Below are 124,714 nucleotides of genomic sequence, written 5' to 3'. Positions count from 1 at the left end.
AGCTAACAATTAATTCAACTTTAAATCATTATTTTCAACAGGCGCTATCCTTTTTATGAATTTGTTCGTGCGTATATCGGGAGCGAAGGGCGTAAAGCATTGATGTATGATGTAAAGAATGTGATTTTACTCTTAATTAATCGTTATATATCACCTACAGGTCTTTTATTTTACAATTTTGCATTATCAGGAATAAACGCGGAAACGCTTGTTAAAATTGAGGAAATCGTATAATTACATGTATCCAAATGAATATAATTTTATGGTAGTAATTTAGCATAAGTGTCCATAACAGCACAGCTAGATGTACCGTGATTCTGAAAGTATTATTTTAAAGGAAGCTTAATGATAGATATTGATACATCAATGCGATCATTTCAAATTTTTACAATACATGCATATAGCGTTGATCATATGATAAGTGTTTCCCCTTTTAAACTGTCGCCTCTGTTTGTAATACAATGTGTACCTATAAATAATAAAGACGAGTTTTCACCAAGATAAATAAAAAGCTTACTCGGTATTACTACAGAAACATGTCCCCTACCGGTCCCCGCTAAAAACAGTACATTTAACAGCGACCTTGACCTTAACCCAAAAAATCCCTGTTGAATCAACGATTCAATACCATTCCAATCTACTTTTTTTTTTTTTTTGCATTCAACACCTTCCTTGGTAAAAAACCTATTTCGAATTTAGTGATGAGGCTCATCCACGCGAGGAAAGTTGTGTGTTCTTTCTACTGATTAGACATAAAAGCAAGGTCAACATATTAGACCTTTCCTAGTGAATTGTCATTACTTGGCATGTAGTGGTAAAGTTGGTGCATGGGAAAGGCTGGTAAGCCTGGTCAGTATAGCATATTCACAGGTTGAATTTCAGTGTTCTTGCACTATCAAAGAGTCCGTTAGTAACACAGCTTCCATGCACACTGTATAAGAGTTTCGATTTAAGAGTGGTCTCCCCTGACACAGTCAACTCTTGCAATAAACCTGACAGGAAACTTCCTAACATCACATCCAAGAGTAAACACTGTCGTCGTCATACTCGTTAGGTAACAGTCGAAAAGTTATTCTTTAATAAACAAACATTCACGACTGGAATTTTATTAATACATACTTTTGTTTGTGATATATCCATGCTACTACGAATCGAGACCAATGACTGTAGTTTTGAAGTTTGCATCACCAAGCTTAGAAATGTCTTTCTATTTTTAAATCGTACGTGTCCGAATAATTCCTGCACTTTAACATGATAGAGTTGTTTTATTTGTACTCGTCTGACATCACATTATTTATTTCTATATGAAAACTGCAACGCAGAACTGTATAGTTTTCGTTGCTCTTTAGAAATCACAAAATGTTTTACGATACAGTACCTTTAATATTCAAGATTTTTTTGAATAGTATGTACTTAAGTGAGGGTGTAGATTGTATGATACAATTTATTAATCAAACGCAGCACAATATATAAGCAAGTATGACGCATAATTAAAACATTATATAAAATATGTCTTTACTTTGAGTGGGTGGCTTAACGCAATATACATGTATGTTATCTCACAGGATTATAGGTCAAATGACGGTCACAAGGGATGACGCATCAATTTGTCTATGCACTGCTTCCGGAAACACTAGTTTAAATCTAGACACTGTATATACATGGATGATATCTGAGTGCACTACGTACTTAACGAAATACCAGATATCATCTCGCTCCCATTCCACAGCTATTGTTTATTCCTCTTTTCATTTGCAGATGAGAGCAATAACTGCTGTATTAATAACATTGTTATCTTGGGTAGTTATTTTTCCATCATGCTTGTTAATACATCACTATTCCCTAATTAATATTTAACAGTATCCCCTTCCCCGAACAGTAGTACTTGAATACGCACTTTGGTTCGGGTAGAACACTTTTTTTCTGTATGGCGGGTAAGTACTTATTCACGTGAAAGAACCATCTAGACAAGGGTATTTACTTGTACTAAGTCTAATATGGAGGTATTGGACAAATGTTTAAGGGTTTGTCAGAACCTTCGTAATGGTGACTCGGACCATGACTTGGCTTTTACAATTAACTTTTTTTCTGAAGGTTAAGCTGGGATTAACTATACAAGTTATTTAGACTAAGCTTAGGGACTTATCAGTTTCAGTTTACTAATCAAAGAAGGGCCAGGTTTGTAAATAATCCTCGCCATTAGTTTACCAATCTGTACCTAGAAACATGCAACCATGAACTGTGATGGTATGATCATCCTATAACAGGAAGCAGTGTAATTCCTGTCTGACATGATTCCTTGTGATAAGATATACTGTAACAGTGGTGATATAAAGCTTGTTTATTGTTTCTTTATATCTGGTGATAGAAAGTGTAGTTTTGGTATCTATCTCGGATCGACACATGTTAAATATCGGAAGTTGGCTTTCTGTACAGAACACTTCTTTAAGATTTAATGCAGTCTGGTCTGATAGGCGTATCAAAATGGCGCAGACGCGGACATCATTAAAAGTAACGTTTATAATTTTTACCATGCATACCATTAACAATAATATACTTGACAAAGAAAGAAACACATACAATGTCTTCCTACACAGAATCAATTAAAACAGCTTGGATCATTTCTATCAAATACAATGTATTAGTATATAGGTGCTGTATGACATCCTATATTAGTATATAGGTGTTGTATGACATCCTATAATAGTATATAGGTGTTGTATGACATCCTATATTAGTATATAGGTGTAGTATGACATCCTATATTAGTATATAGGTGTAGTATGACATCCTATTTTTGTATGTAGATGTAGTATGACATCCTATATTAGTATATAGGTGTAGGATGACATCCTATATTAGTATATAGGTGTAGTATGACATCACTATATTAGTATATAGGTGTAGTATGACAGCCTATATTAGTATATAGGTGATGTATGACATCCTATATTAGTATATAGGTGTAGGATGACATCCTATATTAGTATATAGGTGAAGTATGACATCCTATATTAGTATATATGTGTAGTATGACATCCTATCTTAGTATTCATATGTAGTATGACATCCTATAATAGTATATATGTGTTGTATGACATACTATATTAGTATATAGGTGTAGTATGACATCCTATTTAGTATATAGGTGTTGTATGATGTCACTATTTTAGTATATATAGGTGTAGTATAGCGTCACTATTATAGTATATAGGTGTAGTATGACATCCTATTTAGTATATAGGTGAAGTATGACATCCTATTTAGTATATAGGTGAAGTATGACATCCTATTTAGTATATAAGTGTTGTATGACATCCTATATTAGTATATAGGTATAGTATGACATCCTATATTAGTATATAGGTGTAGTATGACGTCACTATTTTAGTATATAGGTATAGTATGACATCCTATTTTAGTATATAGATGTAGTATGACATCCTATCTTAGGTGTAGTATGATATCCTATTTTAGTATATAGGTATAGTATGACATCCTATTTTAGTATATAGATGTAGTATGACATCCTATCTTAGGTGTAGTATGACATCCTATGTTAGTATATAGGTATAGTATGACATCCTATTTAGTATATAGATGTAGTATGACATCCTATTTTAGTATATAGGTATAGTAGTATGACATCCTATTTTAGTATATAGATGTAGTATGACATCCTATCTTAGGTGTAGTATGACATCCTATTTTAGTATATATGTGTAGTATGACATCCTATTTAGTATATAGGTGTAGTATGACATCCTATTTTAGTATGTAGATGTAGTATGACGTCACTATTTTAGTATATAGGTGTAGTATGACATCCTATTTTAGTATGTAGATGTAGTATGACGTCACTATTTTAGTATATAGATGTAGTATGACGTCACTATTTGATTATATAGGTATAGTATGACATCCTATTTTAGTATATAGGTGTAGTATGACATCCTATTTAGTATATAGGTGTAGTATGACATCCTATTTTAGTATGTAGATGTAGTATGACGTCACTATTTTAGTATATAGGTGTAGTATGACATCCTATTTTAGTATATAGGTATAGTATGACATCCTATTTTAGTATATAGGTGAAGTATGACATGCTATTTAGTATATAGGTGTAGTATTACATCCTATTTTAGTATGTAGATGTAGTATGACATCCTATTTTAGTATATAGGTGTAGTATGACATCCTATTTTAGTATGTAGATGTAGTATGACGTCACTATTTTAGTATATAGGTGTAGTATGACATCCTATTTTAGTATATAGGTATAGTATGACATCCTATTTTAGTATATAGGTGTAGTATGACATCCTATTTAGTATATAGGTGTAGTATGACATCCTATTTAGTATATAGGTGTAGTATGACGTCACTATTTTAGTATTTAGATGTAGTATGACGTCACTATTTAGTATATAGGTGTAGTATGACATCCTATTTAGTATATAGGTGTAGTATGACATCCTATTTAGTATATAGGTGTAGTATGACATCCTATTTTAGTATATAGGTGTAGTATGACATCCTATTTAGTATATAGGTGTAGTATGACATCCTATTTTAGTATATAGGTGTAGTATGACATCCTATTATAGTATATAGGTGTAGTATGACATCCTATTTAGTATATAGGTGTAGTATGACATCCTATTTTAGTATATAGGTGTAGTATGACATCCTATTTAGTATATAGGTGTAGTATGACATCCTATTTTAGTATATAGGTGTAGTATGACATCCTATTTTAGTATATAGGTGTAGTATGACGTCACTATTTTAGTATATAGGTGTAGTATGACATCCTATTTTAGTATATAGGTGTAGTATGACATCCTATTTAGTATATAGGTGTAGTATGACATCCTATTTAGTATATAGGTGTAGTATGACATCCTATTTAGTACATAGGTGTTGTATGACATCCTTTATTAGTATATAGGTGTAGTATGACATCCTTTATTAGTATATAGGTGTAGTATGACGGTACTATTTTAGTATGTAGATGTAGTGTGACGTCACTATTTTAGTATATAGGTGTAGTATGACATCCTATTTTAGTATATAGGTGTAGTATGACATCCTATATTAGTATATAGGTGTAGTATGACATCCTATTTTAGTATATAGGTGTAGTATGACGTCACTATTGTAGTATATAGGTGTAGTATGACATCCTATTTTAGTATATAGGTATAGTATGGCGTCACTATTTTAGTATATAGGTGTAGTATGACGTCACTATTTTAGTATATAGGTGTAGTTTGGCATCCTATTTTAGTATGTTGGTGTAGTATGACGCCCTATTTTAGGTGTAGTTTGACATCCTATTTAGTATATAGGTGTAGTATGACGTTACTATTATAGTATATAGGTGTAGTATGACATCCTATTTAGTATATAGGTGTTGTATGACATCCTTTATTAGTATATAGGTGTAGTATGACAGCCTATATTAGTATATAGGTGATGTATGACATCCTATTTTAGTATATAGGTGTAGTATGACATCCTATTTTAGTATATAGGTGTAGTATGACATCCTATTTTAGTATATAGGTGTAGTATAGCGTCACTATTATAGTATATAGGTGTAGTATGACATCCTATTTTAGTATATAGGTGTAGTATGACATCCTATTTAGTATATAGGTGTAGTATGACATCCTATATTAGTATATAGGTGTAGTATGATATCCTATTTAGTATATAGGTGATGTATGACATCCTATTTTAGTATATAGGTGTAGTATGACATCCTATTTTAGTATATAGGTGTAGTATGACATCCTATTTTAGTATATAGGTGTAGTATGACGTCACTATTATAGTATATAGGTGTAGTATGACATCCTATTTAGTATATAGGTGTAGTATGACAGTCCTATTTAGTATATAGGTGTAGTATGACATCCTATTTAGTATATAGGTGTAGTATGACATCCTATATTAAGTATATAGGTGTAGTATGACATCCTATTGTATACTAGGTGTAGTATGACATCCTATTTTAGTATCTAGGTGTAGTATGACATCCTATTTTAGTATATATGTGTAGTATGACATCCTATTTAGTATAAGGTGAGTAGACATCCTATTTAGTATATAGTGTAGTATGACATCCTATTATTAGTATATAGGTGTAGTATGACATCCTATTTAGTATATAGGTATTAGTATGACATCCTATTTAGTATATAGGTGTAGTATGACATCCTATTTTAGATCTAGGTGTAGTATGACATACTATTTAGTATATAGGTGTAGTATGACTCCTATTTAGTATATAGGTGTAGTATGACATCACTATATTTAGTATATAGGTGTAGTATGACATACTATATTAGTATATAGGTGTAGTATGACATACTATATTAGTATATAGGTGTAGTTTGACATCCTATTTTAGTATATAGGTGTAGTATGACATCCTATTTTAGTATGTAGGTGTAGTATGACATCCTATATTAGTATATAGGTGTAGTATGACAGCCTATATTAGTATATAGGTGTAGTATGACATCCTATTTAGTATATAGGTGTTGTATGACATCCTTTATTAGTATATAGGTGTTGTATGACATCCTTTATTAGTATATAGGTGTAGTTTGACATCCTATTTTAGTATATAGGTGTAGTATGACATCCTATTTTAGTATGTAGGTGTAGTATGACATACTATATTAGTATATAGGTGTAGTATGACATCCTATTTAGTATATAGGTGTTGTATGACATCCTTTATTAGTATATAGGTGTTGTATGACATCCTTTATTAGTATATAGGTGTAGTTTGACATCCTATTTTAGTATATAGGTGTAGTATGACATCCTATTTTAGTATATAGGTGTAGTATGACATCCTATTTTAGTATATAGGTGTAGTATGACATACTATTTAGTATATAGGTGTAGTATGACATACTATATTAGTATATAGGTGTAGTATGACATCCTATTTAGTATATAGGTGTAGTATGACATACTATATTAGTATATAGGTGTAGTATGACATACTATATTAGTATATAGTTGTAGTATGACATACTATATTAGTATATAGGTTTAGTATGACATACTATATTAGTATATAGGTGTAGTATGACATACTATATTAGTATATAGGTGTAGTATGACATACTATATTAGTATATAGGTGTAGTATGACATCACTATTTTAGTATATAGGTGTAGTATGACGTCACTATTTAGTATATAGGTGTAGTATGACATCCTATTTAGGATATAGGTGTTGTATGACATCCTTTATTAGTATATAGGTGTAGTATGACATCCTATATTAGTATATAGGTGTAGTATGACATCCTATTTTAGTATATAGGTGTAGTATGACATCCTATTTAGTATATAGGTGTAGTATGACATCCTATATTAGTATATAGGTGTAGTATGACATCCTATTTAGTATATAGGTGTAGTATGATATCCTATTGAGTATATAGGTGTAGTATGACATCCTATTTTAGTATATAGGTGTAGTATGACATCCTATTTAGTATATAGGTGTAGTATGACATCCTATATTAGTATATAGGTGTAGTATGACATCCTATTTAGTATATATGTGTAGTATGACATCCTATATTAGTATATAGGTGTAGTATGACATCCTATTTAGTATATAGGTGTAGTATGATATCCTATTGAGTATATAGGTGTAGTATGACATCCTATTTTAGTATATAGGTGTAGTATGACATCCTATTTAGTATATAGGTGTAGTATGACATCCTATATTAGTATATAGGTGTAGTATGATATCCTATTGAGTATATAGGTGTAGTATGACATCCTATTTTAGTATATAGGTGTAGTATGACATCCTATTTAGTATATAGGTGTAGTATGACATCCTATATTAGTATATAGGTGTAGTATGACATCCTATTTAGTATATAGGTGTAGTATAGCGTCACTATTATAGTATATAGGTGTAGTATGACATCCTATTTTAGTATATAGGTGTAGTATGACATCCTATTTAGTATATAGGTGTAGTATGACATCCTATATTAGTATATAGGTGTAGTATGACATCCTATTTAGTATATAGGTGTAGTATGATATCCTATTGAGTATATAGTTGTAGTATGACATCCTATTTTAGTATATAGGTGTAGTATGACATCCTATTTAGTATATAGGTGTAGTATGACATCCTATATTAGTATATAGGTGTAGTATGACATCCTATTTAGTATATAGGTGTAGTATGATATCCTATTTAGTATATAGGTGTAGTATGACATCCTATTTAGTATATAGGTGTAGTATGACATCCTATTTAGTATATAGGTGTAGTATGACATCCTATTTAGTATATAGGTGTAGTATGACATCCTATATTAGTATATAGGTATAGTATGACATCCTATTTTAGTATATAGGTGTAGTGTGACATCCTATTTAGTATATAGGTGTAGTATGACATCCTATATTAGTATATAGGTGTAGTATGACATCCTATTTAGTATATAGGTGTAGTATGATATCCTATTGAGTATATAGGTGTAGTATGACATCCTATTTTAGAATATATGTGTAGTATGACGTCACTTTTTGATTATATAGGTGTAGTATGACACCCTATTTAGTATATAGGTGTAGTATGACATCCTATTTAGTATATAGGTGTAGTATGACATCCTATTTAGTATATAGGTGTAGTATGACATCCTATTTTAGTATATAGGTGTAGTATGACATCCTATTTAGTATATAGGTGTAGTTTGACATCCTATTTAGTATATAGGTGTAGTATGACATCCTATTTAGTATATAGGTGTAGTATGTCATCCTATATTAGTATATAGGTGTAGTATGACATCCTATTTAGTATATAGGTGTAGTATGACATCCTATTTTAGTATATAGGTGTAGTATGACATCCTATTTAGTATATAGGTGTAGTTTGACATCCTATTTTAGTATATAGGTGTAGTATGATATCCTATTTAGTATATAGGTGTAGTATGACATCCTATTTAGTATATAGGTGTAGTATGACATCCTATTTAGTATATAGGTGTAGTATGACATCCTATTTAGTATATAGGTGTAGTATGACGTCACTATTTTAGTATATAGGTGTAGTTTGGCATCCTATTTTAGTATGTTGGTGTAGTATGACGTCCTATTTTAGGTGTAGTTTGACATCCTATTTAGTATATAGGTGTAGTATGACATCCTATTTTAGTATATAGGTGTAGTTTGACATCCTATTTAGTATATAGGTGTAGTATGACGTCACTATTTTAGTATATAGGTGTAGTATGACGTCCTATTTTAGGTGTAGTTTGACATCCTATTTTAGTATATAGGTGTAGTATGATATCCTATTTAGTATATAGGTGTAGTATGACATCCTATTTAGTATATAGGTGTAGTATGACATCCTATATTAGTATATAGGTGTAGTATGACATCCTATTTAGTATATAGGTGTTGTATGACATCCTATCTTAGTATATAGGTGTAGTATGACATCCTATATTAGTATATAGGTGTAGTATGATATGCTATTTAGTATATAGGTGTAGTATGACATCCTATATTAGTATATAGGTGTAGTATGACATCCTATATTAGTATATAGGTGTAGTTTGACATCCTATTTAGTATATAGGTGTAGTATGACATCCTATTTAGTATATAGGTGTAGTATGATATCCTATTGAGTATATAGGTGTAGTATGACATCCTATTTTAGAATATATGTGTAGTATGACGTCACTATTTGATTATATAGGTGTAGTATGACACCCTATTTAGTATATAGGTGTAGTATGACATCCTATTTAGTATATAGGTGTAGTATGACATCCTATTTAGTATATAGGTGTATTATGATATGCTATTTATTATATAGGTGTAGTATGATATGCTATTTAGTATATAGGTGTAGTATGATATGCTATTTAGTATATAGGTGTTGTATGACATCCTATTTAGTATATAGGTGTAGTATGATATCCTATTGAGTATATAGGTGTAGTATGACATCCTATTTTAGAATATATGTGTAGTATGACGCCACTATTTGATTATATAGGTGTAGTATGACACCCTATTTAGTATATAGGTGTAGTATGACGTCACTATTTAGTATATAGGTGTAGTATGACATCCTATTTAGTATATAGGTGTAGTATGACATCCTATTTAGTATATAGGTGTAGTATGACATTACAAACACTGTGGCGATATCGACTACTTTATTTATGTGGTTGTCGGTGTGGGTGACATCTGTCAAGATCCTAAAGCTGTGGTTACAAAAACTTCGTTCCAGTACAGTGTTAACTAATGACTGAGCAATGATGGACGCTTTTGAAATGACACCACATCATACCTGGTAGCAGAAGCGTGGTACGCCCCTCGGCAACATTTTACTGACAAACGCGCTAACTAGCTTTAACGCTGAACATCAGAGGTCTCAGGGGACAGTGCTTAAGACAATTTGATATTTGATATTTTGATGCTCTGTCTAGTGAGCAAGCAGTATTGAAGTCAACATCGTTGATAGAAATCATAATAATTATTGAAAATACTGATCAAATAATTATCTTTTTTTTTAAAGAACAAACAAAAATATCATTTTATTGTACTTTTTTGTAACAATAAATCGTGTAATTGATCAGAAGTTTACCTATCATAAGTATTCAAATCCGCTGTAGACGATAAACGACTTTAAAATTAAACTAAATTCGGAACAACAAATGCGGATCAACAACTAGAATATTTAGCATTTAGACATTGCCTTGTCAGTAAGAAAGTGTTACAACGTGCTAATATAGTTTATTACACAAAACCTTTAATTTTCAGTTAATCATGTGATCCGGATAACTTATATATGTACCAATAATATTTTATTATTATTCACCAACATTACCGGTACATTGGCGTACAATATAATCTCTGTGGTACACTGTAAGATGAACGAACACGTCTGATAGTCGCAGTGTTTGGCATCTGGCGGTATATACCGGGAAGGAAACTATTGATGAACAGGTTGGATTTCTTCATAGTCTAAAAATAATTACACTTTCCAGATCCTCTGATGATTTGACCCATCACGGTGTATGTTCACGCCTGTTTTTCACGCGTTATTATCGAGCGTGTGAGGAATTACCGCTCATCTGGAAAATGTTATAGGATCTTCTAATTGGCGTACCTCAACAATTGTCTGTAAAGTCAGCCTTGCTCTTCGTTCATTGTTGCTATCCATAGGTATACACTGTTTATATATACCAACCAAAACGTTCAGTATATCTGCACCAGGAGAAACAGTTCTTCCACTAGTATTCATCGGAAGTTTCCATGTGAAAATATTTCCGGATAATATTTCCGTTTTCATTCCATTTGTTGTGAACGTTCTTATTAATTAGCATCGTCTCCAAGATGATCACCGACAGAAACACAGCAGAGAATCTTCGAATTACGAAAAACTGGATTAACAAGCTGTTCTGAGGTATGTGGTATTTATGTCCATAGCTCGTGTAACATCATATAAAGAGTTTGGTACACACAATGTTTAAACAGTTTCTAGTGTATTACAATCATTTTGACAAATATGATATATAATGTAACTGACCAAAGAGGAGATCAACAACGAAAGGCCAAATTGTGAAAATATATGATCATAGTGTGAGACCATTTATATTCATTTTGTTCTACCTTTGCGAAAAACTTATTTTAAAACAGTTGCAATTGTGTACCAGTTTATCTTTTAATTAATTTTACAGCCAGATCCTGGTACACTAGTGTTATTGTTATACATTACACACGCGATGTTTGATATATTTAAATCACACTGGATGAAAATACGTAACAAACTCTGAGGATTGAGTTTACATATATGTGTATACGTTCGACATTTGTGATTTGAAAGCATGTAATATGTTAAATGAATATCAAACTATACACAATTTGTTTGTGTAATTTATATAAATTGATATGTAAAAGTAGATGGTGTGGTATGTAATTGGGGTGCTATGTGTAAGACTTCCTGTCTACACTAAAGAACCGACCAACAGATCTGATTAGCCAAGGCGTATTCGAATGTATTTAAGTACATGTACACAGTCTGCAGATTACACATGTAGAGGTTTGCTCACGGAGATGTAGTCCAAGAATAAGGTTAAAAAGTGTAAGTGATAATTTAATCATACTTAACCTCCTGGTTGACCCAACACTTAAGATATCTCGATTTGTCTGTCTCGAGTGGATGGTTCAGTTTCCAGCACTCGAGTATCATGTATCTATGTACCAGGACGTCGTGGATACGTACGTTTGTTAGTACCAACAATTACATTAACCTATCGACAGATAACACACATACGTCCGCATGTTGGCTAAACTGTAAAAAAAAAACGCCCACGCTTCCCTAGAGTATCAGTGACCAGTAGGACTTATATATGAACAGGGTTTCCGATAATTTCCTTACGTGTTGTATGTATACAGAAAACCAATGTAGAACTTAAAACAAAACATCCTGTCGTATGACCGTATACCTGTCCTGATTCATCGTATTCTACGATATCAAAACACGCAGTATGTTCTTGGAAACATAACGCAACAAGTATGAGCTGATAGTTAGAATATATAGCTGTTAAGGAATATGTTCGTGGAAGATGAAGATATTTGTCATGATTTGTATAATTTGAAAATCTCTATTTCGTGGATTTCTGTTGTTTCCTATGATTTTTGCAAGAATGAAATTATTTATGTACATGTATAGTGTTGTCCTGATAATCGTAAAATTCAGTTGTCTTGATATTGTCGACCACAAAGTAGAAAATGTTTCCTTTCTGGAACACAGGCTCTAATTCTCATTGTACATGTTTAACAAGTAATGCACGACACGGAGGGCAATTCGTTCCGGTCCATATACATATTTTAGGGTGACCGACCAATCCATAAGCTCCCATATTGCCCAACGAAACAAGCAATATTTGTTACATTACACCGAATCTATCCAACATTACCACATAATATACAATAACAAAAATCATAAACAATCTAATTTGAAAAAAAAGTCATTTTACCTAATTTCTGGGCGTTCCTTACAAATTTATTAAGGAACTTTATTTTACTCAAGTACAAAATTGTTATAAAAGTTAATGTTCTGGTTATTGTACATGTAATAGGGTCGTTTCGGTCAAAGACGCAAATATGTCAGACGACATTTTTCTCACTGCGAACTGAATGTATAGTACTCAAACGGGGGTTACTCTATCTGGTATTGTTCAGTTTCATTTCTTTATTATTTAAACCAATTGGTTCATCAGTACAGTGACTGTAATACAGTGCAAACAAACAAAACAAGACAAACTATATACAGACACAACACTCATAACATATAAAGTGTAGATATCTCACATTACATTTACCTACAATTACATTATCATATTACATTTACCTACAATTACATTATCATATTACATTTACCTACAATTACATTATCATATTACATTTACCTACAATTACATTATCATATTACATTTACCTACAATTACATTATCATATTACATTTACCTACAATTACATTATCATATTACATTTACCTACAATTACATTATCATATTACATTTACCTACAATTACATTATCACATTACATTTACCTACAATTACATTATCATATTACATTTACCTACAATTACATTATCATATTACATTTACCTACAATTACATTATCATATTACATTTACCTACAATTACATTATCATATTACATTTACCTACAATTACATTATCACATTACATTTACCTACAATTACATTATCATATTACATTTACCTACAATTACATTATCACATTACATTTACCTACAATTACATTATCATATTACATTTGTCATTATTCTCACATCACATTCATAGATTACTCTCGGAATCCATTAAATCTATCATTCTTACAGTGCATGTATCTTTTCCTCTCAAAACTTATTCATCTATCATTCTCACATTTATTTCAATCGTTATTATTAAAATAAATTTATTATTTCCGTATATATATGATCTATCATTTTCATATTACAGCCATTTATTACTCTTACTACCATTCTATCATTATCACATAGCATTACAATATTATCGCATTCCATTAATCTGATCATCAACTTTTTTTTTATACTTTTTTGACAAACATGTTTGCTATCTGATGTCAATGATTGAATAAATTTGAACATACATGGCCTTCGAAAATAATATTTCTTTAAAAGTTTGTTTCTTATATCTTTAAAACATTCACATTTTATTATAAAAAGATACTCATCCTCATCTTCAATATCCCCGTTATTGCATGATATATGATTTGACTACTTTCGTTGAATATGTCTATAAACAAAAAACCATCATTAGTATGTTTGCATAAAGAGCATTTCGATCGTTGATGTATCTATCGTATCCTGCAATCATGTTGGAACATATCATACATTCTACATATAATAATAGCAGAATGGCTGTCAACGATGTTGTCACTTTGCCATATATAAACCCTTTTTTTTATAAATTCACTTAGGAAAATTCTTAGAGTTAGAAGAAATTGGCTGTATTTTTTTTTGATACATTTCTGTTGTAATTCACGCTTGTATTTCTCCCTTCTGCGGTAGATAGCAAGACAGTGACTTAGACCTGACCGCGACTGATTGGTTTTTGTGTGCTTTATTTTTTGTTGGAATTGGATTAGATTGTCTTATTGATTTTTTATAATAATTTTGTTTATTTTTGCACTGAGAAATCACTTAAAGAATCTATCTCTGTATTAAATTCTTTTGCACGCATGTCTGGCTTGAAAATGAATATTTCTAAAACACAGGTAATTTGGATTGGAAATAACCAATTTTCTGAGGACACTTATCTCCCAGAGCTAAACTTACAGTGGGGTAGACAGAGATTTACACTTTTAGGTATTGAGTTTCACGTTAATTTGCATGAGATGCCGAAAATGAATTTTGATAAAAAATTGACAAAATTGAAAACTTTATTACAAATTTGGAAAAGGAGATCCTTAACACCTATTGGACGAATACACATTATTAAATCACTTCTGATATCACAACTTAACCATCTATTTATCTCTCTACCTAATCCAGATGAATCCTTTCTTATGAAACTCAACACCATTCTATTTGAATTTTTGTGGAATAGCAAAACAGACAAAATCAAAAGAGAAGTAGTTGTTCAAAATTTTTTAAGTGGTGGCCTGAAAATGATTAATTTGAAAGCATATGTAGATTCTTTAAAATTATGTTGGATACGAAGACTTTATCAGACCACAGCCAAATGGCAGGTCATTCTTAAAAGCTTTATAAACATAGATGTGCTAGCCAATTGTGGTGAAGATTATGTACAGATTTGTCAGAAAAAAATGAAAAATAAGTTCTGGATTGATGTTTTTAAAGCTTGGAATAGGCTAATATTTATGAATGAAAAATATACTTTTAGAGAAGATTCCATTCTGAAATCACCCATTTGGTTTAACAGGAATATAACTATTGGAAGGAAGTCAGTGTTTACTAAATCTCTTTTTGAGAAAAATGTTCTTACAGTTAATGACTTAATAAAAGATCATAGTTTGGGGGATTTCTACACTTTTCATGAGTTTCTTCAGACATACAATATTACCCCAGGTACTACAAATTTTCTTCATTACCATAGTATCTTATCAGCAGTAAAACAATTTTTATCCTCAGTTGAAATTCCTAAATCAAAGCTTCAATATCCTTTGGTACCTTTGAACATAGAAGTATTTTTGAGGAAAAGAAAAGGATCCAGAGATTTCTATAACATTTTAATACAAAATAATATTATACCTACTGGGAAAGTTAAGTGGAATAAAGAGTTTGAACTGAATGATGCAACTTGGGCTCAAATATACAAAACTCCTTTCGTTGTCACTAAAAATACCAAACTACAATGGATCCAGTATAGGATTAACCACCACATTTTAACAACAAACTCTTTCCTTTTCAAGGCGCGTCTTGCCATTACTCCTCGCTGTATTTTATGCAACGCAGAAACGGAAACAATAATACATGCTTTGTGGGAATGCCAAGAAGTACAAACCTTACTTGTTGGTTTCACAATCTTACTTGATGCTTTACTCATTCCATTTGCTTTTAATAAACAATCCTTTATTTTTGGATTGTTATCTCCAAACTCTATTTCCTACAAAGCTGACAACGAAATACTTCTTCTTATCAAACAATATATATACAGTATGAGATGCCTCCACAAGTCCCTCAATATCAATAGTCTTATCAGCACTATAAAAGATTACTATAACTTGCAAAAATATATTGCCTACAGTCAGGGTGAAAGGGTACGGGAAAAATTCGAGAAAGAGTGGAAAAAATGGGAAAAAATATCCAATCTCTAGTTTTTCTTGTATCAGTGTTTATTGTAATATTATGAAATGATTGTCACAGTTTCTGCCGATATAATATTTTTCATATACATTAACTTAGAAGTTTTATCCTGTATCATCCCAACAATCTCTCTCTCTCTCTCTCTCTCTCTCTCTCTCTCTCTCTCTCTCTCTCTCTTTGATAGGATGTGTAATGATTATATGTGTAATTTGTTTTGTTCATGTGTTTGTCCTTGTGTGTGAGGATATGTTTTTGTATCTGTGTGTGTGTTTGTTGTGAAATGAGTCTGCTATATGTGTGCAAGAATGGGTGTGAATGTGTAGTAGAAGACGCATGTTAATGAGAAGGATGATGATGATGCATATGATGATAATGATGCATGATGATAATATATGATGCATGATGATAATATATACTGATAAGGATGATGTGATGATGATGATGCATGACATTGCATGATGATGATTAAGATTATGATGACAGTGTGTGTTTGACTATAATGATGATATATGATGATTATGATGCATGAAGATGATGATAGTGATGCATGATGATGTTGATATATAATGATAATGATGCGCGATGATGATGATAAATGATGATGATGATATATACATGCAATGATAATGATGATGCGTGATAATGATTAAGATTATGATGACATGTGTGTTCGACTATAATGATGATGATGCTTGATAATGATGATAATGATAATATATGATGATAATGATAATATATGATGATAATGATGCATGATGATGATAGTGATGCATAATGATGATAGTGATGCATGATGATGATAGTGATGCATGATGATGATAGTGATGCATGATGATGATATATGATGTATGATGATGATAATGTATGATGCATGATGATGATATATATTGCAAATGATGATGCATGATGATGATGATGATATATGTTGTATGGTGTAGATGATGATGATGATATATGTTGCATGGTGATGATGAAGATGATGAAGATGATGATGATATATGGTGATGCATGATGATGATATATGATGATGATATATGGTGATGCGTTATAATGATGATGCGTGTTGATGTTGATGATGATGATGTGTACGATGATGCGTGATGCATGACGATGTATACAATGCATGATGATGTGTGATGATGACATATGCTGATGATGATGTATATGATGCATGATGATGAAATATGATGCATGATGATGATATGATGATGATGATCATCATCACAACATGTATGTGTAAGAGTGTGTGTATGTGTTGTTGTTTTTTTTTCTTTCTTTTTTCTTTGTCTTGTTTTTATTTCTGTCATCCATGTATATTGTTTTAATATGTGAAAATGTTCTAAAAATAAAAGAATTATAAAAAAATATATAAACCCTAACCCCATTCCATATACTTCATCTCGTATACTATTAGACCATTCACTTCCTTTCACAAGCATTTCTCGGTAACAAGCGTTTAAAATACAGTTAGTTGAACTTCTTAATTGAGGTAAGTACTTAAAAATCCTCAATTTCCTGAAAATAGCCTCTGAGAATCTTCCTAGTTCCTGAAATAACATACAATTTACTGTAATTTTTTAAACTCCAAGTAATCTTTTACAAAAACCTAAATGAAGTTTCTCTATACCTGGTGCTTTATAAAATCCCCACGCTTCACTTCTGTACGCAGTTAAAATTCTTGCAAAACATCTGCAGTTTCTGCTTAAAGTACTATTTCATCTGCGTACATTAATACGAATAGATTGGTAGTTTGTAATTCAATAGTAGTCTACTCCCTCTTTAATTAGTTTGAACCATATGTTCTGCCTATTTACAAAATCAAATGCTTTCTTATAATCAGCATAACAGAATAATATTTTTTTTATTTTCAAGTGTTTGCCATTAAATGACTAGCACAAAAATGGCGTCAACTGTTGACATATGTTTGTTAAATCCAAGCTGATCATCACTTATTTTTGGAATAGATACAATTGAAATCAATGAGTCTATTATTAGAAATTTAATTAAAAGTTTTTCTAAGCAACCTATTAAAGTAATACAGCGCTACTTATTAGTATAATTTCTGTCTCTCTTCTTAAAAACAGGGACAATGTTACCTATTGATCATGTAGTTGAATAATTGCCAGACTTAAAAAACATTATAAGCCAGGGTTTACCTGCCATTTTAACCTTTTTATCAAAACTGGAAGCGTGATTTACTTTCCATTTTTGTATTTTTATCAGAACTGGAAGCGCATGCGATAGCATCCAATGGCAACGCTAATTCGTTCAAATTTTCTGTAAACTTATCAACACATTGATCAATACCATCTGAACCATCTTCATTATAAGACAAGTCAGTGTGGTTACTTCCTAGTCGTACACTTCCTGTATGTATCATTCCATTTTACTTTTATGTATTTACTAGTATCTATATAAATGGATATTAACCAAATTTGAGTGTTTTCCCAGAAAATTAATTTTAAAACATGCTACCCATGAACTGTTGCCCGGTCACGTGATTTACCGTGAATGCTACCCATGAACTGTTGCCCGATCACGCGCTGTTCAATCGAACGCGCCTAATTACAAGCGTACATATGACCGTGACTACACTACTTATCTTCCGGTCACTCGATTTGTAGCTCTTTTGCTTCTAGAAGATCTTTTACCTCTTCCGTCTCGAAGCTGGAAGATTTGTCTTCCAAGATGGCGGCGACCATGTTTTAAGTGTGCGAGTGATGCGTTTCACTAGAGAAGGATTTATAACACATACATGCACATCTTTGTGTCATAGTGTTTGAGAAAACTTTAAAACTTGTTTGTTTTGGGTTATTTTCTTCCGGTTTACTCGATTTATATATAACGGTAGAGAAGATGACGATTTGCTCGGTTTAGACTTCTTAACACCCAATAAAGCAACGCTTAATTTGAAGAGAGAACAGCCAACCTTTATGGTGAGGAGATATTACTTCATACTAGAAATGTAGCTACAAAAGATATGGAACTGGTACATACATGTGTTAATACAAAAAAGACGGTTGTACCGCCGAACAGTGTAGTCCAGATAAAGTGCAAATTAGACCATAGTACTGGAATGTCGGAAATCATAGTGGAGCCAAGCGAAGAACCTAAGCTTCTTATCGCTTGATCTTTACACAAGTCTGGTATAGAGTGCCGAATTTGTTGTATAAATACTTCAGATCGGAAAATTGTTCTTAAGCGAGAGATGGAAATGTAAATGCAACTGGAGTTGAGGGACACTTAAGTGCTGAGCTTGAAACCCAAATGTTATATATGTGTGAAATTTCCACTGAAAGGGAACTTAATGCTGATGTTCCCAAACATGTTGAGTCACTCATTCAAGATGCTAAGAATCACTTGAATACAGAGGAACTACAGTACTTTACTCGTGTCGTTTGTGAGTATGAGGACATTTTCGCAAAGAAGGATTTTGATCTAGGCAATTTTACAGCGATGGAACACAAAATCGATACGGGTGAAGCGGTTCCCATAAAGCAAAGAATGAGGCGAACACCAACCTGTTTCGCAAATGAAGAGACCTCCATCTGGAAAAAATGCTTGAATCTAAGGTTATAGAACCTTTGTCAGAATGGGCGTCAAATCCCGTTTTGATTAGGAAAAGAGATGGCGGAGTTCGTTGGTGTATCGACTACCGGGCACTAAACGCAATAACAACTAAGGATGTGTTTCCACTGCCTCTCATTGAGGAATGTCTGGATACGCTGACAGGGAATACTCTATTCTCTAGATTGGATGCAAATTCCGCTTACTGGCAAGTGCCAATTGCAGGAACAAAAAGGCATTCCATACAAAGCATGGATTATTCCATTTTGTGAAGATGGCTTTTGGATTATGTAGCGCCCCAGCGACATACGCAAGGATTATGAATTTAGTTCTCCGTGGTCTGAAGTGGGATATTGTACTAGCATTCCTGGATGATATTCTGGTACATGTATTAGGAAAACAAATTCGAGGAGCATTTATCCAATTTGAAAGCTGTGTTTGAAAGAGTTCGACAGTATCGCCTGAAGCTAAAACCATCAAAGTACCTATAGTTTAGGAATAAAGTGGAAATTCTTGGAAGAGTTGTAAGTGAAAAAGGTCTTGAGGCAGGGGATAAACATATAGAGAAAGTTAAGTCGTGGCCAGCGCCCACATCAACCAGGCAGGTGGAGCAATTTCTTGGGTTCGCAAATTACCACATGGCCTTTATCAAGGATTACGCAAATATATCAGTACCTCTATACGAACTCACAGAAAGAAAGAACTTCAGTTGGCAGGCATTACAGAAGGAGGCCTTCAACGAGTTTAAACATTTTTTGGTAACTACATCTGTCCTGGCGTTTCCAAATAAGGAAGATCAATTTGTGCTCGACACGGATGCCTCCGACTTAGTCATTGGAGGTGAACTCTCACAAATACAGGAAGGTAAGGAGAGAACAATTGCTTACGCCAGCTTTGCTTTAACGGCAGAGCAAATGCGATATTGCACCACCAGAAAAGAACTATTAACTGTGGTTAGAATTACCAACCATTTCTGGCATTACCTCATATGGCGTCCAGTGGTTGTGAGGACAGACCACAGTAGTCTGCAGTGGTTACTGAATTTCATAGCTCCTCAAGGGCAAATTGCTAGATGGATGTAAGAGTTAAGTCAGTATGACTTGACAATCAAATACCGACGTGGAGAGAGCCACCAGAATGCAGACGGTTTGTCGAGACTCCCGGAGGGTGACATGTGTGGAAACTATGCATTGGGGTCGGAACTGTGCAATTTGCCTTGTGGAGGATGTCACTATTGTACACGGGCTCATTGTAACTGGCACAGTTTCATGTCGGATATAGATGAGGCGGTTCCGTTAGCATCTTTTGAAAATGCCAAACTGGGTGTAGTTGCGTAAAGTGTCAACAAATCCGTAATCAAAGACAGTCAGCATCCCATACAGACGGTAACTGGGATTGTAGTATCAAGTTCGGGAGTGTATATTCAAGATCCGCCTGAGCAGGCACTGAAAGAGCTTCGTTTATCTGCATATTCTGCACCCGATATCAAAGCTTCTCAAGAGAAGGATCCGGATCTTGTAGCACTACGCGACTGGCTAGAGAACGGTCATGAGTTGTCAGAAAATGATATATTCTTGTCTGATAGAGCCGTAAAATATTACTGGATAAATCGGGAGCGGTACTATTTGGACGCAGATGGCGTGTTGATGAGGAAATCAGTGGATCCAGGGGGAGACCCGATTTTAATTGTGCCTCTAGATCAGAGGAAGGAGGTTATCTCCTTGTGTCATGATATACCGGCAAGCGGTCATCAAGGAATAAAACGAACCGAGGAGAGAGTGCGGAGGAACCACTATTGGTATCGGTTGTCGGTAGACGTTAAAAATTGTGTGAAGTCTTGCAAGGTATGCAACCAGCGTAAAATACCAACACGTAAAGCTCGGTGTCCATTGACGTTATACCATGCATGAGAACCAATGGAGCGTGTTCATTTGGATTTTCTAGGACCATTGCCTTGTACTGCACGTGGAAAGAATTCATCCTTATGATTGTTGATCAATTCTCGAAAAGGGTTGAATGCATACCATTACCATCACAGACTGCAGAGACTACTGCTGAAGCTGCCGTAAACCAGTTCTTCTCTCGATTTGGCTACCCCTTTCAAATCTTCACAGATCAAGGACGCAACTTCGAAAGTAAACTCTTCAAGTCGATTTGTGAGGTCTTGCGTATACACAAGAGTCGAACCACGGCATATCATCCTTCTGCAAATGGTCAAGTAGAGCGTTACAACAGGACGCTAATGGACGCGGTCAGGTGTTTCATCCGATCACAGGAGGAGTGGGACTTGTATCTACCCCAGTTGGCTGGAGCTCTCCGATGTTCTGTAAATCGGCTACCAAAAGGGGACAAAACCCTAAGCTCCAACCAGCATGGAAAGGACCAGGGGTGATTGTGGAGACTATGTCCCCTTACGTTTATAGAGTTCGTATGTTAAAAGCAGTAGTTGTAATGAACCATGGTCGACTCAAAAAGTGTCTGGATCGTGATGTTCTAGAGAGGTTTACCAAGGCTGTGGAGGAATGGAAGCAGAAAAGTTCAGAGACATTGTACTGCATATGTAATGGACCGGATATCGGAACCCTTATGATACAGTACGACTACTGCTATAAATGGTTTAATGGAACTTGTGTGTCCGTCACAGCGGAGTAATCCAGACACATGGAAGTGAACTGCTGTCCAACCTGTCACCTGGACTAAATAGGACAGGGAGGGATGTTGTATTATGTAAATAGATGTACTCTTGTGTTGTGGCTTGAGGATCGTCAAGGTGACGTCCGGAATATCTCGGGAGTTTGTCGGAGGCAGAGAGCCTCGTTTTGACACCTTATGCTTTTGGACAGTGACAGATTCACACGTGAAAGAATATTTAAAAGATTAACACTTGGAACAAGGCTGAATAGCAACACACTCGGTGAGCGAATACAATAATAATGTATATACTAAGATGAAGACCACAGCAACTAATAGAATGATATCGAGATTAAGTGAATGAGGCAGGATTTATATACATTTTGTAAATATTTGAATTATTGTTTTGTTTATTTGTGTATTTGAAATATACGTATATTTTTTAAAGTTTTATTATTCGTTAAAGTTGACACGTACTATTGATTAATAAATGTTTCTTTCGTTTTAAACAGAGAACAAATATATAACGTACTTAATTCATAATCATGCGGGTTAATATTGATTGAAACAGGTTACGTCGTGTTATGAACATACTACATTTTACGGTATTAATACATTGTCAGTTATATAAGGGCCAAGTTCGGATATACTGCTGGGAAGTACGAAAGTTTTTACAGTACCTTGAGTGATGAATACAACAGACAATGTTTTGTAATGCTACACTTTGCATGTAACCGTGCAAACCGTCCAATGTTAGCTTGTTGGCTTAGGTACAGTACGTACGATGATCCCTCTGCAGTAGAAAGCACCTGTTGTTTTCCCCGACTGTCAGCCCTTCTGAAGCTACATCCGTCTAGTCAAAAATTACTATAATCGTGAAGTTAATGGGTCTAGGTATGTAGAACTTAACTTGCAAGTGGATTATCTAGGGAAACAGGTGAGTAGGTATTATTGTTTTTTATGTTCTCCAACATCAGATGTCTGCATTACATGAAGGGTGTTAGAACTGTTCATGTCGCCCCATTGTATAATTTATAATAGGCGACTAAAACGGCACTTCCTTAATTCAGCATACAATGTGTATAATGCCAAACTATGCATACAATAGTCTCGAATAATCGAGAGTGTTAACTACTAATTGGTCAAGTGTCGTCGTGTACTGAATAAAAAAGAATTTTCCACGTATTCGCGAGTACGTCTACGTTTAAATGGCATCATTATGTACACGAAAAAACACACATAACAGATATATGAAATATATCTTATCACTCGTAATAGAGATGGACAGCAAAACATTTCTAAAGTAGAACTTGTTACATGAGTGTTTTGTATCCAGTGTGTTTATAGATCAGTACAACGCCATTGAAGTTCCTTCTCTTACCGTTATTTTCACAGTAAATAATGTCTTACGCTTGGAAGAGTCTCTCTTTTTCCAAACTTTAAGTTTATTCCAACTTTCCATAGCAAAATATATAGGACAAAGAGATTTTGTTTAATGATGACCTGGTTTCACTTTTTTCCCGGAAGGGTTAAGTATATCCTATAATACGTTGACCTGACAGGTTTGTTGTGAGATAAATTCATTAGATAAGGACGTGGGTATACCCACCTACAGAGTTAGTGCTTCGTCTGGTGTTCACACACGCCGACTACGCCTGGGGTTAGTGTAGGTGTAATTGTTAACTAATTATAGACGAGTAGACTCACAGGAAAAGATGCGTCACTAAATTAACAGGACGAGTCTGGCATTGGGTTACTCATAATACTCAATATTTTTGTCATAACTACACACATGTCTATCTCTGCCATTCACTAGTAATACAGATGTCACAGAATTATCATTTAAATTACTACATGTCTATCACTGTCAACAAACACGTAATAAAGATATCTCATGATTATCGTTCAATGTAGGTTTGAAATAGAAACGAATGAATTCAGTGAATTAGGAACAATAATATGGCAACCAATGCACAAGGAAGGAAAAAAAGAAAAACAAACAAACAAATATGTTAACCATTTATTCCCTTTAAAGCGAATACTTATATATATGAAAAGCAAGTATTATTGCCGTCAATGACCGTCTTACTAATTATGTTAATCGACAAAATATCTGTAGAAATATATCGTTAAACCTGCATAATAGTTAAATGATATATAAATACTGTATTTCACTTACATCAGCATGAACAGATACTTTTTATGTAACCCTGTTTAATTTAGATTGGTGTTGATGGGAAGTTTAAATACCGTCGATAATTAGTATTAGAGAGGGAACTCTTCAATTGCCTGCACGTGCAGTAAACACCTATATCACTAAAAAAAGTTAACATGCTTGTTCTTAACGAGAGAAGCACTTGACTGACCTACATCTTATTGGAAACTGAAGAGCGCAACTGAATCAGACATTCCGTAACTCTCCGTGGCTCGGGTGTCTGTCTTTGTACGACTACATCTGTACAAATGAATTGATGAAAAATACAGAAAATGCTTAATTTAATTGATAATAATCTATAAAATACATTCGTCAGGTATGGCAGTAATTTGCCTTTCACCTAGGCGGCCGGGTTCCGATTCCCCGAGTGGACGTGAAATAGTATCCCGACCACGTGGGTTTTCCCTGGGTACTCTGGTTTCCTCCCACACAAAGACCCCCCACGCGCCACACTCCTGGCCAACACGAATGATCGGTATACGTTGGTATAACTTGTTTCGAAATTGCTGTATGTGGGGTAGGAGTGTTAACCGACATGTTTACAAAGCATTTTAAAATTTCGCCACACCTATTACATCGATATGTTGATTTTTAAAGACACATTGATGTAACAGGTGTGGCGAAATTTAAATATGCTTTGTAAACATATCAGTTAACATCTCAACGATTAAAATACCCCTATCACATGTTTACGTTCCTTGTATCATCAGTAGTTTTAATCTTGTTTGGAATGAAGTGAAATTTTTATAGAAACGTGTATCTCGTATTCTAAAGTCAAGGACGTACCATACGTCTACGGTAGGAGAAAACACCTGTTTTTGCCTCGAATGTTGGCCCTTCTGATGCTGTATCCGTCTAGTTCAAACAGTTATCTTAACCAACCTAACTACAAACATTCATCTCAACCATCCTAACTACAAACATTCATTTCAACTAACCTAACTACAAACATTCATCTTAACCAACATAACTACAAACATTCATCTTAACCAACATAACTACAAACATTCATCTTAACCAACATAACTACAAACATTCATCTCAACCAACCTAACTACAAACATTCATCTCAACCAACATAACTACAAACATTCATCTCAACAAACCTAACTACAAACATTCATCTCAACAAACCTAACTACAAACATTCATCTCAACTAACCTAACTACAAACATTCAACTCAACTAACCTAACTACAAACATCCATCACAACCAACCTAACTACAAACATTCATCTCAACTAACCTTACTACAAACATTCATCTCAACTTACCTAACTACAAACATTCATCTTAACCAACATAACTACAGACTTTCATTTCAACTAACCTAACTACAAACATTCAACTCAACCAACCTAACTACAAACACTCATCTCAACTAACCTAACTACAAACATTCATCTCAACTAACCTAACTACAAACACTCATCTCAACCAACCTAACTACAAACATTCATCTCAACCAACCTAACTACAAACAATTATCTCAACTAACCTAACTACAAACATTCATCTCAACTAACCTAACTACAAACATTCATCTCAACGAACCCAACTATAAACATTCATCTCAACCAACCTTACTACAAAACTCATCTCAACCACTCTAACTACAAACATTCATCTCAACCAACCTAACTACAAACATTCATCTATACCAACCTAACTACAAACATTCATCTCAACTAACCTAACTACAAACATTCATCTCAACCAACCTAACTACAAACATTCATATCAACTAACCCAACTACAAACATTCATCTCAACCAACCTAACTACAATCATTCATCACAACTAACCTAACTACAAACATTCATCTCAACTTACCTGACTACAAATATTCATCTCAACTTACCTAACTACAAACATTCATCTCAACTAACCTAACTACAAACATTCATCTCAACTAACCTAACTACAAACATTCATCTTAACTAACCTAACTACAAATATTCATCTTAACTAACCTAACTACAAACATTCATCTCAACCATTCTAACTACAAACACTCATCTCAATCACTCTAACTACAAACATTCATCTCAACCACTCTAACTACAAACATTCATCTCAACTAACCTAACTACAAACATTCAGCTCAACCAACCTAACTACAAACATTCATCTCAACCAACCTGACTACAAACATTCAGCTCAACCAACCTAACTACAAACATTCATCTTAACTTATTTAACTACAAACATTCATCTGAACCAACCTAACTACAAACATTCATCTCAACCAACCTAATAACAAACATTCATCTCAACTAACCTAATAACAAACATTCATCTCAACTAACCTAACTACATTAGCCGAAAGGCGGACTAGCAACCAAAGCCACGCACTTGAAGCCCAAAGTTGACCAGATGTACTGGTTGCTGTCGCGAAGGCAAATGAAGGGAGTGGATACAATCACATCATCTACGACTTACAGAATCAAACGTGAGTCAGTTAGACAAAAATCAAGAAAAGTTCAACGTGAAAAGCCACCGTGAATTGGCAGTGAAATTTCTCTGCACTGTATAAATAAAACCCCTGCTTTTGTTTTTATCATCCGGGAATGTAACTCGGCGCGCGCACGGTTGATCCACATTCTATTTCAGATGTTTATTGCATACGGTACTTAACTTATGAATTGTTGACGTAACTTGGCAGATTTGAAGGGAATAACATTAAGACCAGAAGGTACCTTTAAACTTAAAATATTTGGATAGGATAACGAAACGTTTCATACGAGGCGAATGCTTGGTAAACAGAACATTTAACAAGCTCCTAATGTTTATGCCAGTTGATCAGATCTTAGTAATGTGGTGAAGATGGTTTATACGAAAATGTGTCTGCAGCTGATGCAATGAAATTGGTTCAGAAAAAGGCTTTGACGTAGAAGTAGTTTAGTGGGATTCGAAGAGTGATGTGACCGGAACGATAATTCTAGTGTCACAAGTGCAGTCCATCCTTCGTGATAGAGCTGATCGACATTGAATACTGTACCTAAAATACGAAACATTTCATCTGACCTGATCAATACTGGTATCATTTGAACTGCCCATCACCAGTGTCAGCTGACCTGATCAATACTGGTATCATTTGAACTGCCCATCACCAGTGTCAGCTGACCTGATCAATACTGGTATCATTTGAACTGCCCATCACCAGTGTCAGCTGACCTGATCAATACTGGTATCATTTGAACTGCCCATCACCAGTGTCAGCTGACCTGATCAATACTGGTATCATTTGAACTGCCCATCACCAGTGTCAGCTGACCTGATCAATACTGGTATCATTTGAACTGCCCATCACCAGTGTCAGCTGACCTGATCAATACTGGTATCATTCGACCTGTTCAATATTAATGCCATCTGTCCTGCCCAACACTAGTGTCACCTGACCTACCCAACACTACTGTCATCTGAACTGCTCAATTCGAGTGTCACCATCTACCTGCTCATCACTGGTGTCATTTGACTTGTTTGGATACTAGTGTCATCTGACCTGCTCGAAACTAGTGTCATCTGACATGCCCAATACTAGTGTCATCCGACCTGAACATCACCGATGTCATCTGACCTGCCAAGAACTGGTGTCATCCCACCTACCAAATACTAGTGAAAACTAGTGCCATTCGACCTCCCAAATACTAGTGTCATCTGACTTGCCGAACGCTAATGTCACCTGAACTGCTCTATATTGATGTTTTTTGACCTGCTTAATACTAGTGTCGTTTGACCTGCTCAATACGGGTGTCATCTAACTTTCTAATTACTAGTGTCGTCTGAACTGCCAATACTGGTTGATAACAGGGGGTTGCGGTGGCCGAGTGGTTAAGGTGTCTATCTTGTCACCTGCATAAATCTTGTGTCATCTGATTGAACCTATAAACCATACTTAATACAAGTGGCTTGTCACTTGCCTAAATCTTGTGTCATCTGACTCGCTCAATACTATTGTCGCTACAGCCACCGCAACGTTCACATTAATCTTCGTTACCACAATACAACTAACGGCAATTTTGATAATATGTGGGAGTATGGAACGCCATAGCTATTACATACAACAAAATTTTGTCATTAAATCATATGTATATGATTGCATCAGTATATAATTTGATTGATTTTTTTATTATATGATCTCATCTTTATATAACTAGGTTTCACCGATACATAATTTGCTTTCATAAATATAATGTTTGATCGTTTAATCTTATCATCCCATACTTTTATTTTACCATTATATTATATGACTCTACCAGTACATTATTTTATTTCATCAATATATTATTTGATATCAACAATATATGTTTTGAATTATAATATCTGGTTTTAGTTTGAACTGTATTTTATATGCCATTTTCCATTCAACGATCTATATATATAACATACAAATTTAAAAACGGAGTCAGAAACAAGCGTCAAGACACACATATATATAGATAGATTGACGTTACATAACAGCATAGACGTGAACAAACACGACATCATTATTTGGTTTTCGTTGTATTGTTCTACCACTACATAGAGAATACATGGTGAGTGTCTTAAAATATAAGCTGTATTTTGGCGAGGGTAAAGAAAGACAAAAGTGGCGAGCCTTGGGGAGCCACTTTTGTCTTTCTGTCCCGAGCCAAAAATACAGCTTATATTTTAAGACGCTCACCATGTATTCTATTTAGCCTGCAAACAATACAAAATAGTCATCAAAATAATCATTTTGAAGTGAAACGGTGTCAAAAATGACAGAAATATGTTCGCCTTTCAAAAGTTGTTTCGCATGGAAGTAGGTCAGTCGAATTGACGCACGTGCTAAGATTCCAAAATACAGCTGTTTTCTGTCAATGCCGTATACAGCAAAAATATATATGGTGGGTGTATTCCGGCAATGTGGTGGCAGTTGCAGGATAAAATTGTATACTTTCATCATAATGTGATTTAAAGTTATCGTTACTTGATTAGGTTACATCGTTGTATTATACTCCGTTGTCGTTATATACTTGAATTTCATCGTCATATTATTTAATTTTAACATTATATCATTTGCTGTTGTCATTGTACATGTATGATTTAGTGTAATTGTCATATTATTTAATTTTAACATTATATCATTTGCTGTTGTCATTGTATGATTTAGGGTAATTGTCATATTATTTAATTTTAACATTATATCATTTGTTGTTGTCATTGTATGATTTAGTGTATTTGTTATATTATTCGATATTGTATCGTTATACAGTTCCGTCATTATATTATTCACGATATCATATATACAATAATATATGATATAATATATATAGATGATATTGAAAGTAAATAATATTACGACATAACCAAATAATATATTGGTGGAACCAAATCACATAATGATGACATCATATTATATATTGATCAATTCAAAGCATATACTGATGATATCATATAATCCAAAAGTGAAAGTAAAAAAAATATATCATATATTGGTGAATTTAAATCATATAGTGATGACATCATTTCATGTATTGAAAAAAATAATCTTTTATAGTATTTACCATACGTTACAGCTACAAATGTATTGTGTTCTATGAGGGCGGGTACAATAACATGTTTATTTGGTTGCATACGTTTTGGCAAAATCAACGATATGGGAGTAGTAAATAACAAAAACTCAAAAATAAATATAAATGTTCACATTTAATGGACTATTGGGAATCCCTACCATTTCAGACAAAGTAAGGGCGGATGTCACATTGTGATGTCATTGGACTCCGCGTTCTAGATCTCAACACTTTATATTTATATAAGATTACGCCCGATAAAGCACACACCCTTTTTTACTCGGTGGAATTCGCAGTACAAATTTTGTTTTTATAATTGCGTCATATTGTATTATTAAGTCCATTGGACAGTTATATCCGTTGTTTGAATAATAATCTTTTAACAAGAAATAGGATAGTACAAATAACATATATGCACTTATCGGTATCCGTATTTTCGATCCCCTCTCATGGGTGTGACGTTTTTTCCTGTTGCAATGATTTAAAGTAAGAGAATTTAGGCCTGTTTCTAGTTTCCGCACACCTGGGCCTGTAGAATATTTACCTATGATTAAACAGGTGAGGTATGAGCACAATTCACCACCAAAGGCCATATTTGCATACCCTGTTGTAATCCACAGTGAACCAGGGCGCTGTACCCGTACATTGTAGCTGTCAAACTGGGCGATATAATTAAAGTCATTGTAATCGAGGGCGTACAATTGAGGGGACCGGAAGTAGATACTTTCGGTCCAACAGATATATAGCTTATATCATCTTCGTACATGTGTTAGATATATATTGTATAGCTGAGTAGTCTCATGTACATATGCACGTGTGATGCAGTTTATACGCATGTGGTACAAAGCCGCAATGGACGTACAAAACATCCATCTACACAATCTTCCAATGAAAGGTATGTTGATTTATAGAATTATTTTACAATTGTCATGAACAGATTTATGATGTGGTGCTATCTTAAAGTATGTGTGCATGGATTAAAATCTAGAATATGAAGACATAAATCATGTACCCAAATTACTATGCACAACTTGTAAACATATGTGTGTTGTTACATAAATCCCTATTCTCGCACAAATACACTACCATGGAGTGATATTGTACTATACCCTCATCATTTACAGTTAGTATCAACAGCTAAATGGGGGGTAGGGTGCATGTATAGTGATCGGGCGACGGGACACACGATATATTAATATGATATGAAATAGTATGCAAACCTAAAATTATTATGTATGTGTATACATAACATGCTCCTATATAATTTGCAGTTTTAAACACTAATACATAAACAAATGTACATCTATGCCCCTGGTTATCCGGACGGAAACCCACTTTAATTTGTGTCACATTATCAGTGTCTCATAATGCAAGACATAAAACCAGATTATCTGGAAAAACAAAAAAAAAAAACAAAAAAAAACAAAAACAAACACACATGGTCGGGCGGATGGTCCTGTATCTGTTTACGTCCAGTTGGGAGTCAGCCCTGTCCCATTGGTGACTGTAATCAGAGACTTGTATATCAAAAGTCTCTGCTGTAATTATATAAGTTTGGTATCGACTGTGCTATCTGGCTATACCCATCTGTGTAATGTGTAGGACTATTGTGCTTTATTTTTGTCGAGGCGATGTCTATTACACTTGAGGAGAAACTCGTACGCTTCTGTCTGGACTCAATAGCTGTGACAGAAGCTGGTACATATTTATTTCATTTTGTTAAGAGCAATTTGTCAAATATGATGAATGGGGAAATACATATAATACTAAAAATAATTTCCCTTCACTACGCTTGACGGATTTTGTGTATGAATGTTAAAATACACAGACAATTTAACCGCTTCACTTCTGTCATGAAACAATCCACGTTTTCAACATTTCTGATCGATAACTTTCTGTCAAGTATTACTATGTACATATAATATGTCGGTCTTACTGACTGTTTGGGACATTGGGCTGTGAGTTGTATCTGTTTTGTCCCCTACTGACTGTTGGGACATTGGGACTGTGAGTTGTATCTGTTTTGTCCCCTACTGACTGTTGGACATTGGGACTGTGAGTTGTATCTGTTTTGACCCCTACTGACTGTTTGGGACATTGGGCTGTGAGTTGTATCTGTTTTGTCCCCTACTGACTGTTGGGACATTGGGGCTGTGAGTTTTATCTGTTTTGTCCCCTACTGACTGTTGGGACATTGGGCTGTGAGTTGTATCTGTTTCGTCCCCTACTGACTGTTGGGACATTGGGGCTGTGAGTTTTATCTGTTTCGTCCCCTACTGACAGTTTGGGACATTGGGGCTGTGAGTTTTATCTGTTTTATCCCCTACTGACTGTTGGGACATTGGGGCTGTGAGTTGTTTCTGTTTTATCCCCTACTGACTGTTTGGGACATTGGGATGTGAGTTTTATCTGTTTCGTCCCCTACTGACAGTTTGGGACATTGGGGCTGTGAGTTTTATCTGTTTTATCCCCTACTGACTTTTGGGACATTGGGGCTGTGAGTTTTATCTATGTTGTCCCCTACTGACTGTTGGGACATTGGACTGTGAGTTTTATCTGTTTCGTCCCCTACTGACAGTTTGGGACATTGGGCTGTGAGTTTTATCTGTTTTGTCCCCTACTGACAGTTTGGGACATTGGGGCTGTGAGTTTTATCTGTTTTGTCCCCTACTGACTGCTAGGACATTGGGGCTGTGAGTTGTTTCTGTTTTGCCCCCTACTGATTGTTTTGGACATTGGGGATGTGAGTTGTATCTGTTTGGTCCCCCCACTGACTGTTTGGGACATTGAAGCTGTGAGTTTTATCTGTTTCGTCCCCTACTGACTGTTGGGACATTGGGGCTGTGAGTTTGATCTGTTTTGTCCCCTACTGACAGTTTGGGACATTGGGGCTGTGAGTTTTATCTGTTTTGACCCCTACTGACAGTTTGGGACATTGGGGCTGTGAGTTTTATCTGTTTTGTCCCCTACTGACAGTTTGGGACATTGGGGCTGTGAGTTTTATCTGTTTTGTCCCCTACTGACTGTTTGGGACATTGGGGCTGTGAGTTGTATCTGTTTCGTCCCCTACTGACTGTTTGGGACATTGAAGCTGTAAGTTTTATCTGTTTCAACCCCTACTGACTGTTGGGACATTGGGGCTGTGAGTTTGATCTGTTTTGACCCCTACTGACAGTTTGGGACATTGGGGCTGTGAGTTGTATCTGTTTTGACCCCTACTGACAGTTTGGGACATTGGGGCTGTGTTTTATCTGTTTTGACCCCTACTGACAGTTTGGGACATTGGGGCTGTGAGTTTTATCTGTTTTGTCCCCTACTGACAGTTTGGGACATTGAGGATGTAAGTTTTATCTGTTTTGACCCCTACTGACAGTTTGGGACATTGGGGCTGTGAGTTGTATCTGTTTTGTCCCCTACTGACTGTTGGGACATTGGGGCTGTGTTTTATCTGTTTTGACCCCTACTGACTGTTGGGACATTGGGGCTGTGAGTTTTATCTGTTTTATCCCCTACTGACTGTTGGGACATTGGGGCTGTGAGTTTTATCTGTTTTATCCCCTACTGACTGTTGGGACATTGGGGCTGTGAGTTTTATCTGTTTTATCCCCTACTGACTGTTGGGACATTGGGGCTGTGAGTTTTATCTGTTTTGACCCCTACTGACTGTTGGGACATTGGGGCTGTGAGTTTTATCTGTTTTGACCCCTACTCACTGCTAGGACATTGGGGATGTGAGTTTAATCTGTTTCATCCCCTACTGACTGTTGGACATTGGGGCTGTGAGATATATCTGTTTCGTCCCCTACTGACCGTTAGGACATTGGGGCTGTGAGTTGTATCTGTTTTATCCCCTACTGACTGTTGGGACATTTGACTGTGAGTTTTATCTGTTTTGTCCCCTACTGACCGTTAGGACATTGGGACAGTGACTTGTATCTGTTTCGTCCCCTACTGACTGTTGGGACATTGGGACTGTGAGTTTTATCTGTTTCGTCCAATACTGACTGTTGGACATTGGGACTGTGAGTTTTATCTGTTTCGTCCCCTACTGACAGTTAGGACATTGGGACTGTGAGTTGTATCTGTTTCGTCCAATACTGACCGTTAGGACATTGGGACTGTGAGTTGTATCTGTTTCGTCCCCTACTGACTGTTGGACATTGGGACTGTGAGTTTTATCTGTTTCGTCCCCTACTGACCGTTAGGACATTGGGACTGTGAGTTGTATCTGTTTCGTCCCCTACTGACTGTTGGGACATTTGGACTGTGAGTTTTATCTGTTTTGACCCCTACTGACTGTTGGGGACATTGGGGCTGTGAGTTTTATCTGTTTCGTCCCCTACTGACAGTTAGGACATTGGGACTGTGAGTTGTATCTGTTTCGTCCAATACTGACCGTTAGGACATTGGGACTGTGAGTTGTATCTGTTTCGTCCCCTACTGACTGTTGGACATTGGGACTGTGAGTTTTATCTGTTTCGTCCCCTACTGACCGTTAGGACATTGGGGCTGTGAGTTGTATCTGTTTCGTCCCCTACTGATTGTTGGACATTGGGACTGTGAGTTATATCTGTTTCGTCCCCTACGGACCGTTAGGACATTGGGGCTGTGAGTTGTATCTGTTTCGTCCCCTACTGACTGTTGGGACATTGGGACTGTGAGTTTTATCTGTCTTGACCCCTACTGACTGTTTGGGACATTGGGGCTGTGAGTTTAATCTGTTTTGACCCCTACTGACTGTTGGGACATTGGGACTGTGAGTTTTATCTGTTTTGACCCCCTACGGACCGTTAGGACATTGGGACTGTGAGTTATATCTGTTTTGACCCCTACTGACTGTTGGGACATTAGGGCTGTGAGTTTTTTTTCTTTTTTATCCCCTACTGACAGTTAGGACATTGGGCTGTGAGTTGTATCTGTTTCGTCCCCTACTGACTGTTTGGACATTGGGGCTGTGAGTTTGATCTGTTTTGTCCCCTACTGACAGTTTGGGACATTGGGGCTGTGAGTTTTATCTGTTTTGTCCCCTACTGACAGTTTGGGACATTGGGCTGTGAGTTGTATCTGTTTTTTCCCCTACTGACAGTTGGACATTGGGGCTGTGAGTTTTATCTGTTTTGTCCCCTACTGACAGTTTGGGACATTGGGGCTGTGAGTTTTATCTGTTTTGTCCCCTACTGACTGTTTGGGACATTGGGGCTGTGAGTTGTATCTGTTTCGTCCCCTACTGACTGTTTGGGACATTGAAGCTGTAAGTTTTATCTGTTTCAATCCCTACTGACTGTTGGGACATTGGGGCTGTGAGTTTGATCTGTTTTGACCCCTACTGACAGTTTGGGACATTGGGGCTGTGAGTTGTATCTGTTTTGACCCCTACTGACAGTTTGGGACATTGGGGCTGTGTTTTATCTGTTTTGACCCCTACTGACAGTTTGGGACATTGGGGCTGTGAGTTTTATCTGTTTTGTCCCCTACTGACAGTTTGGGACATTGGGGATGTAAGTTTTATCTGTTTTGACCCCTACTGACAGTTTGGGACATTGGGGCTGTGGGTTGTATCTGTTTTGTCCCCTACTGACTGTTGGGACATTGGGGCTGTGTTTTATCTGTTTTGACCCCTACTGACAGTTTGGGACATTGGGGCTGTGAGTTTTATCTGTTTTGTCCCCTACTGACAGTTTGGGACATTGGGGATGTAAGTTTTATCTGTTTTGACCCCTACTGACAGTTTGGGACATTGGGGCTGTGAGTTTAATCTGTTTTATCCCCTACTGACTGTTGGACATTGGGGCTGTGAGATATATCTGTTTCGTCCCCTACTGACTGTTAGGACATTGGGGCTGTGAGTTGTATCTGTTTTATCCCCTACTGACTGTTGGGACATTTGACTGTGAGTTGTATCTGTTTTGTCCCCTACTGACCGTTAGGACATTGGAACAGTGAGTTGTATCTGTTTCGTCCCCTACTGACTGTTGGGACATTGGGACTGTGAGTTTTATCTGTTTCGTCCAATACTGACTGTTGGACATTGGGACTGTGAGTTTTATCTGTTTCGTCCCCTACTGACAGTTAGGACATTGGGACTGTGAGTTGTATCTGTTTCGTCCCCTACTGACTGTTATGACATTGGGACAGTGAGTTGTATCTGTTTCGTCCCCTACTGACTGTTGGGACATTGGGACTGTGAGTTTTATCTGTTTTATCCCCTACTGACTGTTGGACATTGGGGCTGTGAGATATATCTGTTTCGTCCCCTACTGACCGTTAGGACATTGGGGCTGTGAGTTGTATCTGTTTTATCCCCTACTGACTGTTGGGACATTGGGACTGTGAGTTTTATCTGTTTCGTCCAATACTGACTGTTGGACATTGGGACTGTGAGTTTTATCTGTTTCGTCCCCTACTGACAGTTAGGACACTGGGACTGTGAGTTGTATCTGTTTCGTCCCCTACTGACCGTTAGGACATTGGGGCTGTGAGTTGTATCTGTTTCGTCCCCTACTGATTGTTGGACATTGGGACTGTGAGTTATATCTGTTTCGTCCCCTACGGACCGTTAGGACATTGGGACTGTGAGTTGTATCTGTTTCGTCCCCTACTGACTGTTGGGACATTGGGACTGTGAGTTATATCTGTTTCGTCCCCTACGGACCGTTAGGACATTGGGACTGTGAGTTTTATCTGTTTTGACCCCTACTGACTGTTGGGACATTGGGACTGTGAGTTATATCTGTTTCGTCCCCTACGGACCGTTAGGACATTGGGACTGTGAGTTGTATCTGTTTCGTCCCCTACTGACTGTTGGGACATTGGGACTGTCCGTTATATCTGTTTCGTCCCCTACTGACCGTTAGGACATTAGGGCTGTGAGTTTTATCTGTTTTGACCCCTACTGACTGTTGGGACATTGGGACTGTGAGTTTTATCTGTTTTGACCCCTACTGACTGTTGGGACATTGGGACTGTGAGTTTTATCTGTTTTGACCCCTACTGACTGTTGGGGCATTGGGACTGTGAGTTTTATCTGTTTTGACCCCTACTGACTGTTTGGGACATTGGGGCTGTGAGTTGTATCTGTTTCGTCCCCTACTGATTGTTGGACATTGGGACTGTGAGTTGTATCTGTTTCGTCCCCTACTGACTGTTGGGACATTGGGACTGTGAGTTTTATCTGTTTTGACCCCTACTGACAGTTTGGGACATTGGGGCTGTGAGTTTTATCTGTTTTGACCCCTACTGACTGTTTGGGACATTGGGGCTGTGAGTTTTATCTGTTTTGACCCCTACTGACTGTTGGGACATTGGGGCTGTGAGTTTTATCTGTTTTGACCCCTACTGACTGTTTGGACATTGGGACTGTGAGTTTTATCTGTTTTGACCCCTACTGACTGTTTGGGACATTGGGGCTGTGAGTTTGATCTGTTTTGACCCCTACTGACTGTTGGGACATTGCGCTGTGAGTTTTATCTGTTTTGACCCCTACTGACTGTTGGGACATTGGGGCTGTGAGTTTTATCTGTTTTATCCCCTACTGACAGTTAGGACATTGGGCTGTGAGTTTTATCTGTTTTATCCCCTACTGACTGTTGGGACATTGGGGCTGTGAGTTTTATCTGTTTTGACCCCTACTGACTGTTTGGGACATTGGGGCTGTGAGTTTGATCTGTTTTGACCCCTACTGACTGTTGGGACATTGGGCTGTGAGTTTTATCTGTTTTGACCCCTACTGACTGTTGGGACATTGGGGCTGTGAGTTTTATCTGTTTTATCCCCTACTGACCGTTAGGACATTGGGCTGTGAGTTTTATCTGTTTTATCCCCTACTGACTGTTGGGACATTGGGGCTGTGAGTTTTATCTGTTTTGACCCCTACTGACTGTTGGGACATTGGGCTGTCCGTTATATCTGTTTCGTCCCCTACTGACCGTTAGGACATTGGGACTGTGAGTTTTATCTGTTTTGACCCCTACTGACTGTTGGGACATTGGGACTGTGAGTTTTATCTGTTTTGACCCCTACTGACTGTTGGGACATTGGGACTGTGAGTTTTATCTGTTTTGACCCCTACTGACTGTTGGGGCATTGGGACTGTGAGTTTTATCTGTTTTGACCCCTACTGACTGTTTGGGACATTGGGGCTGTGAGTTGTATCTGTTTCGTCCCCTACTGATTGTTGGACATTGGGACTGTGAGTTGTATCTGTTTCGTCCCCTACTGACTGTTGGGACATTGGGACTGTGAGTTTTATCTGTTTTGACCCCTACTGACTGTTTGGGACATTGGGGCTGTGAGTTTTATCTGTTTTGACCCCTACTGACTGTTTGGGACATTGGGGCTGTGAGTTTTATCTGTTTTGACCCCTACTGACTGTTGGGACATTGGGGCTGTGAGTTTTATCTGTTTTGACCCCTACTGACTGTTGGGACATTGGGGCTGTGAGTTTTATCTGTTTTGACCCCTACTGACTGTTTGGGACATTGGGGCTGTGAGTTTGATCTGTTTTGACCCCTACTGACTGTTGGGACATTGCGCTGTGAGTTTTATCTGTTTTGACCCCTACTGACTGTTGGGACATTGGGGCTGTGAGTTTTATCTGTTTTATCCCCTACTGACAGTTAGGACATTGGGCTGTGAGTTTTATCTGTTTTATCCCCTACTGACTGTTGGGACATTGGGACTGTGAGTTTTATCTGTTTTGACCCCTACTGACTGTTTGGGACATTGGGGCTGTGAGTTTGATCTGTTTTGACCCCTACTGACTGTTGGGACATTGCGCTGTGAGTTTTATCTGTTTTGACCCCTACTGACTGTTGGGACATTGGGGCTGTGAGTTTTATCTGTTTTATCCCCTACTGACAGTTAGGACATTGGGCTGTGAGTTTTATCTGTTTTATCCCCTACTGACTGTTGGGACATTGGGGCTGTGAGTTTTATCTGTTTTGACCCCTACTGACTGTTGGGACATTGGGGCTGTGAGTTTTATCTGTTTTGACCCCTACTGACTGTTTGGGACATTGGGGCTGTGAGTTTTATCTGTTTTGACCCCTACTGACTGTTGGGACATTGGGGCTGTGAGTTTTATCTGTTTTGACCCCTACTGACTGTTTGGACATTGGGACTGTGAGTTTTATCTGTTTTGACCCCTACTGACTGTTTGGGACATTGGGGCTGTGAGTTTGATCTGTTTTGACCCCTACTGACTGTTGGGACATTGCGCTGTGAGTTTTATCTGTTTTGACCCCTACTGACTGTTGGGACATTGGGGCTGTGAGTTTTATCTGTTTTATCCCCTACTGACAGTTAGGACATTGGGCTGTGAGTTTTATCTGTTTTATCCCCTACTGACTGTTGGGACATTGGGACTGTGAGTTTTATCTGTTTTGACCCCTACTGACTGTTTGGGACATTGGGGCTGTGAGTTTGATCTGTTTTGACCCCTACTGACTGTTGGGACATTGGGCTGTGAGTTTTATCTGTTTTGACCCCTACTGACTGTTGGGACATTGGGGCTGTGAGTTTTATCTGTTTTGTCCCCTACTGACCGTTAGGACATTGGGCTGTGAGTTTTATCTGTTTTGACCCCTACTGACTGTTGGGACATTGGGGCTGTGAGTTTTATCTGTTTTGACCCCTACTGACTGTTGGGACATTGGGCTGTCCGTTATATCTGTTTCGTCCCCTACTGACCGTTAGGACATTAGGGCTGTGAGTTTTATCTGTTTTGACCCCTACTGACTGTTGGGACATTGGGACTGTGAGTTTTATCTGTTTTGACCCCTACTGACTGTTGGGACATTGGGGCTGTGAGTTTTATCTGTTTTGACCCCTACTGACTGTTGGGGCATTGGGACTGTGAGTTTTATCTGTTTTGACCCCTACTGACTGTTTGGGACATTGGGGCTGTGAGTTGTATCTGTTTCGTCCCCTACTGATTGTTGGACATTGGGACTGTGAGTTGTATCTGTTTCGTCCCCTACTGACTGTTGGGACATTGGGACTGTGAGTTTTATCTGTTTTGACCCCTACTGACTGTTTGGGACATTGGGGCTGTGAGTTTTATCTGTTTTGACCCCTACTGACTGTTTGGGACATTGGGGCTGTGAGTTTTATCTGTTTTGACCCCTACTGACTGTTGGGACATTGGGGCTGTGAGTTTTATCTGTTTTGACCCCTACTGACTGTTGGGACATTGGGACTGTGAGTTTTATCTGTTTTGACCCCTACTGACTGTTTGGGACATTGGGGCTGTGAGTTTTATCTGTTTTGACCCCTACTGACTGTTGGGACATTGCGCTGTGAGTTTTATCTGTTTTGACCCCTACTGACTGTTGGGACATTGGGGCTGTGAGTTTTATCTGTTTTATCCCCTACTGACAGTTAGGACATTGGGCTGTGAGTTTTATCTGTTTTATCCCCTACTGACTGTTGGGACATTGGGACTGTGAGTTTTATCTGTTTTGACCCCTACTGACTGTTTGGGACATTGGGGCTGTGAGTTTGATCTGTTTTGACCCCTACTGACTGTTGGGACATTGCGCTGTGAGTTTTATCTGTTTTGACCCCTACTGACTGTTGGGACATTGGGGCTGTGAGTTTTATCTGTTTTATCCCCTACTGACCGTTAGGACATTGGGCTGTGAGTTTTATCTGTTTTATCCCCTACTGACTGTTGGGACATTGGGGCTGTGAGTTTTATCTGTTTTGACCCCTACTGACTGTTGGGACATTGGGGCTGTGAGTTTTATCTGTTTTGAACCCCCCCCCCCCCCCCCCCCCCCCCCCCCCTTCCACCACTAACTGTTTGGGAGGATGTTGGGGCCATGAGTCTTATCTAGTTTGTCCCCTACTGACTGTTTGGGACATTGGGGCTGTGCGTTGTATCTATTTTGTCCCCTACTGACTGATTTGACCATTCATGTTATCCACTTAGTAACAAATAATTACTTAATGGTTAATTGACTGGTCTTAATCCTTTAGTCACTTATAAGTGAGATCACTTATCCAAAATATCATTCATTGTAACAGACGATCATTTTTGACAACAATTGCAACAATTTTAAATCTTGGTATATGTAGATGTCTATTTAGTGTATGTATAATTCTGAACTAGCTACACGTACATAAATGTTGGAATATATATAATGGTCAGATGGATTTATGTTTAAATGAAAAGAATAACATGAAATAAAACATGAAGTTCTGATATAGGTTAATATAGATTATTGAAAAGTTCAACACGTGCAGAAAATAATGTGTGAGACACGTATGCTGTTGTGACTATTGCCGTAACACGATGCTGCCTCCCCATGCGTGTGTAATGACACTGGAAAGATGGACTTGGCCATTGATGACGTCATCTGGCTGTCTGTGTTTTTATCAGGAAATAAAAACGATGCCCCCATTTTCTGGCAATGTTTTATTTTTGTATCTGTAAGCCCATGGCGACGGAACATTTAAATATAGAGTAACAGTACTGGAGCAGCAAAACGTCCTTCATACGCGGCATCCTGGTTGTCATGGAAATGAAAAGTATGGTACTTCCTTCAAACAATTACGCAGTTTTTTCATATGTTCATCAAAGTGCCTTGCCAGTCACAGTAGCATCATAAATCTGCGTGATTCTGACACTAAAACTGTGTAATAATACATTGAAATGGAGTCTACACAGAGAGTCATGGTGTAATACGTACGACTGGTTTCAATATGTTGGCTAAAGTGCGCGGACACTACAAACAAGTTCAAGAACTGATTAGATAAATATATAGAAGGACAGGAAATAATGTATGAAGACTTTAAGGTCATAGTAAATTATACCGGAAGTCACAGCAAAGTCTTAAAGTCAAACGAGTCTGATGTGGAGGATCCCTAGGGAGCCTGAATCAGAAAACTACGCTAAGTAACGCTAAGTAAGTAAAGCATGCTACATGTGACAACTGTATTCAATGCTACCCCTCTATCATATACGCTAACCAAGGGTTACACTACGCTAAGCTTAGCGTAGTTTAACCCTTGTTTAGCGAAGATGCACCTCTAAAAGCATAATAATAAATTATGTCATTGACACTGACGTCACATTAGTATGTTGATTGCACGAGAGCCCTATCGTTTAATGATGGCAGGAGTAGGCCTACACGTGACATGAGCTTTATTTCTTGGTTCAGCGATTTTAAGTGATACATTTAGATAAGAAATTTGTATATTTGTGTAAACACATGTCACCGTACAACACCTGTGTTTTATACACTGGTCGTGGGATATCACAACATTACACGACGTGAATCGGTGCTCAGGATGTCTAATGAATGTGACACGATTGCACGATGGGCGATCGAAACGAAGGGTGTGCGGTAGATAGCGTGTTTGTAAACACAATGAATCAGATACGGAAGTGTTATTGATCCGAAAGTTAAAGTAGTGTGTTATCTGTCGTCATTGTTCTGTGTGTAGATTGTAAAATGTTCAAATTCAGTGTCCGGTTGGTGTAAAAAATAAAAATGAAAAAAAACCCCAAAACACAACAATTTAAAATCAGAAACGTTTACCACAAATCAGTTCAGCATACGAAATTCAAATACAGTTATAGAATCTTAAGAGAGGCAGTATGACGGTAGACATCCGAGAGGGCGGATTGATATTTTGTAAATTTTGTTTGATCCATTAAAATATTAAGAATAGAAATCTCATTTGTCACAATTGTCGGCTAAATAATCACTTACTAACATATTTTATTTTCTAGGGTCAGCTTGAATAATATTCAGTTTCAGTATAAAAATAAATGTTTTGGTTACCGAACGCAACTCCAATTTTACTGTGACGTTGCTCATCCAAATGACGTCAATGGATCGTGACGTCATTTGCTGTACGTCTGTAACTTGTGTTATCGAAGTTGGAAATATTATTAATATCTCGCGTTCAAACTGGATGAAACGGTTGGGATCTTGAATGTTTCTGAGGCTTCTATAAGGTTACCGATCTACGTTGATAATCAGGATGGCGTAGGCTATGTACAACTTTTTGATATGTATGATGTAGACAATGAAATCAGCCATTTTGTAAAGGAGATAAGATAACACGTAAGTAGCATCACTCTGTCTGTCTTGGTTCCTTGTCTAATCAACATGCATGACTGCTAAGGTGATTAATATTGCTAACTAACCCCCCACCCCCACCCCACCCGACACTGTCATAGATTGGTTTTCAACTATATGAAAAGAAATTATTGGACTACTTCAAGTATGAGGAATAATAGGTATTTTATTGAAATTGCCATTGTTGAATTTCTAAGCTTCTGTGACAATTGAAATAATTATGTGGTTAAATGCGGAGATGTTTATAAAAGTATCTGTTATTATTGCAGGAGAGTAAATGTAATTGCGGTATGTAGCATTTTGCTCTATTGGGTATATACATGGAATTGCTAATGTAAAGAAAATGTCCAAAATTTTAATATTTACCTACAATGGACTTGAGAGAGTCAGATATGAATATTTCTATTGCGAGAAAAACCATAATAGGAAAGATGTTGAAACCGAAACTCCCCAGAAAACTTGAAAATACATGTAGTATCGATGTTACATCACTTTTGAAATGGGTTTCAATCCAGTGTCCGTCTGATCACAGTAAAGCCAATATATTTCGCCGTATATTTTTTTCTTATTCAACGTTTAATAACATTAAACACTTGTTTCTAACATTTTCTTCATGTTTGAAAAAGTATGGCTGATGTGTAAAACAAATTCGGTTGTTTAACGAAAATCCTTACATAAAATCAAAAGCTTGTATTTACCTAGAATATTATAAGCGTATTATAACAATAATACCGTAACATTTTAGATTCCCCCCAGCATTTATGATAATGGGGTCATCAATAATAAGTGTGTTGGAGGAAATGTGATGCCGAAAGGAAATGTTAAGCTTACAATACTTGACGATATTTCAGAATAACATAGATAGGTACAGTAAACCAATAATGAACCCTCTATTTAACATACGGGACGGTATTATGAAATTGGCGGATATACACATTACAATTATATACTGCAAGGCGTGGTTTTACCAATACTTGTGAATCTCGATATCAAATAGTGCGTCACTTTCTACTCATTTCTATATTGACTGGTAACTAATAAACAAGGTCTGATATCAAAGATATCACAGTAAGGATCTAATAAACAAATCTGAAGCGATTCCTGTTTATCCCTGACTACCGGTAGTCGAAGCATTACTGGGTTCGTAGCAAGTAGAGCAGAGATTTAACCCCGGAAAGCAAATGGAAGTATGACCCGTGCTACATATACACCATTATCTAGACATTGTAGATGTACTTACATTATGCAATATATAACTAGACACTTCCTACGCCTGTTCGTTAACACACGGTAAGCATTCCGATGTCCTGATTCATTTTTGAACAAAAAAAAATCCGTTTTGGTTGGTAATAAGGTTATCGATAAAATACACTTTTAAAGTTTTTCTAAAATTAGCATGACTTGTCACTTTAATACGATGTATTATTAGTAACAGGCGAGCTATATATATCCTCCCGTAGGGTTAAAACGGATCCGGTATAAAGATGTGGGTTATCGATTATTTTAACCCGCAGTTTACAACTACATGTACGATTGGTCAAGTATGCTTACCCGAGAAAAATACTAGAATATCAAGCACCATAATAAACCAATCAGAGAAAATCGTGGTCTGACGTCAAATTAAAATTGTGGACAGAATTTCCATACTAGTTCGCCATCCTTGTACAATAAACCCATTAACGTGGCTAGACACTTTTACCGCTGGCAATTTCCCATCTGTTTCAAATGAAGAGATAGAAGTTGTTTGGAAAAAGGTACAGGGGCTTGGCACGTGGAAAAGGATAATAAAAAAAAGAACGATAATACGTAGTAATTTAACAATAATATACAATTACAGCCTTTTGTTAAGGTCGATACATGATTTTATTAACCTAACTAAAAATATTAACCGAGAATGAAGTCCGAGGTAGATATTTGTCTAGATTAATTCAACCATGTATAGACCACAATCAAAAGGCTATATTAGTTTATTATGAATGCTATGTTTAAAAAATATGCAAGATATTTTGCATTATTATTTTTGTTGTAATTGTTGTAAATAATGTTGAGATTTATAGCAAAAGGCTATAATTGTATACTGTTGAACAATACCAAGGGGGAATAATTCATTATTTATCTATTTTAGAAACACCAAGTCAACCAGCATTTTACCAGGTTTTTTTGTACGGCCATTCTATTTGACTTCTAATCGGGAATCACGTGACACTGTTTTAGTCAATCAGAAAGTGTGATCAATATGATTTAATTTCCCAATATATACATTATGTATATCACATTCAACAATAATATTATCTTTCAACAATAATATATATCAAATTTTATTAATTTAACCCAACAATTAATTATCATTGAAAATATAGCATTGGACTAGAACTTTAGCCAACTACAGTACTGGAATACTCTCAATCCTCAATTCTTTATTAATCTTGAGAGTATACATCTCATCGACATAATACAATTACAAGAATACAAGAAAATAATACAAGTCATCTCGGGTAGAGCAATGCACCGGCATATGACATTATAGCATGCACATATTTGTATATATATGTATATGTGTGACTCAATAAGGAAAATGAATAGTATGGATCAAACTACTAGTTACTAGAAGCCAACAGAGTAGAACGTATTTAACAGGAAAAGCCTTTCTTAAGTAAGGTTGCAGACATACATAGTCAATAATATGTTTATACGATGTGCATTTGGACGAGGTTAAAAAGAAAGAATCTCGCTTAAAAATGTCTAATAACCGTCATTTTACTAAGGTCTAGTATTAAAATTACCCTGCGCCTGCCAGTACTCGACCAAGCCAATGGCACATAGTTCCTGTTTAACTGAAGCTACCCAATTTTTACAATGTGGATTTTATTCATAGCCTATGTACATATCTTGATAACATGCACTTAATATACAGTTACGAGAACTCAACAATTTACAACAGTACTTGAAGATTCGTATTTTGCGCAAAATGAGAAGAGGAAATCTACCAAGTTCAGAATAGATCATTGCGTTTGCTGTAGATTTACGAACTCCTAAAATATTTTTACAAAAGTCTAAGTGAATTTGTTCGATATCAGGCGCTTTGTGAAAACCCCACACCTCGCACGTATAGTTGGCTACACTGCCAACGTACGTGTCAAAAAGAGTCAGCAAGGTACAGAAATTTAATAACTTTGAATTACATGATCTTTAAGAGAAAAAAGTGCTTTCCTACACTCAGTGTGTACTGCAAACTCTTAACTTAATGCCTAGAGTGGAGAAGAAATGACAATGTTCTCCTCTTACTCATCATGCAATCGAAACAACAATTACAGTTCCATTGTCAGCCATCACGTTGTCTTCTCTTTAATTCATTTCACTAGTTTGATCCGTGAAAACACTGTCATGAAAACCTTCGATTTGACATCATTATTTGTGTTTTTTTATCGACTAATCAAAATGTGTCTTATTAAATGGAATTAAACGTCATACCAGGATGGCCGTGCATATGTGTTGACATGTTTTGTGAATCTGTCATGTAGTCAAGCAAACTAAAGGGCACATAAAAAGTTTCTGATTGGTTAGATCTTCCAAAACAATTTCCAACGTAACCAATCAGATTTTAAGTGCCCTGAAGGGATCGATCGGAGCTTGCGAGACAGATCACGTAGTTGTAGGGATCCCATTAACTTAATTTTCTTACATTTTTTGTGTACGTATAGTATTTCAGGTGAAGGAAATGAATAAAAACACAATGGGAGGTCACTATAGCGTGCCAGAAAAAAACAAGTGTTAGGTTTTCACTCTTCTATAGGATATGTGTTCTGGAAAATAATTCTTGGGTGTACCATTTCACATTAAAAATTCAGGTCATCTATCAGATTTCTTTTGTTGTTTATATTAAATCATACAAAGAAGGTCAACGCTGGAGTAGAGCAGAGTCCCAAGTACCTATATGTATATACAAATGTATACTATAATTCGGGGAATCATTGCACACTAGTATAACTTCTCGAAGTTACATCTAAGGTATACATAAATGTACATCAGCTAATAACCGGATATTCAAGAACATTTCCTCAGTCTGTCTGATAGACTGAAATATGTTACCCAAGGTAAACTTGAAAACAACTTATTTGGAGGAGTAAGTCAGTAACTCTGTCTTTAAAATGTCAAACCGAATTTGAGCAAGTTAACAATAATATGGATTCATCTTTTTAATCGCTAGGAACATCTTAGCATCATTTTGTTATAAGTATTGCCTTCATGTCAGGTAACCGAAAGATATTTCCGGTGTACTGTAGCAATATGGTTGTTTCGTTTCAACCTGTTTTGCTAATCCAATGCTATTTATAAACGTAAACGTACCTTTTTAAAGAAATATATTGGCAATTTTCTTTTAAGAAAGAAATCCTCATCAGATCACAAGTAAGGGTTTATTTCTTCTGAAAACACATATTAATTAAACATTATCTATTTCATTTCAAATACTGCTAAAGGAAAGGTGAACGAAACAAACTCGATCTTAATATAATATTGACTGTTAAAACCCTAACGTAACTTATTTCGTGGTCTTGTCTCCGGTTCAGGAATACCATTGCGAAGTCATACCAAGAATTAAAGGTTCAATCATAATTGTCTTGGCGCAATTACGCCCCGGAATTAGCTACATATGTACTATTGAAAATTGCAATTTTGATACTTTGTTTGAAAATGACGCACGCATGGTGATACTTTAGGTAATGTCTCAGTTTGCTTCAGAAAGTAAAACGGATTTAATTGATAATGAGTATACAAGTTTGATTACAAAGTAGTTAATCAATATTTGACATACTTGACATGACTGTCAAGGTCAACAACAATGTCACTGTTACTATAACATTGTCATTATTTAGTGCATTTTAATAAACGCCACATAATGGTCAAGTATGAAAATACGATTTTATATTTCAGGTTTCAAATTCAAGCACAGATCCACTCCTACTATTCATAGAAACTACTTGTTAGCGGTCAAGTCACCTCACTTGTAAATGGATTTCGATTAAACGTAATACATAGGTCAAGTTTGAGTATTGATTATACATTATAATATACAGTTTAAAAAATATCAACTTCATAAGTTATATATTTAAAAGAAAAAAAGAAAAAAATCTAAATAATTACATTGCAATTATTTTTGCGTTTCAACAACAATCGCCCGAATCTATCCAAAATTTTAAATGCAAACAAATGCTTCATTTTTCGTTCATCGGTTTTATTTTATGAGGATTTTTCTGAGGAAAAATGATCATATCTTAGCGGTATATTTGAATAAAGATGATATTTTATATAAACTTGCTTCTGTGACGTATTCAAAATAATATTATCAATATGTTAATGTCTGTATGTATGATCGATATGCACGTATTGGAATATAATGCCCTGCGCCCAGGAAATGTTTTCCTATTTGTTCACACATTACATTGTTTTGGACTGGTGCATATGATGCTTTATTTGAGAATGGCTCAAACCTTTGGCTGTAAGTCACTATCTTTCTCACTGGTTAACTTTGCTGTAGAACCTATATAATAGAGGCGTTATGCCTTAAGCTATGATAATCTAACTTGACAGGTTTACGCATCTGTGTTAACCTTACCATTTACGTCTCTGTCAGATATCCAACAGCTATAGTTTGTTTTACTTGCTTTCATTAGCATATCATTGAAGATGGTTTCCTCCATTATCATTTCAAAATACATCTGTGTATATATTCTTTGTGCTTGTATCTTAAGTAATGACTTAGGTTACTACAGACAGAGCAAATATTAACTTAATTCTTTAAGGAAGATGTAAGTTTAAATCTGATCTATATAAGCCTGAAACAGTTCATTTGACTACTACGTCATTTTAGGATCAGAATTCGCGGAATTATGTATTCGCGAATAAGTCGAATGAGGTGAGTTCGGGAAATTAACTACTCGCGAAATATAAGTGTTTTACAGTACTAAACAACAAGAGGCCAAGGGCCTCGTAGCTCTCTGGACGTTGATACAGTAACGTGCCAATTTTAGTCTTTTTTTTTTTTTTTTTAATTTTGCTATATATTCTTTGTATTTTTAACTTTTTCAATGAATTTTCCTGACTTTGTGTATTGATCGTTTTCAATGAAATTTTGTACTCTTATAGAGAATCATAATATTTTCACTGTTTTCCGATGTATATGACTAGAGAAATCATATATATTTTTTACAATACCTAATTTTTTGAACGCCATTTTAACGTTATTTTAGTAACGTCATATAGAGAAATGGCGTCACACGGAAATTATCAGTGTAGACAATTCTGTATTGCTCCATAAATACTCAACGGAAAAATAAATAAATATTATGAGAAGAAACTATGGACATTTCTTCATAACATGACGAAATATTGTCAAAATCCGTTCACATACATATTGTAGTAATGTTTCATATCAGTGTGTTTGCTAGGGACGTATACGTATACCTCGCGAGACACTCTGTACACTGTAGCAGACGACATAATGTGTATAAAGTAACACGCATAGCAGCATTTTTTTGCAGCGGCACAGGGATACGTGTGTTGCAGCACATTACTATATACACATTACAGTGGGTTGATATAGGAACTTTGCCTCATAACTCCTCAGAATAACGTTCGGCATGTCCCTGTGACACCGAATATGTCCAAAATGACACCGTAAATTGACGATTACTCGAAAATGAAAACATTTAACAACTCAAATTTCTTGTCAAATCTAGTTCGTGTCGACCCCAATCATGTGTCTTGAAATCCATTCTGACAGTCCCACTGTTTCTGATATCCTCTGTCCACAAAATTTTAATAATTCTACTTCCGGCAAAAACATGAGAATGACTGCGTAAGCTCTCCTGGACTCCGTCCAGAGAGCTAAAAAGCACATTTGAATTGTTTGCTACAAACTGTATACCATGAGAATTAGAGCTGTAATTATTGTTCATATATGTATATGTATACACACTATTTATCTTATCTTATTTTCTAGTATATACATGTAATCGTTGTTTGTTTTTACTCCATTAACGCGGTCGTGTACACTTCAGGTGATCTCGATTAGTTTAGTGAGAAATACGTTTTGACAATATCCAGTAGGATTCGTTTTATTAAAGTCATCTTCGATCTTCGATATTTACATACAATTCCGCATCCTGTTTTCAGGTAAAATATTCTAAAGATGAATACACGAATTAAAAAAAACTAACCTAACATTGTATCGCTGATATCGCTTTGCTCTTGCTTGTGTGTGGCATCATCTACTGTTGCATTAACCAAAGTGCCCGCCGGTAAGATTAGACGAGGAAACGATAGGTTTGCGATTGAGGAAGTCATTTCCATTAATATCACTTAGATGAAATAGGGAGGAAAATTCCAGATTTTGGGTCTTACACTTGTCATATCATAATATCAACAATTTGTTTGATTTCATTTGCTTAAACAGCCTATAAGAGGTCATACACTATAACAGAATACCTCGTTAGCACAGAGGGATCGTAATATGTTTAGCAGCCTTCTCTGGAATGAAGGCTGATTAGGGTGGCGGATCGGTGTGTACATATCACTTCAAACAGTACTATTGATAAACTATATATACTATCCAGCAACGTTAATAGAACACCCATATCAGATGGGCTATGTTTAACTTATCTGTTAGTTTAGAACGTGCTTCAAATAAAAACAAAATGTAGTAAATATTAAGGTGATATCCAGTAAAGTATGTCAAGCCTAAATAAATCTATCTAATACAAATAAAGCTCTGATTACTGTTTGTCTCAAATTTCATGTCCTATATACTAGGCAGACAAGTTGCAAAGGTCAAAGTTGTACCCGATATTGTAGAACACTACCCGTCAGCTGTCTTATGATAACGACAGTTATCGCTGGTCGTAATAAATCCTGGCGATCTGTTGTTTACCGGAGAAGGGCGTCCGACGAACGAAGTGGACATCTAATTCACAGGTAAAATAAGTCATCTAAAGGATGTGATGAAGTATAGAACGTTTCAGTGACACTAATATGGTGTGCGCGATACTTAGTAGTGAAGATATCATAATGAAACATTAACAGTTCCTTTCCTATTTGATATCATGAAGGGAATACATTGTAATAATCTATAGATATACAAAATATACCATTTTAACCCAGACGATCAAGTAGAATCAAAAATGCTATTGAAGAGTTGGTTCATTTATGGGCTTGCTTGAACGGAGACTACGTCAGGGCCGTTTTATAGTGACGCGGCCATGTTTGTTTCTAAAGGTTCACCGAAACTTATCATTGGCACATTATTTTAGTGGTCTCCTTTCATGGACTCCCGTTCGTCTGTTAATACGTATGTGGTTCAGATCACATTGTGGTAAAATTGAAATTATGTTTGACTGCACAATACATTATTGTTTAAGCTCACTTATATAAAAAAAACATATGTACATGTAGGGTGACAACTGACCAGGTGGTTTACTGTTTAAGGACTCGCACAACTAAATCAGCCAATCAGCTGGTGTTTCACCTGAACCAAGTCCCTGAGAAAAATGTGTTTCTCAGGTTTATAGCTGTTTTCCTAAGTAAATAACATATGGAATGAGTCCTTTCTATATACGAGAATAAAGAGAAGGGTTTTGAGATTTGGAAAATCACAAATATACACTCCTGCTGAAAATAGAATGACGTATGATTCGAAGTGTAAAAAGGCGGGAATTCCCCAGGTGGGGGTTTTCCAGTGTACTGTAAATGTCAGGACTTCGAGTTTCCGTCTGCTCTTATATGCCATTAAACCTATACACTAACATTTGTCCGATAGAAAAAAACTTCAAACTTTAATTTGATATAAATTACACATCATATGAACTTCAAACGAGCTATTGAAGGGATGGGGTCACTTGTAATAGCATATAGTAAATTATTAAGTTGTGCGAGTCCTTTAACACTTTCGGATTAAGTGTTTCGCAACCTAAGAGAGCCCCATTTTTTCATGTTCATCATTGAATAGCGTTCTAGATGGTTTATCGAAATGTTTTATTTTAATCGGCTTTCAACATATAACGATAAACGACAATTTATTATGAATTTAAAACTCATAACCATCCATCAAAAAGTACTGTTGTTTTGGTTACCAAATGGCTCATTACCCATAGCGTTTAGTGACCCTTAGTACTTGTATGTTTAATGATATAGATGCGCCTACAATACCATCTCATAAATGATGCTGAATTGAAGGTAGCAAGTCGTGGGTAATGCACACACATGTTATTTCGTTTATAAAGGAAATAAAACTTCATATGGCCTAATGATTTTTTTCGTAATACACAAGGAAATTAATATGTACATCAAGGAAATCGAAATATTTATCTTATTAGCGGATCGCAAAATTTCATATCAGCAACTTAACAGTACATGTATATATAATAATTATCATGAACGCGTTTCCTTAAGTATATGACATTACAGTTACAATGGGCCTTATCAAATAGGCTACCTCGTATAATGACCCACGACAGTATGTTATCAGCGACATTACCCACCGAGAAGTGTCCTAACAGCTCATACATGTACGATAACATTCATGACCCAGGCCGTTTAGGCCGGTGCGTTGTGAACAACCTATTCAAAGCCTGTTCAAAAGATGATTAGCTTAATCATTTGATTAGTAAAAATGTAACTTCTCCTTCACTTAAAAATCATATATATACTATATATCATGTATATCCTTCAAAATCAGCAGGTATGCAGAGACTGGTAAGTGTTATAGTTCAAAATTTTGTCAAATAAATTTTACCAGAAATTATTTTACCGGTATTTTAATATTGTTGTTAGCCTAATCACCTTTTGAGCAACTGGGCCCTGGGGGTGGATCAGTGGAGAAGTGCCCTAACGTTCATTAATATACGACAACATTCATGTTCCAAGCGGTTAAGGCCGGTTGATGTTTGCTGTTGTCAACATAGTGGGTCAGTGGAGAAGTGTCCTAACATCTCATATATGTACGATAAATTCATGACCCAGGCGGTAATAACGCCAATAACCTACGAACGATAGGTGTTGTGATAGGGACATGAGACATCCCATTGAAGACACAAACCGTCCCATCCCTGTTGCAGAACTCGGGATTTTTATCCAATTGTTAATTCCTGACTTGCCTACCCTTCCTGTCTGCGTTTTTTTCTTCTAGCGGTGTCTGTGACCCCCCCCCCCCCCCCCCTCCGCCCAACATGGATTAAACCCCTTACCAGCAAACAAACAATGTTAGATGAAACAAACAATGTTATAGGGAATAGTGTATTAACCATAACAACAGTCAACAACACCAATATATATGTGTATTATTATCTTAATCACAATTTGTGTTCATAGCATATTTCATATCTCATTATCGTGAGATCAAAATGAACCCATAAAGGATTTATGCCAATTTGATAATAATTATTTAAAAAAAACTTGTCATTATGGACAAGTAAACAATGGGTATCGATGTAGCTGCACTATTATCGTGAGAATTACCAGGAAATCCGAACTTTACTGGGAGGTAAGAGTTGCACCCACAGGAAGATTCGTAAACACAATTTAGTTTTTTCTCTCCATTTCTCTTCATACTTAACATCACCCTTTCTTAATGTATATGCATGTTAATGTTTAACGTTTCCCCAGTTTAGAGGTCACCCCTGTGAAGGAGGTAATTAAATCTGCCACTGGTCCTTAGTTAAGAGGTCGCCTTTGTGAGGAGGGTAATTAGATCTACCCCTGGTTTTTAGTTTAGAGGTTGCCCCTGTGAAGAAGGTAATTAGATCTGCCCATGGTCCTCAGTAGAGAGGTCGCCCCTATGAAGAAGGCAATTGAATCTTTCCCTGGTCCTTATTTGAGAGGTCGCCCCTGAGAGAAAGGTAATCGAATCTTTCCATAGTCTTTAGTCGAGAGGTCGCCCCTGTCAGGAAGGTAATTTGATAATACCCTAGTACAACTTGATGTTTAACCGTTTTCGGTATATGATTCGATGTGGTGCCACACTACCGTGTCCGGGAGCGTCAGTGGGATGGCATTATAATGTCGTCCGTCAGTGGGCCATCATTACGGAATACAATGCTTAATGGTTTTACTATTTTAATGTCACGTAAAACAATACCTAACACAACCTTATTTTGAAAAAAACAATTGTAGAAGAGGACTCACAAAAAAAAAAAATCTAGATCTAAAAAATTGAAGGATGAAAGTCTTCTCAAACATGCACTGGTAATAAAATCATTTTTTTGATTATGAATAATTGTAATGAATTTGGTTGAAATTTGTGAATTTAATCATTGTATTACAGACTTTTTATTTAAATGTAAAGCCCTACAGGTTGTCATATCACTGCCTAAAATGTGACTGATAGTGTATATAAACAAATTGGAGAGGACATCCAGTCATTGTGATATAAACCGAGATACAGAAAGAAGGCACGACTGACGTGTACCTCAGTAAGTTACCGATTTCGTAACGTTACGAGATTAAGGTTAATGATTATGCCTGGTAGTCTGGTGTTATCATTATCACTTGAGAAAACATCGCCTGGTATACCTGTACAATGTACATAAGTTGATATACTCCTTACACATGTTGCTTGACATTGCTATTAATTTCAAATTAAAATCTAGTAAATTCATTAGATACATAGCTTTGTAGCAGTGATCAAGATCGCTTCACATTAAATTAATTCGAATTAAAAAATGAAAATGTCAAATCAGCTGAATACTTTACCTGTTATAAAAACAAGACGACTAATGAACGGTAATAACATGGAAACAGACATCCTAATAACAGTATTGTTAATTAATTATAGCAAAAACTAGTCATAAACTAGAGTCACGCATGCTGCATATTGTGTATAATTTTGACACACATCACTTCCGGCCACACTAGACGCTATAGTATACATTGTTTTGGAATTCTGTTATTGAATTACCGTGTTGTCTGCAGAACAATGAGTTATCAGATCCAAGGTATGAAATCGAATAGAGCAGCTTTATAACTGAACAGCTCAATTCAAACAGTATTTGCTTCCTTTTAAAGTGAATGTTTCTGGTCAAGAATCAGAATGGGTCATATAAGTAAAATCTTAAAAGTATGATAATAAATGGCAAGACCCGGACATAACTTAATCTGTATTAAACAAAACAGTTTTCTACATTAGACCCACGAGGGAGTAGACGCCATTATAGGAAGTGCTTATTTATTTAAAACCGGAATACATGTAAGGATTTTCATTTAATGCTCCATTTACCAGCTCCTGTTGATGATATAGAGTATATATGTCAAATTGAGAAAAACACATTAATGACATTTTCCAATAAGGAAGTATCGGTCAATTAAATCTGAAGTTATTACAAATTTTCAAAAAATGACCCACTTGCTGCTGTAAACAACACTAGCTTTGTGCGAATTACGACAGCTCTCATTATTTTTGATATCACTGGTTGAATGATGAATTAGGCGTAGGCAATACGGGGAGCATCCAAGTGTGAATTTTAGAATGCATTCTTACCGGGCGAGTCACATTACCCTGTCAATCATTTAAATTTTGCCAAAACCCGCAAAGCAGATCAAACCTGTTGAGTGTTGTGTAGGATAAGGCCGAAGTCGACATGGTGTGCCTTAGTGTGTTGTGTTGAATTATATATAATTCATCTATCAATTTCTACAAATTGCTGTGTGATTACGTGTTTGTCTTGTGTAACAATACATTCATTGTTCACAACAGCGTTTTTGAGATTAAGATTGTGAGACAACCCTAGGGAATTGAAAATGTCGGAAGACGGAATAATGGAACGAACCATTGGCATGGTCGATGCCATGTCTATGTGTAAGTTTAAACAGTTGTATGAAGAAGATATTATTTTATGTGCGAATTAATTATACACATTCTAATAATTAATTTAATGAGCATTCCATTCAAGATAACTCGTCTGTAGTATGATACTAGAAACGCTCAAAAACCTGCGGTTACATACTTAATCTGGCATGTGTGAATTGGAGCACAGTTGTTGAACTTGAATGTTGACGCAATGTTTATGGTAGTTATGTGTTGGTGTCCAATACTTGGTGTTTAGTAAACATGTAAAATGTTTAGTCAAATCGATAACATACAGCCGAATACTTCGTTTACACACTGAGAACGATTTGCACACTTTTGATAATTTTGACTAACGTATCACTTTTTGGCCAAAAAAGTCTTACCGTGTGGAAAACGCGTTTAAGTAGAGTCCGAAAATATGTCCGTTCCATTACGTTTTACTTTTAATTATCACTATACAGTTAATTTAATTTGCAATATTACTGTAATTGTCTCATTGTTATAGAAATATCTGTCGCTATGCTAGCGAACAACTCGTACTCTACAGAATTGGAATGTTAACTATAGTAACAATCGACCTTCTTATATATAGCTACAATATGATATATTATGAATATCATATATTTTCATACAATTACCATTATAAATTTCAATCTGTATCTTGTTTCTTAAAAATGATCGGGTTACATGATAAATAGTTGAAAAGGAATACATGCTATAACAGATTGATCTTGAAGAAGTTAAACTGGTCTATTTTATGACCCAAGCTACTTAAATAGTTCATTTTCTTTTAAGTGTTACTATCTACATGCTGTGTACAGAAGACACATGGTAAACGAGGATTAATTACGGGTATGCACCTAACCTTGACGTCTGCAGTTTTTAAGATATTTATCTTAATTGTTAAAACTCACAGTATAAATACTGTGCATATGGTTATCATAGCAAACATCACACAAGAGTCTAGCGTTTCAAGTGTACATATTCACATAACGCGAATTTTAGGTTTTATTTTTTTGCAAATTTGCAACTGAACTAGCAATTGAGATAAATTAAATGATTAAGACACTTGCTTAAGCTTTTGCAAAGGTGCATATCTTCTAATTATATTTGAAATTTCAGGTTTTTTTTTATGAAACCTTTAGTGCCTTTCTGTGTGTGCCAGTATCTCGGTAACAGAAACTGATGTGTGAAATTGATCAATTTTGTTATATAAGGGGCTTACAAATCTGATTAAACAACTAACTGGAAACTCAGAACGGTTAACCGATTTAAAACTACGTTATTTATTGATAAATGTTTTTGTTTAAAACTCGAGTGTTAGTCCACAAAGAAGCAACAGCTGACTGCATCAATAAAATAAATAGAATATTCTAGAAAAAAAAGCTACACCAAAGTAACTAACTTTTCTTGATGAAGTGTATCAATAGGTCGGTTCCCTGGAGAAAAGTCATCAACTGACTGTACATGTACATGTTCCAGACACTCGCGATGACCTCTGATACTTCCCTGTTATAAACGTAATACTAACAGTAGAAGGGAGGTAACCCATTAATAAAATTATATTTGAAGTGGTTATCCAAATTCTTATTCAATAATAACAGTATTAACGATTAACTGATTAACCGCTGTCAATCCTACTTATACAAAATGTATATGATAATTATAAACACTCGATTACCGGGATCACATTGTCTAAGTTCTCCTGAACAACCAATGCCGCGTTACAGTAATGACCTTGCAGTGTACGGCGAATAAGCATATTTTGATCAATTGTTGCCAAATTTCATCCATATGTTGCATAGTTGTATTTCCTAATGACTTCCTTCGAATGTGTTTGGCGTTTGTGTTTTCTCAAAAGAGCACGGCAGTATAGAAAAAATATATATGATCTGTGTCTGCCTAATCTCGTATCTTATGTGTTCCAATGATCACTGCGGATTAAATTTTGAGACGTCATAAAGAAAGGAAATATTAAGTAAAATAACTCTCGAAACCAGAAATGTCTGGTGCTTCACGCGATATTTTACGCAAAATGACATCATATCAGATTGAGGAAACAGTCAGATTGAAGAGTTTAGAAAATACTAACGTATTTTTAGAAATATTTTTGACCGTATTACGCAAGAGATCATGAGCGTAATATCCGTGTTTCGTTCTTGACTAAGACTATCCATTTGTATACTACCTCCCCATGGAAATGATATTTATTAATTCTTGAAAGAATATAAAGAAGACAAACACACCATTTGTGGTAATTCCCCATAGGTATAGGTCTCTCGGTGAAGTGTTGGATTATTTATAAGTAGTGTGTAATACGCATGTAACTGTAAAACCCGACATTGTAGGATGGAAACTGAAGGTGGATAGCTTCGATCTTTCCACCTCCACGTTTACATATTTTATGACCATACATTGAAATGTTTCACCCACGTTCAGGCGTTGTCTTACTATTATGATCTCCGCTGCGCGACACGGGAGTTGTGGGAGTATATATTATAAAACAAATTACGCATACTAGACCTACCGCTTCTGGACAAAACAACAAAATCACCCTCCGGACCGACAGAAGCATAACTTTGTTATGCAGTGAACATGTGTGCTGGTTTATTACGTACATGAAGACTTTGGGCGTTCTGTTGGTTTACTTTAATAAATAAAAGCAAACAATTAAAATATTTGTATTTTGTTCCAGGTCACGCTAGCGTGCAGCTCTTAAGCAGGGCGTTGGTGGAAATCCGATTGTCCGGAGCGTCTAGAATGGCCGGATTCAGCCGGAATACGTACCTGCTTTGCGGAGGCCTCCTCGTTACCTTGGCACTTTATCTCCATACCCCTTTTCCAAATGAGGCTGCGGAACCATGGAAACAACGAGTAACGTCGGCTTCTGTTCGAATTGTTAATGATTTGGTGAGCTTTCCTGGCATGTTACATTTACAACCTTAATATCCGTGATAATTTGTATTATATTAGTCAACCGTGTTCGTACTCTTCGACAGCATTTATGATACAGATAATTGTATTCGTAAACTATTGGTACAGTTCAGTATAGTTATGACAAGTATAAACACATTCTGTACTGAATTTTCATGAATGGTACTTCATCACTATCAATGCAGAACACAAAAGTGATCGGAATGAATATATATCAACATTATTCAAATGACATTCCGTAATTGAAAAAGTGTATAAAAACGACAATGGCACACTCAATCAACAAATTTCTACAGAATAAAAAAAACGATAATATGCCTATAAGTGAAATTCAAATAGATGATAATGATATGCTGATGTTCACTGACTTAATCACTCGGTAGAAAACCCTACCTACATATTTAGAGAGGTATCGGTGCACTGTAGTCTTAACAGGACTGTTAGTCATTTATTGTTTTCTGTTTGGATAGAGTGTACTGGGCCAGCTGCTTGGTATAGCGTCCTCTGTCAACATATCACGTTTCCTGACTGAGAACATCAAACACCTCAACATTGCTTCCCTGCAATCAGAAATCCTACAAAACGTACAGGTGAGAGTACATGCTCAATAACATTATCATTATTGAAATAATATTAAAAAAATTGAGAATGATGCCGAAGAATATTGTTGTTTCATTGTTCGAAATGAATGGTTTATAGTTTTAGTGCATTTTTTGTATCTTTCATCTTAGATAACAGAAGATACATTTGACGGAGTACCTGTGAGGGTATATAAACCTGCAGGTGTACAGAAACTACTTCCGGGTATCGTACATATCCACGGTGGAGGATGGGCTCTCCTTAGTGTAGGTAAGTATCATTGGATTCATACCGATAAGTATCACACCTTATGATCGCTACTCTTCTATACTACTCTAACAGCATCTGATATCGTGCATCAATAATCAGCCTCCTACATACATATAAGATACGACTGGCATAAATATCCTTTAATTATAAAACACTTAGTTTTACGACAGAACTACCGAATAATCGTATTTGTTTTGTGCTGGTTATGTATATGTCCTTACGACGACGGCAACTTGTTCAGTTACATGTAACAGATACACAAAACAGAACTGTCCTAATGCTGTTGGTCTGTACCACAAAATATGAGTAACCACAGCCACATTTGTTTCCATTTCAAACTGTATATACATTAGTGCACAAATATATTTTCTATTTTTAAGATATTTCGTTTGTTTGATGTCGCTCTGTTTTACGCCCATTTTTACAATTGTTTTGGCCCAATGACCTTTTCATTATTGTTGGGCTGTTATGGATATAATAATGATAATAATAATTAATTCTTTTCAGATGCTTACCATGCATTTACTGTGGAACTGGCTCTCAAAGCTGAGGCGATCGTAGTTTCTGTTGAGTACGTATCATATGACAGCAAGAATATACCTATTACTTTTACCAAATATACCATAGCTAAAAGTACATAGGAAATCTGGATATTTTCATGCTCTATTTCTCAAATGATTTTCTTTGTTAACATGTGCATCACAACAATATGTAATCCATTGTACGTGGTTATATTCTCGATTGCATACCGATGATTCAGTAAGCATGAAACATACATTCCCCTGCAGCAACAACAGTTCACCTTTAAAATGAATAGATTGTAAATTACGTGGTAGAGTGTCTAGCTTTAATTCACATAATGATTCCACTGGGATTTTTGTATGTGTATTTATCGATTGTATTTACAGGTACAGGTTGTCACCTGAACATCTATTTCCTATTCCACTGGACGACTGTGTTACTGCTACAAAATACATCATACAAAACGCAGAGAAACTTGGAGTTGACAGCTCTAGAGTGGCTGTAATGGGTAGGAAGCTTTAAGAACTTTAACATATATTTCTAATGGTAATACCGTGCAATCGTTAGAGAGAATATGAAATACGAGAGTTAATTCATAACCAGAATCCACGTCAAATAATATTCCATTATTAATTATTTATGAACATTTTTATTTACGTCTTTATATTGATATATTTGTGAGTCACTTTATCGAGTACTTGTGACATGTTTTAGGTGACAGTGCCGGTGGTAACCTCGCCATGGCTGTATCGTTGCGAATGAAATCTGAAACACAGATTCCAAAGCTTAAGGTTCAAGCCCTACTATATCCAGCCCTGCAGGCTATGGATTTCAACACGCCGTCTTACCAACAGTACAGTCAAAAGCTGCGAAAGTGTCCCTCTTTTGCTACGAAAGAGATCCTTGTACGATACTGGCAACTGTATGCATTCGGACACGATGGCTATACATCAGACTTTTATGTGAACAACCACACAACTATGGCCTTGAAGAGGTCCAAGTATGCTGAATATGTCAATCAAAAACATCTACCTCCAAAATACCTCTTCGACAAGGATACTAAGGCTGCAGCAAAACTACTGGAAAATGGAAACATCGCAAAGAAAATTGAAAGCATCATAACAAATCCGTATTTTGCCCCATTAATGGCGTCAGACGACGATTTACGGGAATTGCCAAAAACCTACATCATGACAGCAGAATATGACTGCCTTCGTGATGATGGTTGGATCCTTGCTGACCGCTTAAAGACTCTCCAACATAGCTATGAACACGCCCATTACGATGGGTATGAACACGGATTCGCTTTAATGCTCCATTATGATGTTCATGGGAAATTTATGGATAATGTTGTTCAGTATTTCCGCAAAAATCTATAATTGTGCTGTCATGTTATCATTAATTCAAAATAATCATATATATGTGTAGAAAAGATTTGTTTTGCGTAAATCATGTCAAGTTTTCTTTTTCTAGAAAGTATTTTATTTATATGGTTTTGTTAATAATTATTTAAGAACATTAAAATCGAATCAATGTGGCCATGGTAACGGGTAATTGACTGCAACGCTAAATAAAGGCTAAACGGTAAAACCACAGTCGCATAAGATAACCTATCATTCGCGGGTTTATGTTTATCAAGCTTGTTAAAAGGCAACTTAAGCATCTGCATAATATAGGAACATTCCAAATGAGTATTTCTGCAATGTCCATTTTGATATCGCCATTGTGCATAAACTACTATATACGGTTGAATAACTTGTCACCGAGTCGCCTGTGGAACCTAATATTTTATTCAAATCTTTCGACATATGCGTGCATAACTGTCTACCTCAGGTTATATTGTGTGTAATTGCAGTGTGATTGAGAAGTGATGTAAGTGTAACTATTGATGAAATTATCTCGAACGGTATGGTCATGCTTGTGAGAAGGAACACAGTTTATTATCGCTGCTTAAATAATGATTATCGGTTTCCTTGTATGTATGTTGTAAGATACAGATATAATACATTTTCGTACCCGACGTCCCATAATCTGTATGTTATACATTTATGTACATATGATAACATCATTGCAAAATATTTCGATGACAAATCGTATCCAAGGTATGTCCACATTCTATAATGTCTTATGTGCCAAATTATCTTTTGATTACATTAACAACTGTTTAATACAGTTTCCAGTTTGTCTGTTAAGAAATGATATAAACAGAACGAGAGCGGTGCTAAAGTGAGTAATACTTCAATGCTACACCTGCTAACAACATTACTGTATTATCGATAATATCCTTAACATATACTGAAATGACGCGTATTATACACGATAAACGAGTATGATATGCTTATTGTACTGTGGATATTGAGCTCTTAAAACGTATCCGTAGAAAGAAATCGGCTGACTTCATTTTGTCTTATGAATAATTGTTTCTGAGTAACAATTCAGAATATGTACAGTATGTTCAGAGTATCATCAAATAAAAATAAAACACGTATTAAAAAGAAAGATTTTACACGATATTCGATACTCATTTTCATGATGAATACTCCACAATAATTTAACAATTAAAACAGTTGATCTTCTTTCAGGATATTAATCTTACCTCAGACACACGTACATGTAACAGAACATATAACAAATTAAGTATATTTTTTGTAATCTGTGATGTTTAAGCTATTATATTCGAAATGTGTTTAATGTTAACTGTGATTTATTACAATGTATGATATTTAATAGAAGAGTTCATTGTTAATGTTATATAAATGTTAAATACATCAGTAATGAATTGTTTGAATGGAAATAAAATCTTATTGTTTAATTGTTCTCATTTATATCTTATCTTTTTTTATAAGCTGCTGTCATCACAATTATAGAGACATATTAATTTGACCGTTTAGGTAATATTGAAAAATGGTATCTATAGTAAGTATCAGTTAGCTTGAATAAACACAATATGTGAGTACGTGAATGTCTACATTATATTTCATCAGATTCACACTGAAAGTAGGAAGAAACTATATCGCTGTCAATAAATAGCATACTTTAGTGATGTTAATAATTATAGTAATTATAGTATTACAAGCTAACCGATAATAAGTATTTATAAATTAAAGTATTTAAAATGTTGCCGTTATCCATCTATGTAAAGAATACATAAAAGAAGTATTATGTGACCAGTAACATTGGGTTCTAATACTTTTTCATGTAGGGAAAGCATGGTCTTTCATTGATATGTACAGTATTTTTCTATCTTCAGTTACATTATCTTTTACATTTGTCTTTCAAATCTGAAGCTACATGTCGTGTTCCAAGCAACTGGTTTTCATTTGACAGAAATAGTGACATTGACCTTTGACATCTGAGTATGAAAGAGTACTTAAGGTATTGTGCAGCAACCAAATAAGAGGCCATATCACCTTCTTCTCTGGACCTCTTTTTGATACTGAGAAAAAAGGGGTTAAACAATTAAACATATTTGACGACTGTGACCTTGAATTTTGTAACACTTCACCAGCATACTACAGGCCCAATACCAGGTATCTTGGCCTCAAGGTTATTCAGTTGAAGATTTCAAGGTTTTTTGCACGTCTGGCTCCAGTGGTCTTTAATGAAGGTAAATGCCATTCATTAAAACAAACCTATAGCAGCATTCAAAATTTGGTACAATCACTACAGAATGCATGTGCATTTGAATTGTTGAATTGTCCTTTTGTGTCCCACCCCTCCTCCTTGGGAGCCAGCATAGTGCCTCAAGATTCTTAAACAAAATTAGACCAGCCAAATAATGCCCAAGACCAAGTTTGAAAAGATCATCAAGTAAGCCATACAGAAGAAAAACAATTGAACCAGAATGTTATCTTGGACTACTGTGCAGAATATGTGCTGATCTGACAGATCCGTCAATTCAAGATGTCTTAACCAAACAAAAGATTTTATTAAAATTATTGTTAAAAAGGAATAAGCAGAGCATTTCTATATATATATACATTGTATGTTACAGAGACATGCAAAATATTGATGTACATGATATGTATTGAAAAACAAAAAGTAAATTTTGAAAATCAAAAGCCACTAAATATGTCAATTGTTTAACCAAAAAGAAACTGGAAACAAATAAATGAGATGAAACTTTTGAAGATATTTAATAGAAGGAAGTGTAAAGACTCATGTGAGAGACTATAACCACAGAGATATTATCAAAAGAAATGAAACTAATTTTAAGTATACAAATAAGCAAGTGTAAACCTTGTTATATAGGATATATATCTGATGAATATGTCCACTCTCCCCAACAATTGAATGTAAAACAACCATACTAATAAAATGTTAAAATCTTACCTACATGGAAACTAAAATGGATTTGTAAAGTTTCACCTTTTTGTACCTTCTAGATCTCTTGATCTGGATGAATTGGAGAAATGAAGTCAATGCAACTCAATACAATATTCTATTCCATTTTTCACCCACTTTCAAATATCATCAGATGTATATGAGGTGTAGAACAATTGGAAACAAAATTATATATGAATGGCAATCTGCTAGAATAAGATGTATAGGAAAGAAAACAAAGAGGCATAACTCTTCAAATTAGTGACAATCCAACCCTTAATTTAGAATATGATCATCTGTCATTTGAGAATGTATTCCTAAACCAAAGTCAACAACTGTATGAGAGCTTGTCAGTGTCTAACTTCCGGTGGTAGGGCAAGAGGAAACTCTGAATATTCATTTATTAGTCTCATCAAAGCCAAAGGTCTTTGACCTGTTAGAAGGTTAGGTTGCCAGATCTATTGATAAATAAAATCTGACATCATGTGTATTGAAATCAGACCAAAAGTAATGCAGTATCATGTCAACAAGTATTTTTGTATTGATACACCAAATAGGTTAATATGAATGTTTAAAAAATATTTCTTATTACTGCAAACACATACATGTATATTCTACAATTATTTCAATTACAGATTTGGGAAATGAAGGAAATATTTCTATGTTCGAGTGGATTCAAGAAATAATATATAACACAGTACTCAAAAAGTAATGTAATAATTGTGAAAATGTCACAGAAACATGTCAACAAACAATATAATGTGGAGCGCAATAATGGATTTTGAAAGCTAAATTCTTACTGTAGTCAATGCAAGTTGTCAAGAATCATATTCTTTTATAAACTTGACTCAAAAAATCTCTGCAAGGATTTATAAAACAATAACATAATACATCGAAGCTGGTAATTGTGTAAAATGAACTTAATTCTATATCTTCATAATTAATGTGTTTATATGGGCCATCAGAACTGACTGAGAAAAACCAAATTCCATTCTTTTGAAATTTGTTGTTGACAGTTCTCTGATTAATAACCAAAGTTGATTTTTTTTTTAATTTCACATTTTCATCACTTCAGCTAATATACCAAATACAGTAAAAACTTTGTCTCTACTAACCCGTCCGACTCTAAAAAAAAATCTTGCATGCTTTTTTTCCCAAAAAATTCAGTGTTTTTGGTAATGCAAATATTTTATAAGAATGTGTAGTTCATTCCTGTTTAAACATCAATCCTGGTCAGTAATACAAGGTATGTTTAAAGCGATTACACTTAATATTTCGGGAAATATTCTCTGTTTTTATATGATCAAATGAAAGAGATTAAATTGATAAATATCTTCTTCATCTAAATGACAACCAAGGGAAAGACATAGGTTGCCAGTGATGGAACAATCTCAATTTTTTTTAAAAAGTTTTCCACATTACTGGTAATATATACCACAAGGAGACAAACACAAACATACCACAGACTCCTGAAACATGTATTAAGTGCACCAGTGACCAGGTAGCTGAGTGGTAAAGTGTAAGTCTAGAGTTTGCAGGGTACATTATGTATGTCTGTTTACCCTGTAACTCAGTAAAACTGTGACAGGTTATGAGTCATAGAGTACCAAGACATGTTACTATTGTATGAGTATGAGTCAAAGGGTTTGTCCCCTTTAAGCTTCGAATTCTCGTTTATATGACCACCGGGGATGTCATTTTTGCCAAATTTTAATCAAGCCCCCCCCCCCCCCCCCCCCCCCCCCCCCCCCAAAAAAAAAACCGTCGCAAAATACATGTAGACTGTAACTAATTCTCATGTCCCTGTGGGTAAACATAAGCATGAAGTCAATACAGAGAGGTGGAGTCACAACGTCCCAGAAGCAGAGACGTGTATATCATATACACGTCTCTGCCAGAAGATAGAAAATTGTAGTAATACAGAGGAATCTGCCGTTTCTACAAAGGAATACGTAGTAACGTGACCCTGTGGTCAGGGTCAGCTGATCATGAGGGTAGTCAGATCAGACCTGCAGACCAGTCATAATATCAATTGTAAACAAAGATGCGCTGAACATGAGAGGTACAAATATTCTTAATAGACAAAATCAGCGGATAAGTAATTATATTAATATGGTTGTGAAGATGAATTATTTATATGATCATATCTGTAAACTGTAAAACGAAAGTAGGTCTACCGTCTAGCCAAACTACTAGATGAAGCAACTACTGCTATTTCGCAATAACTGTTCATTTTACTTGATACGATAGCGATAAACAAAATCAGTGTTACCTTCCGTTGTATTTTAGTACATTGGTGTCTCAAAAAATGAGAAAATAAGCCGGTATAACGTTCAATGATCTTCTGTTTTTATTATCGTCATGCCCGTTTTCCGGGTCACGTTCTAATAGCATGTCGGTTTCCGGTTACGTCATCAAATTCATTTCCCGCGAATTTATTGGGAAATCTAAATTAACACTCAAAATGAAATGAAGTGAAAGAAATAAAAAATGTCAAAATAAAAATATTTTGATCAGTATTTAGTGCAACATTAAATTTTCACTGTAAACAAATGCTACGATTTGCTAACCAAAAGAATCAGTAATTGAAATCAAATTATTTTAAAATCCATATTTCGTTTCTATAATAATCTTAAAATTTGCATCACAAGATCGTTTAGAAGCTTTGCAGTACTGACTCTTTCAAACGCACAGATGCTTTGATTTGAGCAAAGATGGCGATCTGAAGCTGTGAGGCGGTTTGGATTGGAAATAAAATGCGTATATTTCGGCAAGTTAACATCGTACAATGTCCCCGTATGGTCAAATCATCTAATTTTTTCATTATGTATTCAGAACAGTTGTTGTTTAGTCGCTACGGTCATTAACATAAAAATTCGGATTATTATATAAATACTTATTTAATAATAATTGTATTTTAGCCAATCCTACAAAAACAAGTCCTACAAACTGTAACAATTTTTATTTATCTATTAGAATTACGATGAAAATCCCACATCTCATCGAAGATTTTGGGTCGCGTGCTTCTGTTCTGAGAGACAAATCACTTTCTTGCCGGCGTGTAAAAACAATGCACTTTCATTTTGTGAATCGCGTAACATTGTTATAAACGTATATACACACAAGTGAAAGATCCGCTTTATGTGCTAATAAAAATACCAGTATAATGCAGACAGTTTAGAAAACATGCAAGATCTGACAGAACACTGACACTCCCGATAGCACCGAGCGCATGACCTAAGTAGCGCAGTAGGTCTAACGTTAGCTGTATCTCGAATACCATGCTTGATACCATTTTAGTGGTCACAGAAAATAAACCTCAATTTCAACACTATTTAATAACACAAAACAGACTGGTAGCAGCAGTATGCTATATATCGTGCACAAGGCCACATTATTATCGTAATTTGACTCGTAATGATTATAAATCTAAACATATGGAGGACACAGGTTTCCGGCCGTCGAATACCGCCAATTTTCAAATCAATGTTTCTTTACTTACTATTATCAGAATATACATCTCAGAACGCCAGTGCGACAATTAAATCCAATATTTCAAGAACACCATATACATCATCAGCTAATCTGCGACAAAAATCCTCATTATTACACTTTTTCTCGAGCTCTGAATATCCTGGCTATTAGTCTGCAACACATACGGTCGCAGGGGTTCGGCGTTAAAATTTGAGTTACAAATCACATCTATAAATAATCGCAAGACTAAAAATCCAACATTCATTCAAATGAAAAAAACCTTACAAAATTGATTTTTACACTTTAGGCTTTAGAGAGTATATAAACACTGTTTTTTAATGTTGTGATATTGTACTGAACTGTCGTCACGTTAACCTTGTGCTCATTTTTTTAACCGAGTCCCTGTGTCTCGAGTGACCAAATCACACACATACTATACTGTCAACACTGCACTTTTAATTCGTATTTATATGGGTATTGCTAAGTTCTTATTATACAATATCATAAATATTTGTTATAAATGAATATGTTACCTTGCAAATATCGTATTTATGTGTATCAACATCGTACTAAGCAAAACGTGTATGGGACTATATCTTGTGTTGCATTGCCGACGAGAAATGCTGACTGTCTGCTGTTCCACTACTGTGCACACATGTACGATAATCAAAACAATGTTACAACGTGACGCACTTACGCCACACGGTTGCGACCGAATTTTGCAATCTGGTACATAAACTGCTTCACTTCATTTGCACGAGGTTCACTTCCCTTCATCAGTCCATGCAAGCAACAAAATTGACAATCAATCATTAAGTGAACGAGATATATAAAGAGGATATCTAACAGTTTCTTCAGTAATATATATAGAATATAGTTCACGAGTATGGCTGTTATTTTGAAATTTTTCATGAGTGCGTATTAATGAAGATACTGTTAGAAATGCAGTTTATTGCATTTTGCCAGTGAAATATAGAAATTTATCAAACTAATAAAGCTTATATTTTCACTGCAGCGATGAGGAGTGAAAATGTAAGATTTTGCAATGAAAATATAAGTTTTACAGTGAAAATATAAGTTTTCCGTTTTTGACCGATCAGAGCGAACCATATTGAAACTTGCCGACTTTTCCAATCGAAGCGAAGATAGATAAATTGGTTATTTTACTGTATTTCTGAAATATTCAGACTAGTTTTTGACAAAATGCTAACTTGACGTTAGCTATTCATGCACAGATTCTCCGATAACAGCAGAAAACGCTTAAATTGCGTTGATCAGTCCTTTCAAAATGGCATGGAGTAACGTCACAATAAGATGATGTCATGAATTTTGTTACTGAGTCCCGCACTTTTCGCACTATTAATTTTTCTATGGTTGTAAATCTTTTAAGTAAATACAATGCAATAAAAAGAAAATTGAATGGTTTTCCGTTTAATATCACATTATTTCACTCGAATGACGGAATATTTCGATATTTTTTACTCGTGCTTCGCACTCGTGAAAATATCGATATTCTGTCATACTCGTGAAATAGGTGTTATCTTAAACGGGAAACCATTTAATATCCTCTATTTATTACACTTTATAGCAAAATATACCGAAGTAGCTCAATCTTTCCCAGAATTCATCGCAGTCACGCTCACAAATATACGCCAAATCGTGACGTTATGTATTCTATCTTGCATTATGACGGAGAGCTATATGCAAATCTTAATTTTCGCCATTGTCGTTGTGTTTGGTCAAATAAGAAAGAGATATTTTTCACTAGTGAAAAAAACCCAGACAAAGTGATATTGTGCCGGTCCCAAATGTAAGCCATCATACAAATGTACAGGAATAGTTTTTTTTATATGATATCTTATGTAACTAAGGAGTCGTCACTTTGTGTTGATTAACAATATTTGATTATATATGTTTCAGAGACATATGACGTCATTATTAATTGATTGTGAAAAAAATTCATCAATAAGTAAAAGTGGGAAAAAGTAGTTAAATTTTCATTTATTTATTACCTTGTGCCAAGTTTGTTTGTTTATTTGTTTTGTTTAACGTCCTATTAACAGCCAGGGTCATTTAAGGACGTGCCAGGTTTTGGAGGTGGAGGAAGGTCGGAGTACCCGGAGAAAAACCACCGGCCTACGGTCAGTACCTGACAACTGCCCCACGTAGATTTCGAACTCGCAACCCAGAGGTGGAAGGCTAGTGATAAAGTGTCGGGACACTCGACCACCGCGGCCCCACCTCGTGCCAATGTTTTAACCACAATCCTGCGGCAACATACTAAGGTAAACATGTTGTAGATGAGGACCTATTGCAGTCTTGTGACCTGAAATGTATCTGCAATCCTGTGAATGCAATCCAGATTATCATAGCGATAATGGGAGAAAGCTTCTTAATATCAAACGAATTGATAGGGAACGCAATTTCAATGTGCATCACAAAATCAGTATTTACCTAGAGGTGACAATTACATGTAAGCGATGCCTAAACAAAGAAAACACAAAGCATGCAACTACCAAAGTCGTCAACATTTGGGGTAACTAATAAAAGGTTTCCAAAAACATTTGCCTACAAAAATAACATTCTACAAAAATATTGTACACGGAAAGACTGTTCTAATACGAAAGATGAACGTAGGTAAAGGGCGATAACCCTTTTGATCTTAACCAGAAGTTTATGTCAGCTACTGTGAACACTATGAGATTGTGTTCATTACACTATTAAGAAATATGCTGAGAATATATCAGTGGGTTTGCGATGTATTACCACGGCTTTTTAAGACAGTAAATGGCAGTCAGGTAGTTGTTGAATAAAAGAGTTAACATTAACATTATGAACCAAATATTGGATGAAATTATATATGTTATGCATAGTGTATAAATGTATTTAGTTTTTCCATTATCACATAAATAGTTATCAATAATCGACCTTTGGTGAGGTTAATATGGTGTTACATTAACTTGTTTGAATCAAATATTCGCCCGAGGTCACTATCATCGATGCTACTAGATTGGAATAAACCTATTGACATACAGTTGAGTGTAAGCTAACCTTTACACCTAGTGCACTAGTAGTGCACTACATTTAAACTACGTTAAAACTGGTAGTGCACTACACCCTAAGAGGCGATGAACAGCAAAATCCCCATACATGCAATGGGCAGTAACCAAGGCTACCTGTGATTTTTACCTGTACTGTATATATAAGGCTATCTAGAAGTTATATTCAAAGAGTTATTAAAAAGGTTTTGGAAGTTTAGTTTGATGTTATATTTCAACCTTTCTATTCTTGTTAATTAAACACTGTAACTAAGTTAAGACAAATTTACTTTATAAATCCTTTAACTAAGTTAAATTGTTAAGCCAAGTTTCATTTATCTTTTGGTTCTTTATATTTTGAAATGATTAATGAGTTATATATTTCACATGTATAATTCCAGTAATTTTGTTTTCATCACATGAAATATATAATAAAACATTTGAAAACAATTATCGTTACTTGAACATTTTCAATTTGATACATTTAATTTTTATTGTAGTTTTAATTTCAGATTAAATTAAGCAGCATATTCATAATTTCATTTTTGATGTGATATTATGCTTATTAAAACCTTATTCAGCCCATAATATATGTTGTACATTCTATGTGTATACATCCAATGCTTAAAGTCAGAAACCTGAACACATAAAGAAATTGATTAAACATTGATTTATATTTAGGGGATAGTATGTTGTTTTGAGTGGCTATACTGGCGATTAGAACATGAAATTTGGTTTGAACTCGAGACCGATAGGTCGAGAGTTTAAACCAAATTTCATGTTCTAATCGCCAGTATAGCCACGAAAAACAACGTACTATCCCCATTCTAACACGTTTACTATCGCATATATTTAGATACATTGTTTTACATCGCTACAAGTACGCTGTTAAGTACTCTGTGACCTCCGCTAGTTACGTGTCATACTGTGGCGGATTGATTAATCAGAGAGAAGCTTTCAAAGTTGGTCAATTGGCCACGCCCATACTGGCGAGAGTTCGATCTGTATGTTGACGAAGCGGTGTATTTGGATTGTTGTGAAAGTCCTGTTACAGAAGATTTAACGACACATTTGGATTTATGCAGTATACAGAACGACACGGGCGTTTTGACAAAGTCAGAGTTGATGTGTTTCTATAGGCTCAATCGTTATGTGAAAGTTATGTGCACTTGTTCCATTTCATTTCGGATTTTACTTGACCTTAGATGTTTACACACGGACGAAATGAACGTTTCAATCAATAAATGACGGTAAGAATGAAGTTAACGATTTTTGTTAAATTTATTAAGTTAAATCATTCTATTCGATTTCTTCACTTTCGATTCCAATATCACGAGTCATCAATCATAAATGGTGCAGAGTGTTGAATTTCGCTACGAATCGAACTTGACGCCATATTGTTTTGATTAGAAACGGGGCGTGGCTTAACACGATAGATCTATGTCATGGTTCTATCGCAGATTAGAAGTCGGTCCGCAACCAATCAAAACACGCGTTGCAAACGAATCGTGTTAGAATAACTTGTAAAGAAAGAGATTCTTTGAATGTACTGGTAATTGAGTGATTATAACAGTTCTACATTTCAAAATTTTAAGTTTATCAAAGGTATATGTTACCTGTAATACACCTTCCATCTTCCTTTACTGAAAAAGTTGAAATTTCTGTACATGTACCCGTGTGCAGGTATCTAATGCTTTGAAGATCTAACATATTGGATCTGATTCCAGGTACATGTATGGCTGGTGAGGTGAATAACAGTGATATTGTAAATAATAGAAATGCCGAATGTGTATACCCTGAATTAGATGTTGATTTTAATAATAATGAGTTACTGGAAGTAATTAAGGATTTACCGAAGGGTAAAACTGCGGGTGTAGATATGGTACTTAATGAGTATTTTATTGAATATAAAGATGTATTTTTGCCAGTTCTATTGAAGTTGTTTAATACTATGTTGCAAATTGGATATTTTCCAGAGTCATGGGCTCAGGGTGTAATCATACCTTTGCATAAAAAGGGTGATAGAAATAATGTTAATAACTATAGGGGAATTACATTAATTAGTCATTTAGCTAAGCTGTTCACGTCCTTATTAAATAAGCGTCTGTTAAAATGGAGTTCTCGCGAAAATGTTGTTTCAGATGCTCAGTTTGGTTTTAAGCCCGGTTTTGGTACTAGAGACGCTATTTTTGCATTACAAAGTTTAATAATTAATTCAATAGAACAGAACAAGAGACTGTATTGTGTTTTTATTGATTACAGTAAGGCTTTCGATAGTGTTAATCATCAAAAATTATGGTATAAACTTTGGAGAAATGGTATTAGAGGGCGATTACTGAATGTAATTAAATCAATTTACGATAATGTACGTTCCTGTGTTAAACTAAATGGTAAATTATCCGCCATGTTCGATTTGCATGTCGGATTATTGCAAGGAGAATCTTTATCCCCAATGCTCTATTCTCTTTTGTAAACGATATGGAAAGTCATTTTATAAATTCTAATTGTCAAAGTTACTCATTACAGCTGATTAACCTCTTTATGTTAATGTACGCAGACGATACAGTCTTGTTTTCAGAGGACGTTACCGACCTCCAAAATATGCTTGATAGTTTACAGACTTATACTCTTAAATGGAACTTAAAAATAAACACTGATAAAACAAAAATTGTTGTTTTTAGGAAAAGAAAAAGAATGCTACCCTCTGAAAACTGGACTTTTAATGGAAACCCTATAGAAATTGTCGATAAGTTTTGTTACCTTGGCCTGATTTTTAACTTTAACGGTAGATTCACTGCAGCATTAGATACTTTGGCTTGCCAAGGAAGAAAAGCATATTATCATTTAAAAAGAAAAATGAAAGTGTTCACCCTTAATATTGAAACGAAAATGTCTTTATTTGACACTTATGTTGCATGTGTTTTGAATTACGGATGTGAAGTATGGGGAAAAGCTGTTTCACCACAAATTGAAAAAGTTCATCTTCTTTTTCTCAAAGACTTACTTAATGTTAAGAAATCGGTAAATTCTTCTATGGTCTTCTTCGAAACTGGTAGATATTCATTGTATGTGCAACGTAAAATAGCAGTAATGAAATATTGGCTGAAATTACTAAAAACCAATAATTGTGTTTTAAAATCATGTTATGACGCACTTGTCGAATTGAATAATAAAAAACCTAATTGTAAAAGTAATTGGGTTTATCATATTAAAAATGAGCTTTGTAGTTTAGGTTTTGGTTATATTTGGAACAGCCAATACGTTTTAAATGAAAGTCATTTTATGCAAGTATATGTCCAGCGTGTTCATGATGTATTTATTCAAGAATTACGCAGTGCGTTTGATATATCGTCGAAATGTTATTTATACAAACATATTGTGGATACCTTCAATACTCAATTTTATCTTATTAAGCCAATTAATTATAAATTTAAAAAGTTATTGAGTCAATTCCGTATGCAAGGACACAGTCTAAATATTGAATCTGGGCGCTACAATAAAATACCTAGAAGTCAAAGAGTTTGCACAGTTTGTGACAAAAATGACGTCGAGGACGAAGTACATTTTGTTCTTCTTTGTCCTGCATATTCTGAACTAAGAAAAACATACATCAAAAAGTATTATTATTCTCGTCCAAGTGTTTATAAATTGATAGAATTATTTTCCAGTAAAAGTGTTAAAACCTTGAATAGATTGGGTAAATTTTTGTTACATGCCACTGCAGAAAGAAAAACTCTCCTTGTAAGTAACTAAATTAAATGCGTTTTGGAAATTATGATCACAGTTTTCATATGTAGTGTTCTTGTATATACATTATATATGTATGTAGAAAGTATGTTATTTATATTGAATAGTACATGTTTAAATTATGTCGTCATACTGTCATGACGTCATAGGCATGCAATACGTAGACGCTGTAATTGTTATGCAACAGTTACAAGTTTTCAAAAGCAATATGTTATTCATTATTATGTGTCGTAAGTATATTGCCTGTGTTGGGCCCTCCGCCATCTTGTCATTCAAGTTGCAATATGTATACATATTATATGAATATTGTGTTATCCTATATGCTGTGTTGCATTTGGAATAAATAAATTGAATTGAATCGGTTAAAGGTAACACAGAATGAGATAATGGCCTGAGGGAACAATTAATGTCATTTTTGTTATGAAATACTGGCAAACTTGGGGAGGTTTTAAGCTTATAAAACACATACATGTTCATGTATCTGTAGCTGTACTTGTCATACAACACTTTATTCGTAATTTCATAATTTTCTTCTATAAAGTTACCTGCTAACAAATATATTATAACACATGTGGATCATGTGGACATTAAGTTTTTTTTACAGTTCATTTCTTTTGCAATATTGTTTAAAAACAAAATTTTGGGATACATTTTGATCAGCATTTAAGTGTTTCCCTATTGCATTAAGACAATGATTAATTGTTCTTTACCTTAAAATGTGTAACTGATGGGGATTTTATTTACCTCTTCTTATAATTAAAGAAAATCAGCTTATAAACTATATTTAATTAATATCTCTATTGTGAAGAAAAATGTATATAAAAAATAATAATTTTTTTGGATGATTCACAAAAAAAACAAACAACAACAAAAAAACTATAAATTTTTGAAAAAACATCCACAGGTAGATATTATATATGGGTAGTGTTAGATGCTAATTACAGGTAGGTTAGGAGCCTGGCACAGCATGCTATAAATGGACCCCTGGGGGGGTAATAGGGGACTTGACAAAACTATAGCCAGGTGTTTAAACAGGCACACATTAAGACTGATCCTCATCTGATACATGGTGCTATGGAGGTCCATAAGGTGGTGGTGAGGTGGGGTTTAGGCCCTGGGGCCCAGGTTGCCATGACAACAAACATGTCCCGAGAGTACCAATTATACATACAGGTACAGGTACATAACTTGTTGTGTAGATATTATATGTCTCTTACAGTACATAAATGAGAATATATTCGAAACATGCTAATTACAGGTAGGTTAGGCAGAGGAGCCTGGCACAGCATGCTATAAATGGACCCCTGGGGGGTAATAGGGGACTTGGCAAAACTATAGCCAGGTGTTTAAACAGGCACACATTAAGACTGATCCTCATCTGATACATGGTGTTATGGAGGTCCATAAGGTGGTGGTGAGGTGGGGTTTAGGCCCTGGGGCCCAGGTTGCCATGACAACAAACATGTCCTGAGAGTACCAATTATACATATAGGTACAGGTACATAACTTGTTGTGTAGATATTATATGTCTCTTACAGTACATAAATGAGAATATATTCGAAACTTAAGATTCTTGATTATATACTATGAAATGATTTCATGGTTGAATTAACAGATATTAGTGAAGTAACAATACATTGAATTTAAAAATATTTTTGTCTGATAAAATAATAAATATTAAAATATACATACATATACAGTGTACTTGAGAAAAAAAATCAACAAACAGTCATCAAGGCCTAAGGTAGAATTAATCATTAATATAAAATGTATATTAACTACATCTAAGAAGATAAATGAAAAGCATCAACATTTTGAAATCAGGAAGATAAACCTTAATTTTACACTATAATGAAATCTTTTCAGAAAAGATAATGATAAAAAATCCACTACAAATCCAATTGATAGAGTTTTAATTCCTCTTGTGCAATATATCATATAAGAACCGCAGCCAATTTTATTTTCAGTTAATTTTAGATAAAATTCTATCAACATTTAAATATACCTGGTAATGTCAGGATGACAGAAATAAGGCAGTCAATTTACACAGGGCTGCATATGTAACAACTACAGGTATCTAACACAGGTGTCCAGTGGCACTGTCCATTACCTGTATAGGGGGATTTGTGGTCACACCTGACTGGACGTAGTGCACTACAAGTTTACCTGTAGCTTAAATGTAGTGCACTACTAGTTTAAACGGAGTGCACTAGGAGTGCACTAGGGTGTAAAGGTTAGCTTACACTCAACTGTACATATATGGTCCTTAATTTTTATATGGATTTAGAACTTATGTGCAAAAGAATAGGGTTGCATTGTATCTATTTTGAGTACTGGAATTTTACATAAGAGCATTATTGTGACGTCAAAATGATAATGACGTAATGAACGCAATATCAACACTGAAAATAGCTTCATCAGGTCAATATTTCAAAATATTCACTTCCACGTGACCATGTTTCAACCAATGAGAGGTCAATATATGGTTATATCATTATGGGAAAACAACTTAACAGAGGACGAAGTTTGACTTAATTTGGAGATAATCTGTTTGTCAATTTGTATTTACTGAGACTAATTTCTAGATATCATTTCTCTCAAATTCGTCCAATGACCCAAATTTATGGTAGCAGTGACGACTTCCGGTGTGACAACCATCACCTTTTATATGTCTTGAACGGAATAAACATCACACTCCGTGTGTTTGAAGAGGCTGACAGTTGTTCTAGTCATCATCCATTTTGATAGATTTGGGAACCTAGGTTTGACATCGTCGTCTGGCATCTTTGTTTACATTTTGTCCAGGTTGGCAAAAGGCTTGATTCAAGCGGCCAGAGATATTGATCGTGCTTGTGAGCTAGATGACACAGATATATAAAAATAGCAGTGTAGTGCAATTGTTTTTGCTAGAAGTGGCGGTAAATATATTTTTTTATAGATGATCATGTGACTAGTCTTCAATCAATAAGATATGACAAAAACTCAAGAAAATGATAAAACATCGTGTCGCCGGCTCGCGATCGAGTCGCCCACTTCGATTTGCCCTTATTGAGAGTCTCTCTTATATTTCGTTACATTCATTAGTAATATCACTACGATTTTAATATAATCCTTAAGATATACATGTACACCGTTTACTTTCTCCTTATCCGATAGTCACACATTTTAGATAGATAAACATATCATTTTGTTATAAGGACGTAAAAAAGTATCACATCAATGCTGAACTTGAGCCTGTTGCATGCAGGTCTTCCAAGTTTGTGCAAATGAATGAATTCTCTCTCGTTTAAAGCTCAAATTAATTGAAATATTATAAGTTTTAGAATAGCTAAATAGCCGATTTGTTATGTCAATTGACATATGATTGCATCAATGAAACAAATCACTTACAAAAACTATGAATGGCCCGAGGTTTGTCATGGCCTTTATACAACGCTGATATTATAATCATCACAATATGGGGTTATCGTTCCTCACCTTCTATTGTTTATTTTTAAATATGATTCGTTCTTCTCCCCTCCTCCTCCCCGTTTTCTTGTCGTGACACTCTCCAATTTCGAGTCCTTGCACCATCCATGAGTCGTTAAAGGACAAAGCAATTATATGATACAGTTCTATATCCATTACTTGGTTTATACTGTACTGAATTCATGTGTAAATTTGCCATCCACTCGTTGACCTCGTTACAATGTATAGCCCTGTGTACCATTCATACAGTAGGCAACATTGACGAAGTCTGTAACAATCCCTTCTTTCATTACAATTATTTACTTATCCTGCTTAGGGAGACAAAGCTGCACCACTCGTTATGACTGATGATGATAATGATCTCACATGCTTTCTGCAAACCGTGATGATGGGAATGAACTGGCAACCTTCTACAGGTGTTTTATGCTTGACATCTAACACCCATTGCACGTGAATCTCTCCCCCACCCCTCCACCATTATGGCACGATGTTTTAATTTGTATTTTCGTTTTAATACTTTTCCTTTTCTGACGTGGCTTTTGACACATCCCCACTTTTATCTATTAGTTGAGCATTCGCCCATGTGATGAAGGCTTTGGGTTCAGTCCATTGGCCTTTAATTGAACGTTCGCCCATACGACAAATGTTTTGGGTTCTGCCCTAATGCATTTAGTTGTGCATTAGCCCATAGAGGAAGGCTATTGGTTTTGTCCATGGCACTTGCACTGTAGCTTCCGGCATGACCGTTCAGTATAATGTTTTCGAATGGGGGTGACACACTAACTTGTTAAAGTAATTCATTTCAGTGAGACATCACTATAACGCATCGGCGCTTTGATGGAAACATTGTATATGAACAAAGAAAAAGAGGCAAGCTTCAATATTTAGTCTTTTACGAATCAAGCAATTCGAGGAGCTAGTACAATTCCTACTTTCAGAGCTTGACTCAGTCTAATTCTTCCCCTTCCTTGATTTCTTTTTTTACTCCGAACGTTCCTCACATACCAAACCAAACCATTGATGCCAACTAAGGTCTAAATTTGAGTGCTATCACGCTTTTTGAAATAAGAATCAGGACAATGTAACTATCAAGGATATCAGCAATCATCTTAACATTTTAACGTAACGTTATGGAAATGATTACACTCACGATTTCAGCCATAAAACTTCCGAAAACATGTGCTATGTTTTATCAGTAACATCTATAACACCAATCTTTATAATGGAGACAAGCCTTTGAAAATCATATCAACTGGAATATGTTAACACATTACGTCTGGAAAGCGGGAATGTAACTGTCTAGAAAATGGAAATTAACAGTACGGAATTTACGCTTATCATACAATTTATTGTACGTTTCGTTATGAGTAAAGATCGAGATAAGGGGTCGATGTGGAAGAGTATGAAGTGTTCTTAATTTAAAAATTGTTTTAAGCATAAATCTTTATTTATTTTCGAAATAAAGGCATATGAATGCCCATTGCATTTCATGAAAATAACACATGAACTGTTAGCGCAGGTAGTGCAGTGGGACGTTCACATGCCTAGAACACGGAACGGATTGCAATCTAATACTTCCATTTACATTAAGATCCCTTCTTTTACCATCCATTGTATTTACGATCGAAGTACATTAAAAAATTATTTCAAAGAGCCCCTGTAGTGTAAATTAGAGCCAAGGCTTTCAAATAAGGTTTGTGAAAAACAGCATCTTATAGTGAATCATTTCACACTTTCTCAACTATTACGCTTATCTAAAAGTGTAATAAAACCTCTTTTTATAATTTTATTGTGATTTATTTATATCAATGACATCATGTGTTGATTATGCCACATTGCGGAGACATTATTTAAAAGCTGAGTAATGCGGTCCTCATGGGAAACGGCTGTTATATATTGAGTTGCATGAACACCGAACATATGTATGATATTGCTGGCAGACCTACACTATTTAAACGGATACGTATAATGTTTTCTTTCTCTATCTCTATACAAAAATGTCGTGTCAGCTATCACGCTGGATATTCTGGCACTATTAACGAGTCGATAGCATAAAAAAAATTGGATGATTAAATACACAACCCCCCCCACACACACACTCACTCACACACACCCTCACCCCCCCCCCCCCCCCCCCCCCACACACACACACAAACACACAGACACGTCCAGAACGTGACACAGGATGGTAATTTAACATATTGACTACGTATTTCTATCACATCTCGTCAAAACAAGAGTTAAGTGTGATTTGCATTGTTCATTACATCAATCCCTCGTTAATATTCATACTCATTTCTGTTCATAGTACTATAATCAGAAACGGAACTTGCTATTTTATATAGATCTAGCGTCTCTGCAGCGTAAATGTAAATATTTCTATAGAAGATGATACAATCTCAGCCAACTCACCGCAGACAAAGAATCTACATGTTCATATGTTGTTATTTCTTTTAGTAATACCTGGAAACCGAGTATTTTCTGCGAATCTGAAAGAATATTTGTAACCAACATTTTCCTTTCTAAAATATTCATATCATCACGATTAGAATAGGCGGGGCAGTTTTTGCCGATCGTAACTTTTCTTTTATGTATAAAAACAGTAAAATCATGATTTATGGACATTGCGATTTGACACTAGATATATCATGAGCATTTCCTAATCCTGCTTATTAGCATACCTACTATAGGGAAAGAGCATGTAATGACAATAATATCACAGAAAGCGTCTCTTTATGTAAACAAGTGTTTAAGTATATCCTATTACATATTTAAATTGCATCAATATATCAATTCATTCATCATAATATCCTTCTATCGGTGTCGATGTATCACTCCCATCTTACAGAAATTCATCAGCTGCAAAATACATACGACGTACATATTTGCTCAAGATTGACTTTGCATGTTCACCTTGACCATATTAGGGTGAAAAGATGGAATAATGTTATTACCCGTAAAGTATTAAATCAAGCATCACTTACGGAACTTAATATTCAGATATCAAATTAATTAGTATGTATTATATGAAGAATGAATGATGAATGATATTCCAAACCTGATATGACTGCAGTAATAAAAACAAGTCTTGACTGACTGTCAGTCAGTAATACAGTCGAACTAACTTTCTCTCTGGTACGCTGGTGACAATAATAGTCATAAATAAACTGACAAATCTGGTTTCAGACAAAAGCCCAATCTAGCAATCTGGTGGTGTAGGCATGAACAATAAACAGGTATATTTCTAGGAATGAAGCGGTTAGTTATAAATAAGGGTCCGGACAATTTTCTCCTAAACATTCATAACCTACACTGTAATAAAATATGCAGTTGTTATATGTTTGTATTTTGCATGTCCTTAAGGCAGAGCACATGATGTGGATTACGAATACACTTATTTTTTGTATTTGTTTTTCATTCAGAAATGTTTTATTTTTATTCCGAAATCATCAACAAATATTTAAAAACAAATATACATGAAGAAGGAAAAGTATCACTTGCATAATGTAACTGTATAAATATTGAGAGTATTAACAAATGAGACTATTTTTTAGCCTTAGATAAAAGAAAGAAATTCAACAAAATAATCAAGTCAAACCTGTTGTTTAACATTGTGATTGTGCTATTCATTACAATGTCATATGAATATTTTTTTTGTACAGTTAAATAAAAGCTTGACATCAACAGAATTATTCTGTTTGCTTGTCTTTACAAAAGTATAATGTTGTTACCACTTTGATAATATATTCGAACATAGGCAATAATTGTTAGTTTGGAAACGTATAAAAGATATGATTACTAATTTCATGATTTAATTTTTTTGTAAACTATGTGTACATTATCCTACGGCAGCTCCTTAGAACTTCAGTTACTTCACTATGTTATTGTAATTTTTTTTATAGTCTTTCTAATAACTGTTTCATAAGCTATCATAGCTTTTTAGCGAGATCTTAACCTTAAGCCTCCAAAGGTTTCAAGTTATAAATTGTCACAATGTTGAAAAGCAAACATTTCTAATCTGTAAGATATACTACTTGATATAATTGCATATGGACATATTTTCTGTGAAATTATAAAAATAGAGTCTACTGTTACCTTATGATAACATGCCTTTTAAACATTGAGCAACAATGGACAACACACTGTTTTCCATCGATTGCCACACTGTTGTAAAGCAAACATTTCTAATTTGTGAGATAAACAATGTGATCCAGTTGGATTACGAATATTTGTATAACACAAATCATTAACATTTATATTTTTAGTTAAATTTGAATGTTATTTTTTTCTGTAGTATTTAATCCGTGTTCAGATTGCTATATTTTTTATTTGATAATAAAAAAAATTATATATTTGATTTATTTGAGACTGGTATTTATAGTTAGTAATTTATTTGTGTATTTGGTTTTCTAGCACAGATACATTGTAATACAAAACGCAATCTTAACAAGTTTAAGTTTTGCATCTCATAGATAATACAAATGTATACAAATCACTGTCTATTTAATGAGAATAACATATAGGAGCATAGCATTACGTTTTACTCGTGAAAAACAGTGTTGTGTGGTATGTAGTTTATACAATACAGGCCGTCTGTGATAGATCGCATGTCAACTTTGATGTGGACCTATTGATAACACTGCAGTGTCTGGTTATCTCAGCTCGTATTGGCCTTCTCTATATATTCAATACCGTAACACTGTATAGTGTAATGTTTTCTGAGATCGCACTGGTTTTCTCTATATATTTTCAGTTGCATACATGTATCTTTCCCGAGGGCTAAACCATCAAGAATATGACCAGACTTGATTTTTTTTTTCTGTCAGGTCTTTAGAGAAGGGGGTAATTATTTGTTCTCTCACCTTATTACTTTTTAGCAGGGTTATGTTGTTCAGCAAATATTGACATGCCAGGAAAATTTGAAGTGGTGTGCTTAAATTGTCGACGTAACATCGTTGTATTGTTCCCGTGACGTAATGGTAGTATTGACTTGACATCATTAATGTTATTGCTAGCACATTTTATCTGTCATACCATAGAGGTGACAAAGAAATCTTGAACGGAGACAAATCTGTGATTGATGAAAGAATATGGACTCTGTTTTGTGACTGAGGCAAACTAATTTTTAAAAATCTGTTCACTGGTCTCCGATAAACGATCAGTATTGGTTAGCCAAACGTCATTTTAATTGGACTTTCATCCTATCGTACTATTTCGGTACTGCTTTTTATTGTGATGGACCCATGATCCGTCATCTCTGACTTCATAATAAAAGTCAATGGCAAGGAGAAAAACAAAAGAAACAAACCAACAAACCAACCGTATCAAACCGACACCCCGGTTTTGCGTTTGTCTCTGAATGATTTTAATTACGTTTCTATATAATATCTTGACGTAATGTGTAACTTTAATTGTACATCTCGCATGCAAAAATTATACATTGAAGATCCTTCATGGAGTTATTTATATTTCATTCGTAACCATATTAACAAGACATTAAGTATTTGGTCTAACCTATAATAAACGAACTATATTTTGTAAAGATGAGAAAATGTAATTCATGGATTTGGTTAACTTTTAATATTGATTTAAGGATTGATTGTCAATTTTGTTGCTTGTATGGACTGATGAAGGGAAGTGAACCTCGTGCAAATGAAGTGAACTGCTACGTTTTGTGTTGTTAAATAGTGTTTAAATTGAGCTTTATTTTCTGTGACCACTGAAATGGTATTAAGCATGGCATTCGAGATACAGCTAACGTGAGACCTACTGCGCTACGTAGGTCATGAGCTCGGTGCTATTGAGAGTGTCAGTGTTTTGTCAGATCCTGTTTTCTAATCTGTCTGCATTATACTGGCATTTTTATTACCACATAAAGCGGCTATTCCACTTGTGTTTATATACGTTTATAACAATGTTACACAATTCACAAAGTGAAAGTGCATTCAAGTCTGAGGTGGTACAGAGCTCGATCGTCATTGTAAACTCAGTGAATGTATTCACACGCCGGCAAGAAAGTGATTCGTCTCTCAGAACAGAAGCACGCGACCCAAAATCTTCAACGGGAAATGAAGTGATCTGAGTTTACTATGTTCATTGAGGCGGAGCGAAGTGAAAATGTAAATATTAGGTATTGTTTGTCTAAGTTGTCTTCAAAAGAGTTTAACCGAACAAACCGACAAATTAATTCAGCACATGTCAAATTTTGTCGGTTAAATAAACTAAATGAGATTAAAGATTGCTTGCACCTACGTTTTACGAATATACATATTTATGTTTTCCTAGTAAAATTAAAATCAAAAATATCAAATCAAACTTAATTGAGTCATAAACTTCCCCCTACAAAAATGAAGCCGATTAAGAATCTTTTTTCACTGGAAACACTTTTGCCCATAGCATCAGTGACATAACATTGATCTGACGCAGTGTAATTATGTATTACAGATATACCTCACTTGTGTGTCTAGTAATTATGTATTACAAATATACGTCACATGTGTGTCTAGTAATCATGTTTACAAATATACATCACTTGTGTGTCTAGTAATTATGTATTACAAATATACCTCACTTCAATGTCTAGTAAGTATGTATTACAAATATACGTCATTAGTATGTCTAGTAATTATGTATTACAAATATACCTCACTTGTGTGTCTAGTAATTATGTATTACAAATATACCTCACTCGTGTGTCTAGTAATTATGTATTACAAAATATACCTCATTAGTATGTCTAGTAATTATGTATTACAAATAAAACTCACTTGTGTGTCTAGTAATTATGTATTACAAATATAACTCACTTGTGTGTCTAGTAATTATGTATTAAAAACATGCCTCACTTGTGTGTCTAGTAATTATGTATTACAAATAAAACTCCCCTGTGTGTCTAGTAATTATGTATTACAATTATACCTCATTAGTATGTCTAGTAATTATGTATTACAAATAAAACTCACTTGTGTGTCTAGTAATTATGTATTACAAATATACCTCACTCGTGTGTTTAGTAATTATGTATTACAAAATATACCTCATTAGTATGTCTAGTAATTATGTATTACAAATAAAACTCACTTGTGTGTCTAGTAATTATGTATTACAAATATAACTCACTTGTGTGTCTAGTAATTATGTATTAAAAACATACCTCACTTGTGTGTCTAGTAATTATGTATTACAAATAAAACTCCCATGTGTGTCTAGTAATTATGTATTACAAATATACCTCATTAGTATGTCTAGTAATTACGTATTACAAATAAAACTCCATTGTGTGTCTAGTAATTATGTATAACAAATATACCTCACTCGTGTGTCTAGTAATTATGTATTAAAAACATACCTACTTGTGTGTCTAGTAATTATGTATTACAAATATACCTCACTTGTGTGTCTAGTAATAATGTATTACAAATATACCTCACTCGTGTGTCTAGTAATTATGTATTACAAATATACCTCACTCGTGTGTCTAGTAATTATGTATTACAAATATACCTCACTTGTAGGTCTTTATCGATTGACAAAGGAAATTGTATAAAGCAGTGTAGGCTCAGCAGCAGTGGTATTAGTAGGGCATTAATGGGATGTATTCTGCTTCATTTTTGGTTATTCCGTTTTAACTGAACATTTTTATAAAATATCAATTACAACAAAAAAGAAAAAGTATGATACACGACGTCATAAATTTAGTGATTATTTTACTTTTATGGTATTTGTATTTGTTATATTCACTCGTTGGTTAAGTAGTAAAGTAGTTCGTTTTGGAAAAAAAAATGTGATAAAACTGTGTGGATTTAACGGATTTTTGAGTAATTTTGTATCTTTAATGAATAGTTGATGGTTATAATATACATATGTTCTGTATAAAAATATTTGGTGTAGGCGAGCTATTAGGTAAAAAGTTAAATTATTCTCGAATCCTTAATAATATCTGTCTTGTTGCAAAACTGGCCGACAAAAAGGCGAAAATATGAATGGAGAGGTACAAAATCCCCATAATTCAGTAAATTTAAAAATTTTCAATACTGGATTTCAAACAAACATTAAGTGAATGTGCATATTCTGGACCTTTTCATTACCAAAATGAATTGAAACGTGACAAGCAGGTTACAATAATTAATTTTCCATTGAGTGTAAGCTGATTGGTTGAGATGTTTGTTCATACCTCAATGAAAAAACCCGAAAATGGCGCGCAAAATGTGACGTCACAATAACTTAAAAAAAATTGACATCAATGCTTAAAGAAATGTCAGGGAAGGCTGTTCTATACATCTACAAATAGTATACTCGTTATAATCAAGGAAAACTGTCATATACATTTGGAAAGTTCAACACAAATTGAGGGAAAGATACAGCAGAGTACATTAGGAAGAAGTGACGGAGAAAACAAACTCAAAACAGACCGACAAATGTCAAAATCCGGATGGGGAGGTGCCATATTTCAGTTGTGAATTTGTTTAAGGTGACTACATGTTGTAATCCAATGTAGTTGTAAGCACATGTATATAAATAACAGTTGATTGTATTATATCAATGATGCTTGCATTTCTTTAAGGATATAGGAATTAATAAACTGATGACAGTATCGCTTAGTACTATGTCAGTGTGACAATATTCCTATATATGTGGTATTCTAAAATTGTTGTGTTGTTGCCACATTGACAATAACAAAGCCATTATCACATTCCAGGAGTGATGATATTCTATTATTACCTTCATAATAAGTCCGTTGATGGATAAGACGACGTACCTGTTGTTGCTTTTTATGATTCCCCACACATGTATATATCTGTGTGACGTGTCTGAGTCCCAGACTGTGATATACAGGTAAAATATATAGGACCTACACATCCTGTCGCAGGCCCCTGTCCGCTCTGTATTCATAACGGACATAACAGAATGAAATTAATTTTGTACAAAACACGACGACGACGAAATTTCATAATGTCACATTAATCGAGCTCAGTAATTCATTGTGGTTTTTCATGGCACACTTCCGTATATCTACTGCAAGTACCAACCTGGAACTTACCTGGGCTAGTGTTTAACACGTTACACCTTTGTGTTAGGGATGTACCACCATGGAAATAGAAACTTTAGCATGTCAAGGTAAAAACACAAATATAGTCCTACAGGTGTGATACGTTACCTGGATATACCATTTACCTGATGCACGGACTACTGCGGTTTGTGTTTTAACCTACGGATTAAAACTGGTAGACAGTGGTACCTAACAGCATATCACAAAGGATTAATACTTCCATACTTCATACTTCAGGATTGGTTTTTGGATGGAGAGAAATGTGTTACGCCATTGTAATTGTCACGAGTTAGAGCAATTTGTGCCTTAGGTCAAAAAGTGAACGCACGGCTTCTGTTTAAAAATAGAATTGTTCATTAGTGATAATGAGTCTTAAAGAAAATGTTTTACTCGGATAGAAGTGTATGATAATTGAAAAAAAATCATGGAAAAGTACAACGGTTTTACATTGAATTACTGTGATATTAGTCGTGCCGTATGATAATAACAACGTATATTTTGGAGTTCATACAGCTACTACGTTTATAGAAGATGGGGACTCCACATTGGGTTTCCATGTTTGATGATCCTCGGAAGTATCCCGACCCTCCGTTTGTGTCCGACAATTGTCTCAGCTCTATCCAGGAATCACGATGTGACGAATGGGTACAGGATGTACGGAGAATATCTAAAGAAAGTCTCATGAGTAGACCGCTACCTGATATCCCCCAACAGTCTCCAGGCCTCCCCCGGCGACTTTCTCCCGTTTGTAGCTTTGACAACAAATGTTACATTGACAATCCTAAAGAAATCCATCGGATGGTAAGTCTTAGAGACCTTTATAAAATTATTAGATGTTGTCGTAATATATATGTGTGTGTGTCGTAAATTGTTGTAAAGCTCGTGGCATTGTCTTAGAACTTATTCAAACATCACAATAATTTAATACTCATTTACCGTTTCAAAACAAGGAGATATCCTATTGCGAGAGAAACACCTCTTACTCGATTCATTTTGATAAGATGTAATTTGATTTTCAAACATGGCATTAAGTCTTTAAATTGTGACGTCATAATTTCATGTTCAAGCCATGAGATATAGATTTTTATAGATATCAGCATTATGATCCCGAATATTGTATGGTACATACTAAACGTGGTCAACAGTTCATTCGAAATGATTTTGATTTTCACCATTTTCGTTCATTTCAACAGCTTACGTGGTGTGGCAGTCTTTTGAAATTATGTTAATTGGTCTATCTAACAAGACAATACATTTATTATACATGTATGAGTAGCTGAATGTTTAATATCACGTTTTGATATATCATTTATTCCTCAGTGTGATCCAAATGTCATTTAAATCTGTTAATATTATTCGGTTTACAAAAAGTATAAGGAAGATTTAACATTCTCTAACTACCTTATATATTCATTTAAAATTTAATGGTGGGGAAATAAGAGTATTTACTGTATGATGATGTACAATAAGTATTGTCTATAAACGGTTATTACATTTTTGCCAGTGAAATATAGAAATTTATCAAACTGATGAAACTGTGCAGTGAAAATATGAGAATTTGCAGTGAAAATATCAGTTTTTCGGTTTTTTAACCTATCAGAGCGAAATTTTGTATTTAGCTCACTGAAGCTGCCCGATTTTTCCAAACAAAGCGAAGATAGATAAATCGGTTATTTTGCTGTATTTCTGAAATATACAGACTAGTTTTTGACAAAATACTCACTTGACGTTAGCTTTACATGCACAGATTATCTGAAAACAGCAAAACACGCTTAAATTGTGATGATCAAGACTTTCAAAATGGCGCCGTCAAGTTGACGTGGAGTAACGTCACAAAGAGACGACGTCATGAACGATGTTTATGATTCCTGCACTTTTTGACTCTATCGCATTTTCGATGTTTTTGATTTTGTTTTTTTAGCATCAATACAATAAAAAGAAAATTGAAAGGTTTCCCGTTTAATATAACATATATTTCACTTGTATGACACAATATTTCGATATTTTCATGAAAATAGATTTCGATATTTTCGTGAAAATATCGAATTCTGTCATGTTCGTGAAATATATGTTATATTCAACGGACAACCATTCAATATCCTCTATACATACATATCTTGAAATACGAATTCATGATAACAAAAAATACTCTTTGGGGAAAAAATTGATGTTTTTTTTTTCTCTTTTTGTGTTTGTATTTCTTTGTAGGATGGGGGTGGGGGAGAGTGTGGGTTACACATTTAAAACTAGAACTGTTGGTAAGGATTTTTCCTATCGTGACCCTTGAACTATTACAGTTACATACAGCTATCAATTTATCACAAAACAAAACACCTGTTGGGAAGACCAGGGTATTTCCTTAATGCATATTTTAAAGGACAGGATATGACTTTGAGAAGTTAGTGGTAACTGTTGGTCATGCAGTTAAACTTTTCGCTAAAACTGAAACATATTATTTGTAATTCTCATTACATTTAAGTTGAATTATGATACCATACTGTTTATATTATATGTTGTGTTACGCGAACATGGATGTCAATTATTTTCCATAGTATATCAGTGTAGGACTTATTGTCAATGTCTATGACAAGATACAGATACATGGAACTGCATAACAAATATAAAACAAGTGCAATCAATGATTGCGAAAGCCGGCGGCAGCAATCACACTATGCATTCATTTTTTATGTATGTATAAGCATGTAATTTTGAAATTGTATGTCACATAATATCACTCCAAGACCTCTGATGGATATATAAACCAAATAAGAAGGGTGTGGACTTACAAGCTTTTCAAAACTAACCCCCAAAATCTTTAAAGTTAGTTTTTGTGTCAAAAAAAGTAAGTCCACTAAATAGTAAAATGCCAAAATGCGATTTTTTTTCTGCATGATTTGCCACAGCATCCCTCCTGGATCTCTAATGAATGTATAAGCCAAATTAGAATGGTGATAGGTGTATACTTTTGGACTTACCCCCAAAACTTTAATGTGAGTTTTGGTGCAAAAAAAGTTAAGTCCACAAAATGGTAAAATGCGAAAAAAATCACAATTTTTTTCTGCATGATTTTGCCATAACATCACTCCTAGACCTCTAATGAATGTATAAACCAACTTAGAAGGTCATGAGGTGTATACTTTTGGACTTACTCAAAAAACTTTAAAGTTTTGGGGTGGGACGCCGACGCGGACGCCGACGCCGGGGTGACAGCATTAGCTCTCGGTTACTCGTAACCGGTGAGCTAACAAATTGAATGGCAACGATTACTTAGATTATTGATACTACTTTTATATTATTTTGATATATGCAAGTACCTTACAATGAACATGTTTGATACATTTGTTAGAAAAATGACGTGAAATGGCATTGCTTGTCATTTTTCGACAAAAATGCATAAAGGTTTTATCTATTGTCCTATATGTTCAACATCAATATTCCGATTATGCTGTTTAATAACTTTTGGAACTAATTTGATGGTTTTGTTTTATACGTATACGTTACCCTACCTTCCGTAAAACAGTACTTTTTTCGGAAACAGTCGATACGTTTTCTTTAAATAAGAACATATAGGGGATATATCGTAATCTTTATAATTATGTTTGCATGTCTAATAACATCCTCTCATACGCTAGAAAATACATCTAGTCACGCCCATATGTTAATTATTTTTTGTGTATATATAAACAAAGCCATATTGATTCATACGCAGAGGAACTGTTTAGTATGTATACTTTATTTAATGAATACATTTAGTTGTTTCATTAATCAAAATTGAAATATTTGTAATAGTTTTTACATTGGCTGATATTAACAAGATATAGGCTGTAAACAACAGACCGCCAATAAAAAACATACTATCAGGAAAGTATCATGAAATAAAGTATATCTCATCAATCAACCTTGCCTTTACAACAACATCAGGTCCCCCTTTCACTTCCATGTATGTTAAAATAAGATTGTTACATCTCTCTGACGTACGTTTTAATCACGATATATGACATACTTTAGTATGTTAATGTCCATCATCCTTTACTCCATTAGTATAAATTACACGAGGATAGCTGTCCCATTGTTTTACCTGATGACCCTTTCAGTGGATATAGAGTCGATGTAGTGTATTCTTTAACGACAACAGTCACTCGTCAGGGACGGAGACATTGATTTCTGACACTGTATGTGACAAACACGACTATACATCAATTAATCTGTTTTCGTGAATACAGTTCAATAATAAATTAATCTTCTAACAAAGAAAAAATCATTTTAGAATAATTTCGACTGTCACTTTGAAAATAAAGATGCATTTTATTAGATAAAGTGGTTAATCATGCGTGCACAGCACAATATCATGTCCGTAAATATATGTTTAAAGACTTGTTTATCTCGTTAATGCTAATCTTGTCAAGGAAGTGGTGTGTAAAATTCACTCCTCCCGAACTATTCTTGAACGTGACGGCTGCAAAATGTTGTTCCTCGTAGGTAAAAGATCTAGAATAAATAATTACAGGTTATGATGTGAAAAGAACACTCATTTTACAGACCATGCATAAAAAAACATGATAACCAACATAAACAATTTCTTAACCTTACTACAGAAATATGAAAACATATGTGTTCAGGCAAGCCTTGTGTATACCACAACGTCCAGACAAGTGGCCATATAATGGCATTAACGAGAATGAATAGATTGATTTGGCGGTTTCCGTTACCTCGAGGGTTTACTCTTTCCTTTGATGCAAACAATAAAGTTTTCATCTACAATATTAATGATTCGAACATTTTCAGTTTTTCTATTAATATTTGTTTATTTTGACAGAAATCTGTAGATGACACGAATAAACGAAGAAGAAGTAAACGTCATAACAACGATACATCAATTAAACGAGAGACCAAAAATGACTTAAGAGAAACGTCTGTGACCTTGACACTTTCAGTTAAAAACGGAAGTAAAAAACATAAATACAGGGACCGATATGTGGGTATGAACAATGTGAACCATTCCGAGGTGTCGACTGTGTTAAATCATAAACCAGGATCCGGGGATTCATTCTCTCGTAAAGAATCAGAGAACTCTGGAACAGAACTTGTTCGTCAGTTTTCCAAAAAGAAGAGAAGGCGAAATGTGTGCATTATACCTATGTTGATAATGACAGTTTTGATAATTGGAGGTTTATTTACAGCCATCGCTGTGGTATTTATGCGTCCAGGAGGTAAGTCATTCATTTGGATACCATTGCATCATCAATTTATGTTAGATATAATCCATTGTTCTATTTCCATTAGTTTAATAATGATCAGCTTCACGAATTCCGTGTCGCTGTATTAAGAGGTACAGAATATACAAAACGAAATGAAGACACGTTTATTAGATATATTGTAGGTCCTTATGTTTGCTTTGAATTATATGCTATAATCCTTGCAACTATTTGCACGGGTACAGAAACCTATATTCTTTACTTAATTTCTTTTGTAATTTTCCAAGGTCATCAGGTTAATCACACTGTAGGTTGATACAAATCTCCATACATATTTACTTTTTATTTTGATTTCCCTGACTCCCTTCCTAGGTTTCAACACTGACTTTCTCCAATACTCACTTTTTCCCACTTGCTCAAAGATTTGGTTATGATATTTTGTTTGTTTTCAGAGGAGGAAGCAGAAACAAACGAAGCTGGCTACAGTAAGTATGATAACGGGTTTACCCTTACGTCTGCGTAGCTTATCCATCTATATTTACATTTGGAGATTACAGTACAATTAAGCTTTTACATTGGTAAAAATAATAACCCAGCTTTTGTTTCTATAAAGTTAAATCTTCATCCACAAAACACAACATTTAACAATACCGTCACTAATAATATACAATAAAGATATACAAAGTAAAACATTCTTTAAATCCAATATCTACCTAGGTACGATAGCAACGCTTGTAAACAATACTTGTGAACTTGATGCGGAATTCATTTTGTCAGAAATTTCCATTTTTACGAATCCGGATATATCATATCAGCAAAACTGCTGCACTATTAACTATAATTGTTTAATTATCTATACCAACCAACGAACCATACAACGGAATGTCACACATAAAAGACAAAAGGTAGACATTAACGTAATTAGAGTTAACAAATCTTAGCAATATCTTTAAAATACGTAAAATAATGGGGTTAATGCAATTGAGTTTCACACATAATGTTCTGTGCATGATTTATTTTGAAGTTTTTTTTTTTTTTTTTATCTTTTTGTCAGTATCCAGAATAAGAAATAATGTAGCTCAATAAACTTAACTCTATGCCAAAACCTTTTATTACTCTCGTTGTTCCCGTTTTATTTGTAGAAATGGTTATTGCCAGTGTACAACTCCGTCTACTGAATAAAACCTTTAATAAAGACATGAGAAACAGGAATACTAAGAAATATGCAGAAATAGAGGAACCCTTATGCCACGAGGTAAGACGACGAAACTGTTGTTTATGGTTTATAGTGCAAGGATGATAGACATTAACATATTTCGTTCGTGCAATTACTCACTGATGTCAGTTGTAAACTCTCATCTGTCTAGATACCACGCTTTTTACAACTAATGTCAAATACAACTATGAAATACCATTTATACACAAAACACTACAGTGTATAAATGACCGATGAAACTATAAAACAATGTTGATTAATTAAATATTAATTAAATATCTGATTTTACCCCTCTCTGATATTCTTATTTGTCATTGTTTTACATGATTTTATAATAAAATGATATAAATACATTTAATAAAATCAAATTATCAAAAACGATATGATGCTTTTTCAATGGTCTCAATGTTAATCTAGATATTTTATTGATATATTGCCCTCGACTCGTGTAACCAATTTTGGTAGTAATCTCTGTTGTCTACGTTGTATAACAATGGTATTTTGTTATAATAAATCAATGCGATAGTTTTTGTTCTATATGTCCTCATTCTGATTATCAACAAAATGAAGTGATAACTGCTTTTGATACTGATGCTCGTTTGGAACTCATGATGTTTTATTGACCTTTGATAAAACATTCATCAATGTAAAAAGAGTGTGGCGTCGAAAAGACTTAAATTATATATTATTTACTGACGAAATTATTGCGTGATGCTATTAAATACTCTCTTGTTGTTAAACTAATGATTAGTCACGTGATTTATGTTTACATACTTTTATGAAACCTCGGTGAAATCAAGTCATGAGCATGCCTGGGAAAACATATTATAACAGTGATAATCTCAGGGTAACAAGGCTGGTTCCAGTATTAAACTGACAATACAGAGCATGTTATTATAAACCATAGAAATAGTTATGACAATGATGCCATTACCGTGTATTTGATTCCAATGATAATTCCGCCACTTCCATCATTAATGTATATATCATTTCTGTACCATTGCAATACATCATGAACAATTGAAGGATTGCTGTAATCGTTCAAAATATAAACAAACACTCTCTGGAGTTTTACCTGTATTATTCATGCAATCCGTTGAATACAAAGGATCTGAAAAAACGGCCGGATGTTTACCTTTAGGTTAACTTGCATTTTCAATTGTTCTTCATCCAAAAAGTATAAAGATTGTATGATACGTTGGTGGGTCATTGTCATAAGATATTTGATTATCTCAAGGCGCATTGTAAATCACAGAGAGTAGATGGATATCATGATAATTGTACCAATTTTTGTTTTTGTTATTTCAGATGGATGGAATGTTTTTATTTAGTGAATATTCAGGAAATTACTACGGGTGCAAAGTTCAAATGCTAAGGTAATCAATATTTATTTTGAAAGATACATAAAATCAAGAGGCTATAGTTAAATTATATAAATCTGTAATCAGTATGACGTCAACTTTATAAAACTATATTGGTACATTATTTCGTTGAATAGTCTATTGTTTTGTTGTTTGTATCATGCACGTTGACGCCTGACTCAAACATATAGCTTAAACGTATAGAGAACTCTTTTTATGGTATATGTCACATGTGCCTTAAAATGTTAAACTTTTAACCGAGACACTAAATAAATATAATATTGATCAAGTGACTTCATTTCCTCACGCTAACAACACATACATTGTTAACGCTGTAATCTAATGACACGTTTTGACACTGTGATAACTTTCCGTTGACACTGCTATAAGTCTGGTTACTGTTAAATGATATTGCTGACACTGTGATATTATGTCACATTTCTTTGACATTAACATAATGTCACATTTCGTTTACATTAAAATAATGTCAAGTTTTGGCGACACTTTGATTAAATGTCAGTTTTTAATGACACTAATATAATGTCGAGGTTTGTTGACATTGTGATATGATGTCACTATGTGTTGACACTTTGATATAATGTTAGTTTTGTTAACCTTATATAATGTCGAGTTTTATTGACACTGTGATTAGATGATTTTCGTTGACCCTAATAAAAAGTCGAGGTATGTTGATACTGTGATACAATGTCACGTTTTGTTGACACTTTTATAATGTCGAGTTTTGTCAACACTTTGAGGAAATGAAATTGATTATTGATGTTGTGATGTATATTACCTTGAAAAATATTTGCTGCACTTGACATGGTATATAAAGACATTGTTTGAAGATTACCGTATGTTTTTTTTTACAGTTTAACCCGGACATTACTTTTCATTTCTGACACCAAGGCGTCATTGTTTCTAATTTACGTTTAAATCGTGTTAACACATCATGATATAACGGAGAAAGGGGGTGCCCAATAAATAACATTTTATTAAAGCCATTGACAATAAATGTGTCTTTAGTTTGAAATTTCCCATTTCATTTTGCCCATTTGAATTTTAAATACATGTAGATTGATTTTATCTCACAATCAAGTCGTGTGATTGAGTGAGTAAAATTGACATTATTGCACTGCGATTGATTGTCCGTGATTTTCTGTGATTATAAGAAATATACATCATATAGTAAGCAAGACATTGTTAGCGCAGTACTATCTCCAATGATACATTAATGCAGACGGAAAATATATCATAGATAGCGAAACCGTTGCTGACATTTATGCCTAGCTCTTAACTAAATGCATATGAAAATACTAAAACAAGATATGTCTGGTGACATTTCTGTTGATTAACAAGTTGATATCGGATTGTCATCACATTTCAATAATGCAAGTCATATATGTAGTAAACGTTGATTTCATATACAAATTTCATTTTTCATCATCCGATATAGGCTATTCAAATCAACCGTCATCCGTAGTCCGTCCTTCCGTCTGTCCTCCGCCCGTAACCGCTATTTCTTAGAAAGTACTGAATTGATCTTTCTAAAATTTCAAAAGAAGCTTTGTCTTGATTGTTAGTTTGACCAGTTAAATTTGGAAACTGATCGGGAAAGATAAAATACGATACAGGTCGCCATCTTGGATTTTGACATTTGAAGTTTTAATAAGAAGAAAAGGGGAAACGACACGATCGAGTTAGTATCATTCAATGGTCGCCGTCAGGTTTCATGGGATCTTCTTGTTTATGTCTAACACTGCGTTGCTTGAAAACCATGTCAAGAACAATTCGCAATTCCAAAGAATGCCAACATGATTGGTATTCTGGAATTATTAGGAATAATTAATGACAGTTAAATTACGTTCCCGCTCAGGGTAGGAATACGCGATACAAATATTGCATTACGTCTTGGGATAAATAGTTCAAATAGTGAACTGTATGTGTTTTCATTTGATCACATTCATGCATAACAATGAGATAGCGGAAAAGCAATTGCAAGTACACATGTTAAATATTAGCCAAACAGACATCAAGCTTCTAAACCATTCAATATCATGGTATGAAGTTTCTGACGTAGTCACGCGTCCCTTGTGATTTATTTCCTTATTCTAAATGCCATCGTGGTCTCACAACGCTATATATAACAAAGCATATTCATTCTGATTCCATTTCAGAAACAAACCTAAATCCTGTCATTATGCATCTTTTGAAAAGGAACTAAACATATATACACGTATCTAATACCGGAATGTCTAACGATTCTAATAGCTCTTCGTTTAAGACAACTCATTTAATAGTAAATGATAATTGAGTGCGAGACATTTGAATGACAAACGGAAAGGATACATTCTAGACATTGCAATAGAGTTATAACAGGAACGCAACGTATTAATTTAGACGTTATGAGGTAAAAACATAGTGTCTCACAGTAAAATAATATTCAAACCTTCAATGAAAATCGAACGAATAAAATCGTATCCAATTAGAATATACAATGTACGTGTCCTACTGATCATGTCAACACTGTCAATATATATATACGATGGAAATGAATACATTATTATTGTTGTTATGTCTCATAAAACTAATGCGACAAAGATTATTAAAGATTGAAAGAGTGCATTTGCTCAGATTTTCAATTCATATTTTTGTAGGTCTGGCAGTATCCATGTACTAGAAGAGTTAGTTTTCCGAGAAACAAATGAGCTAAGGAAGCCTACTTCTATACAAGGACTGATTAAAACGTCATCCCCGTCTTTTGATTGGCAGGGAGTCAGGGTAATTAATGTAGGCGACTTTGTTGTGGACTACGAAAGCATAAATGTGCAGGTGGATCTTCAAAAGTTTCAGGAACTTCCAAAGAAACCTTTGTTGAGCGTAGCCAGTAAGTGTGTTATCATTTTGGAATATATGTTCCCCCGATAATTCTGTTCCGGTGTTGAAATACAGTAAAGACATTTTAACACAGATATTATAGCACCATATTCTTACTATGGATTATAATACTATGTACGTGTATCTACGTGTATTCAATACAACGATAATTTGAAATATATATATCATAACCTTTTTCAGTTTTTCTTCCTAAAGATATCTAATCATATCATAAACAAATGAAAACTTACATGTCGACATGCTTGGTTGTTTATAGAAGTATTCAGTGAGGATTCTTCATCAACAACACAGACACCTTTGTCGTCAATGCGGACAATTGATAGGCCGAAACTATGGAAATGGGGGAAAACCACAGCCGCACCGACTACTACTAGTATGTACCTAAAACATAATCATTACGCTAGACAGGTAACAGGTTGTTAATAAACTTAAAATTGTAACTATTTTTCATATGCTAATTGGTGTATCGAACAAGCATTATCCTGAATACAAACGTATTGATCTTCAAACCACAAATAGTTAATTGAGATTTTATATGCATCCATTCTTTTACAAAAGAAGCAACTATTAGAATTCAAATTTAAAGGATATTTTATCAGACTAGAATTGAATTTTGATAGTCAGCTTTGGGAGTGAGCTTTACCTTAGCATGACATGATTTACAGAGTAGTTATGATATTTTTAGCTATTTCGAACTTCTAATATTGATTTAAATAAGATATATTATAATAGGTCTGTAACAACAAAACAATAGAAACCATGTCGTTTGAGTGTAACATCACATATTGCATTTCACATTGCAATGGCAATTGGAATACGCAGATCAAATATAAATAGTTGATGTTGATAAATATGTGAGGCAATATATTGAAAAAGAACCTCATCTCTCAAGTAACTACTTGTTAAGTAATGTTCATACATAAGTTTAATTTGGAAATATAAAATGGCGTACCTTATATTATAAATCCGTGTAATTAAGCCCTTTGTTTTAAAATCAAAGGAAAGTCTGCTGCTAAACCTACGTCAATGACATCTGCAATTGTACCAGATCGTAGACAAACTCCAACAACAAAGGCACACAACCTTTCCCGAGATAAAACTACTAAGCCTGACACGTACGAACCTTCGACACAGCCAACAACAACGACAACAAAGTTATCGACAACAGCCAGAGAGCACTCTACCATAACTTCTACGTCACCTACTACGTCACCTTCTACGTCACAGTTCCCAGTGATCGCAGACATATTAACGTCATCAAAAGATGAACATAACACAACAACAGGTATCACCTCATTTACGAATTGGGTGGAGGTAGATTAAGAATCATGACCATGAAAACGGCAGATTTTCATACGTATTTACACCAAAACATAATACCATGTAGCATAAACAAAATACGAAATATATACTTCTATATAAAAAAGAATATATATTCTGTCATACTCTTGAAATATGTATGTGAAATTTTAATAGAGACTTTATATATTGTCTGTAAATTTTATGAATTGATCAACAACAATGATTATGACTGGAGTCAAACAGAAATAGAAAATGCATCTCAAACAGAATACACCATTGTCGCTTATCTATAGTGTTATTTTCCTTAAATTATTTCTTTTATAAACATACACGTAGTAATAATTGCCTTTGCGCTGTAAGTATTAAATTAATTCATGAGTACCATAGTTTGCTAAAATATCATGCATGTCAATGATCGTTTATATCTAATTACTTTTGTTTTCAGTAGACACGCTATTCAAAGAAGAAGGCTTTTCAACAACTGTACACACACCATCTATTAGCGGAGATCCATGTAAGTTTTCAGTAGTTAACAGTTTACATTTTCATAGTCATGATGATTGGTAGCAATTTCTTAAAGATATTATGTGTTATCTTATAACAAAATAATGATAAACTAGATATTCGTTTCGAGTGATGCATTGTATAATATTAATTAATACCTAGTTAAACATCTGTAATTTCCTTCAGCTATCAGCATGTCCAACGCCGGGTCACCAGTTGCTGGGGGATCAGTGGTTGTCCAATGTGTACACAAAAACCTAGCCAGCTGGTCACATCTCACTGTTACCCATGAGCGAAAAGGGGGACGAATAACTAAAGTACTAAATGTGTCTTCTGACGGTAATCCAGATCCTCCAGACGAAAAGTATACAAACAGACTTATCGTCAAGCTTAAAATTAGCCAAACTTCTGCCAGGGTCTCCCTTAACTTCACCAAAATTGACTGTACAGATGAAGGTGCATATGTCTGTAACGTCTATAGCCCAGAGAGGACTCTGACTGAAAGAGGATATCTTTTTATCAGAGGTAGGTATCAAAACGAGTTATTATTGTCTATGGTTATTAAATAATGGGTTTGACGATATGACGTATTTTGTGTGTTTTGGGTGATAAATTATGGGGTGCTGTTTTACTATTTATTAACAAAACTGGATATCCATAATTCGAATTTTGGATATCCATAATTCATTTTTGGATATCCAAAATTCATTTTTGGATATCCAAAATTCGAATTTATGATATCATTAAATAATTTTGGATATCCAAAATTCGAATTATGGATATCCAAAAATGAATTATGGATATCCTCAATTCGAATTATGGATATCCAAAAATGAATTAAGGATATCCAAAATTCGAATTATGGATATCCTAAATTCAAAACATTTTAAGATATCCGAAATTCGAATTATGGATATCCAGAAATGAATTATGGATATTCTAAATTCGAATTATAGATATCCAGTTTTGTTAATAAATAGTAAAACGGCTCCCCATAATAAATAGGATATCTATTATAGAGATTACACAATATTTACTACTTTGTAAGGAGTTTGAAGTTATCAATGATGTTTCTAGTGTGTTAAGATATATGGGATGTCGGTTGCTTAGATTATACAATATTTACTACTTTGTTATGGGTTTGAGAATATCAATAATGTATCTAGTGTGTTTAGATGTATAGAGGATATCTAACAGTGTCTTCAGTAATACCAAATATATTTTACGAGTGGGGCTAATATTTTGATATTTTTCACGAGTGCGCAGCACGAATGAAAACTATCAAAATATTAGCCACACGAGTGAAATATATTTGGTATTACTGAAGACACTGTTAGATATTCTGTTTATTACAATTTTTTATCAACGAAAAACCTACCCCGTATGCTAACTAGGCCTAATATAAACAAAAAAAGTAGTTCCCCCTGTCCAGGTGCTGACATATATGTCGGGCTTTCTGATTGGTCAATTATTTTGGTATTTTCTAATCATTAATTTGATTGGTCAAATCAGCAAAAGTGATATTTTTCACTAGTGAAAAATATCACTTTTATAGAATGAATAATTTTTGATATTTCACTGGTAAAAATGTAATAAATAACATTTACTAATTGTGTAATGGATTTGAGGATATCAATGCTGGGTGTTAAGATTACACAATATTTACTAATGTGTTATTGATTTGGGGAGGTCAGTAATGTATTTTGTGTGTTTACATAAATGAAATATCTCTTATTTAGATTACACAATATTTACTATTGTGAAACGTTGCACAATATACAATTGATTCTACAAAAACATATCCATGTCGTGTGTCGTGTTAGTTATTGAGTCGAGCCGTGGGTGTTGAAATTGCACAATATTTACTTATAGTGTTGCGTAGCGTTCCCTAACACGCAATCGACTGCACACACGCAATTCATAAATGTTGGCTGGCACCAACAATCATTTAATACATCACACACACAACATTCGTGCATGGCATGCAAAATATCTCCCCCCGTTTTACCGGTGTTTCTAAATAACGGAGATACAGGGCGAAAAAACACTGCCATATGAAATATAAACGGAGTGCCCGAATACAATTTCCAGTTAGTATACGATATACCACGATTTGATGAAATCTACATATCTGATATTTCTGTTGATGTTTGTATTAAACAATTATCAATTCTAGCAACAATCTGATGATAAAGATATTTTTCATAAATTTTGATATTATACATCATAATTCCCTCACGCTTTCCGCTTTTCTTCGTTTATTTTGCAACCATGCATACAAATACCTTGATTGGCCTTGTATTCATATGTTCTTAGCTAGTAACTACAATTTTTGTATCAACCAACCTATTATCTGACGACTGTATCTTAAATATGTTATGTTTTAGTTGTGGTAACGCATTTTCCTGATTTGTTGTTTGTTTACTTTCGACTTCTTAACTCGAACATATTCTTCTCCTTTTCAGCTTCTCCTACAACACCGAAAGTCACAATGCCGTCAGAAATAATTGACCAGCGACAAATAACGGGACCAATAAAATGTACAGCCAATGTTGGATATCCCGTAGGAACCCTCAAGTGGTTTGTTAAACCACGTGGACATACCGAATTTATTCCTCTAGACGTTTCAAATATAAAGTTTTCTGGAGAATGTAAAAATATGGCAACGAGTGTTTTTAAACTGATCCCAGCGATGGAAGGGAACGGAACAGTACTTAAATGTAAGGTTGTCAATCCATATTTCCCTTCGGCAAAAAATCTATCGACTTCAACGATTTGGAAGGTTGTTCCAGGTAACTATGTTTCTGTACATTTAGACTTGTTTTATCATTTAAATATCTAAATGTTTTCAAGTCTCCCCAACTTTCTACATTATTTAGTAATAATACTCTTATTTTGGCGCACTCAATTTTAGCTCACACCTATATTTTAACAGAAAAAGCACAATGATGAATAGGCGCATCCACAGAATATGTCGTAGCAACAATAACCAAGGAAGTTTGATGAGCGAAGTAATAATTTAGCAGAAGTCTTACAATGCGAAAAGTACAAAAATCACTGTGAACAAGTACAATTACAGTGGAAACGTTCGAGACGGCGTATCCTAAATTCAGGCAGAGTAAATTGTCTAACAGTAAAAAGCTTACGATGAGTGATACGTTTGTAATTGATGGCTATTTCCTGTGTTGACACTGGTACATATCATGTCTTCCGCTCGACTTACTTGGGAGAACGTGAATTACATCACTACACCTAGTCACTACACGGAGAGTATCATGTAACCAACTGGATAGAGTATTGTCAAGCACAAGTCACATTTAAATATAGCCAATTATAATACTTAAACAATATACCATTGATGAAATGTAATAAAGCATGTGTTATTAGATATCTCAGTGGCAGCCATATTGTACTGTAAAGTGCTCCTTCGAAGTTAACCATTGATATATATATATAATATAACATTACTCGAAATTGACATTTACAAATGCCAATTAATATGTATACTGTGTTCTCAGGTCATACATTGATTAATGGGGGATACAACAAAATCTGTCGGTGATAGATGTGTATGCTGGTATAAGTTGAATTTGTGGTCAGCCATAGGTTTTCACCTTATCTGTTCTCAGAACATCAAACATATCAAACAATTATGATGTATGACAAACAGTTATCATTACACTAAAATAATGCAAACTACATATTTGAGGAAAGCCCGTGTTTGTTAATAAAGGAAACGCGTGTTAACCGGACAACCTTTTTTGGTAGGTCACGTGTCACGGAATTTTAACATGATTTCTTCTGTTTAAGACAAGACAAATCTCAAAAGTTGTTTCAGCGTATATATACAGCTTGCTTGCTCTACCATGTAACTGTAACCATCACACATGACACACGTGTAATAACGCTACTGTGACGTCATCAATATTTTTCTCTTTAGAGCGGAACATCAGTCCGGGTCGAAATAAGTCATAAATAGAAATATTTTTTTGAGGATTTTCACTTACCTTCTCATAAAGATGAGTTATATGATAACTGAATCTGTCTATTGTACCTGTATCATATGACACATGCCTCTCGCCTCATATCAAATTATTGAACCCGTTTGATATAATTAATTTGACATAGCCGCTCTTGAAAGATCATTATTTATAAACCTTTATTTCGTCGATGGAGAAGACGACGCTTACTCCTTCTTATTAGGGTCTGCCATAAACAGCTTTTTGGCCGTTTTGGGACTCATCAGTGATGTCAACCGTTTGAAAATCTAAAAGATATGCCAGAAAAATCAAGACGGATCTAAACATATGCTACAATGCGTTAAGACTTGTTCACACATAACATTGTTACAATGGTATGCTATTCCTGTAAGACAAAAAGCTTAAAGACAGTGAGTGGATCACATGTGCTGAGTAGGTAAATCATGCGTATATATTATAATTTTTTGCCATCAGGCTAACGTACAAAATACATCACTGTCAGGTTGGGCAAGAGTTCAAGCTCGACTCTAATATGTGACATAGTCTAATATAAAGTAATCTAAAATATATGCCACAACACTTGTTAAACCGTTAATTACTTAGCAGGAAAATTGATATATCGTATCAAGAAATATCTAATTAAGTTTTTTTTTTTTAAAAGATGTCATAGATTTGGTGAACTTTGCTGGTGAAAATGTTATGATAGTTTAACTAGTTAACAGTCCTTATGGTAGTGTATGGGACCTACTGTTATTTGACGAAACATTTGGTAGCTCAGTATATCATCATAAACAATGATATTGTAGATAGTAATATTTTCGGCAATACGTTTATCGCTGTTACAGTTTTGTTTTTACATCTACGGAAGTGTGATTAATTATCACATCTGTGTTTACATATAAATTTATATGGTTAACGAGTTGAGTAACATCATTTCCCAACGCTCTTCCACTCTCTACAGGGATTCTCTTCAGTGGTTAATGGTAGAACTTTAAAGGGTCTGTCACACCCAACATAGACCTGGCAAAGTTTCTATAATTATTACCAGGAGACCGTCCTTTAGTCAACTTAGATAATAATAGACGTTAAACAGTACAAACCAAACCATATCGACTGCAAAAGATTTTTAGTGCTGATTTTTTATAACAGAACAACAGCCTCATAGAAGAATAATTAATTAGTAGGCGACTATTTTGTTTGACATAAAACGGAATTAACATTTTAGAAATGTTTTGCATATACAGCACACGACGAAACTTATTCATAAATGAATAATAACATTAATTTTGTTTAATGCTACGCCTACTATCAGGAAATGTTTACGTTATTAAATGCATCGTATAACACGTATTAATTGGATATGTATAATATTATAGGTTTAATATCATTCTGATGTTTTATCACAAAACCTTTTTTTTCAAATTTTTATTTGCGAAAGAAAAAAACTGAACTCTTTGTTAGTGTTTGAAGAAAACTTCATTTGGAAAAACATGATTTCAAATTAAAATTAACATTTGTTATGTGTTGTATAACATAAAAACCAATTGAAATATCCCGAAAGAAAAGAAAGCATAAACGCAATTGTGATGCAACTAAACGATACATGTAAATCACTAAGAAATAATAATGTAATATAATGAGAAGAATTCCGCACCAACTTAAACGCTTATTTGAGTTGTGATTTGAGAATGCATATGTATGTATACAACCTGTCTGCTAATGGTTGATATAGCTGTCGCTGTATCCGTCCACAACTAAAATGTAATATGTCGGCTGTTGACGAGGGAGATTGTAGAGAGTACCACTTCAATGTAATTTTTCTGATGTTGGCGCAGGGAGAATATAAATCGTGCCAGTTAAATGTAATACTTGTGCTGTTGACGCTGGAGAAATATCAGATCATCCCGGATAAATGTGAAATGTCTCTATCTACCATAATATTAACAACGTTCACATATATGCTTCATTTACATGTTACAGCTGATTTGTGCCGTGGGAAGCCCGACAATCACATGACTCGACACCCGTACCGTTGTGACCAGTATGTCAGATGTAAGAACAACACGGTACACGTCCTCAAATGCAAGAACAAACTTTGCTTCAACATAGAGACAAATTCTTGTGGCCAAGCAGGTAAATATATAATTGTCTTGATTGACAGTTAACTATTCAATTTCTCAATAATCATATCTTTACATGTTACGATAATACATATATCAATATGAGGTATCGTTTTGTGACTTATAATTAAACATTGTCGTAAAATTACACACAACGAGACTAAAAACCTTGAAATAACTATGATTGAGTCATGCACAAGGTAAACAATGTGATGTATATGCATGTAATTATAAATTCTAAATACTTATTGTGGAAACTCACACACGCCATTTTTCTCTATTTTCACCATATCAATATCAAATTTGTGTGTAACAATGCAGTAAATCGTCCCTTTTGTCACCCACTGACAAAATTAGAAACTACACATACATTTTGGTGTATATTGGATTATATTACAAATTAATCTATATACAAATCCCAAAAACAGGTATTGCGATGAATGACGTGGTAGCGTACATGAATGAAGGCGTAACGTCGCTGACGTGTCGCGTGCAACACATCGGTCCCTGGGATGCAATACGACTAAGGAAGGTCCTACCATCTGGGGACAGGATCCCGGTTGTTGTTGCATCCAACAAAACAAATGTAACGATTCAAGATCCTAACATGCAAGGACGACTGTTTGCGGATATCCAAACAACAAAATATGAGGCGGAACTTAAAATCTGGATTTACACTTTACATTGTGATGATGCGGGGACTTATGTTTGTGAAGTTGATGCAGACTACGTTTTACCTGAATCTCATGCACAACTATCTCTGAAAGGTAAACAAGCTTAACGAACTTCCGTCGAGAATGGAAAATAATTTACGTTTGGTGTATATCAACGGCGGTATAAAAAAACTAATACTGTACATTAAGCACCTAGGCTATAAATAATGTCATAAACAAACTACATGATGGTGTCGTTAATTACCTTTTTCATTACATGTCTGTCAAGTGTACAATGCTAGCCTTGTATGATGCTGTGTGTTCTTAGAGACAAACAGTTGAGCAGACACACAAATGTCAAATGTAAATTAATGCTACATTGTACAATTAATATGTACCTCTGGTACAATTAAGGTATATTATCATATATAGATTCATGTCTCGTTTAAATAAAAAAAATCAGTCACATTCTCAGATGCACAAAATTGTAGTAAGACCCATATATCTGATGATAAGGATATTAATGTTTGTGGATGTATGTTAGCAGTTATGATTTATAGGGGCGTGGCAGTATGTGACGGCCCAATTAACAGGGTCTTACAATAATTGTATGTGAGTTGTTCTATCCATGATGAATGTAGGTATGTAGATGTCGTACGCGCCACATTTAATTTACTAAGTTCCTTAAGCTTTGAGAGGTACATTAAACAAAAGAAAATATCATGAGTTTTTTGGGGGATAACTACAGTTCTTATGTCATAGATAATCCTAAACTTTCCTGTTTTAAGGACCTACCTATCACGTTGTACATTTCAATGCTTCCCTGAATGATGTTCAGCTAGCTCACGAATTTCATTTGACATGAACGACATTCATAACTTAATCCACTGTACACCTGTGTTCGACATATCTAGGTTAGATATAACTTGTTTGTTGCCGCCTATAGAAACAATTACTTGACGATTAAATAGATTCAACAGGATGACGTCATAAGCACTGGATACTCTATAGTAAATATGAATTATTAATTATAAGAACACGTTATATATTTTATGATTTTATCCTCTTTATTGGTTACGTTTCTCTGTCAATTTGGCATAATACAAAAAAATAATCTGATATTGCGTCCCCAAATATCGCACTTTTTCAAAATGTCAAAAGTATGAAATCAAGAAATAAATAATTCCAATATCATATCTAATATTCGTAGGCTAAGAACAATTAAAACCTTAACCTGCAAAATGTATTTATAATTATTATCTTGGTTTTCATTTTTGTCATCTGATTTTGTAAAGGAATTATTAGCAGGTATATTTTTCGGCAACATCATTTACGTTCCAAATACATGTATAGTTAGAATAGATGGACTGTATAAATGTATATATCCATATACATTGTAGGTACTTGTCATGAGTACTTATCAAACGTAACCAAAATAAGCATACTTTAAAATATTTTATGATCATGTCCGTATTATCCTGTTAGGTAGTATATCATCACTTTATATCTTGCAAATTTTATGAATATTCATATGTACTAGTATCTAATATACATGTACATGAAACACCGTTGGCGGAATTAGATATAGTCAACAGGGACAAGATAAGAAAATGTCATAGTCCAAGTATAAAATACATCAAATCTGCTTGGAACTGTAAATGCTCGGTTATTCAATAGTAAGCTAACCAGTGAAATGGCATTTGATGAGCGAGACATTATTATGTATGGTTGTACCTATAACTAGATGGCAGAAGATGTATTACTGACGCAGACCTTTAACGTTCTAAATACAGATAATACGTCAATCTGTCACGATTTACATGGTACATTGATGAGGTTAGGTCTTAAAAAATATTCTTGGAACGTACAATTGTTTTAGTATAGTCTATATTGTTCTATGTTTCTTTACGTTAAAAGTTGTATTCATAATCCTTCTTTCCAGAGGACATGTCGATTTTTCATGTTAGGACTCAACACTTATAAGATTGAAATATGAAGTCAATTTATAAACTTCCTTCCAATCAAAATGCAATGAAAGACCTAAATTCAAATATACATATTCGTTCAGACGACATGTCGAACTGACTGTCTTATCATTGGCTGACACAGGACATTTTCATGATAGACAGTAATAAAGGTGAATTCGATTTGTGCATACATTATAGTTAATCAAATACAAGATAAAGAATGCATGGTATTCCGATATTGTTATCTGTTGAAATATCATTTTAAGTAAATTTTGAGGGAACTATCATTGAAGTCTGTTATTACAATATTATATTTGATTTCTTTCGTTATGCTGCAGTTAAACCGAACCCGCCACAGATATCGAGTCCCATAGAAATTATAGAGGGGAAGAGACTTCGGCAGACATTTACGTGTGAGGGTGACGTTGGGTATCCCTACGGCGACCTAAGATGGGAGGTAAAATACAAGGACCAAACCCAATTCTCTAGAGTCTCTGTACCAGTGTTCAATGACACACAGACCAAGTCCGTGGTAGGGAACTGTTCCAAGACGATTAGACGTGAGCTGTCATTCATACCTTCAGAACAACAAGATGAAATGGTGTTAAGATGTGTTGTTGAGAATAATGACGCATTACCGAAGGGACAGACATTATGGGATTCCTTCAAAGTTCATGTCATTCCAGGTAAATACAGCCAAATAAACATAGATCAGAACTTAAGTACTGATTACTGTAAACGTACTATATTAGGCACACTCAAATTTCCATATTCAAATATTTTAACAAATTACCGCGTTGATGAATTGATGCGCTTAATCTATTTTCTATATATATATATCTAATGCCCCTGTCACACTTTACCGGATTGGGCCACCGGACGTGAAACGGATAACATTTTTGGATATCCGGTGATGTTCGTCAATATCCGTTTTATGTCCGTTTTATGTTCGGTTCATTCGTTTCATGTCAGGTGATGTACGGTGCGTCCGGTGGTATCCGTTGGAAAGTTTTGTGCATGCACAAAACTTTGAAACGGACAGTAACGGATAAGAATATTCGTTGGCTGTCCTGTGCATGTCCGTTTTGTCCTGTATATATCCTGTCATTGTTCGTTTATATGCGGTAGGTGTACGGGGGGCATGCGTTACCCAGTCCGTTGATGGAACTTGAACGCATACGCCACGCATAAACCGGACCTTCAGCGGACACATAACGAACACATAACGAACACATAACAGACACATAACGGACAAACACAGGATGCTTGCAGGATTAACACCGGACACGACGAATAGACAAACGGATTGAAAACGGATAACACGCACAGAACGGATGAATACAGAATACCTACAGGATACCTACAGGGGGAGGAACTGACTACCGACAGAAACTGATTAATTATCGCAGGCATATAAAAAGGTTCTCGGAAGCTTCCAAATTAGATTCACAGACAGTTGTCAGCATGGAATGTCAGACTAAAGTTTCTGTGCAGTTAACAGAATACAGAATATTAGAAATAAGACATTATATATACATATACTAAAATTTTTCACATACACTGGCAAATGTGTCACGTATCTATTTCATATTACATGTGTAGACAAATCTAAAATAGATGTGCAGAATTAAATTACACATGTCATTGTAACACACACAAAACAAAACAATAAACCCCCCAAAAATTGGCCATGAACAACGCAATACAATTAACAATGTTGACATTTAAATTTGGCTATAAAATATTATCTATATATAAATATAATATAAATATTATCTTAATCTACAAATGTTAAAAATGTATATTTACACTTTTGACTGATCGCCGGAGAAATGCATATATCTTGTTTTTTTCTGCACGCGCGCGTTAATGTCCGTTAGGTGTTCGGTTTGTCCGGAATGCATCCTGTACACGTCCTGATTCACCGGTTCATGTTCGTTTGTTGTTCGTTACTCATTCGGAGACACCCGGTTGGTAGTACGGTAGCCGTACGTTACATGTTCGTTATTGGTACGTTTTATCCGTTCCATATTCGGTGCAAGTACGTCGTCAGTTTGGATTTTTCTACCGGACTGACAACTTTGCCACCGTATACCACCGGATAACAAAAATGTCTATCCGTTGATGTCCGGTACACCAATCCGGTCAAGTGTGACAGGGGCATAGTAGTGTGGTATACAGAAAATGAAATTATTGCAATCATATTTAAGCGCATTGTTTCCTGTGGGAAAAAACTTAAAAGAAATATAACCGCTACGTTTACAGTACTGTAAGTTATATAGTCTTTATTCCATAAAAAATATTACAATTCTTACAAAATTTGCTTGAAGGTCAGTATAGATACATATCCTATATTTACATTTAGATATATTTATTTTTTCTTTCATTCGGAATATAGATATTTCAACCATAAGCGGATATGCATTATATGATTTAGGTTTTACATAAAGAGCAGAAGTATAATATCTTACTAATAATGAATAGAATAATCTTGATATAAGCTTAAGGCAACTGCGTAATACCGACGATTTCATGGAGCATGCCAATTCAATATACCTGTAAATTGACTTGGACTTAGTAAAGTGTATCTGATCCAGTTCACAATAACAAATTTGGATTTTGTTTTGTTTTAGCAAACTTCTGTAGTTCCCGCAATACCACATACCTGATCCACCCTCACAACTGTCGGCAGTATATACAGTGTGCTCAGGGATACGTGTATGTCCGTCAGTGTAGCATAGGTCTCTGTTTCAATCCAGACACACAACAGTGTGACCTTCCGGAGCCAATCGAGTCCTCCGTCTGTACGTATAAACATGTAGTCACGTATTAAGATTCTAACTTTCCATCATATGTATGTTTAAATGATTACGTACATCTACTTCTAAGTCCATTATATGTAAGTTTAATCAAATAAGTTTAAATACGTACATCAGCTGACATTTACTGAAATAAATGCACAGAATACATGGCGATATATCTTCTAAATTTAGGATACATATTGATTAATTTCATTTTAATCTTACAATGACACCGATGTAAAGCTTGAAAGAGTCCCTCTTTACCGAAATACCAAAGAGGTTTATAACCATGATAATTTAACATAATTAAAGTAAAAAGCGCATAAGAACAATAAATGCTAAATACATAACGACCTGAATATCCATATACTGTACAACATTTTAATACGTGCTGTTTACAAAATAAAACGATTATTTATTATTATTTCTGTTACCAGTTGATCCTGAGTTTCCTTGCCAACCAAACAAAAACGGTGTGTACTATCCTCACGCCTTCTTGTGTAACAAGTACACGTGGTGTGTCCAAGGAAAGGGAATTCTCCAGCACTGTCCGTTAGGAACTCTCTACCTGGCAGACGGTCAATGTACTTTTAATACTGAACAGTCGCTTTGTTACAACAAGGAAAAGTCATGATGATATCCACTAATCTGGGGATATGTTTCTTTTCTTAACATTTAACAAGCAATACATTTCTTGCGATGATACTGGATACATTTTGCACATCCTAACTTTAATTAATTTTGAGAGTTCGTATTGTATTGTATCGATGCTTTATGAGTTTTCGATGAACTTTACAATGTGCGATTATTTATTAAGAAAGTGAATTACAATTGAAAGTTAAAATGACATTTTAAATTGTGCTGTGCCATGGAATTCAATTTAATGAAAACTACGTTTTTGTATGAATTGTAAAACTGTAGAAAATACGTATTTATTAACAAGGGAGAAATCATACGTTCCTATAAAATGATGTGACGCGGTCTACAGTGTGTACAACGCTGTGTGATATCACAACAATTTTGGATATGATCTCAAAGATTGTTGTCGGAAGCATATCTTGATGCTATCTGAAGTGTTAAGATGGCCCTATCACCATTGTTGTTGACAGCAGGATCACCACTGTGTGTAGTACCGATATACCTGTGATTGACGTTCTATGATAACGCAAGACATCATACATAATACACACGTCGGAGCACAGTGATAGGTGTTTCGTGAACCCTATTTGCCATAACTTGATGAAACATTGATACCAGATGAAAGGTGATCGTATTGACCTCGCGATTGAAAAAGAGTTTTCGCAGACTTTTCCTAACGAAATATCTTTTTTTCAATAAGACTCTTGTCGCATCAAAGATTATGTGGTTTGGATCAAGCAAAAAAGGATTTGTGTCAGAGGAATTCAACTAATGATGCTGATCAATATCAGTCTATAGTTGCCATGTTGGACACTTAACTCGTAAACAGGAAGAAGTTTAAGACATTAGTGAGATTCTTTCGAGTTAAATAAGAGTGTTAATGCTATTTTGCTGGTAATTTGTTGGTTAAATGTGTCAACATTCTGCAAACAGTATAAGTTTACATTCATATTTATAGCTACTGTATGTAAAGTCACCACAAAGGTAACACGTGAGTAAGGTGATAACGTTACTACAAGAATAATTGTGTGTTCATGTAAATCACGTAGATGTATTTTGTGTTACTTATCGTAAACATAGAAATTGTTATATTTTGTGGTTTATATATAACCATCAATGCTAATCGGCACCTATCGAAATATGTATATGAAAATATTTAAATCAAATTAATTCGAGAAAAAAAATTTTGTGTATGTATAACGCATTAGGTTGGACAGTATGCTATATAGTTATACTGAATATTTTGCTTTATATTTGCTTCCAAAATACCAAAACGTAACGTCTTGGTGCGTCAGCCGAAGAAATGACATTTTGAAATGAGCTCGTCATTGTTTTTGCCCCATTAGTAAGGTTCTAGTCATAGCATTCTGAATATTACATGCATTTGGTCCACGTCCATATAGCGTCGGTTTTAAAATAAGATATGTACGATGATATATATGTCGTGTATCTATTGAGGATTGATTTAGCTTTTCAGTTGCATACACAATTCATACGTTGTTCCATATACAATTCTTGTTACTTTGTATTGTTTATCATAATAAATAATACATGAGGTGAGTTATACTATTCATTCCAATAGGAACCATTATTACAAAGGGGCATAACTCTGTTAAATTGCATTGATATCGACAGGTAACTATCGGTTGCACACATCTGATGATATATCATTTTTAAATGTTATGATTAACAAAAAAACACATAGAAAAAGCTGGACGAACTATTATCCAAATAGCATGGGAAATAGTGGTGAAAACCAGAATGTGTATACATGTTGCGCCTTGACAATGAACAGGCTGGCATATCATAAAATCAATGCGATCGCTATTATAGGAATATTCCACGTTAACAGCAAATCGAGGGATAATTTGATTTCACTATACACAGGCGATAATATTTCCTGGACACAAAATATCAGATATTACTACAAAAACCATTAACTTTAAGACGTTTATTTGAATTATACCTGTTTGAAATGTATCACATATTAATGATTTTTTTTTAAAATAAATCGTTTGAATTGTACATTGTGTGATTGTTTAATGCGATAATCATATTTATCCTGGACAATTGCTTATAATGTCTTTGGCCAGTTGCAAAAACTGTAGACGTATCTAATTTAGATTGAACAGATCAGCTCAATGATGATTTAACACATCAAATAATACTTGTAGAAAACAACATAAATAAAAATAAGCGTAATCATTAACTGGCAGAATGGTTTTAGAAAAAAATGAGATTGCCGCTGAAATTAATCATTTCAACGAAGTGTGCGTGTTCTAGGTATCAACTTTATTAACTGGTATAAAACTCAGGAACATATACCTCTGTGTGCACTTTGTAAATAGTCTACCTTAATGTAAAAAATTACCTTTAGCATTCACCCATAAGAAGGTATATGGTGTGTGGCAATTACGAAAAGAATCTATATTTTAATCGAAGGATATTGAAACACAGAATTACGAACCTTACCTATAACTAATAACCTACACGAAGATGTACTATCTGTACTTATGACACGAGTTCATTAGTGTAGGAATCATTCCAATCCTATACATACTCTTTGGTTCTTTATTTGAATTCAACAGCGTGACTCGCGTATAATATAAGAAACAGTACCACCATTGGGAAACAATAGGCATTGGCGTGTGACATCAAACTTTTAGTTAAGTATTGTAAATGTCTTTGACTATTGGCCATGGACAAATCTTTTTCTCGGCCAGGGGAAGCGTCCTCATAAAGGCAACGCTAAGCTACATTTTCCAGTCAAAATCGAGAGTAATGTAATTACAGACGGGCGGATAGACAAGACATTACATATAGTAGTTAGTATATCCGCTATCTGTAGCAGGATATGAAAACAAATACACAGACTACAGTTCATTTACTCAACAATGGAGATTGATGGTGCACAACTACAACAAGCAGCTACGGTTAAGGGAAATTCGTATAAAAGCAGAAAAGAAAGTTTGAATACTACAATAGCAAGCCGCTAGGGGTTTGGTTTGGTTTGTTTTTGTTTAACGTCCTATTAGCAGTCAGGATCATTTAAGGACGTGCCAGGTTTTCACTATTCCAGGGTGGGTGGGTGGGGTCCTGGGAGTTTTCTTTTTAATAGCCTTAATACCCCCCCCCCCCCCCCCCCCCCGTTAATGTTTTATCGATTTGAGTTAAGATTTTGTTATTATAAGTTGTTCTTAAAACACGGGTAAGAAATCTTGAAGCCGGCGCGGATGTGCATGTAGGTTATGCTTGTCACATATTTGTTTTGTTTTCATTTTTGATAATTACAATGCGTGTAATTTATTCTGGAAATTTTCCTTGCGAGCCCAAGTAGGATACCACCTTGTATAACCGTCCCATCATTTCGACTTGTTTTGGCATTAACTTTAGTGTGTTACTAGCCAATAGAATAATATACCAGTTATGTAGCTTGTGACTTTAAATAATTAAGGGGAGGTAACTAGTAGCTTCATTTAATCAAAATTTTGCAAATTGTTAGCTGTTGATATTGCACAATCGTTAAAAACTTTTGCATAGTGTGAGCCGCCGGCAGTGCGAAATACAGGGTAACGTCGGGCCGTCCCGGGGACAAAATGTGAAGAACAGAGGTTCCCATCTAACAAGATATGATGGGATAGCTCAGTGAATACATCGCTGAAAAAGATCGTCAGTAACAAATGAGATTCACTGATGTATAAGCGAACTTTTATTCGTCCAAATAATGACAGCGTCTAAATAATCGGTAAAACAAAGTTGTATATAACACTAGAAAATGTGTAACACCTTTAGGTAAACAGAGGAGCGTCATACGGCCACACATTCACTCTCAGAATACAAAGCATATTTCTTCGAATTAAATAATTATCCAGAAAGTATGCGATGGCGAGAGTATCTTCGAGAATGTTCATATTTCGCAGGGGAAGCCCAACAAAACATTAATCAAGTGAGAGCAAAAAAGCCATGTTTTCTAGATACTATTGTACCTTAAAGGAAAATAACAATGTTTGCATTAAATAACAAAACTTTGTTTCTTTCTGTATTATGCTCAGTGTAACAGATGCAACTACACACTCAACATTCAAAATACAGCGATATTGATAGCCGTGTCAGTGCCAGACGAAACTCGGGCTACGATATTGTCTGCAACTGAACAGCGGTCGTGCAAGTCGTACATTCAATGGTAGATTCATCAAAGACAATTCACAAATGTGTGTGTCGCATAAAACTCCGAAAAAAATTAACAATTTGGAACATCTTAACAATTAAGTATTTCTCAAACTACAACATACTCCGTCGAATTTAAGTCCAGCAACATTTCACAGCAATGGTTAAATTAATGAAGTTAATGTATATACACAACCTTAGGGAACAATAACCGTATTCTTTCCAACGACCGATACTGCATAAACAATGCACACGGACCATACCACCTAAAGGTAGTAGTATAATATCACCCTTTCTGTGACTGCACTTTGAAAAGGTGCAAAAATATATCTTTTTAAAGGATATTTATAATATCAAATGAATTCGCTTAAGCAATTAATAATATTGAGTTACATTTAAATATTGAAAAGATGGGTATCTTTCTAAGACTTGGCATCACAAACATTGTGCAATAATCAATATATTAAAGGAATAAACTATGCAAAAGAATACTAAGAATATATATTGTTTCGTTATAGTATTTCTTCATATCTTTTAACCAATTAATCACTCACATAGTTGTTCCTCTGCAAAAATATATACATTTTAACTATATATAAATTAAAATCTCTCACTACTTGTGCATATCTGTGCAGGTGTTTGATGTAGTAAAACGTTAAATACGTAATTAAGATTTTCCGTCAAGCCTTCCAACAGGGAAACTTTCATTAATTGAAAAAAAAGCCTTCCAACAGGGAAACTTTCATTAATTGAAAAAAAAGACTAACATCACCCGGTCCTGTGGGAGACTAATCATGACATTTACCTTCCCAGGTCCATCTGACCTGTATATATATAGTACCTTATTTTGACCAAACCTTGGTCTTCACATATGGGAAACACCTTTTTACAATTTGGCTTATTACATCATATTTAGTGCAAACCTGGTACACAACTTTGTAATAATGTATGTTAATGAAAATATTAAACACCTCATATTGCCTATGAACTTTACACCTAGAGTATTTATGTTCAGGAATTTTATAGGGGGGGGGGGGGGGGGGAGGAGGGGAGAAGAATATTTGACTTTGATAAAGCTGTTATATCTTTTCTTTTTTAAATGCGATCATTTCAAGTATACATATATAAAGTCGATTTTTTTAATGTAGCAATTGCCATATATTAAATCTGCAAGTATTTTTTTCATATATATATTGAAAACGATATAACGTTTTATATGAAAACATGTATACCATAAAAATCAAAAGTAATTTTGGTCAGAGTGGTTCAAATATGAATTACAAAAGGTATCAATAAATTATATTCCAAAGATCATATCTAGGCACACAAGCTCATTGATATCCGATTCAATGTTATAAGATTGGTGGCAAAATAAATATGAGTGTTGCGCTGGCCACTACAGTCCAGTTTCATAAACATAGCGAGCAAATAACGCCAGTAACCTAATTTTTGATAAGTTAATAGATCATCTAGTTCTTGATGGCTCATGCATTTGTGGAGCAAACTTTGAAAACTTGGTTCATTTTTTCTTCCAGTGCCCACTGTATTCTACCTTTAGGCATCATATCACTTCTATATACAATCGTGTGGGATTTATTAATTTACATATACTTTTATGTGGCGATATAGATTTATCTCAAGAAATTAACCTATATATCTTAAATCATGTTTACTTATATATAAAGAGCACTAAAAGATTTCAACTATTATTTTCCATGTCTTTCCTTTATGAAATTGTGTGGAAGTGAGTGTGAAATGTGTGCTGTTTAGACTATGTATAATTATTATACCCATCTGCAACCGGTCTATGGAAAAGACTTGTATAAGGTAAGCCTGTTGTCTGATCCTATTATTTCATATACAGTGTATATAAATATTAAAAAAATAAATAAAGTAAAATAAAAAAATAAACAAATGATAATAGATTGAAATTTGTAATATAATTAGGTTTATTGATTGTATGTTTGGAATTGAATAGCGAGCTGTTACCAAGAATTGATCTTTGATGCCTTGCAGTATCGACTATGATCCATCATCAATATATCTATACCCATGGAACTTTAAGGTTGGACTATGTGTTATTAAAGCACTACAAAAGAAGTAGTTTTGAAAAGACTATGATTTGTAAGTCCATTCCTGTCCCACATAATGTGGATTGGTTAGTAATTAGCTATCATTGAAGTCACTTGGGCCAGCTGGAATCCTGTCTGTGTTGAGACATATGTATTATTTCATCTATTGAAAATATTTATATTTCGACACTAACACCTAACATTTGTTTACCAGACCGTGTTGTTATTGCTATAACTTCTATATTGTGTTATGAACCCCTCCTAATAGAGCTGATTGTTGATTCCCTGTGTTTCAGTTTTGTTACAGCGAGCATGTATTGTGACGTCACTAAAGAAGTGTTCATATGAGGACTCGCACTGGGATGATATGTCAGGATTAACACTCGCATTACTTATCAGTATTGATCAGGATTAACACTAGTATTAATTATGAGTATTGCTGTTTTCACAATTAAATACAATAATTTTAGCTACTTGCATGCGATATATAGAATATAAAATTCAATTCCATTTTATGTTTTTATTGTTACATAAACATTCCGTGAAGCTTGTAACGGGTTTTTGTTTGTTTTTGTTTTGTCTGATTATCCTGTTTTTATTTCCCTTGTGCTCTATTAAACCATACAAACCCCTCAAAACATTACCCTGCATTGAAAGTTATTTTGTAAACATCACTGGTGTATCAACATTATCAAGTATTAATCCTGACATGTCATCACAGTGCGAGTTCTCAATATTCTCGTTTGCGGTCCAATCAGTGACAGCTTTCAGCGCAGTTATTTCCTTTTCTAATTAATTATTCTGGAGAACCAGATTCCTGTATTAGTTTATGAATATCAGTCATGATTTATGACTATGTTACATTTAGAGATAGTGATGAACTGGTTTGACTGCATAAACGAACCGCTTAGAAATAGAACCAGCCGGTTATAATTACATACCGCATCACTTCAAGGATTAAAGTAAAACCCAGAACGTGACCTCTGCAATTCAGACGTGCTCATCGGTTATTAGATAATAAAAGATATGAAACAAAAGGATTAAGGACTATATAATCAATACTCATTTGCCTGCATTCTTGTATGCAGTAACATATAGACTACCCGTAACATATCTTGAGACAATTCAATGATTTATTCATTTTCAATTAAATTTGTGATTATAATTAAGTGACAAGCTAAATGATACGACTATCATACAATGCTAGTACTTGCATGAAACGAACTTTTATTTCATAATTGCAGAGACAAACAAGAGATCCCAGAGGGATCTTGGCGCCCACCATTGAATGATCTTTATAGGTTCCATGTCAGATTGATCTTTTCTCTACTTTTCCCTTCCTCTAAGTCTTACTAATCTGTGTAAATTCAGAAACAGCCCTCTAGTACTTTTCAAACAAGGGGAACCTATATATGAAATTTAAGATTTAGTGATAATGGCTGTCTGTTGTTTTCAGATTGGTCCCAAAATGCAACACCAGGGACCAAGGGGGACCTACATATGAAATTTGAGAAAGATCCCTTCAGTACCTTCTGTAAAATAGCGATAACAAACTTCAATTATCAAAATACAAGATGGCTGCCTGTTGGGCAGGTTGTTTTCTGACTGGTCTCAAAATCCAATATGCATAACTAGGCACAGAGGGCAACCTACAAATGAAATTTCAGAAAGATCCCTTCAGCAATTTCTGAAAAATAGCGATAACAAACTTCAATTGTCAAAATCCAAGATGGCTGCCTGTCGGCCATGTTGTTTTCCGATTGGTCTCAAAATGCAATATGCATAACTAGGCACCGAGGGGAACCTACATATGAAATTTGAGAAAGATCCCTTCAGCACTTTCTTAGAAATAGCGATAATAAGTTTCAATTGTCAAAATCTAAGATGGCTGCCTGTCGGCCATGTTGTTTTCCGATAGGTCTCAAAATGCAATATGCATAACTAGGCACCAAGGGGGACCTATATATGAAATTTGAGAAAGATCCCTTCAGTACTTTCTGAGAAATAGCGATAACAAACTTCAATTGTCAAAATCCAAGATGGCTGCCTGTCGGCCATGTTGTTTTCCGATAGGTCTCAAAATGCAATATGCATAACTAGGCACCAAGGGAAACCTACATATGAAATTTGAGAAAGATCCCTTCAGTACTTTCTCAGAAATATCGATAACAAACTTCAATTGTCAAAATCCAAGATGGCTGTCTGTCGGCCATGTTGTTTTCCGATTCGTCTCAAAATGCAATATGCATAACTAGGCACCAAGGGGAGCCTACATATAACATTTGAGAAAGATCCCTTCAGTACTTTCTCAGAAATAGCGATAACAAACTTCAATTATCAAAATCCAAGATGGCTGCCTGTCGGCCATGTTGTTTTCCGATTCGTCTCAAAATGCAATATGCATAACTAGGCACCAAGGGGAGCCTACATATAAAATTTGAGAAAGATCCCTTCAGTACTTTCTCAGAAATAGCGATAACAAACTTCAATTATCAAAATCCAAGATGGCTGCCTGTCGGCCATGTTGTTTTCCGATTGGTCTCGAAATGCAATATGCATAACTAGGTACCAAGGGGAACCTACATATGAAATTTGAGAAAGATCCCTTCAGTACTTTCTCAGAAATAGCGATAACAAACTTCAATTGTCAAAATCCAAGATGGCTGCCTGTCGGCCATGTTGTTTTCCGATTGGTCTCAAAATGCAATATGCATAACTAGGCACCAAGGGGAATCTACATATGAAATTTGAGAAAGATCCCTTCAGTACTTTCTCAGAAATAGCGATAACAAACTTCAATTATCAAAATCCAAGATGGCTGCCTGTCGGCCATGTTGTTTTCCGATTGGTCTCGAAATGCAATATGCATAACTAGGCACCGAGGGGAGCCTACATATTAAATTTGAGAAAGATCCCTTCAGTACTTTCTCAGAAATAGCGATAACAAACTTCAATTGTCAAAATCCAAGATGGCTGCCTGTCGGCCATGTTGTTTTCCGATTGGTCTCAAAATGCAATATGCATAACTAGGCACTAAGGGGAACCCACATATGAAATTTAAGAAAGATCCCTTCAGTACTTTCTGAGGATTAGCGATAACAAGAATTGTTTACGGACGGACGGAGGGACGGACGGAGGGACGGACGGACGGACGGACGACGGACCACGGACGCAGGGCGATTTGAATAGCCCACCATCTGATGATGGTGGGCTAAAAATTAAATTCTAGTTCACATATGTATATAGGCTTTGTTGACCTTGTAACAGAACTCTTTATCCTATTTTATGGGTAAAACCTATAAACACATTTTTGATTTATCAATTCAATTACAATGAAGTAATTAATTTGTTCATTCCTGACTATGGCTGATAAACTATTTTCTATGATAAATCAAGTTTTTACTGTAACAAGAAACTATTAATTAATTACTGAAACCTTATATAATTACCAGAAAATGATGAAATCTTATAAATTATACATTTTACCATAAACCTTAGTAAAAATATTTTGAACACATTGGGGCATTTAAAGCATTTATCCTCACATTGCACCAATTTCGGTAAATACTTCCAGTCTTTCTGAAATAGATTATAAATTTCTAAGCAATCTTCAACACTACAATGTAGTTTGAGAAAACTATTGTCATTTGTGTAAATATATCAATATATCTGAAAATGAATGCTTCATACATCTTTAAACAGTAATACATATCTCTACATACATTGTAAATACAGTGCTGTAATATACATGGTATTCAAAGTCAGTCTGGGTTGCCCTATACATCAGAATATTGTATGAATATAGAAAACTGGTAAATGAAATTAGATGATTGATGTTGATACAATGTAAAAATCTATTTATCACAATTGCTGCATTCACACATAATCTTTCATACAAAGTGTATCTATTCAAGCTTCACAAGAGTACAGTGGAGTGAAGCAATATATGCCTGTCCAATGTCAAACTGATAAACCTTATCCAAACATAATGGTTGGACATAAGTCTTAACCAAACTTCATCAATCTTTGATGGTAATCCCTTTTTCTGTTAACAATTTTCAAGTTAATCCTTCAAATATTGAACTTCCATTGTTGGCTACACAGCTAAATGCATATCAATTGTCAATACTTCAAAAGTTAAGATGGAATAGTTAAAATCACATTGGTTTCACATTGCATGATATATATATTGTAATTCTAACTACTCTGATGGTTTGAAGTTAATTTGTGAATAATTAGTCGACATATCTTGAACATGAAGGGACAGAGCTCAATGAAATGGTTCACTTAATTATGTTAGACAGGCATATGAAAATAATATACAATGTAAAACATTGCAAATGAAAGTAACATAAACACATAATACATGTATCACTTTAATATATAAAACTACTTTCAATTAAAATGGCACATGTGTACATGTATTTTCAATTGGGTATTTTAGTCAAATGAATTGTATTTCTATGTTTCCCTCCATCTCATCTCCAGAAGCATTTTCATGAATTCATAATTAACAGTTTAGACAAAAATGTCAGAAAACTAATGGTCATGTGACCTTCTCCTTCGATGATTTTCAATATCACACAATTTTGACTCATTCACTCACAAGGAATACACTTTTCAGGGATCACTCAAATCTTGGAGTTGAAGTAATAATTTGCATAGAAGTAATAGACATGTACTGAAATACTCCTTATTTTTCTTTTTTTGTAATTGTAAATATATGCAAGGATACGAAATTTACAAATTAAGGAAAAAACTATAATGTCCCTTACAATCTTTGTATGTGACATACAAGTATATCAACAAAAAATATTTCATATTTGGGAAAAAACTTTTGATTTAAAATTATCCAGGGGTTCTAAAGGACACGAGGGGCCATAATTATGCATAAATATTCTGAAAGACACCATGAAGTTTCAAAAAATGTATAGCAGTATTTTTATAGGAAAACTGACGGTAAATGACCCATTCCAAGAGCTGTCCTAATTCTCATTCCTTCTTTATCAAACAAGTATCATAATCAAACCTAAAATCTGTTTAGAACTTTTGCTGAAGACTAATTAAAACCATTAAAATCTATATCCAATGGAAGAAAACAAGAAATCAAGAACCTGGAGTTAAACCTGAAGGAAGATATTTTCCTGAAATAGCATAGCCCTAAAATATCATCAGCTTTTACAATTTTTAAGATCATTGACACAAAATTTAAATTTAATATAAAATTGTTTAATATTGAGTCTTGCGCATGTGCATCTTTTTATCTCAATCCTCAACAAAAATTAATATCTATTTTTGTCTTTGTAGCTACTTGTTGCTAGAGTTGGATGCATGCATAAAATGTTGTAACAATTATATATCGGATATAAAAGTATCAATTAAAAAAAATTCAATCATGTTTATCATCTGGACTGCCAAGTGTCAACAATGCAGCTAGTATATTAATAATGTATTTCTCTTGTAAATTGTGAATATGGCACTAATTGTGATACGAAGGTGATATAACAACTGAGTGACACTCTGAAGGACACACCTACAAATGTAGTTGATATGTTTTACTTCAACTGCATGGTTAAAAGAAAGCTGTACGCTGTGTTAACAGACTGAACTTCTGAACTCTGTATCATGACATAATTTTTTTTTTACATGTAAAAAATTGCAATTTTATCATAATGGTGCATTCACATTCTTACCCAATACAATTCTAGTACTTATTATTTGCTGAGCAATATATGTATATAGAAGCACAGCAGAGATAGAGATAAATATTCCAGTAAAATAAATATTTATCTTGAGGAATAGAAATTCTATCTATGATGGATGCAGGTGGAGCAAAATAACCTAAACCAATCAGTGATTCCCCTTTTAAAATAACAAACATGAATTCACCTGTTGGATAGATATTTTACAGGAATAGCCAGGTTTTTGAGATCATTTATTTCATTTTTCATATTATGAACAAGTTCATGAAATATCAAACTGCCAAATCAATAAATATGCAAAGGACAATATTAAACTATATCTATATAACCTAGCTATGACCACATATCAAAGATATGTATACACAGACCAATGGACAGACAGTATAAGCATGACCTACAACCTGAGGTCAAAGTGTGTATTCATATGTTCAGCCTTTTCTAAGAGAAAAACATTTGGATTG

At 34.7% G+C, this 124,714-nt stretch overlaps 5 protein-coding genes across 9 annotated transcripts in view; 4 read left to right on the top strand and 1 right to left on the bottom strand.

Annotated features, from left to right (window-relative positions):
* The first annotated feature begins 11,144 nt into the window (after positions 1–11,144).
* Positions 11,145–63,396, top strand: LOC117342174 (neutral cholesterol ester hydrolase 1-like). Of its 5 annotated transcripts, none has more exons than XM_033904202.1 (7): positions 11,145–11,500; positions 58,968–59,182; positions 59,677–59,796; positions 59,938–60,055; positions 60,563–60,626; positions 60,964–61,085; positions 61,292–63,396. In XM_033904202.1, exons 2-7 carry the CDS (start codon positions 59,033–59,035, stop codon positions 61,954–61,956), a joined length of 1,239 nt encoding a protein of 412 aa, XP_033760093.1. In that variant the 5' UTR covers positions 11,145–11,500; positions 58,968–59,032; the 3' UTR covers positions 61,957–63,396. The 5 variants fall into 5 exon arrangements, with proteins under 5 accessions (XP_033760093.1, XP_033760088.1, XP_033760094.1 ...); XM_033904197.1 differs by lacking the exon at positions 11,145–11,500 and adding an exon at positions 31,109–31,244; XM_033904203.1 differs by lacking the exon at positions 11,145–11,500 and adding an exon at positions 42,240–42,255.
* Positions 14,882–16,578, top strand: LOC117342175. The gene is made up of 2 exons (XM_033904204.1): positions 14,882–15,168; positions 15,209–16,578. Exon 2 carries the CDS (start codon positions 15,241–15,243, stop codon positions 16,408–16,410), a length of 1,170 nt encoding a protein of 389 aa, XP_033760095.1. The 5' UTR covers positions 14,882–15,168; positions 15,209–15,240; the 3' UTR covers positions 16,411–16,578.
* On the top strand, positions 20,605–22,358 carry LOC117341762 (uncharacterized protein K02A2.6-like). The gene is made up of 3 exons (XM_033903625.1): positions 20,605–20,830; positions 21,368–21,764; positions 21,911–22,358. The coding sequence occupies exons 1-3, from the start codon at positions 20,605–20,607 to the stop codon at positions 22,356–22,358; spliced, it is 1,071 nt and encodes a 356-aa protein (XP_033759516.1).
* A 24,068-nt stretch (positions 63,397–87,464) lies between the features above and the next one.
* Positions 87,465–114,337, top strand: LOC117342500. The gene is made up of 16 exons (XM_033904674.1): positions 87,465–88,477; positions 92,493–92,886; positions 93,324–93,356; positions 94,014–94,126; positions 95,396–95,463; positions 98,106–98,335; positions 98,603–98,719; positions 99,347–99,631; positions 100,094–100,162; positions 100,339–100,677; positions 102,618–102,944; positions 106,113–106,265; positions 106,681–107,019; positions 109,211–109,558; positions 111,506–111,676; positions 112,111–114,337. The coding sequence occupies exons 1-16, from the start codon at positions 88,208–88,210 to the stop codon at positions 112,305–112,307; spliced, it is 3,453 nt and encodes a 1,150-aa protein (XP_033760565.1). The 5' UTR covers positions 87,465–88,207; the 3' UTR covers positions 112,308–114,337.
* Positions 114,338–122,914: 8,577 nt separating this feature from the next.
* LOC117342062 overlaps positions 122,915–124,714 on the bottom strand; it is an 11,652-nt gene continuing 9,852 nt past the window's right edge. Inside the window, exon 4 of the mRNA XM_033904036.1 lies at positions 122,915–124,714. This exon is cut by the window's right edge and continues 2,533 nt beyond it. The gene's annotated coding sequence lies outside the window, so the exon portion shown is untranslated.

The sequence above is a fragment of the Pecten maximus genome, chromosome 14 (assembly GCF_902652985.1).
Source record: "Pecten maximus chromosome 14, xPecMax1.1, whole genome shotgun sequence".
Lineage (NCBI taxonomy): Eukaryota > Metazoa > Mollusca > Bivalvia > Pectinida > Pectinidae > Pecten > Pecten maximus.
The sequence above is the reverse complement of the archived record's forward strand: the minus strand, read 5'-3'. Positions and strand labels throughout refer to the sequence as shown.

Bases quoted from the DNA above. Each gene is read 5' to 3' on its own strand.
- LOC117342500 (XM_033904674.1), top strand. From the start codon at position 88,208: ATGGGGACTCCACATTGGGTTTCCATGTTTGATGATCCTCGGAAGTAT. The intron at 88,478-92,492 runs GTAAGTCTTAGA...TTATTTTGACAG, and splicing joins CTAAAGAAATCCATCGGATG to AAATCTGTAGATGACACGAA. The intron at 99,632-100,093 runs GTATCACCTCAT...TTTTGTTTTCAG, and splicing joins TGAACATAACACAACAACAG to TAGACACGCTATTCAAAGAA.
- LOC117342174 (XM_033904197.1), top strand. From the start codon at position 31,169: ATGCAGTTTATACGCATGTGGTACAAAGCCGCAATGGACGTACAAAAC. The intron at 59,797-59,937 runs GTGAGAGTACAT...CTTTCATCTTAG, and splicing joins AAATCCTACAAAACGTACAG to ATAACAGAAGATACATTTGA. The intron at 60,627-60,963 runs GTACGTATCATA...TTGTATTTACAG, and splicing joins GCGATCGTAGTTTCTGTTGA to GTACAGGTTGTCACCTGAAC.
- LOC117341762 (XM_033903625.1), top strand. From the start codon at position 20,605: ATGGCCTTTATCAAGGATTACGCAAATATATCAGTACCTCTATACGAA. The intron at 20,831-21,367 runs GTAAGGAGAGAA...CTGGGATTGTAG, and splicing joins ACTCTCACAAATACAGGAAG to TATCAAGTTCGGGAGTGTAT. The intron at 21,765-21,910 runs GTATCGGTTGTC...TGGATTTTCTAG, and splicing joins GTGCGGAGGAACCACTATTG to GACCATTGCCTTGTACTGCA.
- LOC117342175 (XM_033904204.1), top strand. From the start codon at position 15,241: ATGATTAATTTGAAAGCATATGTAGATTCTTTAAAATTATGTTGGATA.